At 45.2% G+C, this 144,179-nt stretch overlaps 3 protein-coding genes and 2 long non-coding RNA genes across 11 annotated transcripts in view; 3 read left to right on the top strand and 2 right to left on the bottom strand.

Annotated features, from left to right (window-relative positions):
- Positions 1-47,498, top strand: part of LOC125738138 (CUGBP Elav-like family member 2) — a 72,022-nt gene extending 24,524 nt beyond the window's left edge. Inside the window, 15 exon segments of the mRNA XM_049006817.1 lie at positions 3,055-3,251; positions 11,158-11,240; positions 16,141-16,189; positions 17,738-17,814; positions 17,816-17,854; positions 17,856-17,874; positions 21,417-21,496; positions 25,982-26,143; positions 27,602-27,665; positions 32,516-32,650; positions 35,765-35,896; positions 38,749-38,928; positions 39,149-39,292; positions 40,560-40,731; positions 42,312-47,498. Of these exon segments, the coding sequence (XP_048862774.1) occupies positions 3,055-3,251; positions 11,158-11,240; positions 16,141-16,189; positions 17,738-17,814; positions 17,816-17,854; positions 17,856-17,874; positions 21,417-21,496; positions 25,982-26,143; positions 27,602-27,665; positions 32,516-32,650; positions 35,765-35,896; positions 38,749-38,928; positions 39,149-39,292; positions 40,560-40,687 (1,489 nt within the window). The 3' untranslated portion in view covers positions 40,688-40,731; positions 42,312-47,498.
- On the bottom strand, positions 19,663-20,384 carry LOC125738155 (uncharacterized). 2 transcript variants are annotated; one of them, XR_007396744.1, is made up of 3 exons: positions 20,085-20,384; positions 19,823-19,888; positions 19,663-19,755 (listed from the first exon to the last, which is right to left on the bottom strand). It is a non-coding gene; the product is annotated as an uncharacterized LOC125738155 (long non-coding RNA). The 2 variants fall into 2 exon arrangements; XR_007396745.1 differs by lacking the exon at positions 20,085-20,384 and adding an exon at positions 19,953-20,012.
- A 10,580-nt stretch (positions 47,499-58,078) lies between the features above and the next one.
- Positions 58,079-120,031, top strand: LOC125738136 (USP6 N-terminal-like protein). Of its 6 annotated transcripts, none has more exons than XM_049006810.1 (18): positions 58,079-58,323; positions 62,095-62,278; positions 62,378-62,478; positions 62,731-62,814; positions 75,160-78,476; positions 89,950-90,023; positions 94,842-94,924; positions 97,619-97,658; positions 98,192-98,272; positions 101,734-101,841; positions 102,182-102,291; positions 104,510-104,558; positions 105,513-105,633; positions 105,736-105,830; positions 107,098-107,163; positions 107,954-108,053; positions 110,422-110,574; positions 115,780-120,031. In XM_049006810.1, exons 5-18 carry the CDS (start codon positions 78,320-78,322, stop codon positions 117,144-117,146), a joined length of 2,604 nt encoding a protein of 867 aa, XP_048862767.1. In that variant the 5' UTR covers positions 58,079-58,323; positions 62,095-62,278; positions 62,378-62,478; positions 62,731-62,814; positions 75,160-78,319; the 3' UTR covers positions 117,147-120,031. The 6 variants fall into 6 exon arrangements, with proteins under 6 accessions (XP_048862767.1, XP_048862766.1, XP_048862772.1 ...); XM_049006809.1 differs by having other exon boundaries at positions 62,728-62,814; XM_049006811.1 differs by lacking the exon at positions 58,079-58,323 and adding an exon at positions 58,858-58,899 and having other exon boundaries at positions 62,728-62,814.
- A 954-nt stretch (positions 120,032-120,985) lies between these two features.
- Positions 120,986-123,701, bottom strand: LOC125738152 (uncharacterized). Its single transcript, XR_007396741.1, has 4 exons — positions 123,466-123,701; positions 122,234-122,358; positions 121,516-121,630; positions 120,986-121,403 (listed from the first exon to the last, which is right to left on the bottom strand). It is a non-coding gene; the product is annotated as an uncharacterized LOC125738152 (long non-coding RNA).
- Positions 122,248-131,783, top strand: LOC125738137 (uncharacterized). The gene is made up of 4 exons (XM_049006816.1): positions 122,248-123,262; positions 124,072-124,303; positions 126,310-126,571; positions 127,150-131,783. The coding sequence occupies exons 2-4, from the start codon at positions 124,205-124,207 to the stop codon at positions 128,667-128,669; spliced, it is 1,881 nt and encodes a 626-aa protein (XP_048862773.1). The 5' UTR covers positions 122,248-123,262; positions 124,072-124,204; the 3' UTR covers positions 128,670-131,783.
- Positions 131,784-144,179: the final 12,396 nt, after the last annotated feature.

The following is a 144,179-nucleotide window of genomic DNA, read 5'->3' as shown; positions in this document are numbered from 1 at the left end:
CCTCGCCGTGTGGAGTCGGCGTCCTCACCACCCCAGGAGTGCACGTCTGAGCCCACCGGGGTCCTGTGGAGTGCGCCTCGCCCGCCGGCTGCCGTCTGCACACATTTGTCACGCTTCTGTCGCTGCGTCGGTTGTTTATTAGCATCTGAACGCTAATAAATAAAGAAAAAAAAAATGAAAAAGACCTTGAACGTGCTTGCTTGGCACCTTAGCTTCCCTGAAGCTATAAACAGTAAATGCAGCACGTGTTGCATTGAGAGTTTTCTTGTATAAAAAGGTTTGTCCAACTGTCCTCATTACCACCCCCTAGCAGATTGGTGGGGTACTGTTGCTTCCTGTAATGGTGGGGTGCTTGGATGGAGTGTTCAGGATGGTAGGGTTCTGGGGGATCGGGAAGCCTAGCCTGCAGTCCAGACAGGTGGTGAGGGTGGGTGGAGATAGTGATGGGGCAAAGACAGGGGACTGAGCTGGGGGCAGAGACAGGGTGGAGGGGGGTGGAAAAGGGTGGGTGGAGACATGGAGGATGGGGCTGGAGACAGACTGGGCCCCTCCCTTCACTCGATGCTTAATTGTAGGTCAGCCTGCAGAGGTGACTTTTTTGTGGGGGGGGCACACATCAGCATGGCTTCATTAACAGCATGACATTTTATCTGATAATTTTCCCCAGTCGCTCCTTGGTGTGTCTCCATGGTTACATTGTACAAATTGAGCGCGTTTTTAGTAATGTTGCCGAACTTGTTTTTTTTTGTTCACACCTGATTCTGTTGGTTAATAGGTTTTGTTGTTTGAAATGAGGCTGGATCTGAGGACAGGGAGCTGCTGTCGGAGCTGAACACAGCACAGCAGCTGAACTCTCAGCAAAAACTCAGCCTACTGTATAAATAAGCAAGTGTAATAAGTGTAAAAATGGTAAAATATGTAAATTACTTCTGTCACTTAATCATTTCAAATTAACAAAAGCCAGGGTGTCTGAGCTGTCTGAGGAATATCCTTTGAGATGCTCCTCTATAAAACCAGGGAGACTTTTGACCTTGGAAGGAGGGGGGATTGTCCTCAAGCGCGGGTGGAATGTCTGATGGTCCTGGCTGGATTAGGGAAGAATTTGCCCATGCTGGTCCCGTTATAGAATGTTCTGGAGAGGCATACAGCTACTATACCGGCAGTAAACTGCATCTGAGGGGGATTGGGGAGTCATCGGAGATCTCACTCCCTCTCTCTGAATGCACTGGGGGGGGCACTCTTCAGGGGGGAGGGGGCTCTCTGATTTGCGCTGCTGATTTTTCCGGGGCAGATGCTCGCGATTTCCGGCTCTCTATAGCGTAAAGTGTTACCACCACACACCCCCCCCCCCCCCCCATTAGCGTCGCCCCAGAAACGTGTCCAGACCCGTACCGGATAAATGGAGAATTTCTGTGGATAAATACGAGGCGTCACACCTCGGAACGTGCTGTGGTTTGCGGGTGCATTTAAAAATATATAAAAAAGGCTGATGTGGGAAATTTTTATTGGTGGTATGGCAAGCTGGCTTGGCCACGCAAGGTCTTAAAGATGAAAATGCAGGCATGTGCTCGGAATGAGGCTGGCCGAGTCGCCGCGGTAACGCCGCCACAGAGTGGCTCGGATGCTGGACCACGGATGTGGAATTATTTTCCCAGGAAATGTCAGATGCGTTTTTATTTTTGTTTTTTCTTCTCTACGACTTGGAGCGGGCTTGTTTTTTGTTGCAAATGAGATTAATTAGGATTGTGTGGCGTTGCTGATTACGGTTATTAAGCACTCACCTGTCAGCCCCCCCCCCCGAAATAAAGGACCTTTAAAGGCTGCAGCTGCGAGGGGGGAGGCATCATTTAAATACAGTCTGCTGTGCCCCCGCTGGTGCTTTGACGTCCCCCTTTGTTCTGGCCTCCTCCTGAGGTGCCGCTCCTGAAATATGTGCCATTACCCCCCACCACCAATGTGTGCAGCCCCCCTCCTCCTAAGGGACTGATCCTAAATGTGTCCCGTTGTGACTCAACCCCTTTCAGAGAAGTATGGTGTCTTTTTTTTTTTTTGCTGAGAGGGCGGTCACTGATGGGAGAAATGTTTAAGAAATCAGACTGCAACCCCCTCCAGTTTGCTCCCCTGCCTCTTCTCCTCCCCATCCTGTTTGTTCGCAGCTGTGCCGTTCATAGATCTGAGCCCCCCCCCCCCCCCCCCATTCAGCAAAGCTCCAAAATAATCGCCGTTTTGCCTTCGCTCCTATTTCGGCGTCCTTGGCAGACGCACTGAGAGGCCGCTGTGTTTGGCAGCAGAGCGTTGCCCAGGATATGGATACGGTCTGTGGTGTTTCTCGTGGGGGGGGGGGGGGGGGGGGGCTCTTACCTCACACGAAACGAAGAGGCATCTTTGTTCCCAAATTGCTATGGGGTTCTGATGGGGCTATAGGGGCTGATTTTACAGAAACATGAACACTTAAGCAGTCTTAGCAGTACTGGGATGGACGGTGACACACAAGCCACTTTTTATTGACTGAGTCGTTGGCTCCCATTTGCTGGTTCAAATTGGTTAGACAGAGTGGTGATTGGCAGGGCAGCATAATAGTACCTTTCTGGCTGTATCTTATATCCCCCCGTAAAAGCACCTTGGGGGGGGTGTGACCCGTTACTACGCCCGCAGCTCTGATCTGCGTATGATCTGTGGTCACTGTGACCAAGGGTGTAACTTTGGGGTGACCATTGGGGGGGATTGAGGTCTCCATTCAGATAAGGGGGTCCAGGGGGTTTTATTGGCTGGTTTTGATTATTAGGGGGATTACAACTCCCCATCCCCCCATAATTTGCTCACATGGCTGTCACTCCGGTCTATGACGTTCCTGTGATTTGTTCATCTGTCTTTTGCCGCGTGTGAGTATGTTTGTGCATAACTGGTGACAGTGAATGAGAGATTAGAGAGACGGGCACACATGTCACACATGTCACACATGTCACACATGTCACACATGTCACACATGTCACACATGTCACACATGTCACACGTGTCACACGTGTAACGCCCCGCCTACGTGTCTCTCCATAGCAACGGCACCGGCAGCAAGATGAACGGGGCGCTGGAGCATTCGGACCAGCCCGACCCCGACGCCATCAAGATGTTCGTGGGCCAGATCCCACGGTCCTGGTCAGAGAAGGAGCTGAAGGAGCTGTTCGAGCCGTACGGCGCCGTCTACCAGATCAACATCCTCCGAGACCGGAGCCAGAACCCACCACAGAGCAAAGGTAACGATCTCTGCACGCTCCGATCGCACCTGTCTGACATTTAGTCCCCACAATGTAAAATAAACCTAACACACACACTCTCACACACACACACACACACACACACACACTGATCTGTCTCCTCTGCCTGTCAGCTCTGTCTCCTCCTCCTCGTTATTCGTACATCCTGTCCTTCCCGAGGTCGCAGGCTGGTCCCCGTTTCACCGAGGCTAATAGCTAACCCGCCGTCATCTGTATAAAAATCATACCTACAGCTCTCTCTCTCTCTCTCTCTCTCTCTCTCTCTATCTATCTCTATCTCTTTCTCCACCATCTAGTCTGCTTAACTCTGAGTCTGCCATGACATTGTTTTACTCTTATTACCCATCCATCCATCCGCCTTATTCAGGACCGCAGACTCTCATTATCTCTGTATTAAACACAGAATTCGGCAGTTATGAATGCCAGAGGCGAGTCCAGGTTCCGAGCAGCACAATGGTGCCATTACATGTGAGGGACACGTGCATTAGGACACTTGAGTGTGAATGGGGTCACAAGCCCCAAAAACAGTGTGTATTTCGCTGGGGCGCCGTCTCCTCAGTGGCTGTACATCATAGCTTTCCATCTCCATTTGTTTTACGAAGGTGAGCCGAAATGTGGGTGCATGATATCCAGGAATATTGCTTAGCACCCGTTGCCTCGGGGAGGAAAAAACCGATGTATGCTTGTTTGTGGGACAAGCAGCACGAGTTAAATAATTCATAGAGTCACTCCGCATTCATTTGGCATCTGATGGAACATTCCGGCGGACGAGCTCTGCCCGATGAACGGGGGGGGGCCGCAAGTTCACCGTCTCCGTGGATTGACGTGACCTACCATTATTGGGTCGCGCCTTGGGTACGTGCGTCGATTAAGCTTGAGTAGAGATGGTTCGGGGACACTTCAGAGACGGGGTCTGCTCGACCCCGTGTAGGACGGAAGCCAGAATGAAGAGGGCCGGCTGGATTTGTGTTAAGCGGATGCCGGCCGTGGTGTTTTAGAGAGTGCTGACCCTAACATGCAAACTCCACGCATGTAGAGCAAGGGTGCTGACCCCAGAACACGCCGTGCGTAATTGTGTGATCGAATTGTTCCAACGGTCATCATGACGATGGGTTTACTGTTCAAACACTGGCATCCCTACCATGTCTTCTACAGGAAATGCACGGGCTTACCCATGCTGTAGCCCAGGGGCCTCTGCTCAAAAGAGGTCTAAGGAGTTTTCGGGGTCAGCCTCGTCGCGATTCTGACCTGCTTTTCATCCTACCCTGTTTTTGTGTTAATGTAGCGTTCAGCTGGATTGAAAAATCTACCGGAGAAATATGGCCATTCAGCAGCGGCCTTATAACTGGGAGTTTGATGAGTGAATTTGCTATTAAATTGGTGTTTGTAGTGCACAATAACCTGTACATTTTCCGAGGAGAAAAATGCGGTTTGGGCCGGATTTTTCCGAGAAACTCTTTTCCACAGAAATACACCCGCTTATGTGCAGTGGCATAGATATGGTAATATTAGCATATAGTATTACATCTTTGCTTAGTCTGCTTTGAAAATGTTTTCAACTGTAGTAACCGTAGTGAGAGTGAAAGGGAAATATTCCGATTTTGAACCGTCAACTTCCATTCAGATTTGGACGTGACATCCCCACAGATCAGGGGACCAGTGACGTCTGGGTCGTTACGGATAACCACGGCTCCACGGTTCCAGGACAGCCTGCCTGATTTCCTGGAGAGCCCATTTCGGCTCTGGGGGGCATCCTGCTCTACTAGCCATTTCTGTAAGTTGCATCAGGCGTGCCGCCTTCCCGGGAGCTATGGGCTCCCCTCTCTGCTGTCCGCTGGCGTTGTGCAGTCTGAGCTCCTGCTTCCCAGGGGCACTAGCGCGCACAGAACTGGAATTAGGAGAGAGGCTGGTGTGTTGTTTTTTTTTTTTTTTTTAAAAACAGGTTAATAACATGCTGATGCTGAGGGCTGCACAGCCACTATGAGGCATGCCTTGGGGGGGGGTGGCTGGGAGTTGCCAGGATTTTTCCTGCTATAGAGACCTTATCCCTTAATGAGATGCTGCTGTCTTACAAACTTCAGTGAGCGATCATTGTAGCGGCCATAATGTCTCCCCGGAGGATCATGGGAACTCTGTGGAGAATTTGCACTAAGTCTGATGTGTATATCCAGTGTCCTGCGATCTCTGCATCTCCAGTGGCTCGTGCTTTTCACGTGTGCGACCTTGCATTCGTGCTTTTCACGTGTGCGACCTTGCATTTTCATCCCTTAGGACCACAGCAGAGCCTTCCCATGATGCATCACACTCTCTATGGGTGTTGTGCTGCACTGAGCCAGCTCTGTGTCAGATCTGCACAGACGGCTGCAGCTTTGATATTGTACAACGGTTCAGGAGGGGGCGTGGGGGGGGGTAAGGAGGCTTGGGTAGTGGGGGTGTAAGAGGGGGGTTTGGACAAAGTGAGACATACTGTCTGTAAGTAGGATCGTTCCGGAGTGGATCACGGCTGACCGCAGTGCCGAGTCAGTCAGGGCCGCGGGCAGCCGGTTCCTCACCATCATCTCGCTCTATTAAATTACTTACGGGTCAGTCTGTGTGCTGCACGGCGCTGTTTTCCGTAGTGATGGCATTCCGTGTGTGAAGATCTGAGGGAGGCAAGCGTTTTGTTCTCTGTAAAGTAAGCAGACAAGAAGCCCATTAAGTGTGTGCCTTCGTTAATGAATAAAACATCCTTTTTTAACTCCGAGAGTGTGCTCTCTCTGTCCTCCAAGCAGCCCCCTCTCTCCTCCATCTCTCTCTCTCTCCCCTTCTCTCTCTCCCCCATCCTCCACAATCCTGGTTAACCACATCTATGCCAAAGCTTCAGTTCTGATCCAGAGCACTGTTTTGGAAACGTGTCCCGCTGTTTCCGACAGGTTGAGAGACTTGTGGTTCTGGTCAGATCCGCTGTAACCCGGCGGAGAGTGAAACGCCATAGGCAGGCCTGGGGGGGGGGGGGGGGGGGGTGGGGGGCTGGCTACGATGTGTTCAGTCACATGAACCTAGTGTGTGTCTGTGGGAGTCTTTGTGCATATAATATGTATGTGTGTGTGTGTGTGTGTGTGCCCACCTCTGTAGGGTCAGCCCAATGGGAAGAAACCGGGCCCCTTGGCTGGGTTCCGGTGGCTCGGTGCCGGGCAGTGAGGAGGTGCTGCCCGCACTACCAGTCTGTTCTAAACATGCAGGGCACGGGCCAGACGGCCAGACGGCTCGGCCGACACACCGGGCGGTCCCTGACAGGTGCCGGCGCGGGCTCGTGAAGGACGCCCACAGCACACATGTGGTCGCGTTCACCCCCCGCTGTCAGTGGCAAGCCAAACCAGCCTGAGAGACGGAGGCTGCGGGTTTTATCTAATGCCCCTGCCCAGCCTCTTTTTTTGGGGGGGGGGGGCATTGTGCCAAGGCCTCATTAACATGTTAATGTATTCCGATAGATTATCGGGCCATAATTGCCAGGGCACACTGGTCTCAGCCTCTCTCCTGAGGCTGCCCCGGCTTTGCCCCTTCCTCCTCCTCCCCTGGTGAGGTCACCACGGCCATTAGATGTCACATTTCATCACAGGAAGCCCTCCCTTCTCTGCCAAAGACCCCCTCAGCCCGCTCCTGTCGCCGCCTACTGTTCCTCACCTCGGCTGCTCGTCTGGATGGGTGATGAGGACCGTGCTCTGTGACCACGACGGGCAGCTGTCTGTGAGATAGACCTCAGCTTCCAGTCTGTGAGGAAACATGGGAGGGGAAAATGAGCAACGGTGATTCCTTTTGCATTTCCTGCATTTCAGCACTGAGCCTCATGGGGGGGGGGGGGGGGGACACGAGCACGCTGCTGCAAACAGACTCAGCGAATCCCTGTTAAGTGTTTCCACTCCGCTGCTTTGGAGATAAAAAGCCGCTAATGTGGCTTCTGCACAATTACTGCATAGCCTGGGGACCAGAGCACTGCGCCTTGGCGCATGCAGTATGGGGGTGTGCTGTGAGCCCCTGTGCCCGTCTCTGCAGACAGCCTCCACACACTGGCACCTCTCTGCCTCAGGAAGCGTCGCAGGTCACTGCAGCTGCCCTGCACTTTTACACATTGTAATGCAGGCATGACTGTCCCATGAGGACACTCCTCCCGTCTGTCCTGTGGCTGCCGTCATCCTTAAACTTGCCACCAGGGGGCCTTTGTGGGGGCGAGGGGCTGCGGGTAACCTGAAGCAGAGACTCACTGACACTTGCCCCCATCTGGGACCTGCAGCCCAGCTCTTGCCGCTGCTCTCACACTCTGCTTGCTATGGATCCTTGAAACGTTAAAATAGATTTTCAAAATTTACGGCCATAAAAATGTCTGAAAATGCCTTCTTTAGCTATTGGGGATTAGATTCTGCAGACCTACTGAGTTAATCATGCCTGTATTACAGACCATGACTTATTATATAATCAGATGTATAATTCAGTTGTTGTGCTGCTGACTCCTCCCCGCTTTCCTTCGTATGCTCTGTGCTGCTCTTGTTTTGTCATTTCACATCCTTATGTTTGAGGAGGTGGGATGCAAGGAATAAAAAATTCAATTCGACAGAGACAGGGGAGTTGAGGAGCACTGGGACCAGTTGGCATCAACGAGCAGTGCTACAAGGCCTGGATATGGAATGTGTCACAAGGCCAGTTTTCACATGAATTTGAAGAGGCTCATGGGAGTTTTACTTACGCAAAAATGTTCTGAGGACAGAACAGAAAAAAAAATGGTTGGTTCAGAGAGACAACCAATCAGATTGTGGAGGAGGCGGGTCCAAGCAACTAGAGAAAGAGGGATCAACCAGTCAGACGTCTTCGTCCTGCCTCCTCTAGTTGCTTGGACCCACCTGCTCTACATTTGGATTGGTTTCCTCTATTGAACCAGTAATTTTTTATTCTACCCCCAGAACATTTTTTTGTTAACTAAAACTCTCACGAGCATAGGAGAGGCCTCAGTGTGACGTGAGAGTAAGACGATCTGCTGCCGCTCCTGCTGGATACAGCAAACTCTCACCTCCATTCGACGTCCAGTCGCTGTTCATCCACAGATTCTCTGACACCCCCAAGTGCCTTGGGTTCCCCAAAGATAAGACAAGACAGAACTTATCCCTGTGGGGGGGAAATTCATTTGTCCGCAAAGAGTAACGTAAAGAGGAAATACAACAAAGGATAAGAAATGAACATAATAAGACGGCCACAAAATAATTAAAGGAAAATTAATTAATAAAATAAACATCCATTTTGTCTATTTACTTGTCCCATGCAGGATTGCGGGGCTCTGGAGACTCTCCTGGAAACTGTGGACCCAAGGCAGGGAATAATGTAAATGAATTGCCAAGTCATGGTAATAAACAACGAAGTAATGCATTTAAAGAATAAATTAAGAAAGAAATTAAAGAAAAATATACTGCTGTGGTAAATCCGTTATAAGTCACTGGCAATGGTATGAATCTAACACCAAGCATGCTCGGTTTTTAAAATGCCATTCCCTAGTTCATCATGCACCAAGCCATTCACCCGCATGAAAATAACACCGCCCCCAGCGAGAGATTTGCTGTCGCTCTGTTCGTTAAAAGAGAGCTGTTGCCGAGGGTGAGGGGTTTGTGTCGGATTTCTGCGTCGATCCGTTTGAATAAAAGAATCGGTGACACAGGACATATTAGAGGTCATTTTGGTCTTGCTCTGCTGTGAAGAGCTTGAAAGGGGTATTAAAAAACATTGAATTTCATTTTTAAAAGTGCACAGTGGCCCTGACTGGTACTAATATTGTCAAGTCGGCGGTAGTTTGTACAATTTTGCTCGTGAGAAGTAAAACTGTGTGGGTTTTTAATTTTATTGAGCTGCGGTTTCTGATGGCTGCAGACGCAGTGATGAAGCCTCTTCGGGTGTTTTATATCTGCACGGCTCCATGTGCGGTTAGTAATGGCTGCGGAGGCCACTGTGCCCCATCACAGCTCCTTCATTTTATTCCGTTTTTATTCTTTTTTGGAGAAGTTTTTTCGTATTACTGTGTATATAAAAACTAAACTAATAATTGTTTTTGGCAGGTGGAGTGTCGGTCAAATTGCTTTGTTGATTAAAACCTGTTAGCAAAATGTAGGCATTTTCTTTTGCTTTATTGCTAAGTGATGTGACCCCCCCCCTCCCCCCCCGACCCCCCACTTTAGGGATGGTTAGTGAGGTTGGGGACAACTAGAGAGGTTGGTGGCTATGAGCCGAATTCTTCCAGCAGGAATTTGGGGAGAGCCTCCATGGCAACCCCCCCTTTACACACAAAGCTGGTACTGTCACACCCCCCCCCCCCACAGCTGTTCACTCTGCTCCCCTGTGCCTGAAGTTCTGTGCTCCTCATCATGTGCACCTGTTTTTCTCTTTCCACGCTGTCAAAGAAAACAAAACTTTTTATTCGGTTCCTCAGATGGCTGACAGACTGGCCATGAGTCGGCTGTGGGGAGCCTTTCCACATTGTGAAGTGTAGCTGCACGGCATTATGGGTAGCATATGAAGAAACTGTTTTCTCAATGTGGTGTGCAGGGTGGTCAGGTGGTGTAATCAGGCTATTATTCAGTGCCACGCACACGCACAACACATGCACACACACAGTGTTTTCCTCATTTAGCTAACAGCCCCCCTCCCCCTCATTCCCCCCTTCCTCCTTATTTTCTTCACACCCCCCCCCCCCCCCCACCAAATTTTGATACTGATCACACTCCATGCGGGAAATGCATAGGTTAGTGGCAGCCGTGTTCTGTGTGCCTCCAGCACAGTACCACCCTGATAACGCACACACAGAAACATACACGCGCACATACCCACATTTACGCACACACACAGAAACATACGCACACACATACACACATTTACGCGCGCACACAGAAACATACGCACACACATACACACATTTACGCGCGCACACAGAAACATACGCACACACATTTACGCACACACACGCTTGCAGCATTTAAAGACACATTATGGCCCATTCTGGGATTTTGGTGAATTGGGGGGGCCACACGCAGGAGTATGACTCTGCACACAACCTGGAACGGGCAGGTTCTGATCTTAAGCAGAACCCAGCAGGTGGTTGCAGTCCTCTCTTCATCTCCTGGGTCTCCCCTGGCCCAGCCCGGAGCTCTGGTTGGCGATCCGGTAACCCATGCGAAGAATTTCCAACATGCATGGCCATGTTGGTGATTCGAAAAGGTTCTGAGTGGAGGACACAGCCGCTGAGATTAACTCCGTCCGTATGCTGATCCCTGTGTTCCCGACGGCACCCGTGTCGCTGTGTTTTTACCCGTGTAATGAAACGGGAATTTTCACGGTTCGTTAGCCAGCATCTGGATAGTGGCTGGTAGCTGGCAGTGCGGCACTGGCGAGTGCCGTTTACTGCCTCCCCGTCAGCCGGGCTGCAGTGTACCCGCTGCCATGGATGGTACGGCACATAGCTCAGTCCCACGTCACTGGGTTTCATTTATATTGAAATAACAACAATGTTTTTTCATCCCCTAGGGGGCCCCTCATCAAGACATGAATGTTTCCGAAAGTGTCTGGAGGGAGACGGCAGCCTTCATATCTGTTAGCATTACCACGTCGATGACAGTGGCCTTGTACCAATGACATTGTTTTGTCTCATCTTGCCACCCCTCACCCCCCCCGAGGTTTTCTGCCTCATAATGAAAACACTCATGTCTTGGCAGCAAGAACGCCCTCTCCTCCTCCACCTCCTTTTCTCCTCTCTGCTCCTCTCCTCTCAGCCCCGTAGAAGCCTGAAGATAACGTTTCACAGGACGCTTTCGTTTTGTTCGTTCGGAAGCTGCTGCCTGTGATTTGTGATCGTCTCTCCTCTCTGTCTTCGCAGGCTGCTGTTTTGTAACGTTTTACACGCGGAAGGCTGCCCTGGAGGCACAGAATGCTCTACACAACATAAAGACCCTATCTGGGGTGAGTATTCCCACTGTGGGGGGCTGAGGCTTTCATATAGCATGTGTGTTTATGTTCGTCTGGGGCCTGTTTCGTCTGGAGATTGTGTGTTTACAAAGAGATGGCATTTATCAGTTCTTACGCAGGGGTAATGTTTGTCTAAGTGAGTGCTTATCCTGTGTTGTCTTTACCTGAGTATTTCTTTTTGACTACATTGACCTGAGTTAGGGGTGTTTCTTTGTTTGGTAATCTGTGTGACTTGCACAGGTTTAGGCCTCCCATTGGTTAGAGGGAAAGGAAGCATTGTGGGTAATTCAGTATCCAGAACATTCGTTCATGGCTCATTTAAACCTCCTTCGAGTAGACATGTTTTCTGAGTCCGTTACTAACTGGCCGCTGACCTGTGGTGCCGTTTTGCGCTTTCATCACAGCATTTGGTTTGTCCCCGTTGGGTTTTCTCCCATTGGCATTACTCTCAGATTGCTGTCCAGTGTCACTGCGGTGGGATTGAGGAAATATCTACAGGGGCCATGATTGTGTCCTGCTCACACCTGGCTCTCTGTCACAATGCCCAAGACACCCTCACGCTTCTTATTTTCCATTGTTATCCTTTTGGGGAGCCACTCAGCCTTCTGGGATAGGTCCCTGCCTCCCCGTTGCTTTATAAGCTCTCCCGGAGGAACGCTTTTGGTATTCTTGCCTGTGTTTCGCTTACAGAATTAGCCGCAGAAGCTAGTGGTGTTACATCAAGCTCAAGCTACCGCAATTTGAAGTACTCGCCTCTCTCCGTTTCTATTTTGTACGGCAGCTAGCTGCCTTAGTCAAGGTAATCGCCTCTTTTATCACGCTTGATATCTCTGTTGTGATGTGTCTCCTAAGCAGCTCTGGTCTGGCCTTGTGAGTTGCACTGAGAGAGACAGAGAGTGTCGTTCAAGGATCTTTCTCTACATGTTAAAAACACCCTGGCCACGCCCACAAAGGGGCGGGCTCTTCGTCTATGGAGAGTCTGAATGGGTCCGGCTGCCCAGAAAGCGTCAGCTGTGCCCCGACTTCACAGGAGCAGATCTGTGGTCTTGAGCCTTTTCACGGCAGCTTAACAGAAGTTCGATGTCCAGTCTGTGAGCCTGTGATATGAGGAAGCACTCGGAGCAGGTGCGAGCCGGTGGGGGGGCCCGCATCTCTGCCGTTATCGCAAAACCTAATTAATGATGCCCAGCTGGCTCTAGTTGGACTAATTGCTTAGATGGGGGTCTTATGGGGTCAGATGGGTGAATATAGAGGACAGAACTTAGCAAAACGCGCTTGTCCGGTTATGTAGCATTCTTCGGGTTCTTTGTCACTCTCTTTTGAAATTACTAAGATTTTTTGTTTGTTTTCTCAACTTGCTTTTCCTAAAAGAACCTTGATCCCATCATGGATTAACTTGTTTAAGTCCCCACCTTGAATCAGACCATCACCCTCCGGCCTGCCACAGAAAAGAGCTGAACAACCTAATGTTGTGTTTCTTTTATCCATCCATCCATCCGTCCATCCGTCCAGTATAAGCTTACTGTAGGGTTATGGTCACTGAGCCTGACTTAGGCTGAGCCCCAGGATGGAGTGCTTTTTGTTTTAGTAAAGCCCAGATACATAGAAGTTACCGTGCAGATTCCACAGGCACCGTCTTGTACACATGATTTAACTCGTCTCCCTCTGTGCTGGGGGCAGGTGAGGCCTGCGAGACCAACATGCTCGTATCTGTCGTGTGGAGAGACCTTCCTCAGCGGACAGCTCAGCGTCGGTCGTCTGCCTCCCGACAGGACCAAGGACCAGCTGTGCTGATGTTCAGGCAGCCGTTCTGAGGAATGTCATGGGCGTGACATCAGACAGCCGCAATGACGGGCGCACAAACCCATGAAAGACGGGGGGCTGAATCCCCCCATCCGCGACTAAGATGGGGGGGGGCGAGCACCCGCCCACCTGTGTTCCCACCTGCCCGGGCATGAGAGAGTTGTCTCTCTCTCTTTCGCAGCAAATTTAACGTTTCATTAGCAGCTGCCAGATATATCAATCTATGCCAGTCCTCCCAGCAGTAATTGTCAGCAACCTGCTGTCCTGCCTGTCCTGGACTCGAGGACACGGGCCGATTGGGCCGGGTCAGGATGCAATCCCTGCTGGTGCCCTCTGGCACCTTCCTTACACCTGCCGGTCTGATAAACCTCTACAGGAGTCTGTCCGTTGGTGAGGGGTTAGCAATTTCTGAGTGGGCATCTCAGAAAGGCGGCCCTACACACTTTTTAAGAACGGATTTTCGAGACGGCCGCTCAACCCATATACAATCGGGCTCTACGGCCAGAGCCCCCATGTTAACAGAAAATGGCTGTCCAGATCTGGTAGCTCACTTCAGGAGGATGCTGAAAACGGAGGATCGGGGTCTTTGATGGGGGGACGAAGCAGGCTCAGGAATGAAAGAGAGAATCCTGTCTGACGGAATTAAGCAAGTGTGAGGATCACGTAGGGGCCTGTGTGTGCATGCACACTGTCCGCCAGACAGATGGTGTGTGTGATGGTGGTGGGAGGGGGGGGGCAGAGCAGGGGGAAAGTGATGGGGAAACATTATCACTGAGCAGTCACACACCAGCAGGTCAGCTCCAGACAAAACATTATATGGTCACAAGGGGTCTCACGCACACACTGGCTACAACGTCCTAAAGCCCATGTACTAATGCCACAGCAGCCCTTACACACCGTCTATCCCTCTGATACTGATGGGTTATGCCAAAATTTCCTTCTTCATTTTTAAAATAGAACTTATATACCTTTACAATTTTAAGTTGTGTGCTACCATATGAGTACCCCCCCCTTCATTTGAATTTTGCACTCAAAAACCTATTAATCAGGGTTGTAGTCGTGGTGATGGAGTGCGATTCACCTTGCCGAACAGGGATGGGGAAAGCGGACTTAATGTGGGGGGGGTTCACATGCACATCAAAGGCCTCGGGATGGTAGGGGAGCGAGCCACACTTATGGCAGGTGCCCTTTCATGTTTTGACACCCACCTGGTATCCACGTGCCGGTGACAGGGAGAGATCACGCGGAGTGGCCCATCTGTCTGGCTGTCGCATGCTCTGTTCGTAACCTCCACTCACACCACACCAGCATTTCTGCAGCGTCTGACCTCATGTTAGAAGGAGCGTCCTTGTCTTGAGTACACGGTACCTGAATAATCCTGCTGGGTCACCCCATCGGCAAGCCAGCCTTACCCTACCCCCACAGTGGGGTGGAGGAAGAACGAGCAGGTAATGCTTCCTTAACGTCACGAAAGTAGCAGCTGAGAGCTTGGGGAGGTTTTGCGTGCTGTCAATGGCAGGGTAATCCAACAGTACATGCCGGAAAGCAGCAGGGGACAGTGTAGGCCGTGCATGATGATGCCAGTGGGGCAGTCCAGCAGTACATTCTGAAAAGCAGCAAGGGCCAGTGTAGGGCGTGCATGATGATGCCAGCGGGGTAGTCAAACAGTACATACCGGAAAGCAGCAGGAGGCAGTGTAGAGCATGTATGCTGATGCCAGCAGGGGTAGTCAAACAGTACGAACTAGAATGGGCATGTGTGTTGATGCAGGGACAGCTGCCAAGCTGCGTGTTTTAACGGTGCGGGCGGACCTGCGACAAGGGGGGGAGGGGCACTGTGGTCGGGTGTGAAATCCTGTGACCAGGGCTGTCCCACGGTACGGGCACGAGCCAAGCTTGTTGGTGTCCTGTTGAGCTGTCAGGTGCACATGGCGGTTTGCTGAGAGGGAGGGGGCGCGGCACAGGGACTGTAATCTGGGTCAGGAGCCTCTCCTGGGTGCGAAGGTGACCGTTTAGTAGACCTTTCCCAACAGTTCCAAGGACTGCAAAAGGTGGTGATTATACATTGGCCTCGCCACTTTTCTGCCTCATCCTCTGCCTTTTATTAGCTCCATCCGTTTGCCACACTGACTGCGCCCTTTTATGTGCCTTGGCGCTGCTCATCCTGCATAGTGGCCCAGCCCCTTGTCCACAATGACCCTGCCTTTGGCCCAGTCAGATTTCAAAGAGATCCACATTCGTGTAGGGAGTGTCAGGTGCAGACTCTCCGGGATACTACACTTTTGGGTTTAATTGGGTCAGAAATATTATTTGGACAGCCCTGCCATGGCCCCAGCTCAGCAGGCCTCCGTCGGAATGCAGTTGTGACGGCATTTGTAACAGTAACCACAGGATAAGCGGAACCGAAAGCCTGACTGATGTAGGAACTCCGCTTGTGTGTGGAGTTTGTGTTCGGGGGAAGATGAAAGGCTTACGCCCCTTGACTGCGGGGCAGCCTGCGATGCGAGAGTGGCGCTCCCGGGGATTCTGGGTAAACTCAGGAGCCGCAAGAAGCCTCGACTTACAGTACCACCTCTCCCTGTGATGTGTACACCACAGCATGTGATGAAAAATCCTGAGCTTTTTAAATTGTGCGGTTTATTAAAAGTAAACTTCTCTGTAGGAGCAGTGGGAGAGTGGAGGTGTTTGAAAAAGCTGTGTGTAATCTAACATCCCTGATTAAGTGTGTCATGCTTACTTTTAGCTCTGCCACAGAGAGAGTAAATGCCTGTATGAAATCAGATGAATGGATGTTCAAAAAACGGACTTACCTGAGTATGATTCCACAGGGTTCCAGGTTTCTGTAGGCTGTGTGGAGCCTGTGTGTGTATGGGTAATGTATAGATGTACTTTTAATGCGATAAACTGCAATCAAAAGCCTAAAAATGCCTTGTGTTTTGTTAGGTTAGTTATGGTTACAGTTGAGTAGGGGTAAAGGTTGTCATTTTGGGACTAGGATTTTACCCATAGAAATTAATGTATTGTATGAGTGTGTGTGTCTGTCTGTGTGGTGGATTATCTGTAGGTGAAATCCTTTTCTGTTCCCCCTCCAGATGCATCATCCCATACAGATGAAGCCAGCAGACAGTGAGAAGTCTAACGGTGAGTGTCTGGGGGGCTGGCGGGGGTAAAGAGGGATCATGGCAGGTTGTGCTGCGTGTGTTAGCGGTCTGATGGGAGTGGGATTGGGGGCGGAGTATTGGATTAAGAAGGTTCAGCAATGACCCTTTGAGTCTTCAACGACCCGACCCTTTCTCTATACTGGCCCCGCCCCTTGTTGATATTGCCACACCCTCCCCCAAACTTAGCTCCACCCTATCCATGCATTATGCTCCACCTTTTCCCTCATTGACTGGCAGTTGCAGTCAGTGGGTCCATTACAGGTGGGCTAGTCCACATGGGGTGATAAAGCGACAGTGGAATGCTGTCTCTATGGCAATAAAAACAATACCTCTTGCAGTTATTGAAGGAGAGGAGAGAAGTGTTGAGCTGCCATTTTTGCCGTCAGTGTGTCCTGTGTCTGGGTACAGCCTGGGTGGGCCGGCAGTAAATATTCAGGACTCTGCTTTCCATGTGTCCTGGATCTGAAGCAGTGTTTACCCAGTAGAGTAAGGCGCATCTCATGAAGCACTGCTTTTATTTGAGTGATATTTATCTTTAGCTTTGATACCAGCAATGCGGACAGCCTTGACCCCATGACAAAGGGGGAATCTTCCCCGTCCCAGAGAGCCGTGGGGTCAGACCCATACAAGGACATGTTGGACGTGACACCAGAGCCCAAACGAATCTGTCAAATTCGCAGTGACAGCTTGATTGATTATATAATTTAATTGTTCACAGTCATGAGTCACTAGGCCGGCGGTCGTGTCAGATATTCAGAAGCGGGTGTTTCCTTTATTTGGCATCTTTCCCCATCCCTCCCCCCTCCAAGCAAATTAATTATGTGCCAAAAATTCTCAAATTTTTCTCAAGGGAGTTAGACTATATGTACAAATGGATAAAGGCTTTGAAATAATATGAAACAATATTTTATCTTCTGAACATCCTGATAGTTTTGCTTAAAACGCACAAAACGGGATCCAACAGCAAAATAAGTGTGATATTGATTTCCCAGAGTGCACCAGGCTGCTTATCTTGCTGGCCTCCTGGTAAGAAGCTGACAGGCTGCTCATTAAAAAATGAATTGGATTAACATCGCACAGAATGTGTTGGAGGGCCCACACATGGAATCACAGAGACGGCAATGCGTGTAGCAGTGTGCACACACACACATGCAGACACACACACGCAAGTATGTGGGAATTTGCATGTACAGATTTGCACAGGGGCCAAAAACAAATGGCATAACAAACCAAATGTACTTTCCTCCCACCATAGGGGGGCACTGTGGTACCCACAGTCTTATAATAGCCCCAAGGGGCCACATACAGAAGGCTGCCTTGTTTGTGGAAGAGGAGGTCATAAGACAAGGGGGAGGTGGACGGAGTGGGGAGGGGGTCTGGGGGGAAGGAGGATGAGCGAGGAGTGGGGTGTTGGGGGGGGCAGGCAGGAAACAGCTGGTTTGATGTGGTAATGAGCAGCTGATCACAGGCACCGGCTCACACCCTCTTTATCTCCCCCCTTTATCATTGCTTCTTTCATCCCCCCCAGCGGTGGAAGACAGGAAGCTCTTCATAGGGATGGTGTCCAAGAAGTGCAATGAGAACGACATCAGGGTGATGTTCTCCGCCTTCGGGCCAGATCGAGGAGTGCCGGATCCTGCGCGGCGCCCGATGGGCTCAGCAGAGGTGAGAGTGCATCGGTTGGCTGCCATGTGCCCCACCCCTATCCATGGCCCCGCCTCTCCTGCCTTTCTGGCTCCACCCACATACCCCACCTCTCCTACCCGAGGCAGAGTCCTTACACGCCAGGAGTGTCTCACTGCCATTGATTGGTGGGGAATGAGGGGGCGAGTGGACCTTCTGTGCAGAACTGTCCTGTCCCAATGACATCACAAGCCCAAACAAGGCTTTAAGGATGTGGCCTTCAGGCCAGCGACTAACCGCCTTAACGCAGCCTGCCGCTCTGCACGTTACACACACACACAATCTGTCCCTCTCTCTTTCTCTCTCTCATTCTCTACCACACGCTGGTTTCTGTACAAAACCAGCCATGATTCCCATTTGCGTACAGATTCTGCATCCCTGTAACTCCCCCACTCCGCAGGAACCACATAAGCGGGGCTGTGAGAAAAGGAAGGAGAAAAGTGCCCCTAATGGTGTCTGCCAGCCCCCTGTGGGGGGTCATTGCTATTTTTAAAGCTTTTCTCAGACGCCAGAAGTACAAAATTGTCAGACTCCCCTCGTCTGTCTCGGCGTGAAGCTGACGCCTTGGTTCCTGTCGTCGGACTCTGCTGCCATCGCTGTTAATGTCATTGGCGGTTTCTTTTTTTCCATCTTTTGTTATTCTTGTTGTCCATTGGTGTCCCCCCTCTTAACCCCATGAGTTACCAGCCTGAGTTTTCCCCTCTGGGAGTGACTGCACTCCTTCAGGCAGACCCCCAGAACACCCTGTCCCTGCAGAGCTCTCACCTTAAAGCTTAAAGATTCATACAGGATTATGTTTTGGGTTATGACCAGAGTCGGTTCCGTTTTAACGGCAACATGTCCACTTGAGCATGCTTCTTTGTGTTGTCTTCCCTCTTCCCCCAGAACACCCCCCTCCCTGCATTCTCCGCCTTCCCAGAATCCCTGCCTGCTGCCCCACCCTCTAGCAGCTCGCTGTTTTGTCCTCATGAATATTTCAGTGTCGCCTCCAATGCTTTTAGTCAGCTGTGGCCCCAGAGGGAGGCGACGGCGGGGGGCTGGGTAGGGGGGGGATCTATTTAAGGATGTCTCACAGGGAGAAAATTCCATTTTCAGAGTACGGGGAGCCTCCAGACGCTGATAAATAGGCCTCGCAGTCCTTGACATGGGCCGGGCGGTTTGCTGCCGATGCCCCACGGTCTCATCGCCGCGCCGCTGCATGGCCGTATCAATCAGGGCTATAAATACAATGTGGGCCGGTCCCGCGGGGGACTCCAGGACCTACCCTACTTTCTGCATGGGGCGGTTCTCCGGGTGCCCTCGCCGTATCTCGGTCACACACCCCCCAACTCCTTCAAATGGCTGCAGAGCAGAGGCAGCAGAGAAATATGGCTCGAAGGAAGCCATCTGCTGTACTGCAATTCAGCTGGCTGCTAAAAAATCAGCAGTTAAAAAAGGAGAATCAGCCCCGGGTGGGTCAGGCACATGGGCCACATGGCGGCCATTTTGTCAATGGTATTATTGAAATTATTGAACCCTCACTTGTCTGGCGTTATATTTAGCGCACCTACCCAGCCGCGCCACCACTGTACAGATGTTTCAGCTGTATGTTCATCTTGTTGGGTGACCTTTTTGGAGTCCCTCACTGGCTGGCATGTGCAGTTCAGCCCAGAGGCTGGCTGGGGGCTGGACACAGACTCATCCCTCAACCTGCCACTGGGGAACGGGACAAAAAGCCCCACCATCCCTCTCTCTCTCCATCTCTCCATCACGCACTCTCCCGTCGCCTCTCGCTCCGTCACACTCCCCCTCTCTCACCTTCCCCATCCCCATTTCTTGCTCTCTTCCCTTGTCTCTCTTCATGTCACACTCCCCCTCTCTCACCTACCCCATCCCCATTTCTTGCTCTCTTTCCCTTGTCTCTCTTCATGTCACACTCCCCCTCTCTCACCTTCCCCATCCCCATTTCTTGCTCTCTTCCCTTGTCTCTCTTCATGTCACACTCCCCCTCTCTCACCTTCCCCATCCCCATTTCTTGCTCTCTTCCCTTGTCTCTCTTCATGTCACCCTCCCTCTCTCACCTTCCCCATCCCCATTTCTTGCTCTCTTCCCTTGTCTCTCTTCATGTCACACTCCCCCTCATCACCTTCCCCATCCCCATTTCTTGCTCTCTTCCCTTGTCTCTCTTCATGTCACACTCCCCCCTCTCTCACCTTCCCCATCCCCATTTCTTGCTCTCTTCCCTTGTCTCTCTTCATGTCACACTCCCCCTCTCTCACCTTCCCCATCCCCATTTCTTGCTCTCTTCCCTTGTCTCTCTTCATGTCACCCTCCCTCTCTCTCACCCTCCCCCTTCTCTCTTCCCTCTCTGTCCTTCACTTTCACCCTTTCTGTTTTGCTCTTCTGCTCCCTCTTTTCCTCTCTGTATCACTCTTTTATCATCCCACTCTTTCTCTCCTCCTCTCTCACCTTTTCCCAGCTTCACTGTCTTCCTCTCACACTTTATCTCTCTTTCCTTCCCTCTGGGTACCCCCGCTCTCCGTGAATACCCTTCTATTTTATCTTCTTCCTTCATCCCTGTGTCCCCTTTCCCATGTTGCTCTCTTTGTCGCACCTTCCCTCCTTCCTGAACCCTGCCCCACTCTCTGTGCCTTCCGTCTCTCTGTCCTCCCCTCCCAACCTTGTCCCCCTCGTACTGACTGGGGCTCTGTCCTCCACTTGCCTGTAACACCAGTGACACCTCCAGAGAGGCATCCTTTCCTCTGACCAGTCTGGGGTGTTAAAACGCCACTCCAGACACATTGCTCAACTTATCGATCGTCCCCTAGCTGGGGGTCACAGGCCCATCGATAAGTGGGAATGTCATATTTGCTCCCTGCCATGTTTTAAGAAATGAAAAAATTGTCCTTTCCCATCATATTTTAAATTTGGAGGAATCTGTTCCCATTAGCCCAGGCCTGTATTGTACGACATGCAGCTGGCAGTCCCCGTTCATGCCTGTAGGGGGTGCTCACACTCCCCTACACACCTGAATGGACTCCACTCTGTCAACATAGCTGACTCTGGAAACAGTAGTGCAACCCTGTAATGTTCACTGCTCAGATAAGCAGGGGTCTCTGGTGGTAGATTGGGGTTTATGGGGGGGGGGGGGGGGGAGTAGAGACCAGAGCTGTTGTCACCTTAAGGGGAAACATTCATGTAAATAGAGGTGCTGTTTTCAGTTATTCGTTTTTTGCACACATGGGACTGTTTTAAGGCCCTGGGCCAATCAAAGCTAAGGTCATGATCCCTGCACTGCACATGCTCACTGATGCTCTGCTGGATTAACAAATAGAGACTGGAGAAAGGACTCGTTGACTTGAGTTGTTGTTGTTTGTTGTTGTTGTTTTTTCCCTGTGCCGCCTCCTGTGAAACAGTGTCGTCTCCTTATGGCTGTTCTCCGTGGATTCTCTCGTTTCGGGGTATTTAACAACAACTTGTCCAACCCTCTTGTCTTGTCTGTTTTCTCTCGTCCTCCCGCTCCTCTCCTGTTGTCCCCCCTACAGGCTGTGCGTTTGTCACGTTTTCTACCAGGGCTATGGCACAGAATGCAATCAAAGCCATGCATCAGTCACAGACTATGGAGGTACTGTACCCTCGACCCTCTCTCTCTCTCTCTCTTTCTCCCTATCTCACCCTCTCCATTTCTTTGCTGCTCTGTGTGCTGGAATTGTGGGGAAAATATCATAACCATGGCCATTCAAACTCAGAAAGTAACTCAAAATACATTTACTCATACAGCAGTCAGTGGTAAGATATCAAATGCAAGTATAGTTGCGCTCCTCCTCTCTCTCTCTCCCTCTGTCTTTCTTTCTTGCTCCCTCCATCTCAATCTCAATTCTTTCAGCCAATATCAAAACAAACCTGCTTTGCATGGTTATTAGAGCCTGTCCACAAACAGCTGGGACTCCCGGTTAAATTAGGCCAGACCCCTGTCAGAGAGATGCATTTGGGCCCCATAACCGTGACCGGTCCCAAGGCCGGAGGGCCATGCAGTACGGGGTCTCGGTGAACAGATGCATACATGTTTGTGTGTGTGTGTGTGTAGTGCTTGATGGTAACACACTGGATGTGCACATGTGTGCGTGCAAGTGAGTCTGCATGCATCTAACATGTGAACTAGCAGAGATGGGGACTTTTTTTTTTTAATTCCAGAGCCATTTTTGGAAAGGAGATTACAAGCCTGCACACTATGTGTCTGACATAAATAATAAACGTCTCCCTGTCATGAGATCAAGCATTTCATTTATTCCTGTTCTCAAACAACGTTTACAGAGGAATATTGCACAAGACAATATAACCCATTTTCCCTCCATGTAGAGTGTGAAGACTGTTGCTTAGGGCAAGACAATGGTCATATCTGTCGCATTGTTTACAGTCCCGTTTGGCAATTTAAAATGTAATTACTGCGTGAAAAATGGACATCTCGGAGTTGTATGGGGTTATTGTCAGTTAGTTTTTCCATCACACCCGTTGTCTCGGTGGCTATTCAGAATGCCGGAGGGCAGGTTCGTATTCAGGGTGGGGGGCGGGTGTCTCAAACACTGCAGTGTTGGAAGTTAATGAGTGCAACTGAGGACAGTGGATGGAGGTGACTAGGGACTGGGAGCAGGGTGGGGGTTGGGGTGGCTAGGGAGCAGGGTGTGTGGGGTGACTGTGGATGGGGGGCAGGGTGAACATGATGTGGGGATATTTGGGAGGATGGGTGACTGTGTGTATGATATGGGGGTGGGGGTTGTGGATATGATCAAAACGGGAGGTTTACGGGGGGGGGGGGCCGTGAGCGAGATGAGGGATGGTGTGTCAGTGGCTGGTAGGAGATTTTTTGTGATCAGATGGCAGATTTATTCTGCTGAAATTTCGGAACAGACTGGGTCAGCTTGCCTCTGCTCCTCCTTTTTTTGGCTCATTTTCTTTAAACAGTCTGATTTGTTGTATTTCATTCACAGCCATCTTCTTGAGTCCTGCAGAGTCAGACCTGATGTGAGACAGGCCGCCTGTCAACCATAATTAAGGAGGGGCAACATTTTGACACACAATTTCAACTCTAATTTTCAGCAGACAGGAATAAAATCCTATCAGCTGCTGCCGCCGCCCACCCCAGCCCCATCACCGCCACACCTCCCCCGGCTTCCTGGGAAGGCTGCCTTTCTCGCGTGGTGATAGACGCGGTCTGTCTGGATTCAGATCGGATCAGATAAGCCTGTCAGCCTTTTTAGCTTGTCGGCGTCGCCGGGGGGCGGGGGATCCGAGTCGGCTTCCCGGCCGCATCTCGGCCATGTTTTTCACCTGGGGATGAGCTTGAGCGTCAAGTCATTAAACGGTACCGTTAAAGGACCCTGCAAGCCTCCTCATTCTGAGGAAAAGGCATGGAGTACACTGGTCTGTATCCGATCTGTTTCATCAGTGATTAAGGTTTGTAAGACTGGAGGCTGAACTGGTTCGGATCTGCCAGGGAAGCTTTGTGTGCCCTGGGGGCGTGGTGCAAGCAGTACCCCCCCCCCCTTCCTCCCCCCAAAAGACACCTCTGGATGCGTCAGGCAGCCGGGATTTTCAGCCAGCGGAATAGGAGGCATCGTTTCTGTAATTAGAGGTAGCTCTCCTGTAGAGTGCAGTCTGCACCAGGGGGAGGGTGGTATGGGTGGGTGGGTGACTGTCTGTGCCGCACATATGGGGGGGGGGGGTGTTCAGGCAGTCACCTGTGAAACAGAATCTGAGAGAAACAAATGCGGAAGCTACGGGAAATCAGACAGTGAACAGGGCAGTATGACATTTTTCCATGCAGCTGGAGAAGCATGAGCTGTCAATATGGTGTAGCTAAAGAGTCTTACAGCCAGGGGGCGCCGATGCATCATTATCAATCATCTCTATTGCCTCCAACCAGCTGACCCAATATGCAGACTGGGAAGAGTACGGATATTGAAAAATATGACAAATTAAAGGTGTGCACTTGCATACGTTTCCATAATGCCTCTTCTGCCAATGCCATTCTGTAAAGTGACCTGGAAGACAGCCGTCTTCTCCCAAATGCATCATGGGGATCAGAAACTGAGAGCCGCAATCGGGGCCGCCTTCTACCCAGCAAATTAACCAGATGCATGCCGCTAAAGTAACCGACAGCATGCTGGTTAAGCCACTGGCAGCACTCGCTAATCCCATCCGCTGCGGCTCCCAAAGCTTTAGCACTCACATAACCTCCACTACAGCATACCATCCTTGTGCAGTGTGCGTATATTGTACTACGTTTACCATATATGGTTGCAAATACCTTCTATATACTTCATTGTATCATTACATTATGTATTCTACATACCACTGTGTATTAATGCTTGCTTCCTCACTACATGGTAAACTAGTAAATGCATCTGAAAATGAGGTAAACTCATTTAATGGTGCATTCTTGTGTGGTGTTTGACACTGTGGCCTTCCAGTGCTGCTGGTAACCCCCCCCCCCCACCTAATGCCAGCCTAGTCTGTCTGGCCTCCCCGCCCCCGGCATCATGCTGAGTCCTATCAGTCTGCAGGAATGACAGGCAGAGTAATGGGATATTTAGCGGGGTGAGAGCCTTGCTCCATGGGGGGCTGACTGGAGGAGAGGCCTGCTGATTGTCACAGCCACCTGAGTTTCGTTCCTTTACTTTTAATTTTTCTGAGCTAAGAGGAAGGTGCGCTCAGAAAGGTGCCCGGCATCCTGGGGGTGCCTGTACGTGGAAGTATGTGACTCCTGATGGGGGTCATTTTGGCCTATAGGTGCCGCACACTAGGAGGGTGTCTGTGTTTACACAGGTTACCATGGAAGAGGAGTTGTAGTAGAGCCACAACTGAGCCAAAGCTAGCCCCACAGTAAAGGGATACCCCAGTTTCATAGTGTTATATTGCTTTGGTCTTTCTGTAGGCTCCTCTCCCAGTGGCTTTGACTCATGTGGATGGCTCAGTAGACTCTTATCAGTGATGTGTGTGACCCCTTTGGCTCTCGTCAGTGGTTTTGACTCCTGTGTGACCCTTTTGGCCCTCTGGTCAGTGGCTGTGACTCATGGATGACCCTTTTGGCTCTCTTGTCAGTGGCTGTGACTCATATGTGTGGCCCTTTTAGCACTTAGATGTATGTGTGTGACCCCATAGACTTCCCTGTTAGTGGCTATGACTCGCCCGTCATCCTGGATGATGCTAAACTGAAGTTAAAGACCAACAGGAATGACGGACTATCCATGTGCCAGCAGTGATTGCTCACATTGCCCTCTCATCTTGGTGATAAGATAATGCTGCCTGTGCATATTAACCAGACAGAGTAATTGTTAGCAACCAGTACGACTGCAGGGAAATAATTTTTGTGAGAAGTTGGCTTGAGGCACCTAGGGATCCCAGAGTAGAACGTGCCGCTGCATTAGAAAACGGGTCTGACTTCACACGCCTGGTCCCCAGGATCCTGCTGTGACTCATTCCACACCCCACTTTCACGTCTGTGTGGAGCCCTAGCAGTACCTTCGCCAGAATGGGCTACTGGTGGTTTGATGGGCCTCGGTATAACGTGATAGGATTAGGCGAGCCATTATCCAAGTCTACCCCTCCACACTTCAGCTTCTGCCGTATCAGCCTCCTTGTTCGACCCCCCCCCCCCCCCTGTCCTGCTGTGGCATACAGAGGGGGCCGTGACTGTGTTTGGGGGGTGGCGGCATGGGGACCCTTTGATGCTTGTTTAACAAAGGCCTTCCATCGTTTTATTTCTATCCGTTTTTTTTTTTTTTTTTTATGCTGAGATGATGAAATACTGTGATAATTGTGGAAACAACTCCCTTCTGAAAATGTGGCCCCCGCAGCAGAGATGTGCTCGAGAAGGAATCAGCATGCCCCTATCAGAAGGGGTGTGGTCGCCTCTGCAGGCCCCCAGACATGGGGGTGTTTGTGCCTGTGTCTATCCACATGAGAGCGTGTGTGTGAGATGAGAAGAAATTGCGTCGTCTCTGGTGTTGTCGCAGTCCATGGTGCCAACTGACCCTCTCCTTTCCTCTGTTGTCCCCCCCCCCCCCCCCCCCCGTCACCACCATTGCCCCCGCTCCCTGTCCCCCAACAGGGATGCTCCTCACCTATTGTGGTGAAGTTTGCCGATACACAGAAGGACAAAGAACAGCGCCGTCTGCAGCAGCAGCTGGCCCAGCAGATGCAGCAGCTCAACAGTGCCACCACCTGGGGGAACCTGACAGGCCTGGGAGGCTTGACCCCGCAGTATCTGGCAGTAAGAGGCCTCGCCTCCGTGTTGCCCATCCTGCACTGCAGCCCTCCAGTGCGGGCACCATAACCTCTCCAAGACTCCAAATCCCTCTCTTCTTTGGCCTCATACCATGAGGAGGTTCCCAGACATGTCCAGAAGTCCGTCTTCTCGATATATTACTGCCATTTATTATGTGCCAAGTGTCAGTGCCCCACTGGTGGCCCCACGAGGCCTCTCCGCTTAAAGGGCTGACAGTGTAGCACTTTTGTCACCCGACAAGACTGCCACACCAGTGTAAACCCCACTGTCTGGAGACACATCCAACTGAACCAAAAATTCCCGACAGGCAGGAGGAAAGTATTTGTACAACAGAGTTTATAGTGACATTTAAGTGGTCAGAATCTGCCATCCGTAGTGGGAGTTCAAATGGCACTCTATCCCTTTAACCCTCTGGGGGTCTAGGGGTAGGGAACACACATTCACTGACTGGGGCGTGGTCACACATTTCTTTCAATATCATAAACTTAATTCATGGCAAATAAATTATTTCTTATATATTAGTTTTGGTATTAAACTCATCTTAATCTTAGTGCACTTTGTAAGTATGTCAGATTTATCGGAAGTTTGTAATTTGACATCAAAGTATAGACATTGCAAAATGCAGTTTGGAACACTACATAGTAAGCAATGGTGGCAGTTTGTTTTGATCCCGGATATCTGATCACCAAAGTCTTGGATACACGAATAAATGGTATAGTCGTAACATTCATTTGGATAAATAAAAAAGAAAAGTCTAACTCATGTCACTATTTCTGGCTCCTTTAATTGAATATGTAGCGTCTTTCATGTATATGCATGAGCCATTCACACCCGGCCACATCCTCCCACCCTTTTATGGCACTGAGGAGGATGGATCTGGATCGCGTTGCACCGTTGCGTTGTTCATCAAATTACCATGCGAATGCGATTTGAATACGCGGAAATGCGGCTGTTTAAAATGCGAATAGCCATCTTCAGGTCAGGCCTTCGCTACACGCCCCCAATGCAGATAAAACAAAGAAAGGTGACATGCTTTACTTTTTTGCCGATTTAACCTAATTTGAAAAACTTTAATACTTCCGACAATTGACGTTTTGAAAAGAAGACAGATTATGGATTTAGTCAGCGTTCTTTTCATGATTCTACATGAAGATTTCAGCGAGATGTAAACTGAAATAGACACGAAAAGTATGCTGCTTCGCCGACAACGTACTCGAACTGCAGAGGGTTAAGTACAGCACAGGCTTTACTGCAGGGCTCATCCAGCCCGCAGGTTACTCCACACGGGCACCTACCAGTGAGTTGCTGTGTGCGTGGCTCTGACTTTGGTGTGTGATATGAGTATATGTATATTAAGCAAGTGCTTATACACTGAAGCAAATATGGATGCTTGACTCTGCCCTGTCTCTTTCTTCCTCCGTCCCTCCTTCTCCCCCTCCCCAGTTGCTCCAGCAAGCCGCTTCCTCCAGTAACCTGGGCGCCTTCAGCGGCATTCAGCAGATGGCAGGTGAGTCAGATATCTGCTGCTTACAGACGCACAGTGACCCATAGACGCATGGCTCTTCCCTCTTCGAGCAATCCCCTGACGTACGGCTCCCCCCTCCCCTAGTGACCAACAGACACATCGCTCTCCCCTCCCCTAGTGATCCACAAATGCACAGCCTTCTCCTAGTGACCCACAAACGCACGGCCCTCCCTTCCCCTAGTGACCCACAGACACACGGCCCTCCCCTCCCCACGCGACCCACAGACGCACAGCTCTCCCCTCCCCACGCGACCCACAGACACACGGCCCTCCCCTCCCCACGCGACCCACAGACACACGGCCCTCCCCTCCCCACGCGACCCACAGACGCACAGCTCTCCCCTCCCCACGCGACCCACAGACACACGGCCCTCCCTTCCCCTAGTGACCCACAGACGCATGGCTCTCCCCTCCCCACGCGACCCACAGACACACGGCCCTCCCCTCCCCACGCGACCCACAGACGCACAGCTCTCCCCTCCCCACGCGACCCACAGACACACGGCCCTCCCCTCCCCCACGCGACCCACAGACACACGGCTCTCCCCTCCCCACGCGACCCACAGACGCACAGCTCTCCCCTCCCCACGCGACCCACAGACACACGGCTCTCCCCTCCCCACGTGACCCACAGACGCACAGCTGTCCCCTCGCCTAGTGACCCACAGACGCACAGCTGTCCCCTCGCCTAGTGACCCACAGATGCACTTAGACACTATCAGCCCTTGTTCTGCTTTTTATTGGGTATTCCTGCATTATCATTCTGCTGAGGGCTCAGAGATTTTCACATCTTGATGAAGGAATAATTTAAAAAATGTGACCGAGAAGAGGTGTGGAGTCAGCAACGGTGCTTCTGCGCACGCTGTTCAGCCCTGATTCCCGGACCGATTCCTCACATATCCTACAGTACTGGTATGGTATTCATTAGCATATGCATTTTGTCATGAGGAAGGAACCTTCTGATATGGGTAATATACATTTAATTTCCTTGACATTGAAGGTAAGTTTTCTTGGGGTGCAATGAATCATGATTTTTCAAGATCATGTACAAGGACTGTTATCATAGTCAAATGGACCACAAAGCCATTTCAGTCAGTAGGGAAAATGGGATTATTATAACAAAATGTAAAAATGCAGCTTTCTGCTGAGCATGCTCTCCACCTTGCCTATAGTGATTGGCAGTCATCATGAAGATTCCGCCTACTTTGCTTTGCCTATTTGTGAAACAACACCCCCCACTAGAGATGTGCTCTTCACCAAAGTGATATATGACATACGGCGAAGTCAGAGGCCCATTAGTACACACCTGTTCCTTATATTGACACAGCAAAGGTCAACTGACTTCCACCAGCCATTCAGCAGTGGTCTGTGCAGAGGAGGCGGAGTTAACTGTTTGAGGGGATGACACTGATTCACTTCTGTCCTCCAAGCCTTTTGCTGTTTTTAGTGAAACAGTCTTTTAGTGAAAGTCTTCCTGCTCATTCCTCTAACAGAAAAATTACTTTATGAAATTCAACCCAATCATTCAGCATTCACTACTACTGTCGCCCTGCGGCTTGTCATGGGAGGGGTAGGGGTGGGGTGTTTAAGCAGGAGAGCTGATGTAGGAGATGCAACTTGCAGGCACAGTTATGAATGCATGTGTGTGTGAAGTCTGACTGGGATGGATATATGTCGGTTTATGAAGAGTCTCTGCTGAAGAAAGGGGGTAGAGTGCATATGAAGATCAGTGGGTTGTTTGGTTGGTTTGGGGAGGCCGTATCCACAGCTGCTCACCGCTTCTGTTCCTCAGCCTGCCCCCCACCCCCCCGATGCCTGCCCTCTCTGCTCCTAATTGTTGGTTGTTTAGCTGCCTGTCAGAGTGTGGGAGAGGAACATTTATAGAAGTCCGTCTGGACAAATTGCCAGCATGGAGGATAGAGGGAAAAAATATAGTTGCAGAACACTGTGGGTAAAAAAGCTTTATCTTTCTTATTTCGTTTTTTTTTTTCCCCCACTATCTAACTTGGCAGCGTGAGATTGTATCGCGTTTTGTTATTGATTTAAAATGAAGCTGTAAGTACGGGCCCCCTTTAGCCTGCTTGGTTGGCTTGCTTTGTCACTCGTCATCCAGACTGGCACCCTTTTCAGCTAACTTACACTGGAATGGGGCTGTTCAGGAGTGCCTAGGGGTTCTCGTCCTGCTTGGAGAGCTGCCCGGTCTCTCTCATTTGCTCACTTGCTCCTTCTCCTCTCTCTAGAGAACATGACCGATGAGGAAGTCCACACTCTCTCCCTAAATGATTGTTTAACCTGGGATACAGAGGACAACACCATCTTGTAATAGTTAGCTATGACAGGCTTGTGATTGTGCAGAAGGCTTAATGCCATGGCTCAAGATGTGGTTTCAAGGCGTATGTCATCATTTAGCTTTACATTCTATGTGGGGCCCTCCCCAGCTGACTGTATCACTTAAGGACCCCCCCCCCAGATGCCCCACCTCCCATGCCTTTTTAATGCCATACAGAATAATACTTGCCAAGCAGAGCTCTGAGTTTTCAATAACCTGGTGGTTGCCCCTTTGTGCTGACTGGGGGAAAATGGGATAGGCGATGACCACTCTTCAGTTTAGGGATGGACGGGCAACTCAGCCTAGGTGAGAGAGTTCAAGTCCCGTAGCTCTCCATCTGTCGCTCAGCAACTGGCTCTGATTGGCAGGAGATCCAAGCGCAGACATCTGTCACCCGGCAACTGGCGCCAATCAGCAGTGGATCCAAGCGAGGGCATCTGCTCCCGGTCCTTCTGCAGATGCATCTTTGGGCCACGAAGAGCTCAATTAACGAAGGCTGGTGGTCCCCCCCCCCCCCCCCCACCACCGCCTACCCATAAATCTCGCCCACATGAAACTATCACAAGAATAAGTGGCAGAGATACCACGAAACAAAGTGTGTCCAGGATCATGTTACCATGCACCGCTTCCAGCACCCTTCAAACAAGGTGCCCATATGAATGAGCCTCTTGTAGATGAGTGTGTCTTTCATCTGGGTGACCAGTATGCCCCAGAAGTCATGAGAGTCTTAGCGTGGTCTGCAGTTACAAATAAATGCAGGACATATATGACACACAGTAATGAAAACACAGTCCTTACTTAACTCCTTTGCCTGACCCCCCCAGGCACCCATTTAATGAGAAAGACCTGGTTAGTTAATGAGGAAGTTGGTTAAAATGGCTGCTAGTTCCAAAAACAGAACAGGATCCTTCAAAAACATGGTCACACATTCCTGCCCTCCATTCAGCCATGCCTCTCAAGGTGGTGAGGCAGTCTCCTGGTCTGCTCTGCCAAGGTTGACCTGTGCCAGCTTGCCTGAGAAGGGCAGCCCTCCGCCTCCCCTGTGAGGTTCTGGTGGGCCTTTTAATGGTATTGTCTGGGATTTCATCGCCGTAACCTAAGGTGTTTCTCAATATGCGTCCTTGACTTTTGTTCTCGTATACCAATTTTGAGTCATCTTCCAGTGCCGAAGACCAGTTCCAATACTAAGAACACAAGTACACAAGGATGCTAAAAATCCCCAGATGCCATTCTTGTTTTGCCAAAATATCAAAGATGCATCCTTGCCAAACACAAATACCATGATTCATTGCAGCGCAAGTTTGTTCTTGGGAGGCAAAAGGACCGGTCTTGTCAAGACCACAAGTACAATCTTTACATTCTAGTTATTGAGAATCACCTCTTGACTGTCAAAAAGAGCCCAGTTAACCTGTGTAGCAGTGCCATGATTTTTCTTCTCTGCTTTTGGTGGCACTGAGTATCACTTGTCCCCTCCCTTGAAATCCTTCTCCAGTCACTTTGAGATTTCCTCTGCAAGTGTCCATGAAAATTCCTTGTCCCGCTGCCAGCCCTGAAAAACGCTGTGTTTGACTGACCCACCTGCCCCCCCCCCCCCCCCCCCCCCCCAGACTGAGTAACAGAGCTCTGGAATGCTGCCGTGTGCTGTAAGAGGTTTCGTACCGGAATGTTGCAGCCAGGGTTTCGGCTGTGCATCCTTGCCTGAGTGCGGCAGTGTTCTGTGACGTCTTTGTTTCCTGTCTGCTGTTTGTGTGTGTATGTGCCTTTTTCTGTGTGTATATGTATATATAAGAAGTATATATACATGGTATATACATGGTGGTGATATATACAGGAGTTGTGTTTCGATTAAGTTCTTCTCATCTGATTGTATGAGCACGCCCACTGCTGACTTTTTATGACTATCCGGCATGGCCGCCATGTGGTTGATCAACCAACCCCTTAAAATACAGGCACGACAACGTCTGCCCCTCCCACAGACCTGCCATTCGGAATACCTGGGCTACCAATCCGTGCAGTAATAGGCTATTTGCCTAAAGTGATCACACCCACTGATGGATGCTCCATTGGCTGAAAAGCCAACTAGATGGGGGCAGTGAACACTCCACTCCGGGTGTGCAGAGCTGTCTTGAGGAAGTGTATCACATGTAGCACGGCACACAAAGCGGTGGCTTCAGAAACTGAAAGAGATTCCCATAATGTGGTGACACTGTCGAGGCCTTCCAAATGTGAATGCTGCTGACACACACCGACACACAACCCTAGGCTCTGCAAGTGAACATAACTTTTATTTAAAGTGCACCTAGTGGGTTGTTTCCAGCCCTGATCGCCATTGCCCTGGCGATTACAGGCCCCCTCCCTGTAGCTGTCAGACTTTCTTTGGATCTGCTGAGCAAAGACGGGGGACCCTTCCACTCCCCAACCCAGGCCGCAGGCGAGGCAGGCAGCGGCAGGAGACAGCGAGGTCCAATTTGACGAACCCTCCCTCTCTGGCTCCTCTCTTTAGGTATCAGTGCTCTGCAGTTGCAGAACCTGGCGGCCTTAGCTGCAGCCGCGGCGGCGGCCCAGAGCTCCGCCAGCCCCTCCAGTGCAAACCCCCTGTCCTCCAGCGGGGGCGCCCTCGGAGCGCTGGCCAGCCCAGGTAAACCCGCCCGCAGTGCGGAGTGGAGCAGAATCCCACCTTTGTCTCTGTATCCATCCCATTGTGTGCAGTCAGATCGTCACCCACCACCAATTTTTTGTGATGCACATTTAGCTCTGACTGTAAGCGTTCGTTTTCGGCACAACAAGATTGGTGTTGTGCGACATAGCACATCATCTGGTCACCGGTCCATTTTGTCTTCATTTCGCATGTCAGCCTGTGTGTTGCGGTTGCATTTTTCACCTTCGGGGGGAGGGTGGGGAGTTTTTTTTTGGAATACTTGTCTGGAAACATGCAACCTGTTGTCCAGCAAGATACATTCTGACCTTTTTCCGGGCCATCGGTAAATGGGGTGTCAAGCTCTTCCGGGAGACTCACCCCGGACGCTATATGGTCACTGTGTGCCTTACGTACCTCAAACTGTGCGGCAGAAGTTAAGTGTGTGGTTCATGTTGTAGATCTACCTCCCCATCTACACATCTACCCGTCTGTCCCAATCTGCCTCTGGCAGTATTCCTGTCAAGCCATGCACCACTCTGACCATCCACCTCTCAATCTCAGACCAGCTTATTTTCAATGTTAGATCATCTACCACTCAGACTATATAACTTGTCTGTCCTAATCTGCAAGGATACCTTCTTGTTCATTTATCACTTTGACCATCTATCTTAATTTTAGACCATCAGTCTCATACAGTCTATCACTCAGTCTCAGGCCTTGTAACGGTCTGAGCTAAGTCTCACCATGTAACTCTCTCAGATCGTCTACCACCCAGACCATCTACCTGTCTGTCCCAATTTGCCTCTGGCAGTATACTTCTCAGTTCCCCTACCACTCTGACTGCCTGTCTGTCTCAATCTAACTTTGGCGGTATACCTTTCAGGTGAGCTACCAGTTTGACCATCTACCTTTCAATCTTAGACTATCAATCTCACACCATCCGTCTCAATCTGAGATCCTCTACCACTCTGCCCATCTACCTCTCTCATACCATTTATCTCAGACCATCTGTTTCTTACCATCTGCCATTCTGACCATATACCTCTCAGACCATCTGTTTCTAACAATTTATGTCTACCATTGTGATTGTGTAGCTCACAGCATGTACAACTGTGAACATCTAGCTTTGAATCTGACATGTAGGACTGTGAAAATGTAGCTCCCAATCTCAGACCGTGTTCAACTGTGAACATCTAGCTCTCACTGTCAGACCATATATCATTGAACATCTAGTTCTTAATCTCAAACTATTTAACATTCAGTTTTAGTGTATCTGTCTCTCAATCACAGATCATCTTCCACTCCAATCATCCAACTCTTGATCTCAAACCACCTATTTACCTCAGGGCACCTGATTCTTGTCTTCTACCTATACTTCCTTCAGTTATTCTTGTTGCTTTCACAAAGATTGTCCATTTACAGTGATTATTGCCACTGCGCCCCCACCTGCCCACGTGCTCACTCTTGTTGCTTCTCCTCTTCCTTTCTCGTCTCCCTCCCTCCTGTTACACAACACCACTGGTTGATTAAGCCAACTGCTTACTGTGGATGGAGGAAGTGACACGAGGAGTGTACGGGCATGGCTAAGAACCAGGCTGAGCATGCGCTGAGCATGGGCCTTTAGTTTGCATGACAAAGCATGGGGCATCAGGTGGAGGGGCCACAGGGAGGCATGATGAGGGGGGTGTCGTTGTGGGTGGAGTCATGTCATTTCTGTTATTTAAATTAAACAAATGGTGTGACTGTATTGTAGAATGAGTCTGGCCAAGAATGTGCATGTGGTGTGCGAGTGTGTGTGTCACTCCATGTGGCTGTCTGTATGGATTGTTAAAAGTCAGCTCCTCCAGTTTGAGATCAGAGAAGTAAGCTTAAGGCAGATTTAACTGCATGTGTGGGTACTAGCAGACCAGACTGCCATCACACTGTCCCCGCCATGGAAGAAGGGCACGTAGCCATGCAGTCCCGGGTCCTCATTTGCCATACTACTTTCCTGTCTGCTTGCTTGCTTCCTTGCTCTGTGGCTGCTCATAGGGACCATCAGGGCTGTTTCAAGGCTGGTCTTGTCACGCTCTCAGTAACACATGACAGGCTTTCCATGAAGGAGAATGTCCCTTGTGTTCCATCTCCTACTCGAGCCATTTTCTGGCCCTTTCAAGTCGGTGAGGAGACTCTGAGGATGTTGCTTTAGAATCTATGTGCAGAAAGACCAGTTTCTGCTTTTACAAGACATCTACCAATCAAGTTCTGAGATTTTTGTCCCGCCTCCCATCACACACTTTCCAGTATTCACCCATGCCATAAATTACTGTGTTAGGTGTGAAACTTGATTGTGTTCCAGAAGTGTGTTTTTGTTCACACAGGTCCTGTAACCCGTCATTCACTGAAAAAAGTTCTTTGCTTTCCAAATAAATATAGAAACCTGACTCTGAAGCCTCTGGGGAAAATTACAGCAATTAAACTGAATAAAACGGAACCACAGAGAAGGTGGACATGACCTTCCACATCTGGATTATTCCGTTAGCCTCTTTCGCTCTGCATTCAGACCATATGTTAGCATATCTCTACCCAGAATACAAAGGCCTGGGATAACATACTTCATGTTCAGCACCTGCTAATATGGTCATATATTTTTTAATATGAACTGTGGTCAGTACCTCCTAATGACTGCGCAAACTCATGGGAAAATTGAAAGGCTGTTCCAATTATCTGTTACTGGAGGCTACTTTAATCTGTCAGGGACCTATGAATTATTGGTTGAGGGTGGTGTTTCTCCTCCATCAGCACTTAGCTCTGCTCACTGGTGTCAGTTGATTGGCTGTTTGAATTAAAGCTGGAGTCAATGGGGCTATGAGTCAGAAGAATGCATTTGGGAATCTCTTAATCCAGACACACAGACAGTTGTTTGGCAGAAAATCGTAAAAATAGCTAAATCAAGGGTCGTTTTTTTGGGGGGGGCTAAAGCGCAGTTGTGATTCTTGTTTGCATGTTCCCCTACTTCTCATATGCTGGAGTGATTCCAGTAGCGTTACAATGAGTACTTCTAGCCTTCTATTCCTAACTCTCTTGCATATCTCTGTCTGTCTGTCCTTCATCCCCCCCCCCCCCCCTCCCCAGCAGCAGGCACGACAGCCAACTCCAACGCTGGGGCGGCTATGAATTCGCTGACCTCGCTTGGCACCCTGCAGGGCCTCGCCGGTGCCACCGTGGGTCTCAACAACATTAATGCACTAGCAGGTAGCGTCAACAGTGAGTATTCAATGTCCATATGCCGCGGCCCTGCCCACATGCGTCATGTGACCCACATCCAGCCGTCACCCCACTTCCCCTACCCCTTGGCTCATAAACAGTAAGACCGCAATGTGCATTTCTGCAGTCCAGCCAGCCATCTTGTAACTGCCTATCCCACACAGGGTGACTGGAATTTCTAAAGCATAACCATCTTTATATAAAAACCAGATTGTCTCTAGGGATAGATGTTTACTTTCAGATTTGTAAAATGGATGCATTGCCATGTCACTGTCACATGTCCACATTTCCACTATTCATGTCTCTATATACTAAGGCTGGGAGATAAAATCAAGTGGGTGGTTAGCACTATCCCACCATCTCCCTGAATAGTTACCCACAACCAGCTGGTTACCTGCCTAGACAGACTAACCTTATTTGGCTTCCCCACTATTATCATTGTTATTAAAAGGATAAATATCATTCCATTGTAGGCTGTTTCTTGTCCAAAACAGACCATACTCCTTTGTATAGTGTTAGTGTAAGGAACCAGATATGGCTAATTGTCCCAGCTGTCTGCCTGAGGCAAGACTTTTAGATGTCTGTGACCATCAGTGCGGGGAGCACACAGCAGCCAGTCGACTGGTCCACTACACCAGATTGGTAGGCTTGGTTTGTCCAGGTGTCCCCTACCCCACAACCCCCAGCCCTGCCACTGCGGTCTCTCTGGCGTCACCATCATTTTGCCAGCGCTGTTCGTTATCTGGCTTGGCTGTCAGCCACACCGTGCGTGAGCATGTGTGTGTGTGTGTGTGTGTGTGTGTGTGTCAGCTATGCATCACTCTGTAACCTGCGTCAGCCTGGCGTTGACAAGCAAACAGCCCAGTCCCATTATTTCTTCTGAGTCCTTCTGTCCCACAAGTTTCATTTAAACACTGTGCACACCCATACCCCTATGTTTAACAGACCTACAGACAGAGAAACTGAACACTAACCATATGTGAAATGGACACACCACCTGTTACCACGATTACAGGATAGTGTAGTAGTCGGTAGTCGCCATCTGGGCGATTACGGTAATCTTATTTGAGCAGCACCATCGATCCATAAGCGTTCACACCCTCTCCCGCTCCAGCGTGGCCCCCTCACATCCAGAGGTGCACACCGGTCGATTTCCATCAGCCCAGCCAGCCCACGAATTGCCTGCTTGATTAATACGTGCTTTTTCCAGTCTCTTGTGTGTAATTTGAGCTTGTCCGCCATGTAATTAAACCGAAAAGGTCGCAGCTACACCCGCCGTGATAGCAAGGCCTTTCCCTGTTTGCGGTCTTCACCACCCTCCCCCCCAGAGGCAAGTGCAGTGTGGTCTCGTTGTGGTCCCTAGGTAGAGGCATTTTCAGAAACACACTGGTTTCCCATCCCCAAGTCTGTTCTGTCATAAATCCAGCCAGCAGTGGAGGTGCTATTGGCTTGTCGATACCAGTGGTGTGGTGGCGAAGCTGAGTTCAGGACAGAGTGCTGTGGCTCATGCATGTGTGCAGCAAGGCTGCTTTCTGTGAGGTCCTCTCCTGTGTGCTGCATGGGCGCTCTCCATTCGCCTCCAAGTCCCTCTGTGTATGTGTTTGCATGCGGTATGTGGGTTTTGGTACGTACCTGTATCAGTGTTTCTACGTATGTCTGTGTGTGAATGTGTTTCAGTGTGTGTTACATGCGTGTGTGTGTTTCTGTGTCCGTTTGTGTTTCTGTGCGTTTTGTAGGCCGACACGATGTGCAATGTTAATATCGATATAGCATGTTAGGCACATGCATTTGTGACATCGCAATGACCAAGTTAGTCAGTCAGGTTTAGAGTTTCCACCCATCCCGTATATTATAGAATTGTCCCATATTGAAAAATAAAAGGTTGTGTCTCGTTATAAACTGATATAGGACATCATTTGTCCCGTATTTCTATATCCAGACCAAAATACAATTTAATCTGGACCGTACAATCAATCGTTGGCCAGTGAAAGTCAAGAAATATTTTCACACTGTCACAGGGAACAAAATTTGGCAAGCTTTACAATTTTAAAGATCTTTTTCAAGAGTATCTAAAATATGTTATAAATCAGTTTAAAGTTTACTACTGCTGTTTTTGCATGAGCTATGCATGCGGTCATAATCATTCTACTCACAGACAGTGTGGTGTGTTTGCGAGAAATTTAACAAATGATTCAGGATGAGAAACACAAACAATAATTGGTGATCGGTCTTCCACTGTAATGAAATATTTTGGATTCCATAGAGACGATATTGAGTAAAAGCAAATGATTTGTCGGCACTGCTTTGTTTGTTTTAGCACAACTCGCAGCAACAGCACCAACTTATTTGATTCTTTTGGTAGACAGTTCTATTTGGCTGTAGTTCTCAGTTTCTTTTAAGTTTTATGAATATCGCAGTACTTATCGCAAAATTTTTTTACATATCGTGATGTGATTTTTTTTCCCCCAATATTGTGCAGGCCTAGTGTTTAGTGCACGTGTTTATGTGCTTTAGTGTGTGTGTACTTCTGTGTGTGTTTAGAACGTGAGTGTGTGTCTCTCTGTTTTATGTTTTTATGTGTTTTTAGCCATGAGTGTGTGGATTTAATTTGCGTGTTTTTTTGTGTTCGTCTGTTTTATGTTTGTGTCTCATTACGTGTGTTTTCACTGTGTTTCAGTGTGCATGTTTGTTTCTTCTGTATTTGTGTTTCAGTGACACCGTGTTTTCTGTGTGTGTGTGTGTGCGTGTGTGTGTGTGTGTGTGTGTAACACCTGAGGAGACGCGCTGATCAATAAGGTCGATTTTCTTTCTTTATTGTTGGGTTTTATGTAAAGTTGCTCAAATGCTCTCAGGTATGGCGGCCCTGAACGGTGGCCTGGGTGCTGCAGCGCTCACCAATGGCACAGCCGCCTCCGTGGACGCCCTGAGCCAGGCCTACTCAGGGATCCAGCAGTACGCCGCTGCCGCCCTGCCCACGCTCTACAGCCAGTCGCTTCTGCAGCAGCAGGGTGCTGCCGGCAGCCAGAAGGAGGGTGAGTCACCCGGGCCATGAAACAAAACAAAAATAAGTTCCATAAGTGTCCCCCCACTTACTGCTTTCCCTCCCTCCATCCTGTCCTATTTGTTCTGTATTTTCTCTTTCGGTCTTCTCCAGTGACCACTGTTGCAGCCTCTCGCTTCTTCTGGCACCCCTCTGTTGGGAGTCGACTCACACCATATCACGTGTTATATCTTCCTCCTCCCTTCTTTCAGGTCCAGAAGGTGCCAACCTCTTTATCTATCACCTTCCCCAAGAATTCGGAGACCAGGACATCCTGCAGATGTTCATGCCTTTCGGAAACGTGGTCTCCGCCAAAGTCTTCATCGACAAACAGACCAACCTGAGCAAGTGCTTCGGTGCGTAGCCACCGTTCTGCACCACATGTGATCAGTACATCCATGTCTCAGCCGTGCCATTTTTGTGTCTCTGTGATCACAGGTAATTTCACTGTTTAATATATGTAGTCAGCAATAATATTACATGTAGTCTGGTCTGTACCTGGACCACCTACCTGGTCTGTGACTGCTCTGTTTGGTAATTTCAAATAACTTGCAAAACAAAGACAGATTTGTGTCTGTGTATATTTGTTTTATTTATTTCTATACACTAATATTATGCACGGGCTGAAAAATCAAGAAGTATGCAGTACAGGATTTGGCTCACATAGAGAATGTCCCAAGAAGTATGGGGGACGAGTTCCCAGTAAATCATGGGACTAGCACACACAAGCGTACAGTTTTACAGATGCTAATTCACTCAAACTGTTTGTCTTGGGCTGCCGAACTAAATCAGTGTCAACAGTGGGATAACATGCAAAATGCATGAGAATCTACCGAGCCAATGTAACACCTATAGAGATGCGACTGTAAAATAAAATGTGTCAATGACAAAACAGTAAAACAAGAAGTTCCATGACACTCTTTCTGCATACTGTTACAACCATATTTCCCAGCTGATACCAGCAGCATCTTTACAATGTACCAGTATTATGGGTAATGTCTGACAGTGCATTCATTCATCTGTTATACTACACACGTATTTCAAGCAGCTGTATGGATCAGATATTGTCTCACGAATTTGATCAGAATGTTTCAATTACCATGGGTGCTCTCTTTATATTCTACCTCTTGTTTCCCATAATTCTAGCCAGTTAGCAACTCTGTTTGTCCAAGACAACATGCATAACCCACGGCTGTCACAAGTGCTCATTCATATCGCTGGACTGCTTTACAGGAGTAGTGGAGGTTAAGTATGAGAGAGGGCGACTCTCCTGGGCCCTCAGCTTGATAGCTTTTTGATCCAAGCCCAGGTCCATCTCAGGTTACTATGTGTGAAACTCTAAAAGGGAATAGGACACTCCTTAGGTGTGGGAGATAGCTGTGGTGCCTCATAAATCAAATTACACCTTCAGAATAGATCAGGTGGTACCTAAATTTGGTAGAGTAAAAAAGAGACCCAAGAACCTGAAAAATGGGGCATGTCCAAGAATAGAAGGTGCATGGTAAACTGTACCCACTGTTTCTTTTATTCTCTGTAATTCACCCAGTCTTCAGTCGGCATCTCTCCTTTTCTGCCATGCTCAGTGTAGCCACATGCCCCCTGTCCCTTTATCACCCCGTACAGGCTTTGTGAGTTACGACAATCCGGTGTCGGCGCAGGCTGCCATACAGGCCATGAACGGCTTCCAAATCGGCATGAAGCGGCTGAAGGTGCAGCTGAAGCGCTCCAAGAATGACAGCAAACCGTACTGATCTTAGCACTAGCCCCTTAGCGCCCCCATGTTAGCACTGCTAGGGTAAGTGCGCCACGAGCCGCGGCTGGGTGGGGGTGGTCACGGGGAGGGGCATGGGTGGGAGAGGGGTGGATTTTGTGCAGCAACGATTCAGATTCCACCAGAGGGAGACACTGTCTCATTTATTTTTGAGCTGTCATTGGGATTGATATGATTTTTCTTATTTTTCACATGACCGCTTCCATTCCCGCATTTTTGATTTTTTTTATTATATATAAATATATATATATATTGTTTTTAACCTGCGCCTTGAAACAGATACGTAGCTATTACTGGTAGCTTCTGAGTTGTCTGAACGTTTTTTTTTCTTTCCCAACTGACTGTTTACTGCTACTTAAATTTTGTTGCACCAAACAGACGGAAAATCCACGATGTGTGTCTCCACAAACATGACACCCAGTGGACGTGTCTGAAATCGGTGTAGACAAAAAGACACACTTTAACCCCGACCCTAGGGCCAGTCTGGAAATCCTGACACTGCTCTTATTTCGCTGGCCTCAGGGTGTTAAAGGGTTAACGTGGTGCCCTATCAAAGTCAGCGGTAACAGAAGTCCAAATGTGTTACCCAATAAATGTGCCAACCGTTAACTTATGTATGCTAGGAATATTTTTATTTAACAAAATTTAACGAAAAAGAACTATTCATTACTTGGTCAGATCACATTGGTCTTTGTTTGAATGCGATATTGTGTAGAACATTTAAAAATAATATATATATACATCTTAAATCCGTCTATTGCTACAAAACAAATAGTGTTATGGGGTGGAAACTGAAAATACTTGACGTTTCTTGAAAGATAAAAAAAAAAATTACAGTACGGAAAGCCACAGGCCTGTAAATTTTATTTGTAAAAAAAGCAGTTCTATTTTTATACAAAAATTTTTACTGCCTCAGAAAACAAACTTTATTTATTGCCTTTTAATTTATTGGGGTACCTGTAGAGCAGAACTCATGGGCATAGATCAGCTTGTGGAATAGTCTTATTGAAAGCCCAGAGAACATGGAGCCCTCGCTCAACACACATGTGACTGCCGCTCTCCAGAGCCGCTTGGAGGTCACGCCTCCCCGCCCTGCTCTGTATTTTCTTTCCTTCTCTTCCACCACCCCACCCTACCCCATCCCCTCCATCGGTAGTGGTTCTTCAGCTGTCCGGACTCCCATCGTCCCATTCCGTTCCGTCCGTCCGTTTGTTCGTTCGCAAAAACTATCAGTGGCTTTTTTTCCCTTCAAACGAAAATGCCATCCATCCCCATGCCTCTGTTATTTTTCTATTTTTACTTTTTTTTCGGAGGCTTGTTCAAGATGGATCGCTTAGGGTGCTAAGCGTGCTTGTGTGTGTGTGTGTATCAAGCGAGCGTGTGCGTGTCCGGTATACATGTGAGGTTAGCCTCTGGCTGCGTGTACGTGTGTTTGTTGTTGTTGTTGTTTTAAATGCAAATTCTAATGTGAATCCTAGCTTTCTGTGATAACCTGGTGATTTGCATTGCTGTTTTGTTTCTTGTGGCCATGATCTGAAATGATGTAGTCTTGCGGCTCTGGCCCCCTGTGTGTAACTCTGTCCTCTCCCTTGTTTTCTCCCTAGAACATCTTCATTCCTGTTAGCTCATCGTTTGCCTAGCATGTCTCCGTGGCGTCCAAAAAAAAAAAAACTCAAACGTCTCATCGTCCAGTCATTGTTTTTCCTGATGTCTTTCTGAGCTCACCTGATCATAACCTGGTCTCCTTCTATTGACCTATTGACCTTTGAACCTAGCTTGACTTTTTGGATTTTTTTTTCTTTTTTTTTGCATGTGACCTCATTTTGAGCTTTTGAACATTGGAAAAAGGGGAGGGCTGGGGAGGGAAAAAGAAAAAAAAACAAATCAATGTGAAAGCGTATCTGTATTCATACATCAGAAGTTTTAGAAACAAAATCAGAAAAAAAAATAGTTTAAAAACAAAACCTGTGGCAAATATTTCTTGGTTGTTCTTTTCCTCTCAGTTTTTGATTTCTTTTTTATTTTATTATTATTATTTTTTTTCTTTCTTTTCATGATGGTAAACTTGAAAGTACAATACAGGGATTGACATTAGGTAAAGCTGCTGGCACCACTAGCAATATGAGGCCAGGAGTTACCCATGTCAGTTTCTAGGAAAAATAGACTACTTCCGAACAGTTTTTTAAGAAAAACTGTCTGATTAATATTAGGATCTCTCAGAGCTCTGTAACAGTTTTTACATTTTTCAGGCAGTGTAAAGTTTTTTGATAAGGCCATTTGAAGTGGCTTACTTTCTGATTTAAATCTATATACAAAACCACTTTTTTCTAGAGTAGTTTAAGGTAAAAAAAAATAATAATAATAATTAAAAAAAAGATTTGCCCTGTTTGGGGGGAAAATGCTACCTACTTGTCACCTTTTGCTGAACTGATTCACAGTTAGACAATCCGTGGTTAAATGCACATGAAATTACCTATATTTTATACTGTTTAAATGTATAGAGAAAAAAAGAGAAAACAAGTGTAACCTTCGTTTACGTCGGTGCTTTTTGTGGATTTAAGTTGTGGTAACTTCACAGGTCCAAGAGTCTTACGTGTTCCATGTTTTTGAAGACAAGACTAAAAATCAGTTTACTTGAACAATAGACGAAGCCTTTCATATTATTGTTATGATTATCATTTTTTTTTCTTTCTACCAGTCCCTTTTTGCAAAATCTCTTATTGGGTAAATTAGCTATTTGAAATTCAAAAAAAAAAAAAAAAAAACAGGAAAAAAAAAACAAATCAACAAAAAAAAACCGTGTCGGCTTGTGAAGCATCGATGTCATTATTTTTTTTCCTTTCTATTGTGGAAAACAATTTGTAGATGTTTTGTTGTTCAGCAAAATGTGATTTCTTTTCTTATAAAGAAAAAAGCAACATCAGTGGAATTCTGTGCCAAATTCCAGAGGTACTTCCTACATAGAGCTTCAGTGTATTTCGTGTGAACTTATTTGATAACATGGGTATTTTATTACTTCTGTGTTTTGTATGGATCCCTCATATTTAAAGATATAGATTTAAAAAAGTTTAACTTGCTATTCTGTGGTCTTGTTGCCTGAAAAGTGTTCATGTTTTTTGCTTTTTATTTGTAATGATGTACAAAGTGCCCATGTTTCACAAACGCAAGCACACATACGCACGCACGCACGCACGCGCGCACGCACACGCGGCTCATGGTCTTCTGGTTTTTATTTTCAATTGTGGGACCCCTGAAGGTGAGACCCTCCTCAGCCAGCCTTTATCCCTTACTTCCCATGACCCCTCTCACTTCCTCTGTCTCTCACTCACACACCATCTCACAAGGCCTTGGCATGCGGTTGGTTGACCTGCTAGGCTAAAGTGCCAAAATCAAAGCCTTACTTCAAGAGCCTTTTCCTTCCGTCTCCATCCTATTAGATCAGTACAGAATCAGTGGCTATGGTTGCCTCTGTTAGTTGGTGACTGGGTTCTTCTTTGTTTACACCCCTGGGACATGGCACCATAACTCTAGGAATGTTCTAGCTTTAGAGAAGCAGGCCTAGGTCCAGACACTCTACATGCATGACTAGCGTGCCCTTTGCTTAAAATCACGCCAGCAAACCAAGGTTCAAGAGTTCAGAAACCTACCAGATCCCTCTAAGCCAAGCACACCTAAGAGTATTAACCAGAAACAGTGATCTCTGTCTTTCTATGATGAAATGCAAATGCTGAGAGGCTGTCAATATTAATGTGGAAGTACCTCATTGGTCTGGGACACAAATTATTTTATTTTTATTTTTTAATGAAACCTGGCAGATGTAAATAAGATGTTATTGTCAAACACAAACATTACTTTATCAATCTGACAGCCTAAACAGTTTACTCATGCCAAAGTTATTTGTTTACTTGTATAACAGTCTAAAAGTTTACAAGGCACAGGATGACAATCCTGTTGGTTTTTGCAGTGTTGCAATATGTTCTGCACAAACAGATACACACATACACACCCACAGGCGCACACACCACACAGTCCCTGCCTTGTAGAGACGCGTTTACCGTCGGCAAACCGTGACACCATTTTTTAACGAAACTCACCCACCGCCTTAACCGAAGGGCTGATGTACCTACCAGTGTTTCAGACTCGTCTGCCTGTCTCACGCGTCAAAGAGGCTCTTCCTCAGTGATCCCACCCTCAGTGTGCTGGTTGTTCTTCAAATGTAGCCGTAACGTTTCTCCTGGGACCACAACTTAGTCAGTTTTCTTCATTATTCAGGATTTACTGCAGGACATAAGTATTTTTTTTAAAACTCCAGAAGCTGTTCCCTTTTGTTTTTTTTAGTATTAGGGCAGAAGTGCATAATGGTATTATTACTACTATTATTGCTATACCAGACATCACACCGGATGTTCGAGGAGTCTCCCGCAAAGATAACAGCAGATCTCTGACACCCTGGAATGATGTGGAAATGGCGGCGGTTTAGATAATAACAGAATTTATATTATTAAATTACCGGCGTTAGACGTTTCACCACCTCAGCCGTGGCCCACAATGTCCGCAAATCGTATCTACCCTCTAGCGCTCTTTACCGCCAAAACGCTCCGCCACTGGAAGTGAGGGATCTTCGCGTGCACGTGAATATTTTTTCGCGTTAGTGTGACCACACCTTTATTTTTAATGCCGGCATATTGTCTAGACATAGCGGTATACAGTGTTTTGAAAATCGAAGCTATATAAGTTCCAGCGCTAGGGGGATATTTTCGCACGAACAGATTTTTGGTGTATGGTACTACCGTAATATCACCAAAGCATATCGAGGAACCCTCCTCCCAGTTGACCCTCATCTGCTTCACTGAAATTAATATGCCTAAGGTGGGATGTCTGCTATAACAACAACAATTCAAATAATTTAAGAATTTTGTGCATTATTATTATTTTTTTTTATTCTATCATCTATCTGTTATAGTAGTACTAATATAGAACAGATGGTAGCATTGACATACTTGTGTTCTTACAGTGATTATTTACTTAAGCTTACTTTTAGATTTTAATAACTTTGACGAGTATTATGAACAATTGGAAACTTTGCACTGGAAGCCTATGTTAATTAAAACACGTGTAAGCCAAGACCAAAAACTGATCATTAAGAGGAGATGGTCCCGCGAAGTGCAGGTTGCTCCGCGAAATGCAACCAGGAGACGTGACGTGAGTAGTTTAACTTATAGCTTAATAGCCTTTCAAATTGTAAAGAAGACGTCTTAGTGGCATGTCGCTTTCGGCGAATTGCAGGGTTTTCCGCCAATCTGCTGCATTGCATGTGTGCCCCCTCTCTGCTTGGGTATGGGGGTACAGGCGCCATCGTTTGCCTTTCCCCTAAAAGACTACCCGCAGTCTTGCCCACGTCCTCGATTGGCCGAGGGACTTTCGAGATTCTTTCCAACAAGGATCGCATTTGCACTCTTCTTTTTCTACAAATTCGGTATAAGTGTTTTTGTCTAATCTGTGTATCTGTAATTTATCTGGTTATTAAAAGTGTAAATAGCCTACATTTGCAAATGGGAAATGATTGCATGTATAGCACACACACAAACCTGCTTACTTTCAGGTCACCGATTTCACTAACTTGTTAATTGACCCGCACATCGACTCACAGACGCAAACTGCATCGTAGTAAATCTCAGAGCACAATCCCTGTCCGGGAACCGTATCTCCGGCTGTCGGTGTTTCGCATCAGGACAAGTCAGCGGCCAGATAGATCGTCCGTGTTAAATGTTAAAAAGCACAATATTTACTGGCTTACTGTGGAGTCTCTCACCTCAGGGGTTTTTAACATCAAGCTTTTAGGATCTGAATTTTGTGTCACTGTTTGTTTTTTAATTTTATTTTTTCCTTTATAATTATCTTAAGTGCTATTTAATGACAACGGAATAAAAGCTGTAGTTTCTTTGCATTTCTGGTTTATAATGTCAACATTTTGAGACAAAAATATGTATGTGGTTTCTCTCCTGTGACGTAAGAGCTTGTTGTCTGTGGATTAATATCATTTACTTTATTATTAAGGGTTTGAGTAGTTTTAAGTATTGTCTTGAGAAAAGCCAAAGTCAATGCATTACAGTGGAATATGTCGGTGTGATTTATGTTTGTTTAACAACACTTCAAACTCTGTCATTGGATGGGATTTTAAAAGTACAAAAAGCAGGCTTTCCTATTTCTACAAACAGATTGTACTTATGCATTTTGTAACAGTGGAACTTTTTATACGGAGATTAAAGGAACAAAAAAATTGGAAAATTGTCTGGCCTCGTCGTGTGGCCGGACCGTGACTGGTTCTCGAGTTTGATTTCTAGCTGGCATGAAGAAAGTTGGGTTTTGATATAAGATTTTCTAGAAGAACTTTGGCTTGATTTCTTTGATCTGTTCTTTTTCCCTCACCTTTTATTTTGGTTTCTGAAAAGGGGCGGAGAGTGCTGGTTTTCTTTTGACTCATACATAATAATGAAGTTTGTCAATACAGAAGCGGTAAGTTTCATTTAATGTATTGTGCCGTTTACACGATAAAAAAAGATTAGGATTAGACGTATTTAGTCACATTCAGTGGATAAATGTATTAGTTTAACGATGAGAAACAAATTAGAGATTTTTTGCTTTTAGCTGTTTAGACTTTTCTGGTTCTTCTGTCTTTCGCTGTGAACTTAACTGTGTAGCTGGAACAGTCAGACTTATTTTTGTAAACGTATGTTCTTGTGTGATGCAGTTTTTTGCTTCTGTCTCCAATATTAAACCATTTTTCCTAATACTTGTCTCTCTTTGCGTGTTGTGTTGTTCTGGTGCTTGTCCGTGTTGTTGTAATAACATTCCCGCGACCTCCAGTGTCTTCTCGTTCTTCTCCCGTTTCTACTGTCGTTTTCCTCTTTTTCACTTTTTATTTATAAGCTACAGTCGATTCCATCCCAGTGAATGCTCATTCAGTGTCGTATCACGAAACACAGGGAATATACATATGCGACACTTATGCATATTCCTGTGTAATTCACCTTGTGAGCAAATGAAAGGGAGAGAAAAAAAGAAACTCACAAGCATGATGTTTTTTCTTTTCTTTTCACCGTGCCGCCAAACCGCAACTTCGCAATTGCATTGTCATACGGCCGTGGAGAGAATATAAGTGCTCAAAAAAAAGATGTAGTCTCCAGATCGCTGCTGTAATTAAGACACCATTGGAGTTGATAGTGAAAGGTAATGCCGCCGGCGAGGGGAAGATCAAGTGACGACCTCTCGGGCCGGCCGGCGGAGACCCAAGGGAGGTAGCACTTCTCTCCCTGATGAGCGATCGTCCCTCATCAGGAGTCGACTGTACCGTGTCGTCTATTTTTCCTCTTTTTTTGTGCCGACACTCTAGCCGTGACTTCCTTTGTCTTTCATCCCTGTCCTGGGTCACTTCTGTGCTGTGTGCCTGTCCTACTGCATCCCCCGGTAGCAATCTCGGTGGCCGCGTGGCTGCCGTAGAAATAAGCCGAGTAGATCAGCGGACAGTGTGAATTTAAGGGAGCCTTCAAACGTAGCACGGCCGGCGATAATCTAGTGTAGGAAAACGACGAAATTACCGGCAACGTGCTTTTTGTCTGTCTTTAAACCGTTCTCTCTCCAAATAGGCCTAGTTTTATTTTTATTACTTATAGGGCGCCAAATCTGAATGCTGCCGTGTAGGCCTGTTTGGGACGTTAGGAAGAGGCATGAAAATTTAGGATGGAAATATGAACTTTAAATAGTATGATTTGTCCAGTTACAGGTCTATCTAAAGAGAGGAGGAGCTGCCACATCTGTATCCCGTAGGTTATCAATAGTTTGCACAGTGATAGTTTTAACAATGTTGGTTTAGTGTCAGATTGAACAAGTGTACATACACTTCCTTACAATAATCTTGACTGCCCCCTACTGTTTTGATTTATATATATAGACACACACATACACACATTTTATTTTGTGATTTGTGATTTTTTTTTTAAATCTATTGCCCGATTTTGTATCTATTTGGACCTGGGAAACTCGTCTGCTCACGATCAGACAAACCGGAGCATTTAGAAATCGTTATACTGACTATTCTCTTAATTTTTCTAGACCTTTATATGATTGAATTACTATCTGTATGGAAAAGATGCATTTTCACTGGGTACGTAGGCCTAGGCTATAACTTTAAAATGGGTCCACAGCAGTTAATGAACAATGTTGCCAAGTCTGCCACTTATGAGCGGTTTTGGGGTTTTGTTCTGAAGTCGCTAATAACTTCATTGAGTTCCAGAATGCATTTTTTTGTGCTCGTTCTTATTTTGAGGTTGTGGTTTTAAGACTAATTTTTATAACATAAGATTAATCATTCAAAGAAATTCAAATATTACTGACAGTTATACTACAGATCCAGCCCATCATTAATGAAACAATTGACCGACAGCTGACTGGCTAACCTGCATAAAATAGCTTAAAACTTAAACAACATAATGCCATCAAATTCTGCCTTTGGTTTAGGCTATGTGTGACTATGCTTCGATCGTAATTTTCCCCTGATATCAATAAAGTCGATCTTAGTCATAATCTTATTTTATTTTGCATACTACAATACTGTCCATACACAATGGACAGTATTTTGATTTTCTACAGCAGCACAATTTATTCGCCTGGGGGGGTGGGGGGTCTTCACAATATTTATTTTTTTAAGTTCATTTACATCACTTCATTTAAATTTAATTGAGTGTTTATTGGTTTATTAAGAATTCTTGTTATACAGATACCACACAATTTTGAATTCTCTCGTAACTATTTTCTTTGTGTTTGATATCGGAGTTCACTATCCAATAATGTGTGTAAAACGTGCTACAAATGACCATATTTAGTTTATGGCAAGCCATAAGGGGTTATTTACTGTCACTCTAACAAAAGAAAATGATACATTAAAACTTTACAACAATGCCTTCAGTTACGTTTGTTTGCATGTTACATGTACAAGGAACACACATAATATGGAAAACACAGGACAAACTCCATTCCATGCGGTCGTGTATATTGGCCTTATTTTTTGGTTGGCTTGATTTCACCATCTTACTTTGCACAGTGGGCTTATTTTGGGCTTATTTTCAGAGGTGAGGTTGCTTGTTTAGCTCGTGAGACTTAGCAACACTGGCAATAAATCCTCAAAGGGCGGGGCAGCTTAAACCCGATGTACCACCAGTATTGGATTTAACGAGAAGTGTCGGAAATTCAAGATTATTCCTGCATTGTGCACGACGGGATGTGGTAAGTAATAAATAATTCCTTGTCAGTGATTTAACTGTTTATTGTTTTAGTGTTAAATCCTGCACCTCAACACTTGAAACAGCGTCACCTGCAGTGGAATTGCACCAAACGAGACAGGCAGCAGCCAATTCGCACTTTAGCGTGGAATTCACTGCCCAATCGTCGATAAGCAGAATACGCAACAAGCGCTGGCCTTGCAGTTCCTCAAAACACGCCCTTTCGCATGTACCCTATACAAATATTACTTCTTTGTTCACAGCATGATATGGTTTGTCAAGAACTTCGGTGCCGTGCGTGTGCATCTCGCTCCACGGTGCCATGCGAAATAAAGCGCGATAATTTTTCATATAATATGTAACAAAATCAAGCGCGCGTACTTTCGCCAACAAAAGTGAGACAAGTGGGTAAGTCGCACAGAACCACGTGATCTTATGGTTATGGTTTCACCACTTCGTCAGACACTGTTCACTAAAATCTGGCTCAAGCAAGGTAATGCAAGTCTTTTAAAGCCATCAACGAACTGATTAAAAAAATGAGTCACCGTGATTCAAACATCAGAACCGAAATACAATGATTTTCCAAACTAAGATACATGCTTTGGCTATGGCTTGCATATTTGAAACAAACTCGTAATTAATAACATGATTTGGCTAATGTAGTCGTTCTTGAATCCTTTGAAGGAGACCCCCGCAAATGGTGTAATATTATCAGCACCGTTTCTCTACTGCCGCGACAGCAGCACCTGCTCCTTTACTTTCCTCACCGCAGTCAGCGCTGAACCCGTTGATTAAATCAGCTCGGCGGTCCCGATGGCGAAGTGTACCGGCGTCAAAGGAAGGAGGGGTAGGCCAGCGGTCCGCCACAGGGCACTCTCCTCTCCCGTGCTGCGTTTATGGTGTACGGGCAGCCCGCATGGCAGATCTTGCTGTTTTTAATTAAAGTTCCCCGAAGAGCTCTTAACACACGGAGGGGTGGTTCTAGAAATGGGAACGCACTTGCCGCTTTAACTTAATTGTTGCACGTAGTTCATTACTAGCTTAATTCCGAATTCTCTCACCACAAGTCCCCCGGAAGATGCTCGTTAGAGTGACCATCAGCACAGAATGAACTAGGCTGTTCATTTGGACAAAAGCTCGTTCGTCCTCTTCACCGGACTCCAATGTCATCTCTCTTTTGAAGTCACCCCTGAAATTTTTATTTATTATAGTACTGGTCATGATGTAGGGTGGAACTGGCATTTTCATTGGTGATAGACAATTGATTCAGAAGGACAAAAGACTACACTCGTCTTCTCCCAGTACATAATAAATGACTTAAGACCACCGAGGCTGGGTCCTCCCAGATGCGAGAAAAGACTGACTTTCAAACTAATAAAAGAAATATCATCCATGACAGCTGCTGTCACTGGCCCCTCACCAAAGGTCCTTCTGGAGCTGGTCACAGATCTGAGCTCTCATTTTCTTTCATTTCTTCCACCACTTACCCCCCATCCCTGATTGGCCTCCCCCATCCTGTTGTCCTCCCTCTTGGCCAGCTGTCTTGACGTCTGCAGCCTTGTCCTTCAGTTCCTGCTGGTGATGAAGGGTGGGAGGGGGCTTGGTCACGGGACATGGGAATGACCATGAGCATCCTTCCCAAGCAGCTCCCTGTAACACCTGGATCAGCAGAGCATGGGCTTGAAGATGAGCCAATTGAACCACTGTTCACCCAGAACAAACGGTGCTCACAGCTTTACTGCACCGTTTGTTCGTGAGTGAAAGCATCCCTGTCCTCTCCTCCCGTTTGCCATCAGCACTTATCCAGCACAGGTTCATGATGAGCCAGGAGTGTATTCCAAAAAAAAAAAAAACATAGCATGGAACATAATGGATGGGATGCCAATTAATTGCAAGGCACAACACACACATATACATACGTTGGTACATTGCTATAAACAAAAGCATTTGCTAAAACAAATGTAAGTTCACACAATCACACTCGAGACACCAGGTTCTCTGGTCTGCATGTATTTGACTTATAGGTGGAAATCCCTGTGCAAACACACAGCAGTTTAAATGTGTTGGATGATTACAGTATGATAGTCGTTATCTGGATATGTATAGTGTCTACGGATACGTATATTCTTTTCATTGCACTAATGGCACGAATGTGTCAGATTCTATCACTATCAAATATGGCTCCCGCTCTTCATGTGTGGCATTTGAATCTTCTACCCAGGGTCCATCTTCTCCACTTAGCCCAGAGACGTGGGTTCAGGTGAAATTCTGACATCAAGTTGCGACCAGAGTGTGGGAGTGGGCATACTGGTGTTCCGTCCACACCGTATCTCATCCCTGCAGTTACGGAAAATGCAAAGGCCGTGATATTTAAAACGGCTACGTCATGCGGAGGGTCCCACATGTTAGATGGTAGGAATTTTGCAGAGCAGGACTTCTGAACTCGGTGGATGTATGCTGGCAGGTGAAGTACGAAAAGGGCACAAAATCAGCACAGTAGCTAGTGGTGCCGCCCTGCTGGCTTCTGCGGAGGTTATAAATAGATTTGACCTGAAGGAGTGTTGGAGGGGTATAACTGCTGTTGTAACACAATGACAATCAACGTGAATGTGCCAGAGGGAACCTTTATTTTTTAGCCTGATTGGTAGATGACAGCTCTGTTGTCTGAGTGAGTCAAGTGCTTGTTTGGCATGAGAGGGGTAATGACACCATAGTTGCTGTTGCCATAGAGCTGATGAATTGATTCTGATTGTGGTCTTCAGATGCTGGAGGCAGGGTGGGGCAGGGAGTAGGCTGCTAGAAGGTCAGCTTTCCCTTTAAGCGTCGCTGTTTAGCATAGATCCAAGTGTCGATGAAGATTTTGTTATTCATGCCAGCCTCTGAATTGGAGAACTGTATCACCTATATTAATAACATTATAAATGATGCCACATATTCACATGATCAAATTAGTTCACAGAGAAGCTAAAAATATATGCAAACAAACCTTTAGGTGTAAAAGATAAGATTTTGATGATCCTCACTATTTAACCCCGTTAATAATTGGAATTTCAGTAGGTAACACTTCAGCAAAAAGTAATTTGTATCTTGTCACCATCCATCCATTTCCAAAACTGCTTATCCTACTGGGTCGCGGGGGGTCCGGAGCCTATACCGGAAGCAATGGGCATGAGGCAGGGAACAACCCAGGATGGGGGGCCAGCCCATCGCAGGGTACACTCACACCTATGGGCAATTTAGCAACTCCAATTAGCCTCAGCATGTTTTTGGACTGTGGGGGGGAAACCGGAGTACCCGGAGGAAAGCCCACGACGACATGGGGAGAACATGCACACATATGTGACCCAGGCGGAGACTCGAACCCGGGTCCCAGAGGTGTGAGGCAACAGTGCTGACCACTGCACCACCATGCCGCCCACCTTGTCAACAAATTATCCATATTTCTCTTTGGAAGATTGATCTGACCACAGCACGCCTCTTTTGGCTAAAAATATTTTAAAATGGCGTAATTTATGCTTTTATATAAGCTCTCAATGTTAATTTCAGATAGAAGTATCTCATATTGTTTAATTCAAATATTGCAGCCAAAACGTGAATCGCATGAATTGCTGTTATGGTATACTTTGCTGACATCTAGTGACTATTTACCGAGTTGCACTATATTAAAACTTGACAGCGACCCGGTGGAAAAATTTATGATGGTTACCTTTTTACGATTGCAAAATGGGACGATAGTTATCCCCCCCCCGCCCCCCATTTTTGAGAACGAAAAATTCTGAGAATTAATGGGGTGGGTGGCAGATTTCATGGCGCTGTGCATTTGCAATGCAGTATCCAAATAAACCTTCCACATGCTGTGTGTACTAAACTTATGCCAGCGATTTAAAAATAAAGTATTACATTTTTTTTTCACACATTAAAGCACACCACCTGCCTTTTTTCATCAATGGACCGTAAGTAAGTGACAGTTTTCCCTATTCTATGAGCCAAGTCTGTATAAACCCTTCAGAAAACAAGCAGCAGAATAATATAACTTCCAGTCTTATATTTTCCAGACACAAATGGAACAAAGTAAAAGTACAGCCAACACTGTTGTTTTTATTCTTTTCCTTCAATGCAACCCCATGTTCTGTGTAAAATGTAAGTAAAAATAGGATGCAATGATTTGCAAATCATATAAACCTGTATTTCATTGAAAATAGAACAAATAGAACGTAGCAAATGTTGAAACTCAGAAATTCCATTGTTTTATGACAAATACATGATGAAATTGAATTTGAGGCTAGCAACACGGTTCAATACAGATGCGACTGGGGCATGTTTATCACTCTGTTGCATCGCCTCTTCTTGTAACAGCACTCTGTAAACGTTTGGGAGACCACTTGCTGGAGTTTTGAAAGTAAAATGTTGCCCCATTCCTGCTTGATATAGGATTTGAATGGCTTAACAGTTTGGGGTCTCCTTTGTCATATTTTTTCATGATGCGCCAGATGTTTTCAAGGTCTGGACTGCAGGCAGGCCAGTCTAGCACCCGGACTCTTCTACTATGGAGCCATGCTTTTATAATACACGCAGAATGCGGTTTGGCACTGTCTTGCTGAAATATACAAGGCCTTCTCTGAAAAGGACGTCTGGATGGCAGCAAACGTTGGTCCGAAACCTGCATATGTCGTATAGCATTAATGGTGCCTTCCCCGACGAACAAGCTTAAAACACTAATGCACGGCCATGCTGTCACAAATGCTGGCTTTTGAACTGCCTGCTGATAAGCTTGATGGTCTCTCTCCTCTTTAGCCCAGAGCACACAGTCCTTGATTTCCAAAAGGAATTTGTAGTTTTGATTAGTTAGACCACAGGACAGTTTTCCATTTTGCCTCAGTCCATCTTAAATGAGACAAACCGTGTTCACGGACAATGGTTTTTGGAAATCTTACTGAGCCCACGCAGTGAATTCCACTGCAGAATTGTGTCTATTTTTAATGCAGTGCCGCCTGATGACCTGATGATCACAAGGATCCAATATTGGTTTTTGGCCTTGTCCCTTGCATACAGATTCTCCAGATTTTCTGAATCTTTTAATGATATTTTGTACCATAGATGATAAAATTCCTGAATTCTTTGCAATATCACATTGAGGAACGTTATTATTAAATTGTTGCCCATGCAGTCTGTCACAGAGTGGTGAACCTCTACCCCTCTCTCTGCCTCTCCGGGAGGCTCTTTTTATACCCAATCATCTGACTGACCTGTTTCCAATTAACCTAATTAGTTGTGAGATATTCAACCATATGTTTTGTCTTAGCATTGCACAACTTTTCCGGTCTTTCGTTGCCCCCATCCTAACTTTTTTCAACCGTGTTGCTGGCATCAAATTCAAATTGAGCATATATTTGTCATAGCACAATTACATTTCTCTATTTCAACATTTGATACGTTGTGTTTGTTCTGCTTTTAATTAAAATATAGGTTCATATGCTTTGCAAATCATTGCATTCTCTTTTTATTCAACTTTTTCGGAAACAGGGTTGTAACTGCCTCATCTGGAAAGTTTTGTTATACTTGCGTGTGGCAAGAACCAAGCAGAAAGCCTTGAAAATCTTCCAGCCCAAAATCTGGCCTTTCCTTTGGGAGACTTAGAAGCGAGAAATGCCTCCCTCTGAAAAGGCTGGCATGTCTGTTTAAGAGAAAGCTTAATCACGAAACACCTGCCACCTTCTTTTCCGAGCGGAAGGAAGACATTTTACTTATATAATTAATATTTATATATTATTATATAGTAGTAATAATGCTAATATTAAAAATAATAATAATAATTGCTGTTTAGAGGCATCTGAGAAACCCAACAATACACCAATGGTTTTTAAAAGCAACAGCAAAGATCTTGCGTGAAACATTTCCCCCCAACTGTCGCCGTTGCTCCCCCTTGCCATCTGAGCACAGGGCTCTGGAGCCGAGCTCCTGCTGAGCCAAATTAGCCTGCTGACTTCGAGCTATCGAAGCACAATCAGGGCTAAGTAAGAGGGAAAATCGCCACACTTTGCAGGGCATATGAACGAGCGGGAAACTCCAGCATTCTTGGGCTTGAAATACAACAGATGGCTCATGAATGTCATATAATGCAGCGTTGTGGGGTACAGAAGGATTACATTTCCCTTAAATGTTTTCAGTAGGCACCTCATCAATTAAGCTAGAATATAATAGAGACGATATATATTAGACAGCGCAAAGATTAATTTGTTCTGTTTATTAAAATTCTGGAGTTAACAGTTCATTGAAGAACACACACGTTTGTACTGATTCTTTGTGGGGACTGTCCATTCATTTCTATGGGAAAAACTGTAATCTCAATAATGACCTTAACCATAAGTATCAAACAAAATACAAGACTTTAGGTATTTTTCATGTTTGATTGCAGTCACCAATTTTTATAAAATTGTGTTACTCCTTGTGGGGACCAAAAAAATGGTCTCCACAAGATCAAAATAGCAGAGTATATTTGGTCCCCATAATGTAACACGCACATAACCTCCCCCACCCCCCACACACACATACCTTTTATGCTATGAATAAATGACAATAAAATTGCATAGGACCACCAAACTAAGTTACTGATTAGTTAAATACCTTACATGTGTGTATGTGTGTGTGTTTATTTCACACGGTACTCTCAGACGGGACCTTCAGAGTAGCAGAAATAGTGGCTAATGAGCACTGAGATGCAGGCAAGAAGTATTGAGTTATTTTAGCAGCTAAAAGCTAATTGGATGAAGGAAGTCATTAAATTAAAAATGTTCCAAGCTGCTTAAAAACTGGTCAAATAAAATCCTAAATGCATCACAGCTTATCAGAGATACGTGATAGATATTCTGGAAGACAGACGATTATGCTATAAGTCACTCAGTTACCATTACACAAAGAATCCGTTACTGTGTATTCTGTATATGTATGTTGTTTGCATGTTGATGATACAACCAAATAGACGGTATTCTTAAAAAATCAGAATGGTCTTTATTTGACATTGAACACAGTCATATATATTAACAGTAGTTCTGTAAATATTTATGGTAACACTTATACTTGAGGGGCCACAACTCAGTCACTACTCAGGAACAAATGAACTAACATAGTTCCTTCATGAAGTACATGAACTGTCATGATTGATTAATGATGAATGAACATGGGTAATTTGGTGATGATATTTGAAATTAACTGTCATATTACCAGCTTTCCTGCAGCAAATCTCAGAAACGCTCGCTTTGATTGTTTTGGGCAGTTCATACAATACATCAATGGGATTGAGATCTCAGTCTGGAGACCAGGAAAGCCAGGTCGTCAGTTTGAGTCCTTCACGCTCATTCTTCATCAGAAGAATCTCCCACATCTATAGATTTGACTTGTACTATATATTCATTTTCAGGGAGGTATGGTGGTTCAGTGGGAAGTCCTGTTGCCTGATGCCTCCAGGGTTTGGGGTTTATAACTCAACTCTGCTGTTCACATGTGAGATGCTGGTTTGTTCTCTGTCTAGTGAATTTATTTTTGCAGAACATGACAAAAACATGCAATAAAGCTAAGTGGCCCTTCAAAATTGCCCATAGTTATGCATCCGGTGATGGATTTGCATCCCATCCAGAGTGTGTACAGACCCATCCTTGTTAGAAGACACACAAAATTAGATATTTATTAATTTATTCAATTTCGAAAGTGTTGTCATTTATATCCTCTCTGCCTGTGATCAAAAGGTTCAAACCCAGCCTCAGCACGTCTGCGGGTCCTTGAGCAAGGCCCTTAACCCCCAGCTCCCTGGATGTCGCTATGGGTGGCTGCCCTTCACAGCCTACAGGGATCAATAATAATACACTAAATCACATTTTATTAGCAAAATTTTCAGTGTCCTGATATGACACTGTTTTACCTAAAATTATCTGTCCTGCAGTTTAAAACATCTCACAAAGCCTTTAAAGCTTCTCTAATAAGAGAAGCAGAGTTGTGCAGTGTATCTGATAGTAAATTATTACGCGATCAGCGGTTCCAGTAGGCTTCATTTCCATATCTCCTGGAATGCAAGACCCACACACAAGCAAAAAAGCAAAAGCTTTCGGATTCAACATGGCCGGGAAGGTAATGCCGAGTGGCGGCGCATTGCCACCTGGAGTCGGATGACTCGCACCGCGTCCCGAAGGGGTTTCCACAGCCAGTGCGGGAAGTGTTTCACTATTTACTTCTGCATGGGCAGCAGGCTTCCTGGTACATGAACATGGACATTTTAAACATTATTCCGACCGAGAAAACGGCTTCAGAGACGTAAACGAAACGGATACTATCGCATTCGAATAAGGTAATTATGCCGATTTGTTTTCTTTTTTTCCCTAATTATATTTAAATGTATAAGTTCATCTTAAGTTTTTAGTGCGCATCAGTCAACCAACCCCATTTCTTCTATATAATGATAGAGAAGCGGTCGCTTTACACATGCGGGACGACCTCGGTCCCTCTTTTCTGATGTATCTGAATGACCTGCAGAAATTTCCTGTTATACTAGGTGTCTGCACAACATTCCATTTAGACCCGGGCTTCCTGAAAACTTTCGCATATTTTCTATTCAATGAGGCCTAACGACAGTCAAGCCCACCGACCACCTAATGCCGTTGGCTCACTATTGACTGACACGCTATTAGTTTGCAACAAGGAACACGATTGGCTAAAGGACACCTATTGAATTATGTGATTGGCCACGGGACATGACTAAAGGAATGCGATTGGCTCTGGTGCCATCGAATTCTTTTGATGTGTTTTTTTTTTTTATTATTTTTTTTAAAACGTTTATGTTATTTTATGTTATGTTAATGTAAGTGTGCAATGACAGTAGATCTGGCTTATGGGCGTTCATAATAATATTGTATCCTTTGGACCGGTGAGGTTTTGCCCGTCTTTTTTGTAGTATGTCTGTTTACCTTTGTTTTGCGGTCTAAAAATATAGGTTATACCGTTGCATTCTCTAGTTCCGTTCCAGCTGCACTGCATAACTGCAATTTGCAGTGTGACAAATGCAACGCAATATTTTAGTCGTATATCTAAAATGTAATGTGAAGTTTCAGCCGACGCGTGACATTTTCTACCGATGAAATGCAATAACGCCTCCAGGGATCAAACCTTTTTATTATTATTATAATAATAATTATTATTATTATTAAACCAATTATTGTAGTACTGTGTACATCAAATCCTGCAGTTTTTTTGTGGAAATATTTTGTTTTTTTTGTGGCGTTTGGAAATATTCTTGGAAGGTTAGCATCATTAAAAGTAGAGTCGAAGCACGCATTCAGTTATTTGTATGTATGTGTACACACACACATTAAGAGGTACCGTTAACAAATGCTACCAAGGTTATTACAGCATGTCCTGGGGCATAATCCAGCCTCCATTCATGTTCTTTAAGCATAAATCAGTACCAAAAATGTAACCCACAATGTGGAATTTAAGTTGACAAGATCTCCTCTCTCTCATTCTTATCATCTGTGCTCCCTAGTCACTTCTATCTGCTGCAGTGATGGCATCAGTTGTAAGGTAAACTATGTATCACAGGTGCAGAGTGACTTTTAAGCATATGTAATCTTTATGTGGACAGTGTAGTTGATTATTGGAGCTTTTCCATTGTCACCAGGAACCCAACCTGTACCGCAAACTCATGGTTTTCCATTGCAATGTATGCGAGCCATACTAGAGCGGACCAAGTTGGTTGATATCGGTGACTTGCATGGCTTATCTGGGCATTTTCTGTATACTATTAATTATTATTGGTTTCGCACATCACAATGTATTAACACATTACCGATAATTTGAAATTTGAAAAGTTCCAATTTCCTATTTAAAAAAGTATAATAGAACCGAATGGATTCATAATGCAAATTTACACCAGCGAATTCTAATTCCGGTATTGTTGGGTGCTAAATTGACACACAGTAAATCACAATGTGCACCATCCATCCATTTTCCAAACCACTTATCCTACTGGGTCGCAGGGGTCCGGAGCCTATCCCGGAAGCAATGGGCACGAGGCAGGGAACAACCCAGGATGGGGGGCCAGCCCATCACAGGGCACATTCACACACCATTCACTCTCACATGCACTCCTACGGGCAATTTAGCAACTCCAATTAGCCTCTGCATGTCTTCAGACTGTGGGGGGAGTACACCCCACAACGACATGGGGAAAACATAACGTCTCAGCATTCTAATTAATTCCAAAATAATTAAAATAAAAGCGTACCCATATTACAAAGGTCAAACATGAAATGCAATGACTGAAATAAAAAAAAATCCATTAAAATAATGAACAGGAAGATACTTTTATATTTTGTTTAGTCACAGTCTACTTTGAAAGTTTATTAGTAAAAAGTAAAGACAAGATATGGTTATTTGTGCAGAACATTTAACGTGAATGTGATTGAAAGTATTTTACGGGGATGGAATGATACAGAATAACATTATATGCTACAGTAAAAATGTCACGTGAACTTAACCCAGATTGTTCCTCATTGGTCATGGGGATCAAACCAGGAACTTTCACAGTGTAAGGCGACAGCATAAACCACTGTACCACCGTCATAGGTACTTGTGACATTTACGTAACTTACACATTTAGTTTGTCTGCAATTCTTTGCCAAGCCAACTCCCTGGCTGTATTTATAGCCACAGTATTGCCTTTTTTAGCGATTACATCTTTCTATTCTTCATACAGCTCCATCAGCAGCGTTTGTTCTGTGGCGGAAAAAGACACTGCTCTCGTTTTACACGTTTTCCGACTCATTTGATTGATCTATCATTCATATATTCATTCGGGCCTCTTAAATATCTCGGGTGTGCGCACTAAGTGAGACTATGCAAGTCTGTTTTGTATGAGCCTTGATTAGTTAAAGCTTAATTGCATTAGTGGAATGACATGAGTTTGGAGATGGCGCTACTTTGAGTTTGACTTTTCTTGGGAAAATCTGGTTTTCTTTAGCTACTTTCATGGAATACCCCCAGTTTCAATACCAAGAACAGAAGTACACAAGGATGATGAAAATCCCCGGATGTTGATCTTGCTCCACCCCAAATATCACGGATACGTCAGTGGCATCCTAGTTGAACTATCTTATCCATTCATTGCGCTCCCAAGTTCATTCGTGGAAGAGAAGTTAGCAAGACCAGTCTTGCTAAGACCGCAAGTCTGGTCTTTGCGTTCTTGGTACTGAGATTGACCCCTTGATATTTGGGGTGGGGCAAGAAAGTCATCAACTACCACGCCAGAGTGGATTGTGGGGAAATGGGCTGGCTGGGTCAGACATACATTTTAGATGTATCTGAGCAGTCTGCTATGATAGTATAAGCTGTGCTATAACAGAATCTGCAGACTAAGGAAGGCTAGAAACATCCTCATTCAGTGTCCTGGGTTACCAGAGCTTGTGATTCAACCTCATTATCACTGTGCCCCCAAAATTACTTCAACCTAAAAAAAAAATAAGCTTCATCCCATTTAAATAAACCATTTTTTATTCCCAGGTACAATTTGAAAAAAATTATTGTACTTTTTAACCTCAAGCTGTTGGCCAGTTTTAAATGATAAATCACAAAACAGCACATCTGTGACTCCAAGTGCATCATATGAACAGTACCTCAATAAGTAATGGACAATGAAAATTGACTCTTACTTACTTCTTAACTTTATTAACTGTGATTGCTGACTTGGTCTAGTCAGGGATCAGATGGTATAATTTGGTTTAGAGCTGAGATCTTTCCATAGCTCTATTTTCCAGTCTGTTTATCCAGATGAGGGTCTATTAGCGTAATACCTTCTGAAACAGATGGAACAGAGGCCTCCACCGAACTGCTACATGCTTCTCTGCTCTTCATGCAGGCCACGGGTGTTGACGCTTCCCATTATGCTGTGGAATCAAGACAGAGAGCAGACTTCTTCTGCCTCTGGGGTTCTTCTCTGAGGGGCTGTCAGGACGCTGCTGAATAATTGTCTGCTACCCCATGCTTGGCATCTTTCTTAATTAGCAGAGACACTGTGCTGATGCAGGACTTATTTTGTTTATCATCCTATCATGTGATGTTTCCCCAGCCTCTGCTGCTCTGTTGGCCCTCACCATCATCAGCATCAACTAATCATCCATCGTCGACGAAGGTCTTGAGAGTTTGGAGGTGACCACTTGGGACAGAGGTCTTGGCTTTTCAAATTTCTGTGCCCATAACAGCAGGATTTAAACAAGCAGAATGACCAACGTGGATTTGCCCAGTTTAATTAGGTAGCTCTGAATCTCACAAAGACACATTTGGAAAATTCACGTGTGGGGTGATAAGGAAATGAGGTGATATGGAATTTTTGTTTGTTTACACCTTTCCAGCGTGGTGCACTAGCGAGGAGCCCGATTCGACTGTGTCCAATCAGGCCGCCACCACAGGGTCATCCCTACGACAGCGCATCATTTCCTGCCCTGGTGCATCTGTGAGGAAATCATCAAATCACTATTATTACTCTCACTGCACGAAAATACCCTCACTCATCACCGGATTACTGTTATTTACCCATGGCTGCTGGCTTCTGAGAGGTCACTGATTAAACGGCCGCATGGTGGCGTCTGGCCGTCAGCCTGCAGAATGTGAACCATGTGACACAGGCCAGGGCCTTTTGGGCATCGTGCCCCTGTCTGCACGTGTGTCTGTAACAGTTACCCATGTGGCTCTTCATCTGCAGCAGGTCATGAGGGCCTCCAGGGGTGGATTAGTGGAGAAAAGCCTCACCTGTTTGGAACCTCAGCTTGCCTCCAGCCTCCCGCTATGAGTGAGTACCCTGAGTTTCCCTGAATTTATCCATAACCACCTGGTGCCACCTCCCAAGCCAGAAGAGCCACCCTTATTGACGATTGTGCTGGGGGTGGGATGGTCGTTTCGGTCGCTCACATCGTCAGAGGCACATGTCCTCCTGGCCTTGATACATGGCTGAGCAGTGCATGATGGGATATGAACCTGGCCTGGATTTATGCTGCTTCCAAATCTGGCAGCTGACTCTCTCCGCTTCTATTCAGCATGGTTTCTTTATGGCTCCAAGTGATAATGAAAGTCTGGGTAGTATATAAACAGCTCGGTAATTTCATTTACGTAACCCCTCTGTGCATTGCTACAGGTAAATGAATAAAAGATGGCACGAGTGGGGTAATGAGGTGGGTGCCGCTTAAATTATTTCAGCTTGCGGCCTGGTGGCCACTGTAACATTGTAAAATTCAGGTTGGATTTCACAGGGGTGCTGAGATGACCATTACAACATTGAACGGTTATTGCTATGGACCTTTTTTTATTGTCACAGCATATTTTATAATATCCATGCAACAATATTATGTACCCTGGGAAAATCAGGGGAGGGCTGCTTGGCTTTGTATTAATAACATGGAACATTGGTGTTCAGTGCGGATTCCAGCTCTGTGTGTGTCTGTGTGGTTTGAGAATGTGACAACAGCCACACAGGAGATTCTGAACATGAGAGGAATATATTGATTCTTGGTAGAGCTTTTCATTTGCAGAAATTTCCAGTCCTTCATGTGGATGCGGATGCCTTTCTCCATAGTCCGCATCTGCTTTTCTAATTGGGAATCTGCATTTAAATGTGTATACGAAGTACTGTGATTAAAATAATCCAGTTCCTTTGAAAAGCGACTATTCTTATTTGCACATTAATAATATTTGTTTCATTGTGCACTGCATGGAGAATGTGTGAGCTGTTCCCTGGGTAAATAAAGGTATCTGTACTCTCAAACGGTTATCGGTAGTTTGTCGGGCGTAGGGACCTCTGGTTAGTTTCAGAAAACAGATGCAGTGAAGCAATTACATCACTCAAGGACGTAGAGGCGCGGGGGTGGCCTTGCTTGCTGTGCAACCATAGACAGGTAGCTGATGAAGGCGTGATTTGTTACCGTTTTCCTGTACAGGAACTGCACCAGTGTTTAATTTCCGAACCACTGTTTCACATTATCCACATCCTGTAGAGAAGAAATTTGTAGGATAGTGTTTATACCTTTCTAAAATGTTTCTGGAACTTTGGACTGTTTGCTGTTACTTGATGTACGATTTCTAACTTTTTCCAGTTCTTTCTGGAGGTGCTTTTGCTCTGTATTGCTGAAATTATTCCATGAATTCACAACGTGGATTCGTGACTGTGGGGCTCCTCTCACTGACCTCATCTGCAGTGTTTGCGTGTGACCGTCATGTTTCATCCCGATTGACCTTCAGAGGGAAAAGTCCCATCCGATGCCCATCATCCATCCGAGTGAAAATCACGGAAAAAAGACATTATGTTGGAAATAAAAATTCACTACAGCAGAAAAACACACAGAGGTGGTGTGTTAAAAAAAGGCCTGGGGGAAAAAAAACGTTTTCGGGCTGGATATAGGCTAAGGGTGCAAGGTCACTGTAAATTGCTGTGTGCTACAGACAGGTTTTCTGGCAGGTGTTTATTAGCCACACAGAGTTAATATGGTTTTGTCTTTGTAAGGAGGTTAATTGAATTGTTACTTGCGTAACACAGTGGTACACTACAGTCTTTGTCATTGACATATCTAGGTAATTTACCTAATTACCATCCCCTGTAGCGAGTGGAGATTTACGCAATAACAAGCCACGTTAATTGGCTGTGTATGAGTCATAGGCAGCGGCGGAAGTGCTGGAGATGGGAAGCACTTCTCGCTTGTTTTTCACGAGAAGAGCGGCGGCCGCGAATCATGATGGCGTTCCGAGTCCTCGCTTTGTTCTAGTAGGAACAACAGCGCGGTTAGGAACGTCACATTCGAACCACAATAGGAACCGGGATCACTTCCTTTGTAAGGTGGCCGGGCAATGAACAGATGAAAGCTGACCCAATAATATACAGTAGGTGTAGAATTTAGGTGTCATTCGCAGACCTAGTGGCCTGGTGTTGATGCACCCGTACGCTTAGCTCTAGCCTTTAACATCGACTTCTGTAGAGTATGTATTAAGCTCTCAGGTTGACTGAAGCCCTGCTTGTTTTCTGAAGCAGGTCTGGGTGTTTTGAGAGGAGCAGTCAGCCCCTTCTGAAGCTTGCCTGTTTGCTAGGGGGATAATGGAGCACTCAGAGTGCGGATGGGTACCTCTGGGCAGGGTGGGTGCGCTGAGCCCCTTACAAAAGTGAACTTTGGCTGATTTCCTGGGTGACGAGCTTGTTGCCCTCTGCTCAGTTTGCAGGAAGGAACTGAAAGCTGGTGTGGAGACTGAGCTGGGCCATTGTAGTAGTCTGGGCTTAAGTACTTTCTCTTATGAAAAGAGGGACAAGGCTGTATTCATGGGGAAAAAAATGAGCTTTGATTGGCAGTGTTGTTGAAAAGGCAAGTACAGGGTAAACATACTTCAATCTTTGATCTCAAATAGCATGGAAAACATTTTCTGTTACTTGATGTATAAATTACTGTCTTATTACATCCATCCATCCATTTTCCAAACTGCTTATCCTACTCGTTCACGGGGGGTCCGGAGCCTATACCGGAAGCAATGGGCACGAGGCAGGGAACAACCCAGGATGGGGGGCCAGCCCATTGCAGGGCACACCATTCACTCACGCATGCACTCCTACAGGCAATTTAGCAACTCCAATTAGCCTCAGCATGTTTTTGGACTGTGGGGTGAAACCGGAGTACCCAGAGGAAACCCCACGACGACATGGGGAGAACATGCAAACTCCACACACATGTGACCCCGGCGGAGACTCGAACCTGGGTCCCAGAGGTGTGAGGCAACAGTGCTACCCACTGCACCACCATGCCGCCCTGTCTTATTACATATCTCTTGGAATTTTAAGCTAAATAACTGCATATTAAGATGTGGCCATACTTGTTTGCAACTGTTGGTGACCATTGTGAAAGCTGGCTGAGCGTTTTGCTCAGCATTCCCTTGGAAATTTTTTGGTGGAGGGTGGAGATTAATATTTAAAACTATGTATAGCATGACAATGAACCTGACACTAGGAAACCGTTATAGTGCATGTAAAAGTCTGGGCCTTCTGACTGGTGTGCCTTCTGTTATGAAAGAGGGTCGAGGCTGGATTAATGGGAAAAAATCAAGTTTTCATTGGCAGTGCGGTTGAAATGACAGATATGAATGTTAAGGACTGTGTGGAAGGAGCCTCTCTGCATGAAAGGCTCCAGCATCTGTCCTGAGTGCACGTTATAGGCAAAGTGGAGCCTATGGGGTGGTCTGAAAGGGCCACTCCGTTCAGGCTGGGCATCCATTTTCCACTAACCATCCTATTTTTAATAGCAGTTCCCTCCATCTCTCTCTCCACCTTCCATCACTCACCATCTCCCACGGACACAGCAGCTGTGAGGTCTCCTCCACCTTGAAAATGACAGTCCATTTACAGCCCTGGCTTGCTCAGATGGAGATGCCGTTACTGGAATATTCCGGAATGTTTGTTTATGTGTTGCTCCGCTGCTGCAGTTATGGGACGCACGGTCACTGAATGGGAGGTGGAGCGTGATGAATGGAAAATAAACAGTTTCATATCTGTGTGGTAACTGAATAAATATCCTAATGTGAATATAAAGACATTTCCCTAATTGCATAAAGTAATTAAGGATCAGGGTATACATTCCAGTTGGAAGTGTGTAAAGATGTTCTGTTTTGTGCTGTTTGTCCTGTATCGACGTATATCTTTGTTCATAGGTGACATGTCCATTTTTCTGTCTGTTGATGAACGTGTCATGCAGGTTTCCACCCACAGTCCAAAGACACGCGTGTAGGATAATTGATGTCCCTGAATTGCCCAGTTTGTGATTCTCTGTGTCTGAGCATGTATCTGTATGTGCCCTATGATGGACTGGCATCCCATCCAGGAGTGTAGTGTACTCCTGCCCTGTGCCCTGCGCTGCCTCAGGTAGCCTCCAGCCCTCCCGAGATCCACTACTGAATAAGTGTTTGTACGATGGATAAAATTAACATATGTGCATACATACATAAAACCTTTAAATCAGTTTATTTTGGAGTGAGTAGATTTAGTGGTGTAAGGGACAAACCCCTGCTTCTACGTGTAGATCAAATATCAGATGAGTTTTGTCTACCATTTACATCTAGTGAATATACAATCAAATACTATGTTGTTTTATTAAACTAATAATATGTTATACATTAAAAGGCAGGCCTTAAAGCCTGTACTGAATAAAATAGAGGTGGATATGTGGGGCAGTAAAATATTCTTGTATTGTAAAAGTCATTTACTGTGGCATTTTTAAGCATTAGCAAGGGGTATATCTCAATGGATTAAGAAAAACCCATAAATATGTCTGTGACAATTACACTACTCAGATATTAAACGTGGATTTAACATATACGTGGATCATTTAATCTTTTCATATATATGTATTACGTTTATATATAAAATTTCCTATTAGAAAGCAATTACTTAGAATTTAATTTACATAATTCGGTACTGTGTTTGATATGCTCCAGCCTGTCTAAGCTTTTTTTAATGAGACAGAAAGAAAATACGCGTGTTCTTGAATCTAGATTAGAGAGATGTGTCTGAAGAATACTCATTACTAACGTTTGTAATGTCGCTACGGCGGACGTTTAACATACGGCCATGGTGCTCAGTCTGTTTCTCCAGAAGGAAACGGGTACATATAGTGGTATTTAACTCTCATAATCTCTCGCCAAGTTTATACCATGGTAATAAATATTACTTTGGAGTGCTCTGCTGTAGATATCAACGGCGTACTCCTACGCCCGCTGATTTACTGCGTGACGGAGGTGGACAATCATTGTGCAAATTCGCACATGGTGCAAAATGAGGGAACCGTGCATTTCCCGCTCATCAGAAGCTGAAGGCGGAGGTGTAGATGTATCGGGCGGGGTTTTATTGACAAGCGTGTGTTTATTAGTATCATTCATTTATTATTCTATAGTCAGCAGCTCTGCTGTGGGCTGTGATGAATGACATGATAATCGCATAACGACGTCGATTTTGTTATTCATTTTATGCCGCAAAGAGCATTCTGGGTATTTTTGACTAGTACTGCAGTGGTCAGTATTTGAAGCAGCTCAGACTCGTCCAGTGTTGTTCATAAGCTTTTGTTTTGTTTTGATTTTTTTCTTTTAGGGTTAGTATGGGGGTTAAATATTAGAGTCAGCATTATTGTTATTTTTCTATGGTTTTCTGATACAAATTCAGACGTTCCATTTTGAAAACATAGTAGCAGGACTTTTAATGATTGTTTTAATAATAATGGTTGCTAAGCTGCAAGAGGTCACTGAGCTGGGGGCATTAGTGGGGCCATGATTCATGCAGAAGGGCCAACCAGTGATATGTTTTGAATTGGTGAGTGACAGTCGAAGGTACACTCTGCGGGCCAATCATCTTTCAGCTGTGGCCAGTGCACCTGTGGCCCCGTCCCAACATTTTGTGACCTCGAAAGTAATATGTATCCTGCATTGTAGTCTTGGATTTGATCCTTGCTGTGTTCTCTCACCAATTTGCAATGAGGAGGCCCAGAGGCTAAAACTTGGTTCTGTGTGTGGGTTAGAGGAAGCCTATGTGGAGGTGGAGAAAAGCACTCAAACTCCACGCATTCACACAGAACCGGGGGGCAGGAATTTGACTCACAGTACTGGAGGTTTGAGGCCACAGGGTCGACCTTGAAACCCCTTCATCCATCCATCAATTTCCTATCTACTGCAGGGCTGTCGGGGTGGGCGGGGGGGCGAGGGGGAGTCTATCCTTGAAATGAAGATAATAAAACAACTAAAAAAAAACAGTGAAAAGAACTCAAATACAAGTCAATGGCTTTTAATAAAGCAATAAAATAATAAAACTTAATAAAACAAAATAAATTTTTACATTAAGGAAAAACCTTTGTGAGTCAAAGCTGCTTTTCTCCCTAACCCATGATCCTGTTTTTATATTAAATGCATTTTTGTGTCACCGTGGATTGAAATGTCCTCTTGCTGGAAGGACAGTGACAAAGAAATGACCTCTGGCTCTCACTCACTCTAGCTGAATCCAGGTTCAAACCAGTCATTTGTGAAGGAGAAATCACGGCGTGTTGGCCCGCTGCCACCTGGGCCTTTGGAATTATGGATGGAGAGTAATAAAAAATGATAAAGAGAGGGAGATGGTCTGTATATGAAGGGAAAAGGAAAAAAAAAACCAACAGATAGCAAGGAAAGTAGCTTCACGCTCCATTGTTGCCAAATGGCTTGGCAATTCCATGCAAAGGGCAACGTTACCGTGGAAAAAAAAGTTGTGAGCACAGGAAAAGAACTATTTTTAAAATGTTCACTTATGTCTATATTTCACTGCACATAACTACTCTGATCAAAAATTAAAGAAAATTGCAGCCCTTTTGCATCATACAGTGTTACGAAGTCTTGGGACATTTGCTTAATTATGTAAACATATTGGTTTCATAACAAAAGTCCATTAACAAACAATGTTTAACATATTTGCACATATCATCCACACAGACGTTTTCTGTTTGTTAAGTGCCACAATTGTTTGACTGATTCATTCATTTCTGTTCTGTTCTGTTGCAATTGTAGCTTTCAAAGGAATGCTAAACACAACTGTTTGGTTTTATGTTATTGCAGAGGTGTTGCTAATTAAAAAGCACCCAATGAGACAGCTTGCCAACGAACTTTTTAATTTATAACAGCCTTTTTTTTTGGGTTGCAATTTATTACTACTTGAAATGAATGTTTTACTTAAAACCACTAGTTGCTTCTAATGTGATATTTTTTTTAAATAAAACCAATAACTTTACAATATTTTTAATGAAGTAGCCAAATGTCCCAAGATTATCTGTGTATATAAGTGTTGTGTACATGCACAGAAATATCTGATGTATTTTATAATTTAAGATTATTGTGTTGTTCTATTTATATAAAGAAACATTAATAAGGATGTTAGTGCAGGTTTAGAGGGTATTATTTAATTATTGGTATTTATTTAGTTACTATTTCAATCGTTTCATATAATAATTAACCATGCAAGCGTGTGGTTTCTACAATCTGGAGGACTGGTCTTGTATCTGCAGTGCCAGTTTCCTCAAATTCAGAGTTTGTAGAAAATTTATAGTCTCCCATAAAAGTCTGTCTCTGTGACATCAAATTCAGAAAGTGATAAAATGCAAAATATTTCTAACTTGCAAAGTAATCTAATGAATTTTGAGGATTTGTTTGTATTCAACCAAAGACTCATTGATACTTTTCTGAGGCATTTTGTTTGGGAATCTGCATTTAAAAGTGCATACGAAGTACTGTGATTAAAATAATTAGATTTTAAAGAATCTAAATGTCACATCCATAATGTGGGAACTGGCCAGTAACTGTATATTTAATGCTGGGTTTTTCAAAATGGGCATTCAGAATGAAGATATATGTAGGACAGCATCATGCTGCGTGTGTTTCTCTGCACTATATTGGTGACTTTTATCTTTTGGACGCTAACTGGCATGTGATACAGCAAAAACGTGGAGCACATCACAGGCAGGCAGAGAATAGTTATATTCAGACAATACATCACAGAATAGACGCATGACTTAGATATACCAGACCAAATAACAGAGAATTTGTCGTAGTCCAAGTGGTGTAAACCAATCTTCTTTTTCACACTGCTTGTAATCCCTGAAGACAAATTTATTAAGGAGTCTACAATAGGTTACAAAATGCTGAATTATGACACATCTGTCCATGGTTTCAGGCTACTGTTATTTTTACACACTGGTGTATTACTGCATAATTTGTCTTCATAGACTAAAATAGTTTTCCTTTATTTGAGTGTGATATAATTAGTGCTGAACTGTATGCGGATTCATGAACCGTTTAGTTAAAAAGCCTTGCCAGACAGATGTAGAAGCAGAGTAAATTGTTTCACTCAGTGATTAGTGTTGAAGATTCCCTAGAATGACCTAGAAATGTTGGTGGCTGCTTTGAAATCTAACAAAACAACAGTGTGTCGATGAGGAGCCTTCGGTAGTCGTGACTATTTTCATGTCACGACTACATGGGGAAGGGGTGGCATAGTCAGTACATTTACATGCGCACTAAGAAAATCTAATTATTGTGTTTTTAGTCTGACTAAAACTGGACTTTTAAAGTACATGTAAACATGTTAGTCTGACTGAAATTGTACTAAATTGAATTTCTTGAAGTTTTCTGTGACATGTGTACATACAATCGGATTCAAAGTGGCCCAGGCGATCTGTGCATGTCCCACAGTCCCCCCCCCCCCCTTGGAAGTAAGAGAAAAAGCTGGTATACAGAAGAAGCCTGGAGCATAGCACAGGACATACAGCACAGATGTACAGTGCTGTAAAGCTGTCCAATTCACCGTTCAACTAAATAGTGCTTTTCCACCACACCAGGTACCGTACTTTTGGTACTTCAAGAAGGTACCAAAAGTACAGTACTTCAAGGTGTTGGTTTTTCACTCTTGTAAAAACTGGTACCAGCGCTGAATGACGCGAGGCGACGTGCAATATTAATACAAACATTACATGTTATGCACATGCAATTCTTACATAGCTAGTCAGCTAGATTAAGATCAGGCTTTTTCCTTCCTTCAGTTTGGCATGGATATTATAGCGCAGGGATTTTCAGTGTCGCTAAAAGATTTTTACTCTCTCATAGGAAAAACAAACCTAGCAAGTTTTGCAATTTTAATGATTATTCATTTTCAAGATTAGCTAGTTTATGTTTGAAAAGCAGTTTAATGTTTACCTGCTTCTGCAGGAGCGCTGCATGCGTTCTCTGAGACAATCATAATCATTTTCATCCTTGCTCTTTAAATTACTCTTAGATGGATCATGAGAAATTTATGTTGAACTCCTTTTTTGTTTCATAAATACCCCCATTTATTATGACAAAATCACTTTGCAATATTTGAAAAATTTCCAATACCGTGCTGTCATAGCATGTTACACAAAATACTTTATTTCTTTTTACGCCATCCTGATCTTGTATTTGTTCTTCCGACCAGCTTGTATTACTTCATTTGTCCACACATCCATCATTATCAATTTTATTATTTTTCCGTCTGTGACGTAATAGGTCAACCAGAAAAAGCCCAATACTAATGAGCTGAAATCGTCACCTATTGTAGTCAAACATGCTATGGTAAATAAATCGAATTCTCTCCTGTGCATGTGTACTAGGACAAGGACAGTAGTCCGATTAAACAGCGGAGTAACCGTAGGTCAAATTAACCGTGCATGTAAATGTACTGTGTGCCTGTGATGTCATGGGGTTTCCTTCAAGTACTCCAGTGTTTCCTCACAGTCACAAAATATGTGGAGGTTACTTGGAGTTACCAAATTGCCTGTGCGAATAAATGGTGTGTGATTGTGCCCTGCAATGGGCTGGCACCCCATCTAGGGTTGTTTTCTGCCTTGTGCCCATAGCCTCTGGAATGGATTCCAGATGACCCTGAATAGGACTACTGGGTGCAGAATCTGGATGGACTGCATAGGAAAGGCATACAAACCCCACACATGGACAGCCAAGGCTGAGACAGACCCAGGTCCCTGAGCTGTGAGGCAACAGTGCTAAACATTGTACCATCCACTTTTTTTCTATATAATGTTTATACATTTTTGGCTTATGAGTTTTTGGCTTTAAGGTGACTTGAATGGTATGGGGGAGGGGGTAAATCTGACTTTGGGTTTTGGGTTTGTGGAGCGTATTACTTACATCAGCCTAGAACTGCCTATATAGACATCTCACTCTTGTGGAAGGTATCCTCATCCATCCATCCATCCATACTGCTTATCTAGCGCAGGGCCACTGTGAACATGGAGCCTATTCCATGCAAGACAGGACACAAGGCAGGGGGCACCTTGGAAAGGATGCCAGATGCAGTCCCACACATGATTACACACTATGGGCAATTAAGAGACATCAGCTCACTAACTATATGCTTTGGGACTGAGGGGGGAAATGGCACGAGCTAGGGGAGAACATGCAACATCCACACAGGAAGCGGGGGCAACACTCACACCTCCGGGCTGCCCAATCAGCCACTGTATTCCTCATAGTGGTCTTACTTTGGCGTTTCCAATAATGGATGTATGTTTGATAATTTAATGGTAGACACTTGACTATATATTATTCTGTCAGTGTCCTTTTGGTGATATTGCCCCTTGTCCTGGTCCGTTCAATTAGTTAAATGCTCATCTCAGTGCTTTTTGGGACACAGACTTATTTTATCTTCGGATTCTTGGCCTCAGAGGTGACCTCACATGTCAAGTGTGGCCCGAGGAAGCAGGTGGCCTGAGAGACAACCCTGTGGCCAGCTTGATCCTTTGAATGTGACGGTCGCATTGCACACAAAGCCGGCACTCTGTAATATCGGTACCTGAGTCCTGAATACAGGCGAGACACGGATATGAATAAGGTAGATAAACTGTAGGTTGAATATGAGATTGTGGCAATATGGGATGGGGACATTTAAAGTGTAGTCCTAGCAAAATTTTATAGTCTTTAAAATTTAAACACAGCTGTTAGTAACAAATCTCATTTCCTTCGTGTGATTAATATTTTACTTCTACAACTGTGGCCAGTTTTAGGTAAGGGAGTAAATTTATTGGACATGATGGCTGTGTAAATCACTATTTATACAAGCCCTCGTTAGATTGCATGTCTAAATTCGCAGTTATTTCTCGTACCTTCAGGAATGATTAATGATTTATCAAATGATTTATGTTGTTATCTCATTTCTGCTTTGAGGGTAAGTCTCTGTGTCTTTCTCTACCCCGTCTGTCTGTCTATGTGTGTGTCTGTCTGTCTATGTGTGTGTCTGTCTGTGTGTCTCTGTCCCTGTGTGTCTGTCTGTGTGTCTCTGTCTCTGTCCCTGTGTGTCTGTCTGTGTGTGTCTCTGTCTCTGTCCCTGTGTGTCTGTCTGTGTGTCTCTGTCCCTGTGTGTCTGTCTGTGTGTCTCTGTCTCTGTCCCTGTGTGTCTGTCTGTGTGTCTCTGTCCCTGTGTGTCTGTCTGTGTGTCTCTGTCCCTGTGTGTCTGTCTGTGTGTCTCTGTCTGTGTGTCTCTGTCTCTGCCCCTGTGTGTCTGTCTGTGTGTCTCTGTCCCTGTGTGTCTGTCTGTGTGTCTCTGTCTCTGTCCCTGTGTGTCTGTCTGTGTGTCTCTGTCCCTGTGTGTCTGTCTGTGTGTCTGTCTGTGTGTCTGTCCCTGTGTGTCTGTCTGTGTGTCTCTGTCTCTGTCCCTGTGTGTCTGTATGTGTGTCTCTGTCTCTGTGTGTCTGTCTGTGTGTCTCTGTCTCTGTCCCTGTGTGTCTGTCTGTGTGTCTCTGTCTCTCTGCCCCTGTGTGTCTGTCTGTGTGTCTCTGTCCCTGTGTGTCTGTCTGTGTGTCTCTGTCTCTGTCCCTGTGTGTCTGTCTGTGTGTCTCTGTCCCTGTGTGTCTGTCTGTGTGTCTCTGTCCCTGTGTGTCTGTCTGTGTGTCTCTGTCTGTGTGTCTCTGTCTCTGCCCCTGTGTGTCTGTCTGTGTGTCTCTGTCCCTGTGTGTCTGTCTGTGTGTCTCTGTCTCTGTCCCTGTGTGTCTGTCTGTGTGTCTCTGTCCCTGTGTGTCTGTCTGTGTGTCTCTGTCTCTGTCCCTGTGTGTCTGTCTGTGTGTCTCTGTCCCTGTGTGTCTGTCTGTGTGTCTCTGTCTCTGTCCCTGTGTGTCTGTCTGTGTGTCTCTGCCCCTGTGTGTCTGTCTGTGTGTCTCTGTCTCTGTCCCTGTGTGTCTGTCTGTGTGTCTCTGCCCCTGTGTGTCTGTCTGTGTGTCTCTGTCTCTGTCCCTGTGTGTCTGTCTGTGTGTCTCTGTCCCTGTGTGTCTGTCTGTGTGTCTCTGTCTCTGCCCCTGTGTGTCTGTCTGTGTGTCTCTGTCTCTGTCCCTGTGTGTCTGTCTGTGTGTCTCTGTCTCTGTCCCTGTTTGTCTGTCTGTGTGTCTCTGTCTCTCTGCCCCTGTGTTCCCGTGTATGTCATTATTTTGAGCTTGTGTGTGCTCACACCTCTCTCCCCTGTATCCCTTTCTCTATGCCACTCTTGAGTTGCTCTTTGTTTGGGTGTGCTGCTGCATTGTGGGTGTTTTCATCGTCACTTTCTGTTCTCCATTTTTTTTTTCTTGGCATCACCTCCTCCCAGCTACAGCCCACCTGAGTCCACTGGGTCTGTTTTTGGTGTGGCCCAGTTTTTGGCAGCGCCTTTCGCCTCCTGGGCCCTTGTGGCGCAGACTCCCTGGCCCAGACTGTGGAACCTCAGCCTGTCCACATTGCCTTTCCCCAGGCCTGGCTAGATGATAACATCTGCTCCAATGCAACCACTCTATGTGTCTCAAGGCTTAAACTTCCCACTTGCCCACCACCATAACAGGTAACCTTCGGTAAACTCCCATCCAGGTATGATGGGAAGACGGGGAGCCTTGACTCTCGGACATGTCCGGTAATGAGGCATGGCATGCAGGAATGAAGAGTACGCTAATGCGAAGGCTAATTACAGATGACGAGTAACGGCAGTGAGTGGGTTTGTGCTCAGAGGCCAACTATATCTACCTACTTTAAAGACACTGGGTTGACTTAAACTGGGACTAATTAACTTGTGCTGGAATGGGTGTCTGTGTGTGTGTGCATCTGCGTGCAGCATTAGTTTCCTATTGGGGGGTCATTATTAAAAATATAGAGACCCTTTAGCCGCATGTGACTGTACATGTGACTGACTCCCCCCCCCCCCCCCAAACTCCATGTGATTTGCTCACAGGTGCTTGAATGACAGTTTTTTTGGAGACGCACCAAACACTCACATATGATCTTGCCATTTCTCATGTTCACTCTGGCCGTACGTCGCTCACAGCATCATCAGCTGCAGAGTGGGGTGGGTGGATGGGACTATAAAATAACCATTTGAGATCAGCCAATTGCTGATGCGTGTGTGAGTTGTCACAGTGCAGCACCATAGCGGAGACAGACTGAATAGAATGGTAATCAGGCAATCAGTGCGTGACCTGGTGGGAGTGGCGTGACGTGCAATGCCGAGCATGGCCTACAGGGGGCAGCAGCAGAGGCAGCCTCTGTATGAAGGGATGTTGTGGACATTATTAAAAAGCATATTCTCTAATGGTCCCATGTTTAACCTGGGGTCATGGGTGTTGGCATTCTATGGTGGGACAAATTGGGTAAAGTGGAAACTTATTTCTATATAAAATATTGGGACGTATTGTCCTGCACCCATCTGCAATCCAACATTAGCGTATTTGTTTTCTCTGTACTCTTCCTTCTTGTGGTCAAATGGTGATCTGATTTTTTTGTCCCCCCTCCAAATTTTTGGTTTGTTCCATCTCATTCACATCACCCTTTCTTTTTTTTCTCTTTCTCTCCATTGTCATGTTCACTCGTTTCAAAGGCCTTGAAGCGTTCCTTCTGGACTCTGGCTACGCCCTGCCTCTCCCCAAAATCTATGCGGGCAACAAGGAATGTTCTTGTACGTTAATTATCACATCTAGTTCTTCTCTGTGTGAGGAATACGCACTTTCATCCTGTTAATACAGAAAGCTTGTAAGAATTAGCATATTTTTGTGAGGGTGGTAATTGTGGTATATAGCAGCCCCAAATTTCCTACCTCAGACACAGAAGCTTGTTTTTCATGTAAATCCACAGCGAAGGGTGAGGAATGCGCATCTCTAATGAGCCGTAAGACCTTGTGGTATTTTAGCCATATTCATCATTCATTATCTCTTCTATATTTGTTATCAAGGGTAAGACACACTAAAGGTTGCGCAGATTTATGCTCACTCTGAATCTGTGTAGAGGAAGGGGAATTATGAATGTGGTCATGTGATGATATGTGCTTAGAGGGGTGGGCTGGTTAATGACAGATGGACGCTGGAGACAGTTGGAGAGTTTTGGGGTCAGCTGGGTCAAACCTTCAGGAAGGAGGTGGAGCGACGATCACTTTCCCTCTTCTAGTCTGATGTCCCCTTATTGTCATGATTAACATGCTGTCACAACTGGCAGCACACCGGGGCTTTTGGGGGTGTCCTGCTCTGGGTTCGAAAACCCCAGTGCAGGATGGGTAAGGAGGAGACCAGTGATGTGGACCGGGGCGGCACCATTATGAGAGACTTAAAGAGGAAGGTGGGACAAGAGGTGTGGCTTGTGTGTGTGTGTCTGTGCATGCCTTTATGGAGTGTGTGTGTCTGTGCATGCCTTTATGGAGTGTGTGTGTCTGTGCATGCCTTTATGGAGTGTGTGTGTCTGTGCATGCCTTTATGGAGTGTGTGTGTCTGTGCATGCCTTTATGGAGTGTGTGTGTCTGTGCATGCCTTTATGGAGTGTGTGTGTCTGTGCATGCCTTTATGGAGTGTGTGTGTCTGTGCATGCCTTTATGGAGTGTGTGTGTCTGTGCATGCCTTTATGGAGTGTGTGTGTCTGTGCATGCCTTTATGGAGTGTGTGTGTCTGTGCATGCCTTTATGGAGTGTGTGTGTCTGTGCATGCCTTTATGGAGTGTGTGTGTCTGTGCATGCCTTTATGGAGTGTGTGTGTCTGTGCATGCCTTTATGGAGTGTGTGGAGTGAGTACCTCTAGCCGGTGGTGGTCTAAGCACACTCTGGCTGGACTTTACTCCTTGTCACCCCCCCCCCTCCCAATTTTCACAGACAGTCTGAGCAAGTAGTGAGAAGGGGGCAGGGGTGGGTGCTGCAGAGCCACTGATCGCTAATTTGAAGAAAGAACGAGAGAGCAAGACACAGAGAGAGAGAGAGAGAGAGAGAGATAGAGAGAGGGAGTGAGTGAGCGAGCGAGCGCACACTGCCCGCCTGCTTGCGATTCACTCGCTGGCTGCATCCTAGAAGACCTCACTCCGGCTTCGAAGTCTCACACTTATGGATCCTGCATGTGGAGCAAGGCGTGCTTCCCCTGCCACCTGTCACACGAGGCTCGGGGGGCGGGGCCTCTGAGGGAGCAACCCCCGCTGGCGTGTGATGGTCTGCACCCCGCGGGCAAGTGGACTGACGCTCCAGCGTGCGGGGGGGTGGGTAGGGGGTGGCTTCCACGCTGACGAGGGGCTCCGTCTGAATCGGCTGCTCTCCGACCCCTTCGGCCGCCTCCGCAGGCCCCGTCCTTCCTTCTCTTTGGCTTTCAGACGCTGGGATTCCTGCTTCCTGTCGCCAGGGAGACCTTTCCCAAACAAGGGGGGTGGGGACCCCCCAGAAGAGGAGAAGAAGAGAGTGGGGGGGCCGTCCCCCTAGTTCTTGATCTTCGGGCTCCACATGGCTCCTGCTTGGGGTCCAGCCACGTGGTGGGGGGGCGATGGGGGCCGAGACGGGGCCCCAGGGGCCATCTGGCGGGACTGATATTAGCAGAAGCTGTGAGAGTCGCACCGGCCGCCCCGTAAAGATGCAGGTGATCCAGATGGTCCGGGAGCTGGTGTCCCCCTCCCGGCGCAGAGCCGCTGCCAGCCGCAGAGGTCTGTATGTCTCTGTGTGTGCAGCGCCTATTCAGTGTATGTGTTCAGCATGTGTTCAGCATGTGTTCAGCATGAGTTCATGTGTCTGTATCGGCCTTTTCAACATAACAGTACCCTGGTTCGTGCCCGTGTCCTACATCCTGCTCAGTGTGTGCATCACGTGTGTTTTATCTGTAGCTTGTGATCATACGTTTCATATGATGCGTGTTTGAGGGTATGAGTTTGGCAAAGATTTTAAGTGTATTCATAATGTACACAGGTTCATATATACTTTAATAGTTATATGGATTACTCTCCAGTGTTGGGCTTCTTTCAGATAGAAATCGATGAGCGCTTATTGGTAGAGAAATGAAATGTCAGGCCCCGGTGGGTGGGATTACCATGAGTTGTCAATCATGCATCGATTTTGTCCAGTTAGAGCCAGTGGAATTGAAGGTGGTGACCCAGACAAAGCTGGCCCCTCCCCCGATTTGAAGAGTGTGCATGGTAATATGTGATGTGATTGATGGATGGTGGCTGAGCCAGGTCCAGCCTGCCTCCACAGGCCAGATGTGCTCATCGTGAGTGCAGGTGCCATCATAATCTCTGGTCACCTGACTGCTTTCCGGTCACATGACTACTTTCCCTCATCTCTTGCCTCTCCCAAGTCCCTTTGCTGGGACACGCCAGCTGGAGATGGGCTGCTCGTTTTTCTGAATGCCGCCTGTCCCGTCCGTGGGAGTAAGTTTCATCCTGGATTAATTTACCAGCGCCGGGAACTCACCCATTAATTCTGCCCTGATCCTGTAGTGTGTGTGTGTGTGTGTGGGGGGGGGGGGCTAAAGAGGTAGTTAAGCACAGGGAGCGGAAATCAAAATGTTTTCTCGGCATATGACACAGCGACCCCTGTCCCAGTGGAAGCCGCCACCTGCAGAGGTCGCTTCCTCCTCCGGTCCAGCAGAGGAGCCGCCGCATTGAGATGTAACTGCACTTCATTTGACTTCATCTCTTATTTAGCAGAGGACAGTCCTTGATTAGCGGCTTATGGTGCCGGACTGAGGAACTGTGCCCCCCCCCCCCCCACCCGCCATATGCCATGTGCTTTATGTCTCAATAGTTCGCATAATTCTACTAGGTGCCAAAATAATGTGATGCAAAACAGTCCCCATTTCTTCCTCTGTTTTGTTTAAGGCCCAAAACACCAGATAGATTATTACCAGCCATTGGAAGCCATTAGTGAAAGTCAGCGACTGTCTGTTTGCTCTGGTGTATCAAGATCAGAGACTGTTGGTCACCATGGGTGCTGTTTTAATCGGTGAATCTGAGCTCCGTGAACTGGGCTGTATGTCAACCATCGCCTGTAGTTGTGCTGGTGTATTTGAGTGCTAATTTCCAGGATTGACAGGACCTGAGCAGAGCCAAGAGGAGCTGATCCAGTGCTAGTCTTCAGTGTTGGCCAGTGCCAGCCTTTCACTGTCAACTTGGTGCGTACCCAGCTTTAGACAGAAAGGGAGCAGTGTTTATCACAGAGGTGGCTTTCCTGTTCGATGTCGCAGGGCGAGATTGAGGAGCTACGCAGGCAGCATATTGCGACTGGAGAAAACGTCTGCTTCCTGGGGCTCTACACTGAAGCGTCTGCACACTGCATTCATCAGCTTTTGTTTTGCAAACAGCAGTAATGCCCCCCATCGCTCAATATACCCGACAGAGCTGTTCGATCTGCAGATACCTCTTCTATTACCAGTCTCTAGACGAGGCTGATGGATCAGAAGCGATGGACGTTCCCTCTCTCACCGTCTCCTCCATAAAACTGACACAATGGCATTTCTCTCTCCATATATCATTTTTAAACACTTGACCTTGAAGCATCAGAATGCTTGATGGCAGTCTGCAGGTCTCTTCAGGAGTCTGGTGACGCTTAACAGGTAGAGCGGAGCGGAGCACATGTGACTTTCGCGTCCTTGTTTACCAGTGCGGGTGCTGGTGTTCTCTGATGTTTCTTGTTGTGGCCTTTATGGGCCCTGTGACAAACCCTTGGTTGTCATTGGCTCTGACAGTGATGGCAGCCCCACTAACAATGTGGGCAGCTTAAAGTGCTATTATTTTGTATTTTTTGTTTGTCCACTTAGTGGCAGGTAATCAGGAGATCTATCCTCCTTTGGAATTGGTATAGCGGTGTGCGTGTGTGTCTGTGTGTGTGCGTCTGTGTGTGTCTGTGTGTGTAGGTTATGTATATATTACATCGTGAAGACTAATTGCCCCCATGTTGTGAGAAAAACCTGTTATTTTGTCTTTGTGGAAACCATTTTATAAAAATCTGTGAATGCAATCAAAAAAACAAAAAATGCCTTGTATTTTGTTTGGTTACTTATGGTTATGGTTAGGGCTGGGTAGGGGTTATGGTTGCCATTGTTGGAATTAGGATTTCGGCCATAGAAATGAATAGAAAGTCCCCACATAGATATAAATACAAATGTGTTTGAGTGAGAGAGAGAGAGAGAGGGAGAGAGAGAGAGAGAAAGGGAAGCTGACCTCTGGAAATACATGTAGGCATTTGTAAATCTTCCTTTTCTGATAACTGATGGTTTCCTCTCCATGCCAAGGGTTTTGAGGCCCTAAATGGTGAAACACCTGCACTGATAACGAGCTCAAGTGTCCTGCTGGCTCACCACCGATGTTCCTGTTGCAGTTTCCACCCAAAGCCCAGTGCACATGGTCACACCTGATCAAGTCATGAATCACAGTGACCTTTTCTCTTCCTTACATGGATTAACCACTTGTGGTCTGAAGATGCACCAAGAGCAGGAACTTCATCCTGACATCGACACACAATCGGATTATGGAAGCTCCGTTCTCTCTGTTAGTACAAGCATGCTTATGTGTAGATGACACACGGACTCCCCTTATCAAACTGAAAGACTGTCAGTCACAGACAGGAATCACAGTCTTCAGATCTGACTATTTCGATTATTCATACGAGATGTTTTCTGAACAGATACAGAAACTGTTTCTTAAATTATTCAAATGATATTCTGATGCTGCCGGGAGCAATAATGCACCATTCTGAGTCAATTTGCACAATCTGTTCATGTCCTTTTAAACCCGAACACACTGGATTTTGAATGGATGCAAAACTCCTCTATTACTCCATTACACAGCAGTGTACTGATATGAAAAATCATTTGCACTTATTTGCTCAGGATATTTTAGCGACCACGTTACAACTAAGTGAGCGTGGTTGCTGCCCACCTGGCTGTAACTGGGCAACACGGTGACCCAGCGGGTTGTGAATGTAGCTCTGTGTGTGTCTGGAGTTTGCCCCAAGTACCTCTGTGCAAGGTGCTAGTGCGCTCCCCAACTGTCTTTGGATGTCCTGTGGGTCTCCTGTTCTCTCTCTGCAGTCTAAAAGTCTACAATTGGGTGAATCTAGGAAGTGAAGCTGGTTTGTGTGTGCTTGTGTCTCTGTGTAATAAATTGTGTGTGTGTGGATTATGTGTGTGTTACATTGTGGGGACCATATGTTCCCCGTAATATAATAAAGAGCTGTTATTTTGACATTATGGGGACCATTTTCCAGGTCCCCACAAAGATCTGTGATGCAATCAAAAACTAAAAATGCCGAAGTCCTGTATTTTGTTTGGTTACTTATGGTTAAGGTTAATACTGGGTATTTTCAGATTTTGGATTTTCCCTTATAAATGAATGGACGGTGCCCACAAAGGTTTGAGTACAGGTGCGTGTGTGTGTGTGTGTGTGTGTGTGTGTGTGTGTGTGTGTGTGTGTGTGTGTGTGTGTGTGTGTTTGAGTGTGTAAATAAAATACATGTGTGTATGTATCTGTGTCTGTGTGAAATGATCCTTTATTATCCGTTTACACAAGTACAAGCTCATTGGAATGCTTTTGTTCACCTACCCTATTTTGCTCTCCATTGAGATTCACAAATAGATGACTGTGTGTGTGTGTGTGTGTGTGTGTGTGTGGTTGTGTGTGTGTGTGTGCACAGCCCATGGAGCTGGGGGTGAAGGAACTTCAGATAAGCGGCCGTCCCACTGGGGCTGGGGTTTTCCGACCACAGGCGCAGGGGCTTAGGCCTACGAGTCAGATCTGCAGTGGATAGAGGCTGGGAAGTTTTAGCCATTTAGCTGATACTGTAAAGCAAATGTCAGCAGTACTTCTGTGTTTTTTTTACGAGTATTTCTTGTTAACTAAAGATACAAAATATATCTTCCCTATGGGGCTTGGGGGGAGCAAGTCCTTTAGCCACGAGCTGAAGCTTCTGAAATTGATTCCCATAACTTGAACTTGAAAGCAGACTTTTTTTTCTTGGTTAATCCAGACAGTGGTAACTTGCACAGAGCAAAGCATGCCCACTTCCCGCTTCTTGTGTGCAGTATACATGTGCGCGTGATAGACGTGCTATGTGATATGTGATAGGCGTTTGCTACTTCCTCATGAACTGCCGTGACCAGGATAGGTGACACTGCAGCAAATTATACACAAGCTCGTACCTTCCTTATCACGCAGAATCTGATAATGATTCAGAAGAGAACCTTGCGTACAGTTTGACAATCCTGCAGTACACACATACTCCCCTGCTTCCATAAAAAGACAAAGAAACAATTATTAGTTTGTCTCTGAAATGGCTATTGTTTGTGCTTTATATGTGTGTTTTTTGGTTCCTGGTGCATTGTGCGTGAGGTGTTTCTGCTGAAGTGAAAGAAGGTCCTTGAATCCTGAGCACCCTGAAGAGAAGTCAGCTTCACGCCTTTCATAAATGCAGACTTCATTTTTTCATTCTGATCTTGTCGGTTTTTTTTTTCCCCAAGTGTTTATTTTGGTATATCAGGCCAGAAATTACCCACGCACCTCTCCGGAAGAGCACTTAAAAGTTTCAATGAGAGGAAAAGAAGCAAATTGCTTTTTTTCGTTGTTATTTAAACCTGAAATGATCCTGATAACGGAAAGTTTTTTTTAAATTGTCTGTTTCATTGCACTGTCTAAATGTGCGTGCACAGACTGAACAGCAGGGGGTGTTGTGGTTGTGAAACTCATTCAAGGCTATTGTTAGTTTACATCACTGGAGAGTTGTTGCTGCTTTAAAAATGTACTTGATTTGTTTCATTGAGATGCCTGGCTGTACATGATACAGAAACCAACCTGTGACGCTGTTTACTTCTGTCTGCTCTGCATATTTTACTGGCCCTGTTTAGGTTAAAAGTGTGATAGCAGCCTGTCTGTAACCAGGCAACATGGTGGTTCAATGGGTTTGAATCCCACCCCAGGCTCCGTGTAGGTGGAGTTTGCATCTTTCCTCTCCATCTTCGTGTGTGTTTCATCCTGCAGTCAGATGAATTACATTTCAGTTATTGAGCAGACACTTATCCAGATCGACAAGGCAGGATCAGTCAATTCCTGGAACAAAGAGAGCCTTGATCAAGGACCTGTTGGTGAAATCGCTCTTTTGACCCCCGGATTTGAACCAGCTAGCCACACACTGTCCCCATTCCTCGGGGGTAATATATGATTGATTGTGTGTGTCTGCACCGTGATTGGCTGGTGTCCTGTCCCGGGGGTCCCTGCATGTGATTCCTAAGATGGGCTCCAGGATCACCTTGACCCCGGACTGAGTAAACGAGTATGGAAGACGTCTGTCTGGCTGGACAAAGGAATAAAATGTAAAGTAGTTCTGTTGCGCTGTTTGAAAGGAGTCTGCCAAGCAACAAAGTCAATTAATATTCAGCTTTTGGCCTTGGTATTTCAAATCCTTTGAATTGGAATGAGTCTTTGGTTTGGAGAGAGTCTGACCAGATGCTGAAGATGAGTTTTTATTTCTTTTGCATGGATGTCGCATTCATTCCAGGGGCGCATTATGGTTTGCTATCTGTTCCCAGTTCATTGCCCTGCCCCTGAAAAAGGATAAACCCACATGTTGCTCGCATGTGTCATTGACAGTCCCCTGTGGGACCACAACCCCGACCTCTCCGTCCTTTTGCCATCTAGGAGGCATTTCCTGTAGAGATAAAGAAACATGAACGGGGTGGGGGCGGTGGGGGGGGGGGTACTGTGGCCATCCTTGTTCCTCGCCAGCAGCATCTACTTCCCGGATCGCCTGGGCGGGCTTCAATGGACCCCTTCTTTGTTTATGGGCCGGGAATGTAGTGCGTGGGACCGGCGCTGGGCAGGCCTTGACGGGCCATGACGCCAGCTCAGGCTCCTCCCACCCCCTCAGGCTGCTGGAGCTGCCCCGGCTCTCACTTCTGCTTTGGTCTGCCGTGACTGGTGACGGTCCCCCCCCCCCCTCCCCGTGTCACTCCCGCTCGTTCTTTCCTTTCGTCTGCACGGATATGCCAGCCGGAGGGCTTCTGGTTCTGGGAATGGGGTAAAGGCGGGGTTCTCTGTCACCAATGAGGACCAAAACCCAGGATGGGGCCACGGAACGTGCTGGCACCTTGTACAGAGGTAGGACAGAGGGTACGACAGATATGACCTGGTGTGTGTGAGTGTGTTTGTACGAGTGACATCAGGCAACATGTTTGTTTCACCTGACTGTTGTGGTGAAACTTGGGCAAAGCTTCTGGCCAGACCACATACAGTATCTGCGTGCGGACAGCAATCTGGCTAAGGGGGGGTCTGAGCATGCGGCCGACTCTCCCCACATTTCCATCATAAAGTCAGGAGGTGCAGTGTCTTCGACTGATTTGTGGCTGGTGGTTGTGGTTGCGAGTGCAACTTTCCGACTGTGCAGCATCACAGTTTGTGACTGAGAACCAAACTCAATACATTAAGCTGCATATACTCACATTCCCACATAAGTGCTTACAAACACACACACATTCACTCCCTACCACATTAAACTTCCCAAGTCAGTTTCTGTCAGGGTCATTTACAGGAATCGTCTTGTTTGAGGCTATGTCCACTTGACCCCCCCCCCCTCCCAGATAGTGTGCTGTGTGGTTTATATCTTTTTATTATCCTGAACTCTGCTTCTCTGTAGCATCAAGGCCCCCAAGGCCTCAACTCAGCAAACTCGTTGTAATCCAACATGTCACTGGAAGGAAATAGGCAGTATATTCATTTCATTCGCTAATTGCATCTATATTTTAAAAATTCTTTTGTTTGTTTGACCCCAAGTGATAACAAAAAATTAATAAAGAGGAGTGTGAAAAGCTTAGGTACTGCAAATGCTGTTATCCGTAGTAGAGAAGGTGCTTTGGAAAGATAAGATAAAGGAGAATAGTTTTTGTGATTTCTCCCTGCGCAAAGCGATTTTTCACCAAGTCGTTGAACAAATTTTAAATCAGTGAGGTTGAATGTGATGCAAAGAGACTTCAGAATGTTGCCCTACTAGAACTGGCCACATATATTAAGATAAAGTATCAGATGGACTTCATTGATCCCAGGGGGAAATTCGGGTGCATATGTTTCCTTTAATGGTGTCCTACAGTATGACCTAGCTTTCCCTTCTAGGGAGAAACCCTTAATACTCAGGATCTCTGTGACTTTGCCTCACTAGTTATAAAGAGCACTTTCAGTTCAGCTTCGCGTGGACCAGTGGAGCGCCTGAACAAACCTGAAGATGGAAAAGCTTTGGCATCCAAATTACCTGCCATTTCTGACATTCGTATCTCTTGTGTGTCCGACAGAATGAACCAGGCTGCGAGCTCCTGGGGGCAGGGTTGGAGGGACAATGAGGAGTTTTCAGTGCATGAGGTTGTTATGTGGTGCAGAAACAAAAGTGTGGGGTTGACAGGCTTTCCCATGTTTTGTGGTCCAAAATCTTGCAGGATTTGGTTTATGACAGTTACACAAAAGCTGTATTGGTCTTCGCATGTCTTATTATTATAAATGTGTTCTAATAATCTAAGGCTTAAATTTGCTTGAAATTTAAATATTTGACGCCACTTCAGTGTTTGCGCAACGCAAAGATGGTCATTGCAGGGTTGTTCACTCCGTTCACTTGAGCTTTACAGCATGTTCCTTTGAGCTGCTGTAATACCGTATGGTGATTTTGTTATTTGTCCCTCTGCATTTATATCTTCCATTGGTGAATCCGTTTTCTGGGTGGTGCAACAGACAGGAGAGCCCATTGAGTCAATGGTGCCTCCCTCAGCCCGAACAGCCGGTTTACGAGCGGAAAGTGCCGGGCAGGATACACAAGGAGGGCTTGTGTGATGGCGGGGACCCTACCGTGCTCGGGGGACTATGAAGTGGCTCGCAGTGAGGAGATGTGGAAGAACAGCGACATGCGGCTTAAAAGCAATTCTGTGTGCATCAAATGTCAGACAATTTAGTGCTTCCATTTATAATACAAATAGCTGGCAGAATAAGAACAGTCCCTAGTCTTCTAAAGGGTTGAAGCCCTTTTCACAGGGTGGAATTTCAGTCTACAGCACCGTGGAAACTGTAATCCGATTAAAAAAACTTTCATTTGAGACAAGTTCCCCATTGTATGTCTCCCGTTCCCAAAACATTGCCTACTTGAAATTGCGCTGCATGTGTTTGGATTGCAGATTGGACCATCTTTCACCCGGAGACCGTTTTGCAGTCCTGTCATAAAAAAGCAGCCAGCCGACTTGTAAAATAACTCTTTGTTTTGACGCATTGATATTCAACAAGTTAGCCGCCAACCCAACCGGCCCGTGCCACGGTCGCTCTGAGCCGTGGAGCGGAGGAAGCAAGTGGGATGGGAATGTGGCCTGCTGTGTACGGGAAGACGTAGTGAATTATTCAGGGCCTTCGTGGTATCTCAGGACACCAAAGGTGCTCTTTATTTCAGATGCTGGGAGAGGGAGCTGTGTGTGTACTAAGCTTGCGTCATTTAGCAAAACAAGCATCATGGCAGTTTGCGTTGTGACATCGCCGTGGCCATAAGTCGCCCAAGCCAAATCAGTGGAAAGCAGCAACTGTCTGATTAACATTTTCTGCAGTTATATTGGGATGAAATGAACTTGACCACAGGATCATGGTGGGTTTTGCCTTGGGACGTCTTTAAATGTTTCTGTTTCTGGTGGAATGTCATGCTGGACAGATAAACACAGTTTTTTTTTCTGTTCTGCCTGCAAGGACCATGAGGGATTCTGAGTCTCTGTTCATACCTTGATTTGAGCTTCTGGCCACTGAAACGTGGAGTGGGTTTTGGCTTAGTGGAAGTGATAAAATGCAAATACTCCTTTCCCCACGGTGCAAATCCAGTATGACCAGCGGTCGAGTTTCCATATCTCGGGTTTTGGCTGTGCCGGCAGGTGGCTGAAGTAGGCTTGGCTCTCCCGCCATTGAATGTCGAATGTCAAAGCCCGAGGTGTGGTTCTAAGCAAAGCCTTTCAAGAATATAAACGGATCCTGAAACAAGCAGCGACCAAGACCCAGAACTGTTAGTATTTTGCATTATTGCTTTATCTGCAGGTATAATGCAGGTGCTGAGTGAGAGGAGCTGGAAGGAGTTGGATGTGCTTTTTTTGCGAAACTTCTGCTCTTCTTAAGGATGAATAACACACAAGGCAGCTTAACTCTCACCATATGAGCTGGACCGAGAGAGACTTGGGCTAACCCTCTAACTTTTGTTAGGCTGTTTAAAATGATGGAAATGTCTGTTTTTCAAATGTCAATTGGAAGTGGGACAGACCTATAAGGAGTGAATGAAGGGACCCAGGCTGGTGATGGGCAGATAACTGACTGCCTTGTTTCTGAGTACCAAAGGCAATATGGATACACATTAAAACATGCACCTACATGAGTTAGTCCAAAACTACTGTTGTTTGCTGCCTCAAACATTTTAACAGAACTTGCTTTTTTTCAGTTTACTGTTCTGCACCTAATTTAAAATTTCCTTTAAATCTGGGGCTTTTTTTAATTTTGAATTTTCTTTTGAGATTGGATGAGGCTGATACCCATGGAAACATTGAACAGGCAGCAAATTAGGAACAAGTCAGCTACAAAGTCGCATGTGATCCAGCAGCCACGCTACGGGCGTCGCCTAGGGAGATGCCACGTGCAGCGCCCTGCCGCGGTAACCTTCATGAAGGAAGAGATGGAAACCGAAGGAACGGTGGATGGTTTGTTTCAGGAAGTGAAGCCGCGGTTTGACAGCACACAGCTCTCTGGGCCTGTGCAGTGTGACAAGGCATATGAAAAAAATCACTCATCCAAATGTAACTCAGCAAATCAGCAAAGCGATGTTCAAAGACATGCATTTAGGCTAATTGGTGTAGTTGAATTACCCATCGTGGAGGAGTTTCCTGTAATAACAGGCATTCTGTCCAGGGTGTTCCCTGCCGTCTGCCCTGCGCTTCCTGTCATCAGCTCCAGGCTCATCGCAGTTGCATCCTGGATAAGTGGTTGGAAGATGATTGGCTAGTCTATTTTGTCTTTAATTACCTGTGTGTTGAGGATGTGTTTCTGTTGTGTCAAAGCTGTGCTCACTATTCACTGTTGAAGACCACGATCAAAACAAAGATGCAATTTGAGTTTACAGTGTCACCCAGAAGCCGTTTTGGACGTGTCAGTCCAGAATCAGCTCCTGCCTCCATTCTGCCTCAAGGGTGACCCATCACTGGCCAAGTCATTTGTCGCAAATCACCTTTTAATGAGTGCAGAGTTTGTGAGCCAAACACCCCCGTGCCTGCTTTTACTTACCATTCCATTTGCATTCATTTTTTCCCATTTTTTTGCCCCCACGAGATAAGATGGCATCATCGCATCCCTGGCAGTTTTGTCCTGCCATTTCAGGCCTCCTCGGCGTGGCTCAGGAGACTCGGAGACCCTGCGCTTGAAGAAAAACCAAGCAGGGAGCTAAATTTTACTTGATTTCGGGGGAAAGTGACATCTGTGCTAATTTACTGTTGAGGTTCCTTGTGGAGATAAAAGGCCGACCTTAGGTCTCATCTCTGCCTCATCTCGCCTTGGCTGACACTGGCTAACAGGGGAACTCCGGAGCACCGGCTCTCTGCTGGATCTGTGAAGGAGGGAAACGCAGTTACCATCTGCCAGTGTGGCACTCTTGAGGGAAAGAGGCTTCCCTTGAGTGGTATATTTACTGTTGTTAACGGGCACCAGTCAGCAGGTTTGGTCTCAGGTGGGGAGAAGAACCTCATTAGAGATTTACAAGAAGGGTCTGGCTGATTATTCTTACTGAGGCCTAATTACTGCTTGGCGGCAGAGGTTATTTTTGCCTGCACAATTGTGAATGACAGCATGAATCACCACCCACTGCTATATGCAGACTGTGAAATTATGCCGTGTTAATACACCAAATTCTTGGTAACACACTCGGAATGCATTTGATTGCTCTAGTTCTGGAAATATACAGGAAAAAATCGCTATTTTTCACTTCTGCTGTATGGACTGCAAAGGGACTGTGATCCTACGTCAGGTTCCTCTGGAAATGGCATCAGCACACAGTGGTGTTTGAGTTACAGTGTGGTCTTCCCACTAAAGCTAACACCCCTCTGCTTTTTGGTTTGTTTTGAATCCCCCCCCCCCCCCCCCCCCCCAACAGCTTCAGACGCGGAACTGGATGCAGCCGCCAAGCTGGATCAGGAGCGAGCGGATATCGTGTCCAAGTATGACCAGGTGAGGAGCGCGGCCCAGTGCTCTGGGGCCATGATACGAGCATGCCCCTCCTCCCCCCATCTTTGCTGAGGGTTGCCATTATTGCAACAAACCTCCTCTCAGTACTCATCAAAAGAGCTTTTTCTTAAGCACTTGCTAGACATCACACAGTTGAGGTCACAGAACACAATGCTGCGTATTGTCAGGCAACCTTAGTGTCTGTGCTTTGTCTCTGTCATCATGAAAGCATGTATTTCATTAGGAAAACGCTAATAACCAGAGGTTCACAGTTAAAAACAGTACAATACAATGATGAATGTTGAGCTGTTTTATTATTTACATTTACTGAGCAGACACTTTTGTCCAAAGTGATGTTCAAATGAGGATCAAAGAGATGGATCGGGCAGTGTCCCTGGAGTCACTGCTGGATTTAGGTATGGGTGACATGGGGGGGCACAGGGCAACCCCACAAAACAAACGAACACGGAAAAATCGGAGTGTGACATTTCATTCATAATCCTGTAATTGTAGAGTCCGACAGATGTATTGTTGCATTTTTTCTGGTTTGTGCAGGATCCTTAACAATTTAAATCTAGTCTGCATGCCACGACGGTGAATTTGTTTAGTTTTGACTCTTGGCTGACAGTGTTGGGGGGTGGGTAATGTATTGATTCTCAAGTGCCTAATTAAAACATATCGGTAAGAAAAGGTCTCAGCCATCAGGTGCCCTGTTTAGAAAAATGAGGAAAGAATAGGAGGAGAAATGCACAGAAGATAAAGGTATGCAGATATTTCATCTCTTTATGAGAATAATGTTAGTCATGTAGTGAAATAGGCCATTATAACACAGTACGTTTGTTAGCCAATAGGGTAATAGTGTAAGAACTAAATTCTCTTTCTTTATTTTAATTTAAATATTACAGGTTATTATAGGTAATGGGGTTAAGTGTCCAGTGCTGTCATCACTCTGCTACAGGATTTAAATCAATAACCTTCTGATAACCAGGAGTTCTGACTGCACAATCCCAATCCGGTTCAGTTAAACAATTTGATTTCTTACACAGAGCATTTAATACGGTTGTTTTGTGAAATGGCACATTGTGGGTTTGATTCACACCACCTGTTCTCTGTGTGCCATTCTGTACTCGCGTTCATGTCGGTTTCTTGCAGGTACTCTGGTTGCCTCCCACAGTCCAAAGACAAGGGGTGCAGCCAAAATTGCATACTTGTTTGCTATGCAGTAGGGGAAATACACTATGTGAAGTGAGCAGTGTACTTGAATCCTCAGTATGGGTAATATTTTGCAAAAATCCAAAGTGTGCAATCAATGGAAGCTACGCTGTCCCACAAGGCCACTGAAGAATGTTGCTTGCCCAGAAATTTATGTAAAGATGCTGAGGAAGTGCCCATCTGTGTATAAATTAAAGTAAAAAACAAATCTTAGTTATATAAGTTGACTCAAATACTCAAATACGTATTTTTTCATTGATAGTTTTTAACAGTTTTTAACTTTCTCAAGGGTCAAGCTACATTGCCAGTAGGCATTCTTGTCAATATGCGAGATGGCGACCTCACTATGGCCAAGTGCAGACATACTGCATAATGGTCAGGTAGTAAGCTTCTTATGAAATTCATTGCATACTGTGGAAGTATGCAATTTTGGTCGCATCAATGCATTTAGGCAAATTTGTCCCTCTAAATTTCCTGTAGTGTGTGAGCGTGTGCCCTTCATTGGACTGACATCTCAAGGAACAGTCCCCTGTCTCGCCATGACTTTGCATTAAGTGACTGGAAGGATTCGTGCTGCTTTCTTTCGGAAAATGTTTCAGGCATATTGCCTGGCTGCTGCGAGGTAAGGAAGGTCAGACGGACTTTCATAATGGAAACCACCTGGCTGATTTTTGACCTGTTCTGCTATGGGGGCCAGTCTGTGATGAAATCACCAGCTAACCACCCTTTTGAAAAGTCAGTTAAGCCGGCCTGTTAACAGGCAGAGGGGAAGCACAGAAGGTTAACGTCTGTGGGACTCATAGCGTTTCTGAAGTCCTTTTGGTCCCATTCTGCAATGGCACAGAAAAGTTCCTCATTCAGCGTTTGCGGTTCAACCTTGATAGTTGCTCTATTGGGTCTTATCGATTTCTTTACCTTTCTTTACTGCACACTTTATCCAGCCCTGGCTGTTATTCATTGCAATCCAGTCCCCAGTGATCATTAGCAGTTCCGAATAATGTACTGTATAAACCAAAGGGTGACAAATGCAGCTTTTCCTGTGATATGCAATGATGTTGGGAGATAATTAAGCGATTGGTGTCTTTGGCACGAAAGAGTTGAAAGAACATAAACTCGCAGGTTCCCGCTGAACTTTTTCGGTCATTAAATATCTCAGAGGTATTTAACAACATCCAGGGACTGTGGTGAGGGGAACAAAGGGATAGAGCTCAACTCAGCCAGTGAGGCTCACCCAGCTACTGGGATTAATAATGGGGATGATTCTGTACGATCTTGATCTCCAAACCAGCCACAAAGTCGTTTGGCTCGTCTGATTAAAATCCATGTGCCAAATATTGAGACGGACAAGAAATTGCTGTTGAATCCCTGCTTCTCAATAGAGATTTTTTTTATGAACTTATTTCTGAATACAAATTCTTGGGAAGAAAGTAATTGGTTTTTATCTGATTTTTGGAGCCATTTGTTTTTGCGATTTACACTGGTCTAGAATGAAATGAGTGTGTCATTGTCTTTCCTTTTCTGGATGTCAGGATGTAGACAAGCTTTACATATGACCTGGGACTGTTCTATTTTACTGCTTTTGTCTACATGCTGTGACTTAGCTTCCACACTGTTTCTGTGTTTGTGTTATTCTGACCAGCTGATGTTTTAAAAAATATTTATATATAAAGTAGCACAGGTGTTCAGTGGATAGTGCTGAAACATCACATATCCAGAGTTGTTGGTTTTATTTAACTCAAGTCTGCAGGTTTGATTTTCTAGTATGGGGTTGGGCTGTTGCTACTCCTTTTGACACATGGATCATTGACCTAATTTATTTTCCGGTCCAGAGCACATTCCATAAATACAAAAGGCAATTCATACATTCATCTTTGTTTTTTCTTGTAAGAACTGAATATGACATCTTTGGCATTTGAGTTCTGGTTCCTGGCCAGTGATCATCTCCAGTGCACTGGGAGAGCCCACAGAAGGACCTCCGGATGCATAATGAAGTGCCTGATTTTATTAAGTACATTATTCACTTCTTGAATGTGCACCCTATTTCAAACAAAACCTCTGGAATAATTTGAGGTGCTGCCAGGAAGCATCTGCATTATGATTCCTCGTAAACTGTTAAGTAGAGCTTATGAAAGTCCGATTCATTGTGAGACTGACTCGTGCCAGTGGTGTCTACAGCTTAAAGCTGGGGGCATCTTTATAATATGCCCAGGGAGGCTGTGACAGTGATATGTTAAGTCACAGGATGGCTGTCCCAGAATAGCTGCCTCAGGATGGCTACCTCTGGATGGCTACCTCAGGATAGCTGCCTCAGGATAGCTGTCTCAGGATAGCTGCCTCAGGATAGCTGCCTCAGGATGGCTACCTCTGGATAGCTGCCTCAGGATGGCTACCTCAGGATAGCTGCCTCAGGATAGCTGCCTCAGGATGGCTACCTCGGGATAGCTGCCTCAGGATAGCTGCCTCAGGATAGCTGTCTCAGGATAGCTGCCTCAGGATGGCTGTCCCAGGATAGCTGCCTCAGGATGGCTGTCCCAGAATAGCTGCCTCAGGATGGCTGTCCCAGGATGGCTGTTCCAGAATAGCTGCCTCAGGATGGTTGTCCCATGATGGCTGCCTCAGGATGGCTGTCCCAGGATAGCTGCCTCAGGATGGCTGTCCCAGGATAGCTGCCTCAGGATAGCTGCCTCAGGATGGCTGTCCCAGGATAGCTGCCTCAGGATGGCTGTCCCAGGATAGCTGCTTCAGGATGGCTGCCTCAGGATGGCTGTCCCAGGATAGCTGCCTCAGGATTGCTGCAGATTTCTGAGCACCCTGCAGTTGCTCTCATGAGCAGACACATCATTTCACCTGAACTTTAGCTGGGTGAATTGATAACACTGTGGAATTTTAAGTGTTTTTTTCTGTGGCCAATGACCAGTCAATCTCAGTGGCTACACAGCCTGGGGTTCAGGACAGGGAGTGCTGTCCCAGGCCAGCTTGGTGTTCCACTCCACCCTGGTGAGAAAGTAGATCCTCGCACTTTCCTGTTTACATAGAAATATTTTACCATTTTCTTCCACTTCAGTTTTGTTTTGTGGACAGCTTAGTCAAATAACATGCTAGAGAAAGGTTTGCCATGTAACTGTATAACAAGAATTTTGTGTAAGTTATGTAATATGAGCGATTTGTAATGTGCTGTGTAGCTCTTGCTCCAGTACTGCTTACACTTTTACTTGTGTCGAGTCCTTGACAGCACATGTGTCTGTACTGGGCTATTTGCCTCACTTGTACATCCCTGGACAAAGTGTCTGCTAAATAAGGAAAATGTAAATATTTCTTTTAATCATTTACAAGAATGTTGTCTGACCTTACAGCCCTGTTGTCTGGTGCTTAGAATTCTGTGTACCTTTATCTTTGGCATTGAGAATTTCTTTACTTCTGCAGTATTGCAGGTCATGACCAGCCGAGGACCATAGCTTGCAGGTTAAGGCTTTGACCTGTATTTTAACATAAAGGCTGCGTCCAGTTCAGAACCAACAGACTGTCTAGGAACAGCTTCAGATTGCCTTTTCCCCTATAAGATGAGGAGGAGGTTCTGAAATGCGTCTGAAATGCCGTTTGTCGCTGCAGGGGAAAGAGGGCGCCGTGGTGGAGCCCTGGGAGGACGCCAACTTCCACCTCTACAAGGTGATCGACAGGTTCGGCTTCCTGCAGTAAGTGTTCAGCAGGTGGACCCTGCCGCCCCTGACCTCCGTCTCTCTGCTCCCAAGGAGAAGCCTTTCATAGTGTGGGTTGGTCTGCATTTCAGGTAGAATTAATGCTTTAGCTACAGCCTTGTCCATACTTCACTCGTCCATGTGCCGTTACGGCCTGCATGTAGCTGAGCACACCAAAGGCGTAGGAGAGAGTGTGATTTGGGGGGGGGGGGGCACAACATAATGATTTAAAAACAGGTCTATTTATCAGAGAAGGAACCCACATTAGTCCGCCTGGGTCACATGTGTGTGGAGTTTGCATGTTCTCCCCATGTCGTCGTGGGGTTTCCTCCGGGTACTCCGGTTTCCCTCCACAGTCCAAAAACATGCCGAGGCTAATTGGAGTTGCTAAATTGCCCGTAGGTGTGCATGTGTGAGTGAATGGAGTGTGAGTGTGCCCTGCGATGGGCTGCCCCCCCCATCCTGGGTTGTTCCCAGCCTCGTGCCCATTGCTTCCGGGATAGGCTCTGGACCCCCCGCAACCCAGTAAGATAAGTGGTTTGGAAAATGGATGGATGGATGGAACCCACATTAAATATTGGGGGGTACACATCCCCCAGTCCCTGCCCAGTTTCCATGCCTCTAGAGCACATGGTCTTTTGCATATATACCAGTTTTGTCTGTGGATAGATATGATTGGCATCAATGCATGTGTACAGCAGTGATATACTACTGCATCAGCAAATTCCACTTACTGGTACAGTTCCTTGCACAGGGATAGTTGATGTACGCTGTGCAAAAAGTCTGCTAGATCCAAAATCTATACTGTGCACGGACCGTGGCAGCATGCAGACAGATGGAGTATGAACTAGGCTTAACAGGTCAGTGATGTCGGGAAATGTGCCGCCTCCTGATAACCAGCAAGAGAATGAGGGTGACTGTGTTGTGCTTCTGTGCTGCAGATAGACTCATATCTAATTCATCAAATGAAATGTTCCACATTTCCTGTCTGCTATATCATTTGTTGATAGAAATGCGTCTATCAACGCAGGCGACGAGGTGATCTCGTGCATGTCTTTTGGATGTAAGTGCAATGCCCTCAGGCATCATTGTCTGTAGCTCTGCCAGTTTTGGTTGTAGCGTTCTCACTAACGCCGCCTGAAGGGTGTGAGTTAGCCGTGATCACCGGGTGGTAATATGGGAAATAAGGTCCAGTGGCGAAGTGTCCAGAGGAGGAGAAAACCTGGGGAAGAAACCCAAAGTGGGGAGGGTTGATGAGACTGGAGAGGCCAGCAACCCCCCCCCCCCCATGATTTTCCAAACTTCCTGTGGCAGTCTGAGAAGAGAGGGAGTGCTGGTCGCCACACAGGAAGGACCTGATGTTTTCTTTTGGGCTGGCATCTGCGCTCCTAGCTGTCCAGTCATAGAAGCTTCCAGATGGGGCTGGAAGTGCAACAGACCCACTTCTTATCCATGTTTGGCAAGGGAGGCTGAAGCTGAGGGGCAAGAGCTGGTCCCCAGTGTACTGACAACCTGGTGTGGCTACCAGACTCAAGCTGTGCAGCTAGTAATGTTTGAGCAGCTGGGTTAGGGACGAGCCAGACTCACAGCAGATAACGGGCCACAGAAGGTTACAGATTGTAATCAGAGCTTACTGGCAGGATAGTTCTTCATCCAGAAGAGGAAATATAAGTCTTTTAGATCCAAGATAGCTAGAGACACAACCTTTATAAGAACAAGAAGTATGCAATTCGATCTTCGTTTAGGTTAGTTGTCCATAAATGTAGCACAAAGCTAAAGATCAGGATTTTTCTAATCCTGTCTAAGAAAGTCATTTTAATATGGCTGAGAATTTATTCTTGCCCATAAATTTTAGGTTATTCACCCAATTAACTTGGCTCTTGTAGGGGAATAGGAGGAAACGGGAAGCATGGAACATTTTAATGTGTTATTTCCTGTTTGTGTAGCACTTCATGCCTGAGTCAGCCTGCTGGTAGGGCCCCAGACAGAAAGTGATGTCTTTTGCCGATTCGTCAAATCGATGCTGACCTTTTGTTCGCCGTGCGCTCACAGTCGGATGCTTACCTTTCCCGGATACGAAGCTGAGGTTTCTCGCTGCAGGAAGGCTGGCGCGACTCAGCGGATCACATGATGTGGGGAAGAGTGCTTTTTTTGTTAATGGTTACCCTTGTCAGGGACAGATGGGAATAGGGTGGGCGGGAAGACATAAAACTCTGTGGGAAAACAAGAATACAGTAGCCATGTAGGTGGGCAATGAAAAAGTAAAACAGGCACATAAAAGCAAACATCTTTTGTTTGCCATGGGATATCGGAAGTAGTATAGCAGAACAGAACATAATCACATTTTAAAAATAACGGAATTGTTGGCCAGTGGAATAAATCAGTATGGATCATTGTTGCCGCACACGCACACACACACACACACACACACACACAATCAGCCACTTCAACCTTTTGCTGACCAGTGTGTTCGGATGGAGACTCACACTTTCCCTGAAATCCATCACGCCGCCGCTCATCATCGCTAGCGAGCGGCGGCGCTCGGAGCTCTCATCGTTTTTATTTCGCGCTCTGAAAATTGCGAGTTGTCCTCAGCCCTTCCGCGGAGCTTATGAATATTAATGCATGACTGACCTCCTTGCCCTTGACATGCGATTATGTAACCTCTCTGTGTTCCTTCTCTGTGAACAGTGAGACTGAGCTGCCATCCTACGACTCCGTGGAAGAAAAGGTGAATGCGGCTCGTTGACCAATGGGAGCGTTTGCAAATGACTTTTTATTTATTCATCTCTACAAAGACAATAGATCATTTTAAGCTCTGTTCACCACACCAGGGCCTTCAGTCTCCCTAGGCATGGGCTAGGCATTGTTAGTTGCTGGGTTGCCAACTTTGGTCAGTTGGCTGGCGTGAGATTTTCAGTTCGAGACAAGCCTGCATTTACATGTACGCAACAGTTTTATTATCTTGTAAATAGTCTGTAGGGTTTGCAAACTGCCCCAATGCTTTTCATGTAGCTAATTTTAGGTTTATAATGGAATAATGTACTTTTGCCATAAGATTTCTTGCATGAGCATGGAAGTCTGAAAGCCTGGGTGTCACGCCAGATGCATGAGAGTTGGCAACCCTATTATTGGCTGGCTTCTGAGGATCCATATTAGTCCATCAGTGAACATTGATGTCCTCATAGTCACATGGGTGCTTTCCATTCAATGGGTCAAATGGGAACCGTATCGTAATCTGATTTGTACCACTCCGCCATCTAGCAAAAGCACCAGGAAGTGGAGAGGACTGCGAAATGGCTGAAGATGCTGAAGAACTGGGACAAGTACAAGAGCAGTGACAAGGTAAGAGCGTCAAGGTCTGTGCCCTGGTGAATACGCCTTTAACGGCTGCCAGCACTTTCATGGAGGCTGCAGAGGGGCCTCGCTGACCTCTGTTCCCAGTTCCCCTGTAAATACAGAAGTAGCTTGTTCCTTACACAGAGGAACCTCTGTACTAGCTCCCCTAATGTGTGGCTACCGTCCAGCGCCTGGCCAAAGGTAAACGGGAAGCACAGAGACCCAGGTATTGCGGTGATGCTAATGTGACGCTAACGATGCTATGAACTTGGCTGAGGTGCTGATACCTCATGGTTACTGACTCAGTGGGAGTGTGCAACTAGTTATAAAACTTAATTGAGACACTTTGCTCTATATGGGTTCTGTCGGCGCCTGCCTGTTTAAAAAGAGACATCGATGAAAGATGGTTTCTTCAAAAATGGGACTTATTGCAGGATGTAATATATGAAATCCTAGGGGAATTCTCTGTCCACAAGAAAAGTAGGCTGTGAGCCTTGAGCATTAAATAGACTGGCTAAAACCAAATCATCTCACTCATGAGTAGGATTGTTTTGCTACTTGGTGTGAAGTTTGGCTTTCAATCTAGGTTAACAGTAACAAGGGTGCACTAATTGCTGTGTCTGCTCTTCCTGTTCTTACTCATCCCAGGCTCATGGTTAAACCCATTAATACAGCCGGATGTTTAGAGTTTGTCAGTTCAGGTTAAGCGTCTTGCTGAGGTAATGCTCAGAAGAGATTCTCTCTGGAACGGAACCAGAGCCTGATGATTTGCAAGAATGTGGTCTCTACCTCGCCGTTGACTGCTTGTCTAGAGCCGCATCACAAAACGAACCGTCGCTGTAACCGGTTACTGTGACGACCACTTGCGCCTACAAGTGGGAAAGTGAAAAAGGAGAATATAGCAACCCAGAATGCACTGCCCGTGTGCTGTACCGAGGCCCTGTGCATTCCGACCCCGGACTTAGAGAGTCTTTTATTTTGGATACTAGTCTACCTCAAAGCGTTTCAACTAAGAGACTATGATTAAACCTATTTCAGTCTATGAGCCTGTATGCCTGTTCTGATCTCACACTGTGTCTACCCCCCCCCCCCCCTCCAAAGTTTTCAATTTTGAAGGTAACCAAACATCACCTGCGTTTTGTTCGCAGCACATTTGACAGCTGAAGGACAGTCATGCATGTATTCCATGCTCCCTTGTACTCATTTTACGTCACCTTGAGCTCTTGGTGTCCTTGCTGCATTCATCTTCTTAATAGGATACATGCCAGTGGGGATGGCTGCCATTGTGATATCTGTTCCTCCCTGGACGACTGATATGTAACAGCACCCCCAGGGAAAGGCCGAACTCTCACAGACCCCCTTCCGGTGCCTTCTGATATTGAAACACCCCGTACGCCCATCTTCCCTTTAGTGAGATTACGAGCTAGGCTAGCCAATGGAGGTTGTCCGGGTGACGGATGTTGTATGTGTATAGAGTTACCTGTTGCCATGGTGACGAAAGCCTGCTGCGGCCGTAATTAGGAAGCCACTGCTACCTTACAACCTGTGTTCCGAAAATGTACATAAAATGGTGCACTTCTGGTAATAGAACAGTCTTGCTTTGTAAGATGCTCAAGAGTAACTCATGCTACAGTGCTGCTTAGTATTCTACCTCGACATTCATTGTTAGCTCAGCTTATGTCTAGTGGACACTATGCCTAGTCGACTGCTTGACAGGAAGTATCATTGTAAAGTGCTATTTGCCTCACTTGGACGTCGCTTCGGACAAAAGCGACTGCTAAATGAAAGTAAGTGTAGGGCAAAGGTACGTGGTCCCTCAGAAATGCAGCTTCATATCCCAGGCCCAGACTCCAACCACTAAAGAGCATGTGGGCCTGGCGTCATAACCAGTGAGGTTCTACCCAGAATCCCTGAGAACAGCCCGGCATCCACTGGCCTTTTATTTACTGTTAGTTGTTTTAAGACTGACAGAAGCCAGTTTAATCAATAAGGAAGCTGTGGTTTTCGAGTATCGATGTTTGTCGAGTGACACGGGTGCCATCGATCCCGCGGCGGTTGTTGTCGTTCTATTAAGGCCTCAGTGAGCTCTTTGGGCAGGGCTGCTTGGCAGCTGTAATGCAGATGGATGGCGATGGGGGCAAATCGTCAGCTGTACTTTTTCACCCACTCCAATTTCGGCAGAAGGTCTCCATCTTGGCAACGAGAACTGCAGTGGCGAAGGGACCCGTCATGGGGATTACCCCGGGCCTTCATGTGTGTTTGGGTACAATGTTTTCTGGGGCTTTTTTTTATTTTATCGGGGGTCAGGGTTTTATTACCCCTAACCCACTGAATCTCCTGCCAGCTGCACTTCCCTTTATGTTCTCCCAAACTCAGTCTGAGTTTATGATTTTTTTCATACAGCTGGTGAATTATTTTTGTTATTTGCTTGAAATGTATGCATGGCAGTTTATTGCAGGGCACTAACAGTGCAGATTGTGAGGTACCCAGAGGGCAGCTGCTCAACAAGGAGAGCATGCCTATCCCCATGCAGAGTGGGGGTGAGAATTGAACCATCAAGCCCCCCCCCCCCAAAAAAAAAATAAACAAATAAATAAATAAATAATAAAAAATTGAAGAAACTGGGGAAACCAGAGATCATCCCATAACCAAGTATACTGAAGTTACAGATGGACAAATCTGTCCATAAAGTGGTTCACAGAGAACATCTGACCGGAGCATGCAGAGTATTTCTATCCTGATCCAGTCGTAAACTAAACCAGTGATTTGCCCTTGGAAAAGTTTATATAGTCACTGGGTACTTCTCCATCACTCTTCTATTTTGAAGGGTGTGGGTGGAGTCATGGAGAGACAAGGTGAGATGAATGGTGATTGGTCTCTTTGTCATTAGGCAGGTTTGCCGGGTTACGCAGGCAAATCGTGAGTCGGGGTTAATGAAGGGCCCGGTTGCCTCCTCCCAGTGGCAGTTAGGATTAATGATGAGCCTCTTGCAGGTGGCCCAAAGTATTCTGGGACAGTCTACAGTACTAACAAATGGGTCCTGTGTCATTTTGACTTATTGTCCAACACTGTCCCCACTGCTTGCTGAGATACTGGGACTCTGTCTTGGTTGTAATACATAGCAATATAAGGAGGCTTTCATGACGGTTGTGTAATTATATTGTCTTAAATTGTCTTGTGTAATTATTGTCTCAAAGTTGTAATTGTCCTTCTTGTATACTGTATCTCATCAGCCATTTGGATGGAGACACTATGTCAACTATGCAGATATTTTTTATTACATCTCTGTGATGCTCACATCAGAGAGATCTGGCCTTGAATTTCAAATCTCATAAAAGCTAGGATGTTAGAACATTTGCTCAGTCTCCCTGCTGCCATGCTGATGAGGGTGTGGGTCAGGAGAGGGTGGGGGCTTCTGCGGAATGCTATTTGCCTGTCTTCAGAATGTTTGGATTCTTCCTCCACAGCTGGTGAGGAGGATCTACAAGGGCATACCCCTGCAGCTCAGGGGTCAAGTCTGGTGCCTCCTACTGGACATCCCCAAAATTAAGGAGGAGAAGAAGGACTTTTATGAGGTACAGGAACAGCTGTTCAGGCAGATGGGGGCAGGGGGTCATGACCCAAGGTTCAAAGTGAGGAATTAGCTACAGCTAGTTTCTGTCATATTCTTTTTGTGATGGATGAATTTTATTAAATTGTCGTTTTAATACGCTTGTTGACAACATATTTAGTTGATTCACCACTAAATCATTTCTGACCTCTTCTAATTTTAAAATTGAACCAAAAGCTAAACTCATGTCCTTGCAAACACCATCTTAATAAACTTAGGAACAATTTGACCGATTCTCACTCACTGTTCTGCTGCCTGTCCACTCACCATGACCCTTGCCCCCCCTTCCCACCTTCTGTCGGCAGAAGCTGAAGTTACGGGCAAGAGGGACTTCGCCGGATATCCGTCAGATCGACCTGGACGTGAATCGCACGTACCGTGACCATATCATGTTCATGCATCGTTATGACGTCAAGTGAGTGCCGCCGTCATGGAAACGTGTTGCCATCGGAGACGTCACGAGACCGCTCTGCAGGACAGCTCCTTAAGGGGGTGCTGCACTGAGATGCCTGTATCCATGCCTGCTCTGGCCAAAGATTTAGGGAGCGCGAGAGTCAATTAAACTCCAACCACTTTACCTTGACAACAGTGCTGGTTGCTATAGACGGAAGTCTGCTCTGGGAGAATGCTTCCTTTCAAAGCCGGCTCGAAAGCCAATGAAAAGAATGGAGTCTCGCTGCTTCACTGTAGTTCCTGGATGTACCAATTTCCTTTGACATGTTTTCAGCCTGGTGTTCTCTGACTGGCAGACCGTTAAGTTCTCGTTTTATCTCTCATACAGTGTTTAAGTACCTTTTCTGAAGAATTATCGAGAGTCTTCCTTGCTGGAGAATGACTGTGGTGTCAAAGAAGCTTTATAATATATTGTTTCCTGGTATTTTAATAAGATTTTATTTCAAATGGTTTGCATGAGAGACATAGAATTAGGAGAGGTATTTGTTTTGTTAGGGTCTCTGATTTATATCAGGAGAATAGAGGAGAAATGTTAAATGTCCTCTACTGGTCTGTTTGTTTTTCCAGTCTTTTTTCCTTATCGCAAAATAGGTTTTTCATCCATGAACAGAATATTGCAGAGCAGAAGGGTAACTGTGCAATCTGTGAAATCTGCATCACTCTAAGGCTGCAGAAACCCCAGGCGGCCATATGATTGTAGTCATTGGGGGTCTCCTGCAAAGACCTCTTGACCAAAGTCTAGTTTTCTTCCTGGTGAGACTCTCAGAGCAGACATGCATAGTGGTGGGTGGCATGTTGCGTGTTGGCTCGAGACCTACAAAGGAACTTAGTCTTGTACCTTTGGGGGAGCTTTTGACCTGATGTGCAGCATGTAGCTCGCGGGGGTAGGGTTAGGGATCTGTGCCAATGTCCAGAAGGTTAGAGGTTTAGATCCCCCGGCTGGCATAGTAGTCATATCACACCAGTGGACCCTTGAGCAAGACTGTTATCACTAACTGTTGCAGAGATGCTGACTGGTTCTACTCATTAATCTTCACTTGGACAAAAGCTTCTGTTAAATAAGTATAGTAGCCCTTTCACATTTGCAAGGGTTAGGCAGAAGATCCCAGCAAAACTGAACATTTGTGAATAAGTCCCTTAACGTCAACCCATAACAATCTGCTAGCCTGAACGCTAACATAAAAAGTCTATTACCAATTTCTAAGGACACAGTACTGTACACTTTGCATGTTAAATTACTTTGTCATTTCCTATCTAGACCTTTTTTGTATAATATACAAACCATCTGAATTATGCTGCTGTATATGCAAAGTTACTACTGTATACCCCGGGAGCGCTACGTTTTGGACCCATTATTAAAAATGCTAAATTAGCAGCGCTGAGAAGTTTCTGTGAGAAAGGCTGCATAGATTCCACAAAGACAGCTAACACGTGAGTGAGGCTGGTTGCCCAGATAAAGTGTGGCATTGGCTATACCCAAGCCAAGATTTTAATATTTACGTATCCCTAATATTTATAGGTTATATAATTCTATGTGAAATGAATCATTTTCAATATTGTTTTTGGCTTACGCATCCTCTAAGAGCTGCCGCTATCTTCCAGCAAGCTCCAAAAATATTCCCATTTAAATGCTCATGGCTAATTCACGAATAATCTAAACTGCGAATGTCAAATTCATGAATGTGAACTAGGGTGACTGTACATGTAAAAATACACTGTAAATCTGTGCTTTGGATGAAGACATTGATTTAAAAAATAATAATAATAAACAAATAAAACTGAGAAATGAAATGTGTTTATGAAATCAGCGGTTTCCCTTGTAATATCCCTTGTGTTTACCTTGTAAACACTAGTCGGTGTTTCTATTTTATTAATGATTTGTCTTGTCTCATCTCTACATGAGGACCACACATGTCTGCTGGATGTCACTGCAGCTCGGCAGTGGATGCAGTGATCAGGCCAATTAATTCAAGAAATTAATTTTAAGTATGTAAACATTTGGCACATCTTACTTACAGTTTGGAAGATAATTATGAGGATAGTTGAGTAGAATTTCCCTTGTTGCTCGCACCTGGCTGACGGGGGGGGGAGTGCAGCAGAGCGCGGAGGCCAGCGGGGGCCTGATTCAGACAACGCCTGTGAAGGTGAAGCCTCACACCAGCCTTGTGATTCTCTTTCAGGCAGCAGGCCCTGTTCCACGTCCTGACGGCCTACTCTGTGTACAACACGGTAGGATCAGCACCTATTACCCTGGGGCATCGTGCATGGACACTAGGGGGCACTTAACAGCATTAGGAATGTGTTTTTCCGTCTCTTCAATCCTGGCTGGAATGCCAGGCAATGGCAGAGTACATACTCAAACATTCCGGGCAGTAGAGAGGATCTATTTGTCTACACTGCGTATTCTTGGCCTGGGGGGGGGGCGACCAGGGTACCTGGTGGAAACATATAAACGTTGCACACAAAGCCTGGGGCAGGGAGTGAACCCTCAACCCCGAGGTCCACAGTGCTACACACTAAGGTATCTTGCTGCTCTGTCCTCTTGCCAATGTACCAAAAAGCACTGATGGTAATGTCAACCAAAATGAATGCACACGTCCTAATGATGACAGAAGAATATTGCAGATATTCATCAACTTACGATGAGGTTGTGCTCCGATGAACTCATTGTAAGTTGAAAAAACAGTAAATTCGATATGATAAAATTAAATAAATAAATATTGTCATTCAGTAAATAAATACACACACACACACACACACACATATATATATATATACACATACTCGTAGCCAAAATTGTGGAAACACCTAGCATTTGTTGCATTATGCTTTAAAAATTACTACACAAATATTGGCGATAATGTTTATAAACAATCAAAGAATATTACAAATATCAGACGTTGGATGACTAAATAAGTAATTGGACTCACTGAAATTCAGTTCTGCCGTCTCTAAGAATTGGAAGTGTCTCCACAATTTCAGCCACTAGTGTATATTTATAGTAGAGCTGTCTGAGTACCCTGCCCTGGGTGGGTTTTCTTTGTCTCCTGTCTGGTGTGGGATGTGGGAGGGGATGGGGGGGTGGTGGTTGGTATGTGGGGGGCCAGTAAATCCCGGGCTCCTGATGTTGCATGCTGGTGGCGTATTGAGCAGGCGTGATGTCCCGCCCCTCTCTCCATGCAGGAGGTGGGCTACTGCCAGGGCATGAGTCAGATCACAGCGTTGCTCCTCATCTACATGAACGAGGAGGATGCCTTCTGGGCGCTGGTCAAGCTGCTGTCTGGGCAGAAGCACGCCATGCACGGTATGGCTGTCTCCCAGACACCTGGCGGATCCCGCGGTCTCACTGAAGCCGTCATTAGGAATTACCATCAGATCATTTGACCCGTGGGCTGTTTCTCCTCAGGGTTCTTCGTTCCTGGCTTTCCGAAGCTGATGCGGTTTCAGGAGCATCACGACCGTGTTCTGAAAAAGATGATGCCCAAACTCAAGCAGCACCTGGTGAGGAGGGCAGGGGAGTTCTCCAGGGGTTGTAACACTTGCACATCCCACATATATGAACTAGATAAGGGGTAAGATTTGAACCCACAACCCATGTAATTATCCGACTGTATTGCTACCCAAAGACCTGGGTGCCAGGGGAAGGTTGCTGGTGATGAGTGTCTCCTAGGCAGGCTGAGTCAACTCTTAGGGCAGTTTCTGGCTCTAACGGTTAAGATCAGATATGACTGATCAGAAGGTCACCTGTTCAAATCCCAACACTAGCAGTGTGACGCTCCTTTTGGGTCCCCGAACAGGGCGCTGGCCAACCTCACTCTCACTCGTGTACGCATCAGTGTGTTTCATGAAGAGCAAGATGGGATAAGCGAAAACTCAGTTCCTCCACAGGGACGAATAATTGTCATTATTTTATTCTATTCACTGAACCACCACTCTAACTACTTTAAGCTAATACAGAACCCAGTGTTATTGTTAAAACTTTTTAACTTACTTTAATAATTTATGCTTCCTGAAAAGTGACTGAATGGATTGGTGATACTAATTAAGCTGAATATTGATTTTTACATCTGCTTGTGCAGATCGCTCAAACCCCAATATCACATTAGACTTCACAGACGTACTGGCAGTTGCACAGCATCCAGATTTGGGTCCTTCTTTCCCATGATGGTCCCACGAAAGGAAACACGATTTTCCAGATCCAGGATGTTAATTATCAGTTCCCTTGCGTCTGTTTTTGTCCCTCCGCCCAACGATTCTGGTGCACTCCCTGGGGATGTGAGCATTAACTATAATGGATGGAATGTCAGATGTAAATTTAATGTGGAGTTCTGTAATAGCAGCGCAAATCTGGGCTTAGCGTGTAGGAGGGAATATGGGAAGTTAGCACTTAAAATAGCAACAAATTCTTTTCCGGCTACCGTGACTGCTATTTCCGGCATGGTGAAATTGACTGCCCTGGAGCAAATCCCCTGCCCAATGCAGTTCTACAAAACCACTAAGGCATCGTGGATATTTGAAGGTGAAGAGTTCAGCCCAGATGGGGAAATAAAGGTGCTTTGGATTGATGTGAGGGATTAAAGTTCAGTGTACTTGAGTCGAAATCAGAGAATGGGACTTTCCATGTTTGTGTCTGACCTCAGGCCTTTGTATAACAATCCTAGTCAGCTCAGCTGTTTATTGGCTATCCGGTATTGATGGGCTGTCCTCCTGTGCAGTTATTGGTGTTTTCATTGGACGTAATCTGTATGGTATGTTTCCTTCCCCCCAGGACAATCAAGAAGTATTCACCAGCCTTTACACGATGAAATGGTTCTTCCAGTGTTTCCTGGACAGGGTGAATAACCTTCCTGCTTCCGTTATCTCCCCATTCTTGCACCGCCGCTGGTTCTTGGAAAATCTGAGTCAGACTGTTAAAAAATAACATACACAGAATGGTAGCATAAAGTCAACTGCTGGTTAATTTGGGAATGAAGGTGCAGCGCTGATTTTATTGAGTGCCGGACAAACTTTAATGAGTTACAACGCTATGGATAATGAAGTCCTTTGTTTCTTCAGAGAGGAAAAACTGCTACACAAAAATACGAAACACTGAATAAATATGGGCGGGTGGCATGGTGGTGCAGTGGTTTGTAAGGCGGCATGGTGGTGCAGTGGTTTGTAAGGCGGCATGGTGGTGCAGTGGTTTGTAAGGCGGCATGGTGGGGCAGTGGTTTGTAAGGCGGCATGATGGTGCAGTGGTTAGCACTGTTGCTTCACACCTCTGGGACCCGGGTTTGAGTCTCCGCCTGGGTCACATGTGTGTGGAGTTTGCATGTTCTCCCCATGTTGTCGTGGGGTTTCCTCCGGGTGCTCCGGTTTCCCCCCACTGTCTAAAAACATGCTGAGGCTAATTGGAGTTGCTAAATTGCCCGTAGGTGTGCATGTGTGAGTGAATGGTGCGTGAGTGTGCCCTGTGATGGGCTGGCCCCCCATCCTGGGTTGTTCCCTGCCTTGTGCCCATTGCTTCCGGGATAGGCTCCGGACCCCCCGTGACCCAGTAGGATAAGCTGTTTGGAAAATGGATGGATGGATGGATGAATAAATATGGAGATAATTCAGCCAAATGATCTCTGTCCTCTCTGTAGACCCCATTCACCTTGACCCTCAGGATTTGGGACATCTACATCCTGGAAGGGGAGCGAGTCCTCACCACCATGTCCTACACCATACTCAAGCTGCACAAAAGTAAGGACTCACAGGTTCTGCAAGTCAACTGATCTAAGATATAAAGGTTTTTTGGTGCCTTAAAATTGAGATACTGGAGGTATACTGGAGGCCTCTGGGTCTCAAAATGAAAGTTCTGTATAGGCAGGGAGTGAAAATGTCAGGATTACGGTGAACTGTCAGTCACTCCCTGGTTTAATGCAAAGGGAATCTACGGACCAGCCAATAAGCAATAAGGAGAAGCGGCACATGTTAATCTCACCCACTATGTGTCCTACAGCCCCATTTCTTCAATACCTGAAGCTCTATAAACGTCTTACACTCCCTATAAGCTCAAGCTCTCTGGATCTTCATGCCTTAAACCACAAGGCTTCTTAAACTCTGCCGATTGTTACTCTAGGTCACCGTTAATGCTACTGTATTGCCCATTTTCCTCCTTGGTAAAAGGCTCATAACAGGTGCCCCCCTCCCACCCCTCCCCACCAAGTTGCAGCCATTATCCAGAAGAGCAGAATCCAGCGCCCCCTGTTGGTGTGGTTACAGAAAATTACTTCCCAACTCATTTCTGCAAATTAGGTCCCAGCCGTGCTTTCCATCAAAACAGAGCTTGGCAATGCTGGTACACTGTCAGAGCAACAGTACTATGGCAAAGTGCCCACTGGGGGCCTCTTGCTTGGGGGGGGGTCACACTGAAAGGACCCCTGTTGTAAATGGGCTTGCGCAGTACAGAGACTTCTGGTTTCATCATTTTCCATTCTCACCCTCCCATGCGTCTTTGCTATTGTTCCTCTCTCCTCACTTTATACATTAATCTCACTTTCCATTCTCTCTTCTCTTGCGTTGCCTCTCTTTACATCTGTCTGCCTGTCTGGCTTGATGGCTCCATCTTGCATTGGTACCCTTAGGCTGCTCATTCTCCCACATTCTTCCCCTTCTCAGTTCAGTTTACTTTGTCTCTGCCTCAGTTTACCTATGTCTGTCTGTCTGTGCCTGCCTCAGTATGTCTGTCTGTCTGTCTGTCTGTGCCTGCCTCAGTATGTCTGTCTGTGCCGCCTCAGTAGGTCTACCTCTCTGTACCCACCTCAGTGCACTCATGTCTGTCTGTCTGTCTGTACTGCCTCAGTGCACTCATGTCTGTCTGCCTCCGCCCCAGTATGTCTGCCTGTCTGTGCCTGCCTTAGTGCAGTCATGTCTGTCTGTCTGTGCTGCCTCAGTGCACTAATGTCTGTCTGTGCCCATCTCAGTATGTCTGTCTGTCTGTCTCCACCTCAGTATGTCTGTCTGTGCCCATCTCAGTATGTCTGTCTGTCTGTCTCTACCTCAGTATGTCTGTCTGTCTGTCTCTACCTCAGTATGTCTGTCTGTCTGTCTCCACCTCAGTATGTCTGTCTGTCTGTGCCCACCTCAGTATGTCTGCCTGTCTGTGCCCACCTCAGTATGTCTGTCTGTCTGTGCCCGCCTCAGTACACTCATGTCTGCCTGTCTGTGCCTGCCTCAGTACGCTCATGTCTGCCTGTCTGTGCCTGCCTCAGTACGCTCATGTCTGTCTGTCTGTGCCCGCCTCAGTACGCTCATGTCTGTCTGTGCCCGCCTCAGTACGCTCATGTCTGTCTGTCTGTGCTGCCTCAGTGCACTAATGTCTGTCTGTGCCCATCTCAGTATGTCTGTCTGTCTGTCTCCACCTCAGTATGTCTGTCTGTGCCCATCTCAGTATGTCTGTCTGTCTGTCTCTACCTCAGTATATCTGTCTGTCTGTCTCTACCTCAGTATGTCTGTCTGTCTGTCTCCACCTCAGTATGTCTGTCTGTCTGTGCCCACCTCAGTATGTCTGCCTGTCTGTGCCCACCTCAGTATGTCTGTCTGTCTGTGCCCGCCTCAGTACACTCATGTCTGCCTGTCTGTGCCTGCCTCAGTACGCTCATGTCTGCCTGTCTGTGCCTGCCTCAGTACGCTCATGTCTGTCTGTCTGTGCCCGCCTCAGTACGCTCATGTCTGTCTGTGCCCGCCTCAGTACGCTCATGTCTGCCTGTCTGTGCCTGCCTCAGTACGCTCATGTCTGCCTGTCTGTGCCTGCCTCAGTACTCTCATGTCTGTCTGTCTGTGCCCGCCTCACTACGCCCATGTCTGTCCGTCTGTGCCCGCCTCATTACACTCATGTCTGTCTGTGCCCTCCTCAGTACGCTCATGTCTGTCTGCGCACGTGTCGCTCCTTGCATGCCTGTCCTGTACTCCCCCATCTCACGCCTCCTGTACTCCCCCATCTCACGCCTCCTGTACTCCCCCATCTCACGCCTCCTGTACTCCCCCATCTCACGCCTCCTGTACTCCCTCCTGCACATACCCCACATCCATCCTGTCTCACCCACACTTTCTCGCCTGTGCCCCACAGAGCATCTAATGAAGCTCTCCATGGAGGAGCTGGTGGAGTTCCTGCAGGTTACCCTCGCCAAGGACTTCTTCTTCGACGACGACTTTGTCATCGACCAGCTGCAGAACTGCATGTCGGAACTGAGGCGTTCCAAATTGGAGCTGCCTGCCCCAGGTACTGTTCACCCCCCGCCCCAATACTGGGAATATAAAGCCATAACGGCACATTCTAAGGCAGGTTCAGCCACATGACTTCAGCTGCTCGTTGCGTTCACAGAATGTACCCTGGTTGTTATCTTGTTGACTCATGTCAGCTCTGATTATACATTAACCATTAAACCCACTGGAACTCCCTGTCTTATACACTGGGAGTGACATCCTGTGAAGGGGCTGACACTCATATAACACATTCAGACTTCTACAATCTAGCATCATCCCAAAGCCATTCAAGACACTGACCAGTCATTGACCAGTTGGCAGTATAGACTCCTCTCTGAGCCCAGTATTACTATTCATCACAATTAATGCAAACTAACACTTTAAGACTGTAACATGTGCTGTAACATGTGCTGACTTCCTGTGCAAGCTCTACTGACTTCCTGTGTAAGCTGTACTGACTTCCTGTGTAAGCTGTACTGCTGTCTGTGTAGGCCTTTTGAAGATCTTTTGAGCTCAGCAGCTGCATGGTCATTGTATGTAGACCCGCCCCTTATAGATGCTGCTAACACCTAACTTAACATGCAGTTTAATCACTTTGCTCTGTCTCTCGTTGTCTCCTTTTCCACCAATGTCAACCAGCCAACAAAACAGTGGGTGGAGCCCAAATCCACTCCTACAACAGCAACCGGTGGGAAAACTTCACAACCCCTCCTCCCAGCTCATCTGTTTGTCAGTCCATCTGTCCATCCATTTGATTGACAGCGTCAGGGCTCCCACTCCCCACCCCCAAGCGAACATATAATTTTCCTTGCATTTCCTAGCTGTAATTACTGCTGCCTCCTGTCCTCTCCTGTCCGCTAATACTAGATTCTGACAGCCATACTGTATTATGATTCATAATGATGAGATTCTATCAAACATTTACTTGTGCCATTAGGGTTGGGCAACATAAACAATACATCAATTTATCATCATATAAAATTTAAATGATAAGAAAAAAGTCGATAAACTGTCCATAAGGATTGGTATTGCTTGCTAGCACACAAAACAACAGCCTATCACATCACAAAACAAACGCAATTCCAGCCAATCATATACTAATCTTTTAAGAAGGGACATCTCATGCCCAATAAATGCACAGTAAGGTTTACTGTGTTAGCAGAGCACAGCACCCACTCCTGTTTTGGTCATGCATGGTACAGATTAGCAGTCCCTCTGAGGAAGCCGGTGTCGGTGAAGGAAGCATCAGCTCAGCAGCCACTTCTTATAAATACAAAGTAAAAGGATGTTTGTGGTGTGGCAGTACTTTGGCAGTTTGGAGTCCCACACACAGCACACTGGTGCTGCGTACTGTACAACCTGCCAAAACCTCTGCCAACCAAAGCTGGAAATACTGTCATCCTATTTTACAACCGGCAACTTTGCCACCCAGTAGAACATACAGAATGCAAGCTTACAGTCAGAGAAACCAGCAATGAGAGTTTCCACTTTTAATGTGACCCCCCACCACCACCACCGGTTATTTGTTTCTGCACCAGCTCTCCCCCAGATGCATGCCCCTGCTGAACCCGACACACCTTACAGTGTGACTGAACAATGCATCGTGAAAAATTTAGGTCGGTAATAGTGTTTGTTGTAAATCAGCTTGATTATTTGTAAAATGAACTATAGATAGTAACTGTAGGCCGCCTGTATAGTTTTGTAAAAGAAACTATAGACAGTTAACTATACACAGAAATTAGCAGCCCAGCATCTGATCCTCATGGAAGCTGAAAGTGAAGCCATGTGGGCCAGTGTCTGATCCTCATGGAAGGTGAAAGTGAAGCACTGCGGCCCAGTGTCTGATCCTCATGGATGGTGAAAGTGAAGCACTGGGGCCCGGTGTCTGATCCTCATAGAAGGCTAAAGTGAAGCACTGCAGTCCAGTGTCTGATCCTCATAGAAGGTTAAAGTGAAGCACTGCAGTCCAGTGTCTGATCCTCATAGAAGGCTAAAGTGAAGCACTGCAGTCCAGTGTCTGATCCTCATAGAAGGCGAAAGTGAAGCACTGGGGCCCAGTGTCTGATTCTCATAGAAGGCTAAAGTGAAGCACTGCAGCCCAGTGTCTGATCCTCATGGAAGGTGAAAGTGAAGCACTGCGGCCCAGTGTCTGATCCTCATGGATGGTGAAAGTGAAGCACTGGGGCCCGGTGTCTGATCCTCATAGAAGGCTAAAGTGAAGCACTGCAGTCCAGTGTCTGATCCTCATAGAAGGCTAAAGTGAAGCACTGCAGTCCAGTGTCTGATCCTCATAGAAGGCGAAAGTGAAGCACTGGGGCCCAGTGTCTGATTCTCATAGAAGGGTAAAGTGAAGCACTGCAGCCCAGTGTCTGATCCTCATGGAAGGTGAAAGTGAAGCACTGCGGCCCAGTGTCTGATCCTCATGGATGGTAAAAGTAAAGCACTGCAGTCCAGTGTCTGATCCTCATAGAAGGTGACAGTGAAGCACTGGGGCCCAGTGTCTGATCCTCATAGAAGGCTAAAGTGAAGCACTGCAGCCCAGTGTCTGATCCTCATAGAAGGCGAAAGTAAAGCACTGTGGACCAGTGTCTGATCCTCATGGAAGATGGAAGTGAAGCCATATGGCCCATATGGGGGGGAGGAAGTTGGGATTCCTACAACGACTTTATACAGCCTGGGATAGGGTGTGTTTCATCCTCCCTTTACTTGACTTTGCCGATGGTCCTGGCTTGCTGGTGTTTTTCTGTATCTGCCAACTGCCAGTTGCCGCCTTCCACTTTTTATTTTCCGACGGGCTCCAGATGTGGGCTGTGCTTCTGTGAGCTTGTCGAGAGCCCATGCCTGTTTCAGTGGCAGGCTAATAGCACCAGAACCGCCTAACGTGCATAACCAACACCAGCTTTAAAGGGTTTCCTTTCACTTTATCAAAAGTCTACATAAAGGCTGATGTGGCTCCCGATTCTGGACCATGGTTGACAACTCCTTGCAAATGTATCCCATCTCTCAACTCACTCTAGAAGATGGAAAATGAAAGAAGCTTCAATCTGCTCAACATTGTATAGTTATTTCAATAGAGCTGCTGAACACAATGCACCGTTTTTCTTTGTTTGGTTTTTTTGTTTTTTTTTAGTACATCCTGGCTCTCTCTACAAACTTTCCACGTGATTTTCATCATGGTGATGCTAGCTGGGTAGCTGGTGTTCTTGGTCCACTGCCCAGGTCCTCCAAGCAAAGGCCTTGAGGTTGCCAGTATTATGATGGCACCTGTATTTTGCCTAATAATTAATAGATACATCTTCAGTCACACTGTTCGATATGCCTGGAGAGAAGAAATACCCTGAATGCAAAGTGCTGTTTAACCGATACAGAAATAAGGAGGATCAGTGAAATGCAGTTTCTGCAGTTTCTTGCACCCTCCCACTCGCACACAAACACTTTGATGCAACACCTGTAGTAGGCCAGCTCTGCCTTGCGGAATACTCTCTGCCCCTTTTCGGGTCTGGCTGTCTCAGCTCGCCTTTCACCTACTCCCACACAGCTTCAGAGGTACTGACAAACGACCTGACTGCGGCATGGAAGCCTTCCTGGTCTTCGGCCTACTTGATGGTTTTTTTTTTTAACTGCAGGCGTGATACTCACAACCAGCTGGGAGAAAATCATACAACAAATTGAACGGGATCATAGTTGGCCAGCAAACCAACGCCAAAGTTATAAATACCATTTTTCACTAACGTTGAAGCCCAAATAGCGGCATAAGTGTCCAGATATGAAAGACAAGTGGGTACTTTGTCCATATGGCTTTACTGAATGGATAGTTCCAGCTAACAAATGACTAACACTGTGTTTTGGGAGATGATGTGATTTGTTCTGTGACAGAGTAAACTATCAGCAGTGGTTCACCTGTCTTCATCTTCAGGCAAAACACTGGATGGAGGGTGAATGTGGCATATCAAATATATTTTAACTGGCTGGAAATTAACATGATATGTTGCCTTCTAGGACTTAACATTATACATTTTGGCATCCTATACATTTTACAGTTTCAAACTCTTTTTCGCCTAACTTGAAATTGTAGATAACAATACTAATCAAATTTACTGTAACTGGACAGAAATGCACATTAACATTAGTGGAAGTTACCTTTTGGTGTCAGGGATTTTCATTTTTGGGACAGTTTCAAAGGGATAAGCCGCTGTTGATTGATCAAGCGGCACTGGAAGTGTCGACTGCCTATAAACCTTCGACAGGGTTTGGTGGCTTCAACAGGGGTGTGTTTTGGGACAAAAGCTGGTGCAGCCAGGTCCCGGGCAGTAAAAGTTGCTAGGGGGGCAAATCATAAAACACAGGACAAATATCATTTTATTGTGCTTCAAAATTGGACACAGCACTTTGTTTTTCGATACAGGACAATCCTATAAAATAAGTAAATCAGTTCAACCACAATTGTCAAACACGTCCCTTGGAACGAGCAGCAAGACAGTCAAAGAAAAAACCCATCAACAAACTCTATTGTCAGCATTTTCTACTTTTATGCCCAGTGACAAAAAAAATATTTTGAATGATTCATTTATAAAAATCACATTTAAGTTTGCACTCCAAGAATCTGAATCTGCTTTAAATTTTAAGCAAAAATGGAGCACTGACATAAAGAAATAATGACTCTAAATTTCAATGTCAACAGATATGGAAAAAAACTGTGATAAAATACTTTGCTATATCGCATAGCCCTATGTACGGTGTACCTTTGCAAAGACTATAAACCTTTTGGAATTTCTACTTTTCTTAAAGTAAGATTTTTTTTTCCTCAAACCTAAAAGAAAGAAAAAGTGTTATCAGCTACCAAATGTGCTTGAGTATTAAGACTGAGTTAAGTATCATACTGCCAAAAGTTAACGTGACTTTAAATAGGTAAATAGGTGTATGTGTGTTGTGTTGCATCTGTGTTCAGGGAGCTGCATGTCAACATACAGCACTTCCTGTCTGTGCCAATTATTGTTGCCCTAAGTGTGTCAGTGTGGCCCACCATGCATATTGCATTTTTTTGCATTAATATAAAGATATAAAGTCCATGTAAACCCCACATGTAATGTTTTTTGTTTGAAAACCTTTCAAATTTATTACTTGAACCCCCCCCCCCCCCCCATCCCATGTTTATTACTTGAAACAACACTGAAGGTAGACTAAAGAATTATCTGACTTTTAACCCCCCCCCCCCCCCCAGGTAAAGACGATGAGTTTCCGAAGAAGCCCATGGGGCAACTACCCCCCGAGCCCCGAGCCTCTGTTAAGCACATAGTCAATGGGCAAAGCCTCAACATCCAGCGGGGGGCGGAGCTGAAACAAACAGCCGGAGTCTCCCTGGAGCCGAGGACGGATCTAGGGGTGGAGTCTGAGCACCAGAAGGAGAGCCGAGCCAGCAGCCGGGCGAGGAGGGATTCTCTGGAGCGACTTGTGCGCCAACACAGGGCAGAGAAGAAGGAAGCTCTCTCTCGAACGTCTGTGGAGGCGGGACCTGGAAGACAGGAGCCGATCCCAGGCCAGGCAGTGTCTCAGGCTGCTGCAGCGGCCACCACCAAGTCACTAGACCATTCCGTGGCCAACCATCACTCCAGTGCCACTTCCGGTACACACAGGGACATTACCCCCCGCTGGGTGAAGCCCTCAGAGGACAAGCTAGCGGAGGTTGGAAGGGGGCTCGCCCTGTCCTCCGCTCAGGGTGGCTTGCTGCTGCCCTCGCTGAACGGAACTGAGGACTCCCATTCTAACCAGCGCTGGCCAGCTTCCAGGTCCCGCTTCTACCGGCCACGCTTCAATCGGGGCTCTAATGCCTCACAGTATGACAACGTCAGTGAGTCCGAGTTGGAGAGCCCAGTACAGGATGAGATGGAGGTACAACCCGGTCGGACTATACGAGAAGACAGGCAGCTTCTGCAGCAAAGCAACCCAACCCAAGCTCCCGGGTGCTCCAGAACTGGGCCACAGCCCAAAAAACAAGAGTATCAGGTTGACGGGCAGACCCAAAGACTGATGGAGTGTTCTGATTCCTCCTCATCCCAGTATCCTCCAGCACAGCACAGGCTACAGGAGCGGCAGCATGATGCAAGCCTAGAAGAGCGCCCTTACAGCCGTGCCCTACGCCCAAACATGCGACCTTCCCCCAATACAGCCTCCACAAGCGCCTTCTACACTAGCCAACCTACTGGGTCCCCTCCAGCACCTTCAGGGCACGGTGCCCAGCCAGACAGCACCTACCTGACACAGCCTACCAAACCTGTTGGCATGCCCATCTACATTCCCAGGGTTGACCACGGACAGGAGGGTTGCATAGCACAGCCAGCACTCCGCAGGCCAGAGTGGCTGGGAGGTGGCAGGGAGTCAGTGGGCCGCACCGCTGAGAACACCCATCCGCCATGGACCATTCCTAAGGCACAAACATCCCCTGTGCAAGAGTTCAACTGCCCTGTTGGGACAGAGGGCCCTCTCCGATACAGGGCACAGTATCAGCAGCTGGTGCCCCCAGCGTACGGAGGACCACACTACAGGCATGCTCAAGATCCATTCGCTATGCAGGAGTCCATGTTGATCTGAGACACAGTCTGGGCAAAATATTGCGATTTATATAACATCTTATCTGAAGCTGTCATGAAACACCGTTAGCTTTTGTGGACAGTATTTTGAACTGGCTGATTCTTTTTTCCTTAAGCGATTGTTGGTAATAAACAGCAGTGCAGTTAATTTTCTGTGCTGTCATAATTTGAAATGAAATGTACAATAAGACTAACTTTAATATACTGAACCATTTACAGGTTCATTGCTGACACTGAGGGAATACCCTGCATATTTGTGTGTGTATGTGTGTGTGTGTGTATATATATATACACATACATACATACACACCTTTATTATTTTTACTGGGTTTTATTCAGATGTCTAATTGAAAGGTGATTTTATTTTATACGATAATATATTTTTTTCCCCAGAATCTGAAATAAAATATAGTTTCAGTGTTATTGTAGCTCAGTGGTTTCAAATACTGTCATATTTCAGTCACGTTTGCACAGCTCGCACCAGCCCTGTAATCTTACAGATTGAGTTAAGATGTAGTAAAGATGCCGCTTTTTGATGGTGAAAGTATATATTCACTTAATCACAGAGTATCTTCAGCGCACAAGCTGACATTGTGCATATTTTCTGCTGACTCCCTTGAAGATAGTGTATTAATCTGTCTAGATGCTCCCAGTTAAATTACTGTCACTGCCTGATGTTGAACTCTAGATCATTGTTGTTATTTTTATCTGAAGAGTAAACAGGATATTTTTCCCCTGGCAAAGTACCAATAATGATATACTGTAGACTCAAACTAGATGGTAAAACAATGTTACAGACCCATAATATAGACTAAATTATTCTGATAGTGCAGTTTGCATCTTATGTGTCACAGATTAAATATCATAAAGATGTCTGGGTACACTAACCGCAATCGGAGTTTTCTATGTAAATTGTAAATGCAGGTGTCTGTATCTAACATAGGCTATATAAATTAACATTTGTTTGTTAATTATCCATATTCACACAGAACTGGCAGATCACTGGTAATAGTTAATTTCACTTTTTGATTAAATGAGATTTTACTGTCATAATTCATAACTTAGATTATACTGTGTCAGGACTGAAACCTGTAAATGAGGGAAAATGGATTCGAGTTTTTGACTTTTATTAGAGCGATCGTGATAATCCATGTCAGGAGGGTTAATTGAAATGGTAGTTTACAAATCCGTTCGTAGCTCAGTGTCCTCCCTGGCATGGATTACCTGATCACCCTAACTTTTATTTCACCCAGAAACATGACAGGAAGTAGCCCTGTGCCAGAAGAGTCAGTGCCCTTTCCTCAAAAGATTTTCTAAGACGCTACACTCATTTAAGGGGAACTGTAGCATATTTTGGACTATAGCATGTTTCCCGTTTAATTCTTATGCAAATCAGAAATAAGCTTACGCTTGTGTAGTTCACGAACGATTAGTTCCTTTTGAATTATTCCTTTAAGTGAATGAAATAATCTTGGTCATTTAGCCGATTGATTGATTTTTCTATACCTGCCAATGAGAAAACATCCAAGCACACAACACAGGAAAAGTCAACGACTCTACACAAATCCTTCAGTTGAACCAACTCAGAAGAGCTGATTCATTGAAAGGAAGTACGGCTCCAGACACTAATTAGCAAACACTGTCTGTGTCTTCTAACCCCCCCCCCCCCTATCCCCCCAGGGAGGCCAGAACATTGACTTATTTATCTAACCAGCTGGTCGGTTTATGGCCGGTGTTGCTTCATGCTGTATCCCTGCCATATTGTTTCTTTATGCAGGATTTTTGGCCAGGTAGACTGTAACGCACACATGCAGGATGAAAATGCAAACATTAGTGTTTATGTACAGATTTTACTATAAAGATCTAATTCCAATGTTATTCCTCCTTTGATTAATCCCGGGACTGTATTAACAGCTGGAGCACACTGTACTGTGTCCAGGTTGCAATTGCTGACACACTTTATGCAGTGCATGTTTTTCTTCGCTGATCTCTGTTGTGCAGGTCATTATGGGTAATGGAGTTCTGTGAACCGTGACTGAACCGCTACGGTACAGCCTCCGTGTAATGCATAAACCAGTAAGGCTATTTCTAAAGGCAGGCATGTTCAGATAAAGGGCTTTAGCCATGTCCATCATTAAAATGCAAGGGTTGCACATGGATGCTATTTGCATTCTTCACAGCCTTTTGTAATGTGTAAAATCTGATCTTATACCTGTAAAAAAATCCAGCTATGTAGTTTTCTTTCTCTTCATTATATTTGTAACTATTTTAATTTACCTTGTAGCCAGTAACCATTCATCAACGAGCTGAATACCACTAATGATACCCGGCTCATTAAACTGTCTATATACCAATAAACCTGAAATTAAAATTTTGGTAGTATATTTCTGAGCTATGATGGTGACCAAATTGTACCCAAACATTCATCACATCGCATTACATTCACTTGCATTATACTGAGACTGTAATCTTCCTTTGACTCATTTACCCAAAGTGACTCACAACGGAGAAACTTAAAAACTCTTTATTTTATTCAGCTGTATATTTACTGCAGCCAAGTAGACTGGGTGCCTTGATAGAGAGGGTGGGAGAAGGTGCCCCTTCCAGGGCCCACCACACACCAAACACCTTAGCACGGCTGCAAAAGGGACAGCAATCAATGCCAAATCTCATTAAGAAACTGGAGATGTGCGCTGGGACAAAAATGTTGTATCTTACGAGTTTTGATGGAATGTGTATGTGGCGCTTAAGCTGACTGAAGCGAGGTGAAATTCCGATTTGTGTGGTTTGAGTTGAGTTGCGAGTACTTGATTTGTAACAAGTTTTTTTGCGTGAATGCTAGGCAAGGGAGAACTGTGTCCTAATGAATAAAACACCTTTATTGCATGGTCTGTTTATTGAATTAATCTTAGATGCATCACAATTGGGAAACCTTATACAGTATAGCTAAAATTTGGTTATGAATATTATTTTTGTCTTGATGGCCAGGTTTGATTTTGGGCCACTGTAGGTTATCACAATAAGAAAACGATCCCAGTTAATGACTAGAGGTCTGGAAAATATATGATTTTCATTTCTTTTCATAGACTATAATTTATAAAGTGGAAGATTTTGTGAGACTTGTAGATTAGGATTATTAAATTACAAAGAACAAGGGATCATTAACACGTATATATCATTGTCAATTGGAAAACTGCAGTATGTTCGATGTGAGGATATGCAATGCATAGGAAATCCGTTAAGATTTACACTGTATGCATGCATTTTTATATAGTCTTATTCCCATATTAATATACTGATGCTTTAATTGTTTGGTCCTGCCATCTAAGCAATCACAATTAAAAATATAGATGTATTCTATATAAAAAAAAATATATATAACCCCCCCCCTCCCTTTGGATGGCTCAGGGAGCAGCCTTGTGCCCTCACACCTCCTGGCTGGGGTGTTTGAATCCCACAAGCGCTCCCCGGGTCAGTTTCCTGGTTAGACTTACTCTGGCAGTCTGTAAGACATGCAGTTAGGATAATTGTTGTGCTGGGATGATGGACAGATAATATGCTATAGCAAAAGTTCCCTTTAGCTTTGTGGTCCTTTTCAACTGCTATGACTTTTGTTTGATTTTTGCTTTTTACTTATTTTACCCGTGGTATTCATGTTGGCTTTTGACGCACCGTGCTTGTCTGGTTCTGGTGTGCTGTCTACTGTTTACTTTGTGGTCCAGGAGATCGTGCTGAGATTCAGATCATTAGAAGCCCTGCTTCACTCGTTAGGGCCTTGTTAGCAGTTATCTGTTGGCTCCATTCCTAGTATAATTATTTATGATAAAGGTGTATGCAAAATTTCCTTTTATTTTTTTACTTTATTTTTTATTCATCTTTAGTTTTGCTGCTTTAAAAAGTGGTTCGTTTCGGTGCTATGAATGTCGAAGCACGCAGTGTTGCCTTGCCAGATGGACCCTTGCTTGTTGTTATGCAGCACTAATATGGTGAAAAGCATGGTTGGCCATTTTAATAGGCTAATTGTCCAGGATATGTAGTACCCTCGTTAGTCAGGGTTACATTCTGATGGCTCTCTGTTAGTAGCAGCAGCTGTGACACCCAGTGGCAGTTCTGGTGTACTTGAGCCATCTACTCAGATGTGCAGGTTCCCTGTGGTGTCCCATCAATGATGCCACCCTGGGAAATTGGCCCTTGTCTGGATCTCCCCATAACAGCACCACTGGAAAGATGCCTTCCCATATCCAAAGTACGTTCGATCCTTAATTCAGGAGAAAAAAATATATATCAAAATTGGCCACCAGGGGGAATCGTTTCACCAATTTTGTGGTTGAAGCAACGAGAACGACCTTTGTTCAATGTTTAAAACTTACCTTTTTTAATTCTTATAGGACGCTTGGGAATTTAAATAGGATGGGAGCCACATCAGCCCCGTCTGATTTTATTTCTCGATTAGTTTCTCGGACTCCTTGGGTTGACAGTTCTTGGCTGTAATATTTAAATCACAGATTTTTTTTCCATGATGATTAGGTGAAGTATGAAATAAATTAGTATATTTTTGTTACTTGTTGAGAAATGTAAGAATCTGTCTCTCAAACGCTTATAATGTAGGATCGCGGGGAAATAGAATAATAATTCTTAATAAAAAAAGGTGTTCTGCTGGGAACCAAATTTTGTGCAGTACTTTTAAAATCTCACTAGATGACTCTCTAACTCGGTGCGGGGCAATAAACACTGGCCGTTAGCCTCAGGTGTCACGTTTCATATTTCAAATTCAGATTCAGATTTCCTTTCATTTCCTTTAGGCCTATTGTCATTTTTAGTGTAGTTGCGTGCATTCAAAAAACAAAAAATAACGTTTCCCCCAGACCGAACATTGCCGTAATGTACAATGGAAAATATCACAATAACAAGAACGGCAGGAATAAAATATTACAAATATAGAAATAGTTGAATAAATAGGTTACATTCAAAAAAGTTAGTCGCCAAAGTTTCCAGTGTTTAAGTGTTTGGGGGGGGACTGAGTGCTCGGGAGTTTGGGGGAGGAATCTGTACAGCAGCCGGGTGGTTCTCGTTTGGATGCGCCTGTACCTTTTTTCGGATTGCAGGAGAGAGGATGGTAACGCTGGGGGACCTGCCAGTGCAGAGTTGGTGAGAGGGCGAAGGAGCACCAATGATCTTTTCAATTGACTTCACTATCACCTTTTATGTTGATGCTGTTTGGGTGCAATACAATTATCAAACCAGGATTAATGCAGTTAGTCAGGGGAGGCTTGCCCTCTAGGAGTCGCTATTGCGCCTTCTGTGTTACGGCTGTGGTGTTAATGGCTGAAGTCAGGTCCTCTGTCTGGGACACCCCCTAAAGAACTTATTGCAGCTGTTTGGGTGGTGCCCTTTCTTAAATGGAAATTAATTAACCTCTAATGTAGAATATGAGCACTAGACATCAATAAAGTGTGTGGGCAAGTGTAAAGGCAGGGAACAAGCCAGACAGGGCGGCAGCCCATCGCAAGGCAAATAGCCTACATGTAATGGTTATAATAACACACATCATTAAAATGTTTCGCAAGGCTGCTCGTCACACTCACTATCTGTGGCCAACATTCTCCATACAGTAAGTCATACCTGTATATAATAAAGACATCCTGAATGCCTGTAAACTAAGTAATAGGTGTAAGTATAGGCTACCCGTTTGTTATTTATTAATCGCTTACAGTCTTAATGTGAATTAACTCTTGCTGTAAAATAATTCCTTGTAGAAAATCCACAAAAGAACGGATTGTGGAAACTTTGAGAAATATGATGTCGTAAGCGAAATATGATTGATGTAATCGCGAGGGTGGAGGTTGGTGTTCGTGCGCCCGCTTTCGAAGTGGAAGGAGCGCCTCTCGTGTTGCTCCAGAATCCAGGAGGAGCCTGTCGCGGTATTTAAATGTTTTTTTTTCTTTCTTATGAAGCTTTAGAGCAGTAAAGTACCCAAGAGTATTTCCTCTAGGAGTGTTTTATAATTTAAAAAAAGAAATTTCTTTGTATAAGAACGCAGAATATTGGCTAACGACTCCAATACAATAATAAGAAGTTTAAGAAAAGAGAAAGAAAACGAAAGGTACAAAGTGACATGTAAGTATCCTTATAACGCCTTTGACCAAATATGTAAATTTAATGTATTTTAGCAATTCATGTAATGGGTTTAAGTGAGATGCGTGTTTATCTAATACAGTTGTGTGAGGTGACCACATCATTATTGATAGCCTAACAAATGTCGGAAAATAGTCGTAATATTGAAATAAAATTTTTAAGAAGTTTGTGTATATGCAGCCTACCCATGACCCCTGCTGAAAGTCTGCGATTTGCCGGATCCCAGTCGGCCAGTTGTCCCCAGGAGTCCCGCGGAGTGGGCTGGGTGTTTAGACACTTGCCTTGTTTTTCTCAGGTCACTTATTCAGACCTATTGTTACACGTCAGATCACAATTAGGCTACTGCTGGTTATATGCGCTGCCAGTACAATCTCAGCGGCGGAGAAACCGAAAGGGGGTTGGGGGTGTCTCCTTCAGCAAATATGTCAGCCGTAGATTGAAAAAATTGACAGTAACAAAATTATCTTGCAACTGTTAACGTAACGTAAAATATTTCAATTAAAATGATAGTTAAAGTTTTCAACGTAGTTTTGGGGTAAGAGAGATTTGAAACAAATTAATATTTTGTTTCTTGGCTGCATAGTTCCTACAAACTGCAATGTTCAGAAAAAAAACATTCTTTGAGATAGTTAACGACACATCACATACTGTTGTTTGAACACGCAGTGCCAGTGGTTATGCACTAGCCTCGTGTAGGCTCCCAGTTACTTTTTTTTATTGATAAATGTATTTTACATTGCCTATTTTTCTGTCTTCGTTTAATTTAATTTTTTTCTTCTTTTTTGAAAAAGAAAAGAGATGCGATATTCTTTGGCGTGAGAAGTGACCTGCGGCAGCGCCTAGTCAGGAGCTGCTTTTAGAGTTAAAAATAAACCCCCCTTTCGTGAGAAGCCGGAAAACCCGCAAGGCCACCGCACGCAATCAATGGACTTACATGTGCCTGCCGCCGCCGGCTCCCGATATGGAGGCGGCTGGGCTGCCCAGAATGGCAGAGGGAACACCCAAAACCGCACCAGGCCTGCTGTAAGTCTGTGCTTATTTCCCAGATCACAGACAAACGACTGTTCTTTGTATTTTCACACATTTTCCTATCTGGAAGAGTTTTAGACTGCTTCTCAGCCAATTTGGAGCGAGTTTCTGTAACAGGGGAAGCCTTTTAAGTCTATTCTGTATAATTTCTCTGATAGTGTAAACAGGAAAAGAGCGGATTTAAAGGAATAATCAGAGATTAAACATTAAACTGTTGTTCACCATGATGTAATAACAAACAAGGTTAGTGTATCTGTCAGTGTATGATAAAATGCTTCTGATTATTGTTTAAACAGTGATTCTGTTTGTGTGCCTTGGAGTGTCTGCTAATATTAATTTGCAGATTAATTTAGTGGCCGAATGACACCACAGTACACACTTGCAGCTTTCTTTGCTGTTGTTCACTACTGAATGCTTAAATCATTGGTAATTCATGTTGCATAATCTCAAATCCAATGCAGTGCCATAGAATCTATCCTGTAATGTCCAGTCCATTACAGGACTTATACGTACTTGAGCTCATTTGTTTTCTCCAGTCTCTCTAGAAAGCAAAAATTATAACATAGTTCAATATCAGCAGTACAGATATCCAGACTAGGGTGTCCCTTACCTCCTGCCCTGAGCATTCTGGGATAGCCTTCAGGCCAGGCAGGACCTCACCTCATTTCGGCTTCAGGGCAGATGCCTGTCTTCCGTCTCTTCCATCACGTTGAGGGCTTCACCTCAGGGCATTTTGTTAGACTCTGGGGTCCAGTGACCACCCTGACAGCAGGTGACTCTCCCAAAGGGGACATCAAAGGACTCTGTTAGACTCTGAGGTCCAGTGACCACCCTGACAGCAGGTGACTCTCCCAAAGGGGACATCAAAGGACTCTGGGGTCCAGTGACCACCCTGATAGCAGGTGACTCTCCCAAAGGGGACATCAAAGGACTCAGACTCTGAGGTCCAGTGACCCCCCTGACAGCAGGTGACTCTCCCAAAGGGGACATCAAAGGACTCTGTTAGACTCTGGGGTCCAGTGACCACCCTGACAGCAGGTGCATGCTTTCACCTTAGGGCCATCACTGGTTGACAGCTTAATTCAGGGGAAGCAGCTGGAATGACAAGAACAGCTACTAGCAGTTTTTGGGTCAGCAAACATAAACAAAGCTGCTTTTTTAATTAATAATTTAATAATTTAGCTGGTGGTAAATATTTGTACTATAAACAGCACAGGTAATTCTGAAACCCACATATAAATTATCCAACAATGACCGAAACTGAATTGCTGGATGTGTTTGAGCCGTTTCCATTTCTTTTGAGAAAGCTGCTAATTATACATTCCCGTGTGTACTGTGAAATGTGACCTTTCATTGTAGACTTTAAACATAGTATTTCCCTTTTGTACATGTAGAGTTTTGGTAGATGTAGAGTCTGTTTGAGTCTTCATTTCAGCTGCATATTGTGCATGCAGCTTGGTTCAAAGATCCATTGATAGAATAATACTTGGGGTAATTTACACTCTGGGCAGATCCATTTACTTAAGGAGTGTCGTGCACATGTAGCGCCTGACCTGAGAGATATGATGCAGCCCTTTAAAAAAAGGCTCAAAATTAGTATTAAATCATTTCTTAAATCATACGGTGAAATCATACATCTTGGTATCCTTTATCTTTATGGAGATTTTGTATAAAGTAGGATGATGAAAGTATAACAGAAGTCTTTGCTATATTTGTTACTTCACAGTATTAAATAGTGTGTTGAGGGCAAAAAGGGTAATGTATAGTAATTTAATTTATTGTAACGGTTAAGTTGCAAAAAAATCTGTCTGGATTCTGTAAATCAATCTAAGTGTTAGTTTTACTTTTTACTGTATACCTGACTTGCAGTGAAGGTTGTTACATGACTGGATTGCTATCTTGCTTTTTGTCTGCCACCTGATCTTTTGATCCTTTCTGTTACTTGTCCTTCCTCTGTATGATTTCTGACCTCGTAATTGACCCCTCAAATCCCCCTTCAGGAGAATGAGGGCCTGCAATTCCTGAGTCGAGAGGAGAGGGAGTGCATCAGGTTTTTGGAGGAGACCATCGAATCACTGGATGAAGATCTGGATGAAGCAGATGGAAAGCGGTTGTCAGGGGCTGCCGAGCCGGCAGTGCACCGCCCCATCACAGCTGCTACAGTAATGATGTCAGGACGATCTGTCAATCCCAAGGACCAAGACATTATTGACCTGGTCCAAAAGCAGCCCAAAGCAGCCCTGTACAGCTCCGTCCAACAAGGTACCAGAACTTTAATAATTCTGTAGTTGGGTTAGTAATACTGAGGACCCAGGAGAAAATCTGTAATAACTATAAAAGGTACCCATTTTTGGGGGGGGCTGTGGCACCTTGGTTGGCACTGTTAGCTCACACCTCTGAGACCAGCATTTGAGCCTCCGCCATGGCTCCATGTGTGTGGAGTTTGCATGTTCTCCCCGTGTTATCGTGGGATTTCCTTCACGTTCCCCTATTTCCCCACAATCCAAAATCATTGCTGAGGCTAATTGGAAATGCCAAATTGCCCATAGGCGTGCCTGTGTGTATGATTGGTGTGTGACTGTGCCCTGCGATGGCTTGGTACCCCATCCTGGGTTGTTCCCTGTCTTGACCCCCATAGGCTCCAGACCCCCCACAATTCTGAATAGGATGAGCAGTTACAGAAGGTGGATGGATGGATGTAACCATTTTTTCTTGATTGTATATTACATTTTGCAAGTAAATTTTGTGTGTTAACACTACAATACCTGAGTTGCTTATCTTTCCAATAAGACCAAGGTAAATGAATCAGGTAATTCTGCATGTGTTTTATTCTTTCACAGATTTTCGCAGTATGTCTCACCCGGAGACTCATTTTGAAATGAAGGCAAAACCAGACCCCCTGGGAAACCTTCCCTATGATTTAAAACTTCCACCCACTGTGACCCCCTCAGCAGCCAATAACAACCCCAATGCTACCAGCCAGCCACAGTACCAGCCTGCTGGTTTTGTCCCCACCCCGGTCATCATCGCTCAGAAGCTTGCGGCCCATCAGAGAGCTGCGGGCGTCAGCTTGCCTTCTACCATCCTCTCCAATTCCCGCCGAAGCTTGGACTCCAACCCCCAGGACCAGGCATCCACCACGGCCAAGCCCAGCTATTACCCAGACAACATTAGCGTCATCATGGGAGGCAAGCAGACTGACGCTCTGCCACCTATTAATGTCCAGGAGCGAAAGGCCCAGGTTCTGACCCACCTTACAGGCCCGCTTCAGCTGGAGGAAACAGGCACGAAAAACACTCCAATCCGAAGTTCCTCCTACCGGGATCCAACTCAGGATAGGACCAGAATGGAGGCTCTCTCCAAGCTGGGCCTTAATGCAGACCAGCCCTCATCTAGTAGCTACTACCGGGCTGCCAACCAATCTGTGCCAAGCAAAAACAAGGCAGACTCCTCACTGACCAGCAGTTATGCCGAAAAGTCACAACCACTTCCTCTGTCTTTAACCTCCAGTGCAAAGACAACCCCTTCTGCCACTGACTTCAATAACTATCTGGACAAAAGCAAGTCACCAAAAACCAGGTCTTCCAGTATGCTGGAATCCCGTGGCAATATAAATGCTACACCTGACAGCGCGCCTTCCTTAACTGACTTCAACAATTATGGAGGTAAGACCAAAATCATGAGCCTGGTGTCATCTGTGAAGAGCAACACTGCTGCCAACCCCCATATTAGCCACGAGAACAGGCCTAGCATGATACCTCCACCCTCAGGGCCTGTGGTATCAACCAACAGTTTTGGTGGCAAAAGTAGATTCATGGTTCCACCTACATCTTCGAAGACTGAGCCTGATGCCAGGTTGCCCATACCAAGTGGTGGAGTTAATAACATTGGTATCACGAGCAACAGTTACGGTGGCAAAAGCAAAGTTATGAATCCCTCGATGTCAACAGCAGCAGTACCTGAGATTGTATTGCGTGACAGTTATGGTGCAAAAAACAAAACTGTGAGTCCCGCAGTGATCTCCGTCAACAGGCCCGAGGCATCTGCCAGCAACCCAAACCAGAATGTCCCCGTTACCACTCCCAGACCAGCATACGCTCTGCCTAATGCTTCTCTGGGTCCACTGGCAAGCCGGTCAGAACCTGTGCCATCTGATGCCACTGGACTGTCGCACCAAAGCAGTGGGGATGGTGCCACCGCTGGGGCAGAACGACAGCTGTCCTTCTCCAAGCCCGCGGCACCACTGCGCCCTCAGGGTATCACTGTACAGTTTACAGGACGTGGACCCACGGATCAATCCCGCAAGGAAGCCCTGCGTGTACTGGGACTGCTTAAGAAAGGGTCGGGGTACTCGTCCTGAGATGATCTGACTGGTTGTTAGTCCGTCCTTTTCCCTTCATAACACCTTAATACTGAATTCTCACTTTTATCATCATCTATCTCATTCCCTCCGGAGCTTGAACAAACTTGGACAGTAGGATGTGGTGACCATCCAATCGGAATGGGAAGTGAAGGAGAAAGAGATGCATTATGAATAACAAGACAAGGCATTAATGTTCAGACAAGAAGTAATTAGCACCGAGATCAAACACTTACTGTGTTTGCCTGGAAGCCATTACAGCAGCTTAAATCACAACCATCATACATAGGTAGAGCATATGTTGGTTAATTCCTGAAGAGGGTTGGCCTCTGTGTTGAGTTCTGCATTGAAAGTTAGTCTTTCTTTTGTTTTGCAAGTTTTGATGGGTGGAATAACTGGTTACTGGTATATAAAAAAAATCAGTGACATGCAGTGCCATCATAATGTCAAGGTGTGAACTATATGTCATGTCTTCTGTCAAACATGGGTGTAACTTCTGATAGATTGGACTGTTTTTCTCCTCTGGCAACATGGTGTGAAGGATCTCGATCTTGTGTGTCAGCTGACGCTGGAAAAAAATGTGTTTACAGAGTTGACAGAAGAGACTGCGTAGCAGTGAATTATTATTATTATATTTATGATTTGTTTCCATATTTAGATCAATATTTATGATTTTAATTAAGTGGAGCTCAACTGTTCTACTTAAAGATTTCATTTGCTTGATTTTTTATGTTTTCTAACAGATGTGTGAATGTAAAAATAAAACAGCAGGATGTTTAAAAGCCAGTTTAATTCCAAATCTTGAGTCAGTTTTAGGTATGACATAGTCTCATTGTTCTCTGTATGGCTGTGGGTTCAAATCAAATCATTGCTCTATGTTTGCATGTTCCTATACAATTGTGGGTCTTCTCCTGTTACTTATCATGCATGTGTCCTATGAATAACTGGTATTTTGTTTAAGCTGTACCCCATCTAAAGCCCCCCAGCCACCTCCTGTATCTTCCCACCCTAATTTTAAAGGTATTATTGTCAGTGTAAATTAATGTTTTGACAGTATGTATTGTACATTTATGTTGTATTCAAAGGGCTGGGTATTTAATGCTCATGTACATTACATAATGACCAAATTCAAGAAATGGACTCTTCTCTTCTGTTTACGTTTAACCACACTGCTGGCAAAATTATATATTTAAGTGTGATTTAATCTCCACCCATTAAAGCCACAAACTTGTATTAAACGCTTGACTGTGGACACTATAAAGAGAGGTCTAGTAAATTTAGATTTATAGTATTTTTTCCACTTGTAAAGGAACTCTAATTTTCTCACATATTATTTTTATATTTATTTGCCAGCAGTGTATACAGCCTCTTTAGCATTGGCAAAAGTGGTACCGGTATGTGATCACAACTGTGTGATTGTGATACAACTGTGGTGCTTGTTGCTAGATGTTTAAAGACTGATACTGCACCCGATTTTCTTCTCTTCTAGCTGTGCTGTTAGAGGCTTGGTGGCGACATGTGATCTTGTGCTTGTATATGTGTCAGAGAGCGGCAGACTTAGAGTGTGAGTATGTCTGCATCCAGGAAACTCTTAGCCCTGACTCTGGTTGGCTGTTTGAAGTATTTCATCCTGATGCACCCTGCTTGTAGAAGCGTCATTCTTCAGGTTCTGCTTATCCTGAGAAGTTATCGCCCTTCATTTGTCCACTGCTCAGACAGCCTTTCTGTGTGGATGCTGGCGGGTCCTGGGCTGTAGACCTCCTCACTGAGAAAGCTTCACAAATACTCCGTATGGTCCTTCATAGGCACAGACTACAGACACATCGTGGGAACACTGGGCAAAGTGTGTTACTACATGTGTTACTACATTTGAGGAGAGTCAGTTGTTTTATTGCACCGATTATGTCCCATTAATGTTAGGTATGCAAAGGAGAATAAAAACATTATATATCCAAAAACAGTTCGTCTCTTGTTAAATTGGTAGATTGGCGTTTGTCCACTGCCACCAAGAACCGAGCCATACCCAAGTCATTCCGCAAACGGGCGGTTTTCCTTTGTAAATTATGCGAGTCGTACCCATGCCATACCAGCACTGACATAGCCCTGTTTACTAGCAGGACTGAAAACATAACTAAACCAAACCTGCTGTGTCACCATAATCTTATTGGCTAAAATATGCGTACAGCGAAATCCAGAGTCCTGTGTCGATATCCATGGATTATCCGAAGGAACAAAGAGCATGCGCTACATATTAATGATCGTAAGTAGCATTGCACAGCATGATGCACTGATGTATTCCCGATATCTCGAAACTTGAAAATTTCCTACCTCCTTCTTAAAAAAAGTGTTATAGAGGAACTGAACGGAGTGGATTTGTAATGAAAATTTTCTCAATGTAATGCTAATTCTGCTAGCTTTTGATGCTAACAACACAGCACTTTTCACAGATGTGTTAGTGGAAATTAATGACTGTATAGAGAGGTCTGGTCTCACCTCTTTTGTGCTCCACCTCACCAGTGAAAATGCTTTGTGAATAGATTTATGGATGCATATCAGGCTAAGGGGTTTGTAAAGGTAATTTTCCCATCATGGCTGAAACGGTGTTTATAATATATTGCTGAGCAGTGTTCTGTGTACCCACTGCATCCTCTTCAAACATTCTGCGTGGTTTGGACCAGGGATTTATTCAGCTCTCAACCTCACCTGCAAGAAGCCAGCATCCTTTTTTTCAATCCACAGTATTGGATACTATGATTTGAATGAGGTAACCATATCATTACCCTGGTTTCAGCTGGTATGGAACAATTAAGGGAAGCAAGATATTTCACCAAGTTGGACCTGCAGAGGTTGTATAACCTCTTTGGGATACGCGATGGACATGGATAGAAGACGGCATTCCACACAAGCAACGGCTACTATGAATATTTGACTATGCCTTACGGTTTGGTAAACGCACCATCAGCCTTTCATGTGTTCATTGCATATACGGTGCCCTCCACAATTATTGGCACCTCTTGTAAAGATTTGCAAAAAGTGTTCGAAAAAAATCCACCTTTTGGTGAAGTAGTTTCATCTCAAACTGAAAAAAATGAGAAAAATCCAACATTTAATTAAAATAAATTTATTGAAAGAAAAACAAATCCTTCATTGAGAAATAATTATTTTCAACAAAAACACACCAAGCAGGGCATCTGAGACCATTCCTCTTTACAGAATCTCTCCAGATCATCCAGGGTCCTAGGCCCTCTCTTGTGCACTTTCCTCTTCAGCTCAGCCCACAGGTTATCAGTGGGGTTCAGGTCAGGGGACTGGGATGGCCATGGCAGAAGCTTGATTCTGCGGTCAGCTAATCATTTTTGTATAGATTTGGACATGTACTTAGGATCATTGTACTGCTGGAAGATCCAATGAAGGCCGAGTTTTAGTTTCCTGGCAGAGGCAGCCACATTTTGATTTAAAATGTCCTGGTATTTCATGGGCTCGTAATCCCATGTACCCTAAAAAGGTTCCCAAGCCTTTGGAGAAAAAACAACCCCTGAGCATTACAGCACCTCCACCATGTTTTACAGTGGGGTCCATTTCTTTTCATTATAACCATCCTTCTTTTTACACCAAACCCACCCTGAATGTTTTTTGCCAAAATAAAAAATATTTTTGTTATAAAATATTACATAGTTTGTTTCACCAGACCATTGAATTTGGTTCCAGCCATAGTTGCAGTCGTGTTTCACAAACTCCAGGCGCTTAAAATTCATGGTTAACTGATAAAAAAAGCTTCTTTCTGCCAAATAATCTGTTAGCATGAAGGAGGTGTCTGATGGATTTTCTGGAGACATGGTAACCTCAAGATTTTACTTGGTCTTGTAATTCAGCAACAGTGATCGTTGAAGATTTTTTTTACCTCTCTTACGATCCTCCTCATTGTACGTGGGGGCAAAACAGCACCACCCTTACGTTTATAAGAAGAACTTCACTGAAGCGAAACATTTTCTACTTCTTTGTAATATTAGTACTAATACTTCAAAATATTTCTTATCACCTTTTATTTGGCAGTTTATTGGGTAGTTGTGGAATATGACGTATTTTTAAACCCACCCAGTGAAGCATGCTTCACCTAATCTTTTCAACTGTGCGTGTTCTTCCGCGTTCTCAACACACAATTAACCATTCAGAACAGAGTTCAGCCACCATGCAAGATGAAATCATTTATTTGTGGACAAGAAACTGGTATACTTTAAGTGAAAGAGCCAAAAATTGAAAATACTTTGATTTATTAATACTGTTCTTGTTATAACCAATCCTGTGTATATACTGTAAATAAAAATGTTAAATTTAGTTGTTATTTTTTATTGTGCGAAAAGGAACATGTCAGTACAGTTGTACAATTAAGTCTTTTTGGGAAATGTGAGGTGTAGAAGTTGCATCCCATATATTATATGATAGTCCTGTATTTCAACCAAAATGGGATGCTATTTGTCCTATACTGACAGACCGTGTGATCACTTTCTAAGCATCGGCTCACCAGGTCAAAAGTTACACAATTGTAGACTCAGGATCCAGGCTAAATAAGGCTACGTTTGATTGAAATTGGCAATCAATGGAAAATGTTTAGGACTACAATGTCAAGAATATTTTAAAATGTATTACAGTATTTTTGATAATGACTAATTGTAATGTAGGATCAGGTCTGAAATTATTCCTGGATTTTTGACCGCTATAACTAATCAGTATGTCATTGACTTTTTAAACCAATTAAGGTAATTAATTTAAGTGCGCTGGTGGTGAAATTTAATAAATAAATGGAATGGCTGGGGTGCCCCTGATGAGAGGTTTGGGAACTGAAGCCATCCAACATGATATCAGTAACTTTTTGGAGAACTGAAAAAATTCTGGCTTGTTTATATTGTATTAGTCTTAATTTGCTTAATTTTTGTGTTCTAATGTGTTTTTGTTATGAGCAAATATGCACTTACTACCCAGATACCACCTCTAGGTGGTGGACTTTCATATATGATACCTGCTTAGCAAAGATTTCCATCCATCCATCCATTTTCCAAACCGCTTATCCTACTGGGTCGCGTGGGGTCCGGAGCCTATCCCGGAAGCAATGGGCACAAGGCAGGGAACAACCCAGGATGGGGGGCCAGCCCATCGCAGGGCACACTCACACACCATTCACTCTCACCAAATTAGCAACTCCAATTAGCCTCAGCATATTTTTGGGCTGTGGGGGGAAACCGGAGTACCCAGAGGAAACCCCACGATGACATGGGGAGAACATGCAAACTCCACACACATGTGAACCAGGCAGAGATTCGAACCCGGGTCCCAGAGGCATGAGGCAACACTGCTAACCACTGAACCACCATGCCGCCCCCTAGCAAAGATTTTTGAAATCAAAATGTTGTTGTCAATGCTGCCCCCATTGATCCAATGCTAGATATGCAGTTGAAAATGCATAGATAGATGAAAATAAACTTAAGCATCATATATCACATCTCCTGGAATGAGTGTGTGTCTCCTTCTGTTTTGTGAATGGGAATCATGTGACACAATAGTCAGCGTGACTGTCTTTCTGCTGAGTAGCTAGCAGACCCAGCTGAGTTCTGTTGACAGGAACTGCCTGTAATATTTTCCTTTTCCGGCCTTATATGGGGATGGGTGGCGTTGGACGGACATGACACATGTCAAAATACCACAGCAATTAAACAAGCTCATTAACAAGAAAGAAGAAAATAAACATAGGAATGATTTGTCAGGACTAGTAACTACATGGGAAGAGATTACTGGTCATTGGACTGGGATCAACTGGTATCCAGTTTATCATGGCAAAAGACAATGGAACGCAAATATAGATATTACATAGAATAGCAGATAGATTAGGGTAATCAGCATGGATAACCATTTTGATTTACCTCTTAATCCATATTATTCATAAAAATGCTGTTTCTGTCACAGCACTGGGAATGACAAACACCAGGGTATTGGTTTGTGGACCATCCGTCCATTAAGAAGGCAAGTCAGTACAGATGCCTGTCCCATGACTTATCCGGATTAGGCTTGTTTTAGGGATGGTGCTCATGCACCGACGCAGGGTAAGTGAGTCTTTTGTGACTGAAGCAATCTGTCGCTCATGTGTGTCTTTGTGCCGTTGCCATGACGGCACCAGGTATAAACAGGCTTAAAACGTCACTTTGACGCTTCCCTGCTTGGTGACCTTGAATTCCTTCAGATGATCCGTGCTCCCAGGAATCCAATCAAATGGGTTTTGTGATCGTCATGCCTGGTTACATGTTGCTGAAAATGACATCAGAAGTACTGAGGAAGTTTCGGTTAGCGGTTGATGACCCGGCGAAATGTGGGCTGTCCTTGAGCATGAATAAAACGGAGGTCCTGTTTGCACTTGGTCAGTCGTGGAGCTCTCTCTGTGAAAGAGGGTTACAAGCATAGGTACAGTAATGTCATTCATTACCCTGGCAGTGAATATTTTAATCAGGTGAATCGTAATTCGCCCTTAGTGTTTGCGTGAGGCCATCTCACACATTCTCTGTCCTGTGTTCCCTTGGATAATTTCTCACGCTCCTGGAGTCTATTTCATATCCACACATTTTTGCTGTAGTTTCACTTTTGTGTGCAGTTTTCAGGGGAATTGGAAATGGGCCTTCTTTCCCAAAACATAAATAAGAGTCTGTTCCTTTTTTTTTTTTTTATTATGAATCCATACATTGTGCTGCGCATGCAGAGTGCAAGGATGAATTATATACCTAACAAAGATTGTAGTCCTATGTGGGACCCATTTTTATCATTTTTAATGTTGTGAAATGATTTAGTTAGTTATGAAATTGTACCCAACACAGTGTTAGTCTTATTTTAAATGAGGAAATTGTTACCATTTTTTAATTATTTAAACATCTTTCTTATATCGCATCCCTTTACAATGTGACTGCTGTACTGTATGTGTGCCCATTGTGATGTCATCATATACAATGTACCCCCCTTTCAATGCCACTGGTAGTATTAAATGTAATACTTGTAACTTACCTCAGGTCTAAGACCAGTATCTTCTTCGCACTTTCCAGCTACATTAATGCACCCCTGGCACTCCAGCGACAGAGTCTGATTTAATGCATGTAGTCAAAGAGGCTGTAGTAATAGTCAAACCTGGACACTTAAATGCTATTTAATTTTTATGAATACAGCTGAAAACGGTCTTCGTCTAGGCTATAACTTCAACAAAGAACGAGCATCATATCAGCTCCAACTATATGTCATTTGATCAAAGGGTGCTTCCACCTGCAAACAAATTAGGGAGAGAGGATTGGTTATGGCAGAATCACAGTGGAAAGGAGCGAGGAGCCATGACCGATCCCCACACACTGTTAGCCATCACGCCCATGTGTTTGGCAGGACACTGCGGTAGATGCATACCTACCATATCTACAGGAAGTGGATATCTCCCTTACTGACTGCACAGGAGCGAGGTACGTTGGAGAATGTAAAGAGTGGAAGGTTGGTGGAACGACGGGGAGTCTGAAATGGATTTCTACTGACATCGCTAATCTGGCTGATTTCACCATTCAATTTAATTCAGACTACACTGGCAAACAAAACTGAGTATTTCAAGATTAATCTAAATGTTACTACCACCACTCCGCCTTCAAACTACGTGGCTCTTACAGTTTTCTCGTTTCCCTAAAATGGGTCACCCCTGCATGGATCTCTGCTTGATATCTGGAATGGAAACATACAATTCTGACTCTGGTTCACTTCCATTAACAAGAACAAACATGATCTGAGGTAGAATTATGCAGATTGTTGGAACCCTCTGCTACTTAAGTCATTCTCAATTCACATTCCTTCCCGTATTCATATTATTGATCTTACAACTGTTTATCCTGGTCAGGGGGGCCTGGAGCCCAACCATAAGGGTACGAGGCAGGGGTACATGCTCTACAGCAGTGGTCACCAACCCTGTTCCTGGAGATCTATCACCCTGCAGAGCTTGGATGCAGCCTACAATTTAACGCGTCTGATACAGATAATCAGGCACTACAGTAACATCTCGGTATTACAGCCAACTTAGCTTCAACATAGCTGGCTGCAATACTTATCTGTATGTGGTGTGTTAAATTCGGGTTGCCAGATCTCCAAAAGCAGGGTTGGTGACCACTGCTCTACAGGATGCCAGCCCATTGCAGGGCACACGGAAAAGGATTTTTTGCTCAGATAGATGTCATGCAGTCTTTGCAAACACAACCAGACCATGCAGATGGGGAAGAAAGGGAAGCGGACATTTCCCGCTAAACTTCATGCTAGCAGAATGCTGGAGGCTGGTGTGTGGCCCACTGACAAAAAGTAGTGCTGTTCAGGGGTAGTCGTACATGGGGTGGCACATGGTGGAGTCTTCTTCTATCCCGGAAGCACATGAGAGCAGTATGTGTTTTTCCTGGTGTAGAAGACATGCCACTCTTCCTCTAACAGAAGGTCAGGGCAATAAAATGAATACCAAAAGCCTATTTACAGTAAAGACTCTCGTTGTAGCCTCTTTAGATAAAGAAACAAGAAAGGGCAGATTGTAGGGAATGGAAATGCCAAAATTGCTGGGGGTGTGGTCGTACCGTGTGGCTACAGGTGCCCCGGTGTCACCAAACAGGATTTCTTGCTTAGCCGGATAACTTTTCGAATTTAAGGTAGTCTAGGTTAAATGTGAGTGAACACAGATAAAGTCCATTCAAACTGGACACTATGGAGCAACTGCTTCAAAGTCAGGATTTCCATTACCGGACAATTCTCTGTCGTCTGTGGTATTTGTTGCATATAGATGCTTCCCTTGAATTTGGTGATATGTTGAGGTCTGAGATCAGCTTCTGTACAGGACAGGCTGGGTTAGTCACTGAATGTCTGTTAAGCACACAGAGAGAGCTGAAGTAAAACCAAAAGGATACTGAGTGCTGTAATTCATTAAGCTCCAACAGCTGTTAAAGATGAGAAGATTAGCGAAGGAGACTCACAAAGCCTCTATCATACAGCTAACGTTCAGCCATTATCAAATAGCGAGTGCTGTGAACCGCCCACCTGCAAGAATCAAGAGACAGACATGGGTCCCTGTCAAGCATTACTTACACTGGGTAGTTCACAAAATCCTTAGTTACAGACTGCTTCTTCCTCACTGCTGTGTACTCGACTTTTAGCAGGCTACAGTGGGATCTTGATTTAATTAGCAACTGGGCTGATACAGTACCTGGCAGATGAAATTTAACATAGATAAATGTAAGGTAATCCAAGCAGGGAGCAGAAATATAAAGTACAGATATTTTATGGGTTCCACTGAAATAAAGGTAGCTGATTACGAGAAAGATCTCGGTGTGTATGTTGATGCGTCCCACCAGATCGGTGTGTATGTTGATGCGTCCCACCAGATCGGTGTGTATGTTGATGCGTCCATGTCTCGCAAGTGTGGGGAAGCAATAAAAAAGGCCTATAGAATGTTGGGTTACATCTCTAGATGTGTGGAGTTTAAGACAAGGGAAATGATGCTACGATTATATAATTCTTTGGTAAGACCCCACCTAGAATATTGTGTGCAGGTTTGGTCACCATACCTTAAGAAGGACATTGCTGCTTTGGAAAGGATGCAACATAGAGCTATGAGAATGATTCCTGGTCTTAGAGGAATGTCTTATGAGGAGAGGTTAGCTGAGATGAATCTGTTTAGCATCAAGCAAAGGAGGCTAAGGGGGGACATGATCCAGGTATATAAGATACTAACAGGTCTGGATACTGTTCAGCCAAATGTCTATTTCAATAATAGTTTAAATACTAGAACTCATGGTCATAAGTGGAAATTAGCGGGAGAACATTTTAAAATGGATTTGAGGAAGCACTTCTTTACACAGCGTGTAGTTAGAGTATGGAATAGTCTTCCTGCTAGTGTAGCGCAAGCGCATCCATTCTTCCATCCATCCATTTTCTGTACCCGCTTGTCTTATGCAGGGTTAGGGTCACTGGAGCTGAGATTCATTTATAATGCTCTTCCATCATTCATGAAATCAGGTGGGGAATCAGCAAAAAGTGAAATCCAAATATTAACACAGCACAGCATGTGTGAAAAAGTAAAAAGAGTTATTTTACATTTTCATGATGAGATACCCTGTCACCTCACAGAGTTTATACACACACACACACAGGGGAGGGTGTGGTCACACATACTCGCTCACATTCCAAGATACCACCTTTAAATTATTCCTAACAGTGTGGCCCTTCCCTCCGAGTTATCTATGTTGCTTAGGGACCGTGATCTGGTGGGAAGTATCGTTACACCTGTCTCAGGAATGCTGGTCTCGCTCCCAGTCTGGTTCACCTGCCATTCCACTAAGCCCCAGTGGCATTCCCCATCCCCAAACTGGGGCACTTTCATCCCCAACGAAACAGGAGAAGATTACAGATGCAAACCTAACAAGGCACCAGTGTAGAGCATCTAAATGTAAACTTTCACATACATACATGCCGTCACATACATGTGATGTGCGAAGTGCTATCTTATGTGGGAGGGGGGAGGGTTGACACAGGGCTTAAAAGATCCCTCCCCATCGATTCTCCTTGGACTACAGTGCAGTGCCAATAAAATTATGACTTAGTTTCTGGTGTAAGTAGTGTGTTTTATTATTTCTAGACTAAAGTCATTCTTTGTTTTAGGCCAGGCCTGGCCTACAGGTGTATATGTAGGGGATCTGAAAGCTGAGCAAACCTGTCTGGTAACCTCTATAAAAGGGCTCTTTCACCAGGCAAGAATGCCGTTCAGCCGGTAGCATGCGTGTAAGAACAGCGATGCCCTGCGTTCCTGATTCTCCCCAGCATGCAGGTGACTTCATGCACCTTCTCGGTGTGTCTTGTCAACCCCCCTCCCCCTGCTCCACCTGCCCGCATTCTGCCACGTTCCTGCTGCTCTCTTGTGGTGACACCCGCACACAAACATGCACACTTAAGCTCCTCAGTGTGGCCTACTCCTGTGTGAGACATTTTTAATTATTGTCTGTGGTGGCTTTGTACAGTTTTATGATAGAAACTCGCAGCATGTGTAACATGATAGAATACTATTGGTTATATATTATAAAGTATGTTTCTGTGTGTGGATACAAGCATAGAGAAGCAGTTCCCCAGGTTTGATTCGAGCTGTATGGGATGCAGATTTTGTATGCTTTTGATTGTGTTTGTATGAGTTGCCTTTGAGTTACAGGGTGGTTAAATGTGTGTTTTTGTGTGTGGTTTAATTTGCATGTATGTGCACAACTCTGTGCTCGGTCTTGCAACTCACAAGTGTCAAATTACAAACCTTGTTTGGTAAATTTTTAATCTGTGACCTCACCTGAAGTTCACACTACATCCGGTTCTTGATTTGCTGAGTCCAATTCCCAGTTAAGTCTATGCTGCACTCTATGACTAATCGCTGGAATTTGTCTAGAGCTTTGAAGCCCCAGCAGCTGGGATGGGTGGTTTCTGTAGGCATGTGGCCTTGCCGAGTACCACACTACAGGGTGCCTCTTCCTAGTGTAACATAACACAATGGAACCTGGGAGGGAATTAAATGAACAACACACCATTGGGGTTGTAGCTAATTATATAGACACCGATACAGTCCTGCAGAAAACCAGGACTCAGAATATTACCAAAAGCTTGACCTCATAGCACTGAGAATGACACAATAACACCAGGCTGTCTCCTTCACATGCATTAGGAAAACCAACTTTAAACGTGCTGCCTGGTTTTAACATTTTTCAGTGTAAAATTTTGTCTGATTTTGACAGACATATTAAAGATTATCTTTAATTAAAGGTATGATTTCTTACCACAGATACTACACCAAAATCTCAATGAATGCATTTTTACATAAACATTTTTATATAACATATAGTGTTTGATGCATGACAAATGGCCCTGCTGTACTCTCTAAATAAAAACATTCTTGCACAGTGTTGATGTTCATTCTGACCACATGAGGGAGCCAAATAATTACTAATGATCTCTGCTTCTCCGTCTCCTTCAGCACCTCTTCAAAAGTTGAATCTGTATTTTATTATATATAAGTATCACAGTCGTGAACAGCAGCCTCAGTCACTAAACACCACGAAAAACAGCATCTGTGGTGCACAGTAGTGAGGTAAGACCGTCACGACAGGCACGCCTAGAACATCTGCAGAGCTCTTTGGTGTTAGCTAAGCTATCCTGAGAGTACACAGTAGAAAAAGCTAAGGCCTTCTATGTGATCTGATAACTCATAGATAGAGCCCTTGCCTGCCTCATGGCCATCTGGGACCCATCATTTTTACTTATTCCTGCATCACCTACATATCATCCTGTAACCAGACAATACATAGGATCTCAGTAGCTCAAACTGTATAGGAGGTAGTGCTACAGAGGAGGTTCTGTGGTAGAGTTGTGCGTGTTGGCAGGAGAGTAGCTGTTCAAAATGCAGCTGCTAGGCTTCTAACACGAACTAGGAGGATGTCACATATTACTCCTCTTTTATATTCATGTCATTGTCCTCCTGTTCAGTTTTGAATTAGGTTTAACATATTGCTCCTTACATTCAGAACCTTACATGGTCAGACCCCACGGTACATAATAGACCTGGTACATCCCTATTGGAATGACCGTGTTCTAAGGTCCCCTGATCTAGAGCTCATTTTCACATATAAGACTGAAAACATGTGATGATCAGGTATTTCAGGTCGTCACCCCAAGGTTATGGAAGAATCGTCCTCCATCATTGCGCTTTGCAGATTCTGTTGAAGGTTTTAAAGGGCAGCTTAAAATATCCTTTTCTCAGGCTTTTGGGAAAATGTGAGTCTGTGAAATTGTGTTTTTACATATAAACTTTACTTACTTAGGTGGAATTTATCTCTCCTATTCAGTCCTTGTTGGCAGGGATTGTCAGACCCCAAGGAAAAAGGAATTTGCTCAATGATAGGAAAGGTTGTGAGCCCCTGCTTAAGATTTTGATCTGGTTCAAAAGGGAGATACAAGAGTACCTTAAGGAGTAGGGGGCTGAGCTCCAGAGCACTCTACACAGCCTTTGCGTACGATATATCTCAAATCTCTAGGCTGTGCATTCAGGGAACTGGGTCAGACCTTGTTGTCCAGCTACAAGCAAACTCACCAACTGGAGTGAAATTGCTGTTACTATTGCAGTGAGCCCAGTTACCATTGATTGATTTGCTGTACACAAGAACTCCGGTGTTTTAGAGGGTAAAGCTAAGGCCTTGATAAATGGGGATTTGCTCTCCTTTGCCATTTGGTTATACAAGCAGCTCCTGCCAAAGCAGCTTTTCTTGAGAGACCGGATTGTCTCCTCAACTGTGTTTTTGGATTCTGGCAGACCAGCAGGTGGCAAAAAGGAGGTATTTCCATTCAGTTGTGTGCCACAGTTATCTCCTTCATTACCACACGCGGCAGGCCCATCATCTGTAAGGGCTACACTAATTTCAAATTACATAGTGAATGTAACTTATTCCAGATCAGAGAGGGCATGAAAATGAAGACCAATGGACAGGGGGCACTACAAGTACCTGGTCATGCCATTTGGGCCAGCAAACATAGCTACTATTTTCCAAATCTTTGCTGACCACATCTTGACGGATTAAGCTCTGCAGGTATTGTAGTCAACCTGGATTATATCCTGACATTAGAGATGCAAAGATATATTGAATTTCATGATATTGCATTAAATACATGTCTCGGGATATGGGACTGTGACCATATCTACAAGGATATTGCATGTTTATTTCGCTAGTACAGCTGCGTTCTATTCTCTCCTATCTAAAATAGCATCGTCTTGTTTGAACAGCAGAGGTCACTATCATGTTCCACTTTGAATGTAACTTGTTTTGTTTAAAAGATCCAGCTGCTGCATAATATATTTATTATTTTTATTTAATTTTATAAAAGGACTGCTGACTTCTGCATTGTTTTTGCTTTGCAGTTAGACATACATAGTTCAGTCATTCATTGCACAATTCAAAATCAAAATTCATGCCATTTTTTGTTCATGCTTGAGTTGTGATTGGCTACTTCTATTTTACTTTATTAAAGGACAGCAGAAGCACTGTAACGTAGAAGGAAAAACATTTCCATAAATAAAAAATTCTGATTTATTATTTAATAAAAGACATTTTTTCAATCATCATTCTTCCTCATATTTTATTGCAATAAATATTGAACCAGGGACGTATTGTGATATTATTGCACCATGAGTGTTTTGCTATCCTTACATTCCTACCTGATATACTCCCCTAACGAGGCAGCATTCACGGAGCACTCATGTCCCTCTTTGTTAATAGTTTGTATGTCAAAGATTAGTAAAATGATGTTACGTCGTTTTTTATTCTGTGGAAAATGAAAAGTCAATCTACTGGCTTGATTTAATAATGAATTATAACTATGCAACAGACCGCTTCATTGAGACCTCTCACAATTGGTGAGTAAGCCAACAAAATCCCTCAACCTCCAGAAAATGGCTGATCATTCAGTGCAATCTAATCCATTATTTTAGTAGTTTTGTCTTTAGCTGCTTTGAGTAGTGGTAAAGTATATATTTTGGCCAGCAAAATTAGTATGATACCAGATACAGGCTGTTTTGCATCTCCACATATTTTTTCCATCTTCCAAGACAATAATGCAGAATCATAATAAAGACAGAAATACAGTACGAGTCAAAAGTTTGCACACACCTACCCATAGAAAGGTATAGTTGTTCTATTCTCTACATTTTTGAATAATACTAAAGACATCAAAATATAGAATAACATATATGGATTATGCACTGGCCAAAAAAGTATTTATAAAAATATATATATTAATACTTAAAATATTTGCTGGAGAGGGGCAGCTCTGTAGGTTGGGACTCAGAAGGTTGCTGGTTCAAATTCCGTGGATGACAGAGCGATCCCACCATTGGGCCCTTCAGCAAGGCCCTTAACCCCAACTGCTCCAGGGACTTACTCACCCTACATTCTCCACTAAGCCAGTTTCATGAGGTGGCCTCCTTGATGTTTTTCCAGCTGTCCTTAAGGAGGTCCCACATGTATGCTGAGCACTCATTGGCTGCTTTTTCTTCACTTTCTGGTGAAACTCCTCCAAAACTATTTCTATTACATTTATATCAAGTGGCCTGGTCATGTGATCTGACACTAGCACTCTCCTTTGTAGGTGGCTTGTGTGTCTAAACTTTTGACTGGTACTGTATATTGCTCAAGGATTGTGAGATAAAATTGTGATTTCATTTCTAAGCGAAAACAATTGCAATTCATACTTTACCCAGAATTTTGCAGCTTTACTCCTGTTTTAATGTCTGTTACAGACATAGCAAGGCAAAAGCAGAGTGTAATGCTAGCCAAATAGTAAGTCTAAATCAAAGGATATGGACAGTGCATACAGGCATACGGCTGCAGACGCCAGTGATTGCTTGCCCAAGATGGTGTCTGTAGTTCTTGTACAGCTACATATCTCCAGACA

This window comes from Brienomyrus brachyistius, chromosome 3 (assembly GCF_023856365.1).
Source record: "Brienomyrus brachyistius isolate T26 chromosome 3, BBRACH_0.4, whole genome shotgun sequence".
Lineage (NCBI taxonomy): Eukaryota > Metazoa > Chordata > Actinopteri > Osteoglossiformes > Mormyridae > Brienomyrus > Brienomyrus brachyistius.
The sequence above is the reverse complement of the archived record's forward strand: the minus strand, read 5'-3'. Positions and strand labels throughout refer to the sequence as shown.

Excerpts from the sequence above, each read along its gene's own strand:
- LOC125738136 (XM_049006810.1), top strand. The coding sequence starts at position 78,320 with ATGGGGGCCGAGACGGGGCCCCAGGGGCCATCTGGCGGGACTGATATT. Across the intron at positions 90,024-94,841 it reads TCGTGTCCAAGTATGACCAG|GGGAAAGAGGGCGCCGTGGT; the intron begins GTGAGGAGCGCG and ends TTGTCGCTGCAG. Across the intron at positions 102,292-104,509 it reads ATGCATCGTTATGACGTCAA|GCAGCAGGCCCTGTTCCACG; the intron begins GTGAGTGCCGCC and ends ATTCTCTTTCAG.
- LOC125738137 (XM_049006816.1), top strand. The coding sequence starts at position 124,205 with ATGGACTTACATGTGCCTGCCGCCGCCGGCTCCCGATATGGAGGCGGC. Across the intron at positions 124,304-126,309 it reads AAAACCGCACCAGGCCTGCT|GAGAATGAGGGCCTGCAATT; the intron begins GTAAGTCTGTGC and ends ATCCCCCTTCAG. Across the intron at positions 126,572-127,149 it reads GTACAGCTCCGTCCAACAAG|ATTTTCGCAGTATGTCTCAC; the intron begins GTACCAGAACTT and ends ATTCTTTCACAG.